Source organism: Ambystoma mexicanum, chromosome 3p, assembly GCF_040938575.1.
Source record: "Ambystoma mexicanum isolate Mex_15411 chromosome 3p, UKY_AmexF1_1, whole genome shotgun sequence".
Lineage (NCBI taxonomy): Eukaryota > Metazoa > Chordata > Amphibia > Caudata > Ambystomatidae > Ambystoma > Ambystoma mexicanum.
The window spans coordinates 321,888,163-322,032,341 of NC_090925.1; the positions used below are offsets into that span (position 1 = coordinate 321,888,163).

A 144,179-nucleotide genomic window follows, 5' to 3' on the forward strand; every position below is an offset into this window, starting at 1 on the left:
CAGACGTGGGTCCCTTGCTCGATGCACCACATGGAACCAGGCTGCACCTCACTGAGGAGGTGCAACAAGGCCGAAACATGTCTGGGGTTGCTTGGTTTTCTGTGCAGAGGGGACCTGGCCTAGCAGTTTGGGCTGGGCTGCTACCTTCAGTGGCAGCAGCTGCTGACTGATTTGCACATGGATAGTCCCCTTTTGCAATGCCACAGACGGGCTAAAAAACGGTGGTGTGGAAGGTTTCCCAGAGCAATTGCCAGTGGTTTAGATTCATTCGAAACCTTCCACCCATCACTTTTGTGGTCAGTTTGTTTCTCCTTGTGAGAGAGGGTATGCCCAGACGTTGGTCCCTTGCTCGCTGCACCACAGGGAACCAGGCTGCACCTCACTGAGGAGGTCCAACAAGGCCGAAACATGTCTGGGGTTGCTTGGTTGTCTGTGCAGAGTGGACCTGACCTAGCAGTTCGGGCTGGGCGGCTACCTTTGGTGGCGGCAGCTGCTGACTGATTTGCACATGGCTGGTCCCCTTTTGCAATGGCGCAGACAGGCTAAAAAACGGTGGTGTGGAAGGTTGCCCAGAGCAATTGACAGTGGTTTAGATTCATTCGAAACCTTCCACCCATCACTTTTGTGGTCAGTTTGTTTCTCCTTGTGAGAGAGGGTATGCCCAGACGTGGGTCCCTTGCTCGATGCACCACATGGAACCAGGCTGCACCTCACTGAGGAGGTGCAACAAGGCCGAAACATGTCTGGGGTTGCTTGGTTTTCTGTGCAGAGGGGACCTGGCCTAGCAGTTTGGGCTGGGCTGCTACCTTCAGTGGCAGCAGCTGCTGACTGATTTGCACATGGATAGTCCCCTTTTGCAATGCCACAGACGGGCTAAAAAACGGTGGTGTGGAAGGTTTCCCAGAGCAATTGCCAGTGGTTTAGATTCATTCGAAACCTTCCACCCATCACTTTTGTGGTCAGTTTGTTTCTCCTTGTGAGAGAGGGTATGCCCAGACGTTGCTCCCTTGCTCGCTGCACCACAGGGAACCAGGCTGCACCTCACTGAGGAGGTCCAACAAGGCCGAAACATGTCTGGGGTTGCTTGGTTGTCTGTGCAGAGTGGACCTGGCCTAGCAGTTCGGGCTGGGCGGCTACCTTTGGTGGCGGCAGCTGCTGACTGATTTGCACATGGCTGGTCCCCTTTTGCAATGGTGCAGACGGGCTAAAAGACTGTGGTGTGGAAGGTTGCCCAGAGCAATTGTCAGTGGTTTAGATTCATTCAAAACCTTCCACCCATTACTTTTGTGGTCAGTTTGTTTCTCCTTGTGAGAGAGGGTATGCCCAGACGTGGGTCCCTTGCTCACTGCACCACAGGGAACCAGGCTGCACCTCACTGAGGAGGTCCAACAAGGCCAAAACATGTTTGGGGTTGCTTGGTTTTCTGTGCAGAGGGGACCTGGCCTAGCAGTTCGGGCTGGGCTGCTACCTTCGGTGGCGGCAGCTGCTGACTGATTTGCACATGGCTGGTCCCCTTTTGCAATGGCGCAGACGGGCTAAAAAACAGTGGTGTGGAAGGTTGCCCAGAGCAATTGCCAGTGGTTTAGATTCATTCGAAACCTTCCACCCATCACTTTTGTGGTCAGTTTGTTTCTCCTTGTGAGAGAGGGTATGCCCAGACGTGGGTCCCTTGCTCGCTGCGCCACAGGGAACCAGGCTGCACCTCACTGAGGAGGTCCAACAAGGCCGAAACATGTCTGGGGTTGCTTGGTTTTCTGTGCAGAGGGGACCTGGCCTAGCAGTTCAGGCTGGGCTGCTACCTTCGGTGGCGGCAGCTGCTGACTGATTTGCACATGGCTGGTCCCCTTTTGCAATGGCGCAGACGGGCTAAAAAACGGTGGTGTGGAAGGTTGCCCAGAGCAATTGCCAGTGGTTTTGATTCATTCGAAACCTTCCACCCATCACTTTTGTGGTCAGTTTGTTTCTCCTTGTGAGAGAGGGTATGCCCAGACGTGGGTCCCTTGCTCGCTGCGCCACAGGGAACCAGGCTGCACCTCACTGAGGAGGTCCAACAAGGCCGAAACATGTCTGGGGTTGCTTGGTTTTCTGTGCAGAGGGGACCTGGCCTAGCAGTTCGGGCTGGGCTGCTACCTTCGGTGGCGGCAGCTGCTGACTGATTTGCACATGGCTGGTCCCCTTTTGCAATGGCGCAGACAGGCTAAAAAACGGTGGTGTGGAAGGTTGCCCAGAGCAATTGACAGTGGTTTAGATTCATTCGAAACCTTCCACCCATCACTTTTGTGGTCAGTTTGTTTCTCCTTGTGAGAGAGGGTATGCCCAGACGTGGGTCCCTTGCTCGATGCACCACATGGAACCAGGCTGCACCTCACTGAGGAGGTGCAACAAGGCCGAAACATGTCTGGGGTTGCTTGGTTTTCTGTGCAGAGGGGACCTGGCCTAGCAGTTTGGGCTGGGCTGCTACCTTCAGTGGCAGCAGCTGCTGACTGATTTGCACATGGATAGTCCCCTTTTGCAATGCCACAGACGGGCTAAAAAACGGTGGTGTGGAAGGTTTCTCAGAGCAATTGCCAGTGGTTTAGATTCATTTGAAACCTTCCACCCATCACTTTTGTGGTCAGTTTGTTTCTCCTTGTGAGAGAGGGTATGCCCAGACGTTGGTCCCTTGCTCGCTGCACCACAGGGAACCAGGCTGCACCTCACTGAGGAGGTCAAACAAGGCCGAAACATGTCTGGGGTTGCTTGGTTGTCTGTGCAGAGTGGACCTGACCTAGCAGTTCGGGCTGGGCGGCTACCTTTGGTGGCGGCAGCTGCTGACTGATTTGCACATGGCTGGTCCCCTTTTGCAATGGCGCAGACAGGCTAAAAAACGGTGGTGTGGAAGGTTGCCCAGAGCAATTGACAGTGGTTTAGATTCATTCGAAACCTTCCACCCATCACTTTTGTGGTCAGTTTGTTTCTCCTTGTGAGAGAGGGTATGCCCAGACGTGGGTCCCTTGCTCGATGCACCACATGGAACCAGGCTGCACCTCACTGAGGAGGTGCAACAAGGCCGAAACATGTCTGGGGTTGCTTGGTTTTCTGTGCAGAGGGGACCTGGCCTAGCAGTTTGGGCTGGGCTGCTACCTTCAGTGGCAGCAGCTGCTGACTGATTTGCACATGGATAGTCCCCTTTTGCAATGCCACAGACGGGCTAAAAAACGGTGGTGTGGAAGGTTTCCCAGAGCAATTGCCAGTGGTTTAGATTCATTCGAAACCTTCCACCCATCACTTTTGTGGTCAGTTTGTTTCTCCTTGTGAGAGAGGGTATGCCCAGACGTTGGTCCCTTGCTCGCTGCACCACAGGGAACCAGGCTGCACCTCACTGAGGAGGTCCAACAAGGCCGAAACATGTCTGGGGTTGCTTGGTTGTCTGTGCAGAGTGGACCTGGCCTAGCAGTTCGGGCTGGGCGGCTACCTTTGGTGGCGGCAGCTGCTGACTGATTTGCACATGGCTGGTCCCCTTTTGCAATGGTGCAGACGGGCTAAAAGACTGTGGTGTGGAAGGTTGCCCAGAGCAATTGTCAGTGGTTTAGATTCATTCAAAACCTTCCACCCATTACTTTTGTGGTCAGTTTGTTTCTCCTTGTGAGAGAGGGTATGCCCAGACGTGGGTCCCTTGCTCACTGCACCACAGGGAACCAGGCTGCACCTCACTGAGGAGGTCCAACAAGGCCAAAACATGTTTGGGGTTGCTTGGTTTTCTGTGCAGAGGGGACCTGGCCTAGCAGTTCGGGCTGGGCTGCTACCTTCGGTGGCGGCAGCTGCTGACTGATTTGCACATGGCTGGTCCCCTTTTGCAATGGCGCAGACGGGCTAAAAAACAGTGGTGTGGAAGGTTGCCCAGAGCAATTGCCAGTGGTTTAGATTCATTCGAAACCTTCCACCCATCACTTTTGTGGTCAGTTTGTTTCTCCTTGTGAGAGAGGGTATGCCCAGACGTGGGTCCCTTGCTCACTGCACCACAGGGAACCAGGCTGCACCTCACTGAGGAGGTCCAACAAGGCCGAAACATGTCTGGGGTTGCTTGGTTTTCTGTGCAGAGGGGACCTGGCCTAGCAGTTCAGGCTGGGCTGCTACCTTCGGTGGCGGCAGCTGCCGACTGATTTGCACATGGCTGGTCCCCTTTTGCAATGGCGCAGACGGGCTAAAAAACGGTGGTGTGGAAGGTTGCCCAGAGCAATTGCCAGTGGTTTAGATTCATTCGAAACCTTCCACCCATCACTTTTGTGGTCAATAGCTACAAAAGGCCATATAGAGTCTGCTATAATCTCTGCTTGTGATCTTTCTGTGAGACTTGGGCTTGGGCCTTTCGGTGCTGGACCAGGTGTGTCTGTATGCATTATTTGTGTAGGCCCAACCTTTGTCAACCCCTTATTTTGCCTAAGCCGCCGCCCCTGTCTCCGGCGTTTAAAGGCAGTGTTTGAAACAAGTGCTGTGTGTGATTTATTACTGACAACATCCATCTTAAACTCAGATATCTTCCCATTTTTTTCTTCGGACAGGAATAACTATGCAGGGTCTAGGCTGCTTTGTAGTTGCCACGCTCACTGTTTCCTTCTGCTCAGAAACATATACAGGAATCTTTGCATCATGTGCTCCTATATAGAAATCAGTTCTCACTGTCAGTGAAAGCAATATGAGTGTGTAAATAATACAGTGGTAGGTGATGACAGCATCTACTTCTTGGACAATGTGTACGTCTGTCCTCATGGGGCAACACAACGTTGCTGTTGAAATTCCCCATCTCGATCATTTGATGCTAAGGAAGGAACAACAAAGTTTTAATGGCTCGGCATCTTTAGATTGTTTCTGGAAGCTGTATCTTCATTCAGCATTCATCGTTCATCGATTGTCTGCTTTCTGGATGTCTTTAAGAAGTGACTTTATCTTTCTCTCTTGAACCAGTTTTTCCCCAATCAGGATGCAAATGTTGCTTTATTGTGAAGGAAAATGTCCTTGGTGAGCCTCTATGAAATCTGCGTCATTTATTAGTTCCCAATCAATGTCTCGAATCTGCTTCAGTCCAGATGACATGTTGCTTCCCTGTCAGCATGAACAAAGAGTATTGTCCTTCATTCAATTCCTCGATCTGTCCCTCGGAGGAAGGTTTCCACACAGCTCTGTGATTTCTTTCAGAATAGATTGCCACCTGGATGATAATTCCTTCCAGGATCACATCCAAGTTTGCAGTATTTCTTGGATCTCTTAAGAAAGTTACTACATCTGGGTGTCTTCCAACGAGATGTGGGTATTCTTCAATTAGGCGAAAGAACACCACACTGACCAGTCTATGTGCTGTGTCGGTTGATAGGGGCATTTGTGGTTTCATCACTGAACTCAGGCAACTTCAAAAACTCTTCAGTGATGATAATGATCAATCTGCTAATAAGTTTCTCATTATCAGGATCCTGGGTATATGCTGGAATACGGCAAGTTCTCCCCACCAATGTAGGATAAGAACGTAACACCCACTAATGCAATTACGAACCTAGAAAGGTCATCACTTGGTAACACCATGAATAGAGCCAAACATGAAATCTGTGTAAAATGAATCAGGGTATGGTACCCTCTTCCAATTGCTGTGTCCACGATCAAAATTTGGCATATTCTTATTCTTATCAAGGCTTAAGTCTGCCTTAGTGAAAAGTCAATAAGCTACTGTGGCTTTCAAGAATGCAGTTCTTCCCTTAACCCTGCAACTAAGATGCACAGAGTGTTCGAATGTGTCCTTTTACCCTTTTATTTGTAGCTGAAAAGGGAGTGTCCAAATTAAGTCACAGTCTACCAGTAGGTTCCTTTCTTTACACTTGTCGGGTTATACATCCTTCTTCTTTGTCATAGATCTCGTCCGCACGTGTTGTGGTTCTTCCCCAATGTTTGTAGTTTCGTCGCGGTGGGGTGCAGGCAAAGGGGTCTCTCCAGAGTAGATATTTGTATCGCCCAGGAAAATCCAAGCTCGCCTACCGTGCAATTTGACAGCAGATGGCGTCACGTCCTCAATGACAAAAGGTCAGTTGAAACGGGGCTCATCCCACTTTTTCCTTGTGTGGTTATGAATTAGGATTTTATCTCCTAGGTAGATTCTTGGATGTAGAAATTAGGGAGTTTGGGTTGTTGAAGCATCTCCTTCTGTGTTCTGTACTGCCTTACACCCTCATCGCTGCAACTGTCCTGAAATTACAGAAAAACTAGAAGTGAAACAGTTCAAGTAGTTTTGCAATTCAAGTTCTAGAATTTCTGACGTTGGCTGAGCATCACTTCTAACTCGGGATGGAGGCATTAAAGGTATCCTCATTCACCTACCTGTCACAATCTTGTGCAGCGTAAGATGGTGGGCAGAACCTGGTTGGTTCCTCAATGCTTACAATGCCAGTGGTAGGCAGTGAAACCACCCTTTTTTCAAAGTAAGCTTCAACTTAGCTATTCTTTCTTTTAACATGCCATTGAGCTTTTCACAGATATCATTTCCTTGTGGATGATAAGCCGAAGAAACCTTTTGTTTTATACCAAGCAGCGAGATGATCTGCTCGAAAACTGTATTAACAAAGTGAGGTCCATTATCTGATCTCATTACTTGGCACACTCCCCATCTGGGAAATACTTCACACACTAAGAACTTGGCTGCACAGGTAGAGTCTGGGAGGCCGATTCATGGAATAATTAGCGCGGCGCAAGTGGGCAAAAACGTGCGAATCGCAGTGGAATAGCGAAAATCGCAGTGCAATTGCGAAAATCGCACAAAAAGCAGCGCACGTCGATTCATGGAAGGCCGTGCGCGAGAAAACCAGCGGATGTGCGATAAAAAGTGCGCGGCGCACGTTGGCGCATAGGCCATCTAACACGTGCGCCAGGTCACTGCGAAAATCGCACAGGCCACAGCGAAAATCGCACATAGCGCGGCACACGCAAAAAAAGTAGGCGGAACACGGGCGTAACACTCGGAATGGGGAACAACTTGCCAAAACGTGGGCGTCACGGGGGAAGTACAGGGCACAAGTGCGCGGAACGCCCACACGCTCGCCTACAACACGTATTCATGGAATAGAATAGGGGAAAAAAGCGCACGCTCAAACCAGCGCACAGGCACAAACACGACCGCCACAAGAAAGCAGGCGGTAGCGTCTCTGCGGCTGTAAGAAATGTGCGCCAAAAGGTGCGCCAACTAATCGCACCTATATACTGCCATGATGAATGTCCCATACTGTGGCCCTCCAGGAACAAAGACGTGCAAAGGGGTACCCACAAACACGGACACCCGCTGACAAAAAATACGTGTGCGTGTATACCGGGGTGCGCGGGAAGTCTAACACGCGATTTCAGCAGGGTACGTGCATCACAGGGGTTCGCGTGAAGTTTCACACGCGATCGGGTCTGGGGGAGCGGGCTACGTGTATTTCTGGGGTGCGCGGGAAGAAGTTCCACACGCGAACAGCCTGGGCGCGTGTATTTCAGGGGTGCGCGGGAAGTTCCACACGCGAACAGCCTGGGCGCGTGTATTTCAGGGGTGCGCGGGAAGTTCCACACGCGAACAGCCTGGGCGCGTGTATTTCAGGGGTGCGCGGGAATTTCCACACGCGAACAGCCTGGGCGCGTGTATTTCAGGGGTGCGCGGGAAGTTCCACACGCGAACAGCCTGGGCGCGTGTATTTCAGGGGTGCGGGGGAAGTTCCACACGCGAACAGCCTGGGCGCGTGTATTTCAGGGGTGCGCGGGAAGTTCCACACGCGAACAGCCTGGGCGCGTGTATTTCAGGTGTGCGCGGGAAGTTCCACACGCGAACAGCCTGGGCGCGTGTATTTCAGGGGTGCGGGGGAAGTTCCACACGCGAACAGCCTGGGCGCGTGTATTTCAGGGGTGCGGGGGAAGTTCCACACGCGAACAGCCTGGGCGCGTGTATTTCAGGGGTGCGGGGGAAGTTCCACACGCGAACAGCCTGGGCGCGTGTATTTCAGGGGTGCGGGGGAAGTTCCACACGCGAACAGCCTGGGCGCGTGTATTTCAGGGGTGCGCGGGAAGTTCCACACGCGAACAGCCTGGGCGCGTGTATTGCAGGGGTGCGCGGGAAGTTCCACATGTGATTTCACAGTGTGGGTCCTCCCAGGTGTACCCTGTACACCCTCCACGGCCCCTGCAGGCAGCCCACACCACAGGGGACTACCCTGCATCCCTGGTCATGTCCCGCAGGCAGCCCACCCACCATGGGCATGCCCCCCAGCAAAGGCACATGTCTCCTTGAACTAATGAACACCAACTCATGTCCCCTTGCACCCCCACCCCCCAGCACTGTGGGGCACCTGCCAGCAGGCCCCCACCCATGTCCAACTCATGTCTCCCACCACCCCCAGAGCCCAGCCACCAGGGGCACCCTCCACCAGGCCCCCACTCATGTCACCCACCACCCCCACCCCCCAGCAGTGCAGGGTCACCCTCCACCAGGCCCCCACTCATGTCTCCCACCACCCCCACCCCCCAGCACTGTGGGGCACCTGCCAGCAGGCCCCCACCCATGTCCAACTCATGTCTCCCACCACCCCCACACCCCAGCCACCAGGGGCACCCTCCACCAGGCCCCCACTCATGTCACCCACCACCCCCACCCCCCAGCAGTGCAGGGTCACCCTCCACCAGGCCCCCACTCATGTCTCCCACCACCCCCACCCCCCAGCACTGTGGGGCACCTGCCAGCAGGCCCCCACCCATGTCCAACTCATGTCTCCCACCCCCCCCACACCCCAGCACTGTGGGGCACCTGCCAGCAGGCCCCCACCCATGTCCAACTCATGTCTCCCACCACCCCCACACCCCAGCCACCAGGGGCACCCTCCACCAGGCCCCCACTCATGTCACCCACCACCCCCACCCCCCAGCAGTGCAGGGTCACCCTCCACCAGGCCCCCACTCATGTCTCCCACCACCCCCACCCCCCAGCACTGTGGGGCACCTGCCAGCAGGCCCCCACCCATGTCCAACTCATGTCTCCCACCACCCCCACACCCCAGCCACCAGGGGCACCCTCCACCAGGCCCCCACTCATGTCACCCACCACCCCCACCCCCCAGCAGTGCAGGGTCACCCTCCACCAGGCCCCCACTCATGTCTCCCACCACCCCCACCCCCCAGCACTGTGGGGCACCTGCCAGCAGGCCCCCACCCATGTCCAACTCATGTCTCCCACCACCCCCACACCCCAGCCACCAGGGGCACCCTCCACCAGGCCCCCACTCATGTCACCCACCACCCCCACCCCCCAGCAGTGCAGGGTCACCCTCCACCAGGCCCCCACTCATGTCTCCCACCACCCCCACCCCCCAGCACTGTGGGGCACCTGCCAGCAGGCCCCCACCCATGTCCAACTCATGTCTCCCACCCCCCCCACACCCCAGCACTGTGGGGCACCTGCCAGCAGGCCCCCACCCATGTCCAACTCATGTCTCCCACCACCCCCACACCCCAGCCACCAGGGGCACCCTCCACCAGGCCCCCACTCATGTCACCCACCACCCCCACCCCCCAGCAGTGCAGGGTCACCCTCCACCAGGCCCCCACTCATGTCTCCCACCACCCCCACCCCCCAGCACTGTGGGGCACCTGCCAGCAGGCCCCCACCCATGTCCAACTCATGTCTCCCACCACCCCCACACCCCAGCCACCAGGGGCACCCTCCACCAGGCCCCCACTCATGTCACCCACCACCCCCACCCCCCAGCAGTGCAGGGTCACCCTCCACCAGGCCCCCACTCATGTCTCCCACCACCCCCACCCCCCAGCACTGTGGGGCACCTGCCAGCAGGCCCCCACCCATGTCCAACTCATGTCTCCCACCCCCCCACCCCCCAGCACTGTGGGGCACCTGCCAGCAGGCCCCCACCCATGTCCAACTCATGTCTCCCACCACCCCCACCCCCCAGCACTGTGGGGCACCTGCCAGCAGGCCCCCACCCATGTCCAATCCATGCCCCCCTGCACCTGGGTCCCAACATTCCCCAATCATGTCCGTAATGCCCATCCTCCCCTGCCAAAAGGCCCAACCAACTATCACATCCACCCACATATCAAAGGCAATTACATGTTACACCCCCAATGTAAATAATGCAATTTAACACATGTCTGTCACACACAATGGCTGCAAGTGAATGACAAAACACCCAACATGACATGCCTGAAAGCAATGAGATGATACGACACATTGAAGATTAAAAAAATTATATGTATTGAACAGCAAATAAGAAAAAACACAAAGCAAATCAAACAAAACAAGATGAATGTCCAAGAAAAAATTATGAAAAATTAAAATAAGCCAATCAAGAAGATCATCCTGGGTCCATGAGCCCTACCAAATTAAACCTAACTGACTACTAACTAAAAAGGGAACTATATACAAAAAAGTGGTGCATTGTCCAATCGCAACCAAAAAAAAATCTAAAAAACAAAGGAAACCTAACCCTAACTATACAACTATATACAAAGGCAGCGGGCTATTCGGACGGCTCACTGGTTGTTGTCATGGGCAAGGGCATCATCGAACTCCTGGTCAATGGCTTGGAGGCGGGCATGTTCCCTGGCCCCGAGGTCCCGCAGGGATAACGCAGTGTCCAGCTCTAACTCCCTGCGAAGACCCTCGAGGCACTCAGCCCGCCTCAGCGCCCTCCGCATGGAGTCCTCCGCCCTGACCATCGTGAGCCGTTCCTCCTCTGCCCGCTGCCGCTCCGCACCTATCCGCTGGCACAACCTCTCCCACACGGAAGCCACTCCCATTCCAGGGTTCTCCTGCCCTCCGGCCGATGCCTGCACCCCCGATGTTGATGGCCCCGAGCCATGATGCCTCCCACGTTGAGCCTGCTGCTGCCTCCGACGCAACTGCCTGTGCCAGCACGACGGCATCCAGGCTGATGGAAACCACCGACGCCGTCGTGCACGTGCCCTGCCCGATGATGCCGTCACATCCTCCATCTGCTGGGGTCCAGTTGCTCTGGTGTCCACCCCTGCTGGATCTCTGACTCCCGACTGTGGCAGGGATGGGATCCCCACCGAGCTGGCTGCATTGGTCGGGGCAGGTCCACAGGGGGCCCTGGTGGCATCTGGGCTGGAAGACGGCAAGGAGAACGACTGGTGGATAGCCTGCACAGAGGAGGAGAGGGCCGCCACATTGGCCAACACATGCAGGAAACCCCCGAACATGGCCGATCCCAATTGGGCCACGTCGGCACGGTGCACTTCGTGATGACGTGCGTGCTCCTCCCGGGAAGCACGCACGGCATCACGAATCACAGCCGTGCGCAACGCGACCCCAATCAGGACCTTCTCCGCACGGCCAGGGGTTCCCACGTCCGCAGGTGGAGGGGAGTCAGGTGACATGGACATCCCCTCTACCTGCGGACGGGCCTGGGACGGGGCATCCCTGCTGGTGCATGGTGGTGCACTCACAGGGTCAGGGACAGCGACATGCACAGGCCCCTCCACGGTGACCTGTGCTGCCTCCTGCCCCTGGCCCTGGACTGCACCACTTGCACCAGCAGGGATGCCCCCACCAGGCCCCATGTGTGCCCCAGTGGCGGCCTCCTCCTCCTCTGTGCAAACCACCAACCTGGATGGCTCCTCACCGTCTCCCACCGTAGCAGGCCCCTGTGGGGGCTCACCCACCCCTTCCGCTGCAGCCGTGGGGGCATCCCCGCCGCCTTGCTCCACAGCGCCGTCTCCGCCCTCTTCTTCACTAGCCGCTGCGTAGAGGGAGACAAAGAACACAAGCATCAGGGCACTGTACAATGGTCCCCTAGACAGGAAGCAATAGCAGATGAGCACCACTGTCAAAGTACACTTCCATCATGTCCCTCCACAACACATGGGTCAGTCCAGGCAAAACACACACAGTAACAGGCATGGTGCATGCCATGGACATTTCCATGCATGTCCAATGGACTCTTGAAACATTCAATGATATGTAACTCACATGCATCATGCCTCATGCCCATCACATGCACACACTTCACCTCAGTCACATCCATCTGGCCCCAAACACACCAAACACAGCGGATACAAGGGTAATTTTGATGCTTTACTGAATCTCTGCATTGTCACACACATGTGTCATGCATCCATGGCATGCACAAGTCACAGACACGCAGGTCAGGCACACAGACATGGCTACCATATATGTACCTGGCATCAGCACCCATCCCTCACCCCCACCCATGTTCAGGTACAGAGACTGGCATGCTCTCATGTTCATAATCTGATTAAGGCTCCCCATGCGGCATTTCTACACATGCAACAACCATGTGCATCACACATCACTGGTCGCACATGCATTACCATGATGTCCCTGCACACATACATGCATACATGGGCTATGGCACACATACAGGCAAGTATCATAGAACCAGCACACCGCAACATGCCCTGTCTCACACAGTAATGCATGGACACTTACCGCTCAACTCCAGACGGGCCTCCCTCTCAAGGATCTGGGCGTGGAGCGCTGGGCGTACGCGTTCCAGGACCCTCATCTGGATGGTACTCATGCGGCCCCGGCCCCCCTCCACGAGGCGCCGGGCCTTCACAAGGGTCCTGGACCTCAAGTCCTCCCAGCGCTTCTTGATCTTCAGGACGTCGCAGGTTGCCACCCCCTCCGCGTTGATGGCAACCACACAGTCGGCCCAGATCCTCTGCCGTCCTTCCTTGCTGGCGCGGGACGATCCAAAGAGGGCATCATACTGCCCCAGGACATGCTCCACCAGGACACCAACTTCGGTGACAGTGAAGCTGGTGCCCCTCTGCCCCTCTGGCCTGGGGTTGCCACTGGTGCCAGATGTGGAAGTGCCCGACATGGCAACACCAGAGGCAGGTGTGGGTGGGCAACTGGGTCCTGGGGCTGGGCTGTGGAGCGATGTAATACCAGTCGGGAGTCTTCAGTTCCAGCAGGGGTGGACACAGCAACTGGACCCCTGCAGATGGCTGATGTGCAGGCACCAAATGGCAGGGCACGGTGGCAGCAGGCAGGCAGGCAGGCAGGCAGCAGCAGATGGCACGTGGGAGGCTGCTCGGGGCACTGGGGGGCAGTAACTCGGCCTTCTGGGCAGGAGCGTGGGCTTCCGTGTGTTTTCGCGTGGCCAGCTTGATACGGAGTGATTTGGCACGTGAAAATCCTGCACGTCAGCGTGAAATCCGAGGAAAGGCCCTTAGCGCGTAAGCGCGTCAGCACGCATACGCGATTCTATTGGACCAGAGTCCCTCAGCGCGTAAGCGCGTCTGTGACGTGACCCGCACGGGTGTTCCCCACTCAGGACGTGATGACGGGGCACACGTGGAGATACTGCACGTCAGAGTGTCATCGCGTGTAATTGGACAAAAGTGCGCGTACACGCGATTGGCCTATGTACGTGTATTTAATGGGTGCGCGGCCACTTACACACGCAAGTACGTTTGCGAACCTGTATCACGTAGTGCGTGTGAATTTCCGCACGCTATTGGACTGGGAACAGGATTCCAGGGCTGCGCGGGTCACACGCTGTATCCCGTGGTGCGTGTGAATTTCCACACGCTATTGGACTGGGAACAGGATTCCAGGGCTGCGCGGGTCACACGCTGTATCCCGTGGTGCGTGTGAATTTCCACACGCTATTGGACTGGGAACAGGATTCCAGGGCTGCGCGGGTCACACGCTGTATCCCGTGGTGCGTGTGAATTTCCACACGCTATTGGACTGGGAACAGGATTCCAGGGCTGCGCGGGTCACACGCTGTATCCCGTGGTGCGTGTGAATTTCCACACGCTATTGGACTGGGAACAGGATTCCAGGGCTGCGCGGGTCACACGCTCGCCTAGAACTCGCGCTAAGCATAAATTGCGGACTTTAACAATAACAAGCTCAGACGCCAGGATGAACATACCGTTCCTAGCAGCAGTGGCAGTGGGCTACCAAAGGAGGAGGAGGAGGATAGTCAGGGCCAGAATATTCACACCCAGAACCAGCCTTTTCGGGATGCCTGATGACCAGGTGTATGGGAGGTACAGGTTTCCACCACACATCATACTGGACCTGGTGAGTGAGTGGGAGGATGACCTCACATCACCCACCCTGTGCTCCCAAGCACTCAGCCCCCTGGAGAAGGTCCTCAATGTACTGCACTTCTTAGCCACTGGATCATTTCAGCGGACAAGTGCCATAGTGGGTGGGGTGTCACAGGCCACCCAGTCACGCTGCCTACACCAGGTCTTGAACATCATGACTGCACGCCCATCAGTCCGCAGGCACATATACCTGCCCAGAACACCTGCAGAAAGGCATGCTGCCGCCCTGGATTTTTACGCAGTGGCACGATTCCCCAAAGTTCTAGGTGCCATCGACTGCACCCATGTGGCTCTACGTCCCCCCAGGGCATCTGAGCACATCTATAGGAACCGCAAGCACTGGCATTCCATCAACGTGCAGGTAGCATGTAATGCCAAGGGAATCATCACCTCAGTATATGCCAACTATCCCGGCTCCACCCACGACAGCTTCATTTACCGAATGTCCACCCTAAGCCGGGACCTAGAAGCTGGGCGGCATGGCGATACATGGCTGCTTGGTGAGTATGTATGCCACTGCACATGCATGCATGTTGGATACTGAGCAAGGTCACAACCTCACCAATGATACCAATCCCCACCTCCACAGGGGACAGTGCCTACCCTCTCAGCCCCCACATGATGACGCCAATTCGGAACCCCACCACGCCACCCCAGGTAAGATTTAACACAGCCCACATTACAACCAGGGGCATAGTGGAGCGCACATTCGGAGTGCTGAAGTCACGCTTTCGCTCCCTTGACCGTTCTGGCGGGCAGCTGTTATACGCTCCCCCAGTAGTGTGCAGGATCATAGTGGCAGCATGTGTCCTGCACAACGTTGCAACACGCCGGGGCCTGGCCGTGGACATGGTGGTGGCCCCACATCCCCAACCACATGCACAGCCGCTGCGCATGGGAGGGGAAAGGGCACGGGGGGAGGCAGCCCGTACACAGCTAGTGGCTAATTACTTCACATAGAAATCACACCCCTGTGGAGTGCACACTGCCCTGGCACATTCCATCTGACAATCAATGATGACTCAACCTGACACTGATCCTGAATGTGTGGAGAATGAACCGGGAATTCCATGTCAGCCTGAGATTGTTCACCTGGAAGTGTCACAATGTGTGCATCCCTACCCACACAGACACCACCAATGCAGTTTTGTGAAGTTACACATTGAAGCAGCTAAAATGAATACCCACTTGCAAAATGCAACAAGAGGACAGTGCCATGTCAGCCAACCCAACCCCAGCACTGCCACACGACACACCGTGCCATGTCATGCTAATTGCAGGTAAACAAAGTAATCCCCACAACATGACATCACTCTCACTATGTACAGTGGCACTATTAGAAACCTGCAACACCTGAAATGCTCACAGCAATGCCGGACCAACAACATACTTGAGCACGTAGTACCATTAACATGACATCAAAAATGTTACATATTAGTAGTCTCACCACCTGGAAATGCCTGCACTCCCACCACTACCAACTGTGCAGTGTTGGCGCCATGTAGAGTTGTAGGTGCACTGCTGCCAACATGGTCCCCATCGCCAGACTAGAGGTCCTTGTGTGGACTTGAGGAAGGGACCTGCAAATTGGGAGGTAGACACAGAAGAAGAGTTACACATCAATGCAACATGCAGTGTACAACACAACAGCAATATGCACTATGAATGTATACACAGTATTGACTACAGACTGGCCACACAGCTCATGGGAGTCCAACGTCACTGTGTAATTCACTGTCACTTGGGCACACCCTTTGCAAGCCCATGGAAACGGGAAGCAGGAGGGGTGTGTGTGACTCAAACCCAAGCATCTGAACCAAATACATTACAAGCCTGCATGTGCCCAGCCACAATGCAGCGTATGCCCACAGGAACCACGGAAGCCAACTGATCGGAGCCAACAGATCGGAGCCAACAGATCGGAGCCAACAGATCGGAGCCAACAGATCGGAGCCAACAGATCGGAGCCAACAGATCCTCCCAAAAAAATTGGGAATAAAAGAAATCAAAATAAAAATAAAAATAAGAAACAATCAAAAATGGCCATTGATGGGCCCGGGGGGGTTGGGGAGGCCACCCAGGAGGTCCGAGGACAGGATGCACTCCAGAACCCACCTGCGTGGATCCTGGGAAGATAAAACACCTCCATGGGCTCATGGCCCACACGGCTACCCTATTGTGGGAGTGTCACTGCTGTCGCTATTATCACCCTGTGCAGCTGCATCCGGAGGTGGTTGCACTATGGGAGGCAGCCCACGCAAGGCCCTAGTCTGCTCCTCCATGGCTGCAAGCATGCGGGTGTGGTAGGTCTGGTTCTGGAGGATGAGTGTGCGGAGGTCCCCATGCAACAACTCACGGGATGCCCGGACCTCCGCCCTCGTTGCCTGCATCTCAGCTGAGAGCGTACGGGTGAGACGCTCCAGCTGCTGTTCTGTCCTTTGGTGTGTTGAAGCCTCAAGCTCAACAAGAGTCGTCCTGAGGTGTAGGAGCTCCTGCCTCAGGGCTTCCCTGTGGCCCTGGGACTCAATGGAGATGGCCTCCTGCAGAGTCGCCAGTGTCGCCCGCCTGTCCCTGTTGGACCCCAACATGTCCTCCCTGTGTGACTGGCAGATGGAGTCGGTTGCCTGCTCTAGTCGCTCCATCAGCCTTTCTGGGGGGACAATGGAAGTGGCCACCCTATCCATGGCCTGAGCCATCATCTCGGATGATGCAGCCTGTTGGGTAGCCATACCGTAAATGGATTGCTCCCATGCGGTATTGCCGGGTGCCGTACGGCCACCACGTCGGCGGGCACCACACCTGTCTGGGGCAAGGCGAACTGCGCCTTGCTGTGCCGGCACTGCCTGAGGCTGCAGGACTGCATTCCCCCTCTGATCTGCTGGCCCAGGAACAGGATCAGATGTTGCGGAGTGTGACCCTGCATCCGTAACCACCGAAGGCGTAGCTGCCAACACTGACATCCCCATGGAGGGTACTGACCCTGGTGCAGGTGGGTGAGACAGAACAGAATCCCTCCCTGGAACACTCACCAGCGACGGCACGTAGGTCTCATCCGAATCAACACCTGAGTACAGCTCGGGGGAGGTGCAGCCAGAGACACCCCTTGAGAGCACGACCTGCAGCACTTGTGGGTTCTCCCCCACCACCACACCACGTCCCTCACTGGTGGTTGGTCGGCCCTGGGACACCTCCTGGGTCTGCACCATCTCCACAACCCCAGCAGTATCAGGTGCGTCTTCCCCTGCAAAGACATGAAAACAAAGTAATGGAAACAGGCATTAGCACCATGGCACACATTGAGGGCTGAGAAGCAAGAGAACCAGTACTTGATTGACACATGTCCCACATGACTAAAACCCTCCCATGCATGCACCCTCACTGCGTATGAAGTGCAGGCAAACGGCACACACTGATGACACCAAGATGGAAGATGAACAAATTTTCTGCATGCTGCCTGGCAGTGGCATCACACATTGGCCTGTGATTGGCAGGTGAAACACACATGCCATCACACAGATGGCATGTACCATTGCTATTGAGTGAAGATGGAGAGGAGGGCAGCACCTATTCATTCAGTCCAGTTCCCGCATGTAATAGCTTTTCTGATTCTAACAGGTCAGATTTTTCACCTGGAGCTGCCAGTCTGTAATGGTCAAATTGCACAGGGACATGTGTGTACAAATGATATCCAGGTAACAAAGTCACTCCCCTTTACCATACCCATGTCAGACATGTGACTAGTGGACAGCGACATGCCTAGTGAAAGTGGTGGAATGCAAACAAACTGACTGAATGAACAGTGACAAATAAGCAAATATGTTGTGTCAAGGTGACACTTCAAGGGCAACTGGCGTGCAGTTGTGCTAGATGTCTACTGTTGGCAGAAGGGATACTGCTATGGCCAAATGCAGCTGCGCAGGAAGTATTGCATGAAGCACATGGCTGACCCATACGACTGAGGCGCACACACTCTCACCTGGCACCCAAACAGAAGCCCTCACACACACACCATGCACATGGATGACACACACATGCATGTGCACTCACCGGACAATGCCTCGTAATCAGCCAGATCTCCCACGCCTTGGATCTGTTCCTCCGTGACGTAGGTCACTGGAGACCCACCTCCAGTCACTAGAGTTACGGCATGACTTGAGGCCAGCTTACTCTTTGCCCTGCGCTTTAGGTCATTCCAGCGCTTATAGCAATCATTGGCTGTGCGCCTCACGATTCCAAGGGCACTTACGATGTCCGCAACGGTCTGCCAGTGTGCCTGGCGTTGTGCAGGTGTGGTCTTGGATCCTGCAACAATGACCATCTCGTTGTCATGTCCGGACACATACTGGACAAGTGCATTCAGTTCGTCATCCGTGAAGCTGGGCTTCCTGGACGGGCCGGACTGTGTAGCCGTGTCTGGGGCATCAGCCTGTGCCGGACGAGCACTCTTCCTCTTCCGCTTGGAAGGTGGTGGTGATCCTGAGTGTCCTGCGCCGCTCTGGACACTAGGGGCAGGAGCCCTGGTGGACTCTGTATCAGGAGTGTGGGATTGCACACTCAGCATGGGAGTTGGTGCAGGCATTGGCTCTAGTGTGATGGTGTCAGGGGGAATGTCAGCAGCATGGACTAGGACCGACACTGTCCTGGCTGGGTGTGTGAGGGCTGGGGTGGATGGAGCCGCAGCTGCCCCTGCAGCCACTCCGCCCTGCCTCCTTGGTGCAGCAGATGACCTTGCTGCCCCAGATCCACGTGGCATGATGGCATCAACGTGCACCAGCGCACGTGTCGTAGCCCTGCTGACCTGGAAGTCAGCCATGGAGTCAGCCAGGTCTGGTGCCACAATGGGCTGGTCCAACAAGGGCTGAGCATGGATGGTGTCAGCCACTTCAGCCTCAACGGGAGGGGGGGAGGGGGGGAGGGGGGGGGATGATGGGTGCCCTTGACTGGTCCTCCACACATGGGGGGACAGGCTCACCCTGCAAGTTACGACCACGTCCCCTACCGGATCCACCACGGCCACCACTTGTGGCTCTTCCACCTTTGCCACCCTTACGGAATCCTCGCCTCCCAGCCATGGCACTGATATTAATGTGCGTATGGGAGTGGCTGTAGACAATTGTCCTGGGCAATTGGGGGTCAAAGGGGTTGGGTACCAGATGGTAATTGTACCCTAGTGCTCTAGCACGGCTGATTGTAACCCCTGGGGAAAGATGACGGGTCACGCAACGCACAGGAGGCCCAAAAAAGGGAGATGACGTGCACGCAACCCCTCCTAGACCACGTGTGCAGAAAGAAAAACCTGCACTACGCTGTGGCACCCAGTAACACAAGAATGAACGTATGCGTGTCACACGCAGCCTAGAATGACCTCTGAAGGGGTAGGCTACACACGGGGCAAGCACAGAAGTTGGATACGTGCGTGACTCACCGTCTGCCAGGTAAAAGAGCGTGAAGAATGAGCGCGTTTGGCTGGCTAGACCCCCGCCAAAAGAAGATGTGTACGCTGTCTGAGAAGACAGGACAACAGTAGAAGGGGACACTGTTTGAGGGAACAGGCCCAGGTAAACCAGTAAAAGAGAAAAAAGAGAAAAAGCTGTCAGAGGTAACAGGGAATACGAACTGGAAACGCTGTGAAGTAAATCGCGTGTGAACCGACAAGAAGTACAGAATTCACCCACTCGCTCTCCACGAAAAGCACGTACAAGGAAATGGTGTTCTACATGTACCTTATATACAGGCCCACACGTACAGCGTCACTTACGCGGCGTGTACGTTCACCAATCACACGCTTTGTCACTCCTGCGTGTAGATCCATTTTCACCAATCACACGCTTTGTCACTTCTGCGTGTAGATCCATTTTCACCAATCACACGCTTTGACACTGGGACGTGTCACGCAACAATTTCCTGCACGTGCAGGTGACTATAGGCGCGCATATGCTGTTGACGGGTTTACGCGCTAAGGGCCTTTGCTGACGTGTGGGATTTCACTACCTATCAGGCTGTCCACGCGTTCACACACGAGAGACCACGCTCCTGGCCAGGAGGCCAAATTACTGCCCCCCAGAGCCCTGAGCACGCTCCCACCTGCCATCTGCTGCTGCCTGACTGCCTGCTGGCCACGTGCCCCACAGTGCTGGTGGGTGGGGGTGTTGGGAGACATGGGTGGGGGCCTGGTGGAGGGTGCCCCTGCACTGGTGGGGGTGGTGGGAGACATGGGTGGGGGCCTGGTGGAGGCTGCCCCTGGTGGCGGGAGGGTGGGGGTGGTGGGAGACATGAGTGGGGGCCTGGTGGAGGCTGCCCCTGCACTGCTGGGGGGTGGGGGTGCAGGGGGACATGAGCAGGTGTGCAGGGTAGTCCCCTGTTTTGTAGGCTGCCTGCAGGGGCCGTGGAGGGTGTACAGGGAACACCTGTGAGGACCCACCCAGCCTAATCGCGTGTGATGATTCCCACGCACCCCTGTAATACACGTACCCTGGCCAATCGCGTGTTAAAGTTCCCGCGTACCCCTGTAATACACGTACCCTGGCTAATCGCGTGTTAAACTTCCCGCGTACCCCTGTAATACACTTACCCTGGCTAATCGCGTGTTAAACTTCCCGCGTACCCCTGTAATACACGTACCCTGCCTAATCGCGTGTTAAACTTCCCACGCACCCCTGTAATACACGTACCCTGGCCAATCGCGTGTTAAACTTCCCGCGTACCCCTGTAATACACGTACCCTGGCTTATCGCGTGTTAAACTTCCCACGCACCCCTGTAATACACGTACCCTGGCTAATCGCGTGTTAAACTTCCCACGCACCCCTGTAATACACGTACCCTGGCTAATCGCGTGTTAAACTTCCCGCGTACCCCTGTAATACACGTACCCTGGCTAATCGCGTGTTAAACTTCCCACGCACCCCTGTAATACACGTACCCTGGCTAATCGCGTGTTAAACTTCCCGCGTACCCCTGTAATACACGTACCCTGCCTAATCGCGTGTTAAACTTCCCGCGTACCCCTGTAATACACGTACCCTGGGCAATCGCGTGTTAAACTTCCCGCGTACCCCTGTAATACACGTACCCTGGGCAATCGCGTGTTAAACTTCCCGCGTACCCCTGTAATACACGTACCCTGGCTAATCCCGTGTATAACTTCCCGCGTACCCCTGTAATACACGTACCCTGGCTAATCGCGTGTTAAACTTCCCGCGTACCCCTGTAATACACTTACCCTGGCTAATCGCGTGTTAAACTTCCCGCGTACCCCTGTAATAGACGTACCCTGGCCAATCGCGTGTTAAACTTCCCGCGTACCCCTGTAATACACGTACCCTGGCTAATCGCGTGTATGACTTCACGTGTACCCCTGATATGCATGTTTCCCGCTTTGCGTTCCTTGTTTGGCAGCCCTGTAAACTGGTCCAGGGTTAGCGCAGCCCTTTGCGATGATTTAGCGATTTTGATGGCTTTTCCTTGCGCAAGGGCGTTCTTGGGGGCGTTACTGGCGCTGATGCAGGGTCGCTGCGATACTCTGCGCCACGGCTGGTTTGGGAGCATGAAATCCATGAATACGCTGTGCGCGGAAATCGGTTTTAGCGCACGTGCCTGGCGCAGTCAATCGCACGCGGACACTCTGCGCCAGCCGCTTGCGACACTTTTCAGCGAAATTCTATGAATTACCCTGTGGGTGTGTGCATCGACCTGCCTCTATCCATCTAGAGAAAGGACATATTACAACTAATAGGTATCTATATCCATTACAAACTTGTATCATGTCGACATAGTCGATATGCAAGTGCTAAAAAGGGCCATTAGGTCTTGGGATGACTCCCCTCACTATGCGCAGTATATGCCCAGCCATGAATTGTTGGCAAACAATACAATTTATCATAAAAAATGCAACATGCTCCATTAGGTTCAGTACAAACCAATCATCAGAAATGGTTACAGCAAGATTCCCGCTAGTTGTACGCGCTGGGTAGTCCAGCTGTTCTAGCACCACCCTTAATAAGGCTATATGCATCACTGGTTTACCAGTGCTGTCTTGTCACCCCAATGCTTCAGAGAGGTTTAAAGAACACCCTCTTCGCTTCCACAAGTTCTTTTCCTCTTGCGGTGCCTCTCCTTGAAGCTCCACTATCTGTGATTTAGACATATGATTATATCCCTCATCCACGCTCATCGCAGTCATCCTTTCATTCACATTCATGGTTTCAATAGTCATTCTCCCTGTATCTGTATTTGCTACGCGCTTGGCTTCAGCGTCTGCTGCTTGATTTCCACGCAAGATAAAATCTGTCCCTTTCGTGTGAGCTGCGCATTTGACGACTGCTATGCCCACCAGGATTTGTAGTGCCTTAATGAGCCTGTCCAATAAGGCTGCATGCTGCACTGGCATGCCGTCCGCTCGGAGGTAGCCCCTTCTTTTCCAGCGCATTAATCCTGCGTGTTCCATCGACGTCACTGTACACTTACTTCCTGGTCTGCGTGATTCTCAATTGAGAGTATCAATGCCAATTATTCTGCAGCTTGCACTGAATAATGAGATTGCAATCGAGTACTCTCAAGCACTCGAAATTCTCCATTTGCCAAATGTTTCACTACCGCAGCCCCTGTATATCTTTGCCCATCATTTTGATCAATTCTTGAAGACCCGTCAATGAAGACAATCTCTCCCCATGCGAGTGCATTCTATTTTACTCTAGGGAGCTTATCACAGAATTCTTCATAGTTTGCACAATCATGTATTAGCTCTCCTTCGGTAATTGGCTCAGCTATAAACATGGCTGGATTCACTATTTTAATCGCTGGAGTTGATATGATAACTTCATAGACAGAAGCCCTTTGAGGAGTCAACGTGCCTTTTGGCGGTTTCAACAAATAACGTCATGGAGCATTTAATCACTATTTCTTGTAGCCTTTTTTATGGCAAATGCGGCAGCTGCCAAACTTTGTTCACTTGGAAAGTGACCTCTCATTACTGGGTCCGAAATTCCACTGTTATATGCAAGGGGTGTGTACCCCAACGTGGTTCTCTGTGTGAGTACTGCTGTCATAAAAGTACCATCTGTATGGGAGAATAAAAATAATTCCTCTGCATAATTGTGGATCCATAGAACTGGAGCTGTGCAGATTGCTTTTTTCAATTCATCAAACCCTTCTTCCATTGCTTCAATCCACACGATTTTTTCTTTCGTTGCCTGTGCTTTTTTCAAGGCCTGTAAAAGGGGCCTCGTATATGAGCTGTAGTCAAAGACCCATGCTCTGACATAATTACACAGGCCCAGAAAACTTTGCATTTTTTTATCATGTGACTTGGCTGTTTTTAAAATGCCCTCAGCTCTTTCAGGGGTGACCTTCCTTCCCTCATGTGAAATCAATGAAATCAATTGGCCTGTGTACAACATGTCTTGTTGACAATATTGTAACTTTTCCTTGTCAACCTTATATCCTTTATCAGCAAGTATAATCATCAGCTGAACAGAATCGCGTCTGCACTCTTCTTCTGTGGTGCTGCAAACTAGAATATCATCTACGTATTGCAGCACAATGCTCTCTAAAGCAATATTGCTCAAGTACATCTGGAGGACTCTGTTAAAAATCAATGGGGATTCACAGTAACCCTGAGGCAGCCTTGTGCTTTTTAATCACACTTGTCTAAAAGTAAACAATGTCAAATCTTGTGAGTCTTTGTTCAATGGGATTGAGAAAAACACATTTTTCAAATCAATCACTGTGTAATATCGTGCATCAACAGGTATATTACATAAAATCTTAGACGGGTTAGGGACTAGAGGGAACTCGGCCTCTACAATTTAGTTTATTGGGTGAAGGTCTTGTATTAAACGCCACAAGCCCACCTTAGATTTCTTGATAGGATAAACTGACGTATTACATGGTGACTCTGACGTCACTAAGATACCTTGGTCCATCATGGCGGAAATTGTTTTGAAAATACCTTCATCTGCCTCTCGAGACATGGGATATTGTCGTGCTCGAGGTAAAATCGCTCCGGGTTTCAATTGAATTTTTACTTCCCCAACTCCTTTCAGTAAGCCTACGTCATAGGGGCCAGTGATCCATAATGAAATTGGCACTTTCGCCATATCTTCATCAAAATATTCAGGATGCTTTTTTGCTAGCATCATTCTCTGCTGAACTTCTCTCTTAATCGCCTTTACCCAATAAGTAATCCACATTTCAAATATCACAAAATCGTCAGATGTCATCTCCAAACAAATCCTCATCAGTGACATAAGTCACTCTGCAACCTTCCTCAATGGCAATTATTGTGCTCCATCGTCTACCTTTATCATCAGTTGCATCAAGCAAAGCCATATTTCCTCGAACTATAGCTGCTTCTATGCCTAAGGGGAAAATTCGCCCCTCCTCTTCGTCCATGGGTATCTGAGGTCTAAATATAAACTCATCTGGTATTCTCATTGTTCTGCCTACTAGACCTGGCAGCCATGTTAACAAAACACGTATCCCATAATGGAACACTTCGGGTTCCAACGGTATCACTCTAGGTGCTACTTGCCCTGCATATGCCCTGATCATTTCGCATTCGTTTAAATAATACATTCCCGGTGTTGAGCATACTATGCCATCATCTGTAAATTAAATGGTCATATTCATTTTCGTCATTAAATCTTGTCCTAATATATTGACAGGTGTGTGCCTCGAATAAAGCAGTGGCACTTTCATATTGCATTCTCCTATGGAGACTGGTAGTTCTTTTGTAAAGGAAACATGACTCGTTGCTCCTGTAAAGCCCTGGGTATTCATCGCATCGCCAGACATTGAAAAAGTACCCTCACGTATACACGAGCGCTTTGCACCCGTGTCCACTAAGAAGGAAAAAGCTTTGCCGCCTATAATTACATCTACCCTTGGCTCCTCATGTGGATTTGGCGTAATAGATAGGACTGAACACATCAGGTCTCCCAGTGAGCTGTCCTATTTTGGGTAAAGTCTCACTCCATCACCGTAAAGGGATTCCCTCCATCAACAGTAACACCTCCTATTCTACGTGTCATAGAGGGTTCTGTGTTTTGCTGAAGTTGCATTCGTGATTGCCGAGATTGTCCTTGCGGTTGATTACCTGTTACTTGCTGTGGTTGCAAGCCTTGCTGCACTCTCTGCGCTTGCTGCTGCACTGTTTGATTTTGCGCAAACAAATCCATTTCCACCCTGCTGCGAATATGCAGGTGGATTTGGCATTCCCTGTCTAGAAAATTGATCATTCTGTATCATCCCTTGGCTTCTACACATTCGAGCTATGTGCCCCGTCATTCCACATGTCCAACATACAAAGCGGCTGTCTCCCCATCAGCCCATATTGCATGTTCTGATTACCATTTTGCATATTCTGGAACCCTCCCTGATTATTCTGCCAATACCCTTGATTTCCTTGCCAATCTCTCCCTCGATATCCCCTTCCTTGTGGAGCATATCCATTATTTGCCTGATCAGACTGTCTTTGGTGATTTACTTGTGGCATGTGCACTGCCTGCTGCGTATTTGGTCCGCCTACGTTAGTTAATATTTCCCTTTCAATGGCATACTTAGATAGCTTTTTCTGAACTAATTTTGCTTCTTCACCTTTTCGTGCATCGTCCTTTTTGCAATTCCTTTCCTGCAGGAGTCTGCAATAATGTGCAATGGTTAACTGGATTTCCGACCATGGTTTAGCTTCAATCCCCACTAATTTCTTGGCTGTTTCGGTACCTGCTCTGGCAGCCCTTGGCATAATATATCATAAAATACAGGTTTGTGCCCGAGCCCGGGTGGCTACACTTTCTTCTCTCCCCCACACTACACATACACACGAATTTACCTTCTATTGATATCAAAGGAGGGAGGGGGGAGATTGGAGTACTGAGTGTGGAGGCAATCACCAGGTCCAACCATGAGCTCTTGGTGGTTAAATGGCTACTACCAAGAACCTCGAGGACCTTTAGATGGCATTGTAATGACACACTCTTGAGGGATAGGATATTCAGGGACTCCCTTAGGGAAGAAATGAGAGCCTACTTTGAGATTAACGATAACGGGGAAACAGAAATGACAATGGTGTGGGAGGCGACAAGGAGGCCTTTCGAGGCCTCCTTATCGCAGAAGGGTCGCGGGTGAAAGCGTGAAAGGGCACTTGTTGAGACCAAGCTCAGTGATGATCTGAGGGCCATGCGGCTGCGACTTACTCATAAGAAAGAAAATCAAGAAGCCCTCTTGGGGGAAATGCGGGATAAGAGGCAAGCTTTACATACGGTTGTTATAGGGGAAGTGGTCAAAAAGATGACATATACACGGCAAAGGTATTATGAACAGGGGGATATGGTGGGGACTCTCCTAGCTCACAGGACAAGGGGTTGCAGGAATGAAAGGAGGGTGGGACTTCTCAGAGATAGGGAGGGCAACATGTGTAAGAGAGGGGAGGATATAGTAGAGTGTTTTGCGGACTTCTATAGAGAGCTGTACACTAAACGGGAGCGTGAATCGATAAGAGGACATTCGAGCCTACCTGGCTGAGTATCCTCTACCCCTACTGGCGGACTCGGAGTGGGAGATTTTGGAGGGGGATATATCTGAGCAAGAGGTCAAGGGGGCAATTCAGAGATTGAAAGCGGGAAAAGCCCTGGGAAACGATGGTTATACGACCGAGTTCTATAAACAGTACCACTCTATCTTGGTAAAACCATTGGCCAAGCTGTTTAATCAAATTAGGGCCCGGGAAACAATCCCGCCAACATTCTTACAGGCCCTTATTTCAGTAATACCAAAACCGGGAAAGGACTTGACAGAATGTGGTTTGTATAGACCTAGCTCCCTTTTAAATATAGATGCTAAGATCTTTGCCAGGATCCTGGCGACTCGTCTGGAGAGGTACCTCCCCCGGTTGATACACGCGGATCAGGTGGGATTTGTGTTGGATAGACAAGGTGCCGATAACATGCGGAGGACCTTGCATGCAACATACTCTAGGACGGTCTGAGAAGAGGGGGCTCTTTTACTAGCTTTAGATGCCAAAAAGGCCTTCGACAGGGTCAGCTGGGCCTACATGGGGGAAGTTCTTTCTTCTCTGGGAATGGGGCCGAGATGGCTAGACTGGATGTCGGCTTTATATTCTGCCCCCTCGGTCAAGGTGGTAGTAAATGGGATTGAGTTGAGGTCTCTTCCCCTGGGAAGGGGCACGAGGCAGGGTTGCCCTTTGTTCCCCCTTATATATGTATTGGTAATGGAACCTTGGGTGGTTTCCGTTCATGAAGATGGGGCGATTGATGGGGTAAGAATTGGGGAATCACACTGCAAGATTGGCTTGTTCGCCGATGACGCACTGCTCTACATAACAAAGCCATCTCAGACGGTTCCCCAGGTGTTACAAAGTCTGGCACAGTATGGAGACCTTTCTGGGTTTAAGGTCAACTTGAGGAAGTCGGTGGCATTTATTGCAGGTAATCTATCGGACACGGATGTGGAATATGTAGAAGGGCTCCCCTTTCGAGTACAGAGGGATAGGCTTCCTTATTTGGGTATCCAGGTGACGCAAAGCCCCGAAGATCTATTTGCCAATAACTTCCTCCCTCTTTGGTCAGCGGTTAAGAGAGTCATGGATAAATAGGCAGGATCAGGTTTCTCATGGATGGCACACCTCAATTCGGTGAAAATGGTGATTCTCCCCGAGTTCTTATTCTTGTTTCAAATGTTCCCAGTACAGGTCCCAAAGCCATTTCTGGTGGAGGTAAGGTGAACCCTCCTTCGGTTCCTCTGTGCGGGTAAGAAGCATAGAATCTCTTATGAGGTGTTGACGAGGCCCAAAGAAGAGGGAGGAGTGGGGTTCCCGGATTTAGAGACATACTATAAGGCTTCTCAACTGAGGACACTGGTGGATCACTTTACCCCAGGGACGGAAAAGCAGTGGGTGGCGATGGACAGCAGGGTTCTTTCCCCAGTTACATTAGATAAATGGCTTGGGTTCCCATGGCGCACATTCCGAGCAGGGTCCTGCAACACCCGGTACTGGGGGTTTTATGGTCGGTGTGGAAGTATGGGGGATATTACAGGTGGCTTACAACATGGCCTTCCCCACTAAGCTGCATCTGGGCCCCACCGATTAGAGATAAGATTGCTGACCCAAGTGCGTTTCAACACTGGTATGAGGCTGGCCTTAGCAGGGCAGGACAACTCTGGGTGGGGGGATCCTTCCTGCCCTTGAAGGACCTGGAGGACGCCTTGGGGTTGAATAGCCTCTCCCCGTTTCGCTAACTTCAGTTGAAGGGAGCTCTCACTGAACCCTCTTGGGGGGATACCCTTAGAAGGGTCCTAACAAATTTTGAAAAACTTCTCATCTCAAGACAGGGATCTAAGGGAGTGATATCTCACCTTTATAGACTCCTGCTCGTTGTGGCACTGAGAGACCCTCCCCTGGCACAGACACAGTGGGCAAAGGATTTAGGGGAAGAAATTGACGACAGGAGATGGTCCGGAATGTGTAGACGAGCTAATCGCTCAACAGCCTCAATCCAATTCCGGCATCAGGCTCTGAATGTGTTGCATAGGTGGCATTACCCTCCGCAGAGGATAGCTTGGATGAAAGTGGGGTATGTCCGCATTGTTGGAAGAGTCCGACTAAGAAAGGAGACTATATACACATGTGGTGGAGATGTCCAATAGCGCAAACATACTGGGGAGAAGTTCTGTCCTGGATCGTTGATAGAGTTGAGAGGACCTCATGCCCGTGGCTCCTTCTTTTTGGGATTGATGTAGGTGGGGACCACAACGAGACACAGGGCCATATGCTCCAGGTCATGTTGGTAGCTGCCAGGTGCTGCTTGGCCCAAAGGTGGAAGAATCCGCGGATGCCGAGCGAAAAAGAATGGGTCACCAAAGTCTGTGCTATTTATGATATGGAGTCCATAACACACCTCATAGATGAGTCCAAATCAAATATCGAAGGGATGTGGCTTCCTTTCTTTGAAAGGTATGGACGCCTGGCCAGAGGTGGAGGATGTGTGCTTGAAGGGAGGCTGGGGTTAGACAGATTCCCAGAAAAGGTGAAACAATCCAAAACATGCCACATGTGATGTATGCTGTAAGGTGGGTGGGCTCAAGCCCAAGGCTTTGGTGTGCCCGAGAGTATAGTCCTGACTGTATCCTAAAGTGATGCCCGTGAGCCTTACTAATGTTCCAGACATACCTGTTTGATCCATGGTTGTGGGAAGGGGAGGGGGTGGTCCGGGAAGGGGTTGTTGTTATAATTGTGTCCAGGAGAAAAGCAGTGTTGAACAATGTGTGCTGTTATAACTTAAATGCCAATAAATGTTTGATTTTCAAAAAATAAAATACAGGTATGGACTTCCCCCAAGCCTCCCGTGTTTCAAAGGCCCATGAGTTGAAAGTCTGAAGCAACAGATCCTCTCCTTCCTTTATTTTTCTTGTCATTATAGCTCCCATATCGGACGTGTCCGGATATAGAACTCGAAGTGATTTCCAAATCACTGCTCTACAGTTATTCAATGGCGCTCCATCGTGCACGGTGTTGACTGTAGTCACCCCAGGGTAACCTGCCCGTGTCCACACGTTATCAGCTCTCTCACCAAGTATGGCGATTAGAAGATCTTTAATATCCTCTATAGCTAATGTGTTCCCTCCCGCCATTTATTCTAACTCATGTATCCATTTTCCAGCACCGGAAGTTAAATTTGGGAGTTTACATTTTAAATGTTCTCTGTCCATCTGGGGCCAAGGTATATATTGCGGACTGGTCCCTCCCTTTTCCAACAAGGGGAACTGTGACGCCCCAAACTCTTTCTCATTTCTCATCATTTGTCTATCTACCACCGGGGTAATATTCCCACATCGCCGTCTACCTGGCAATGATCTTAGCCTGCTTACATAAGGCGGGGACTCCCCCCTCTGACCATGGGGTTGCCTCTTATGTCGATCTGACTGCATCAGTGGCTCTGGTGCCTTAGACATAGGTATTTCTGAATCGGACCATCTTACGCCCTTATCCATAGGTGAACATCCCTCTGGACCACATATGTCACTTCTCTTTTCCCTTGGGAAGATTTCCCTTTCTTCGCCTGATACTTCTTGTGCCCAGATTGTGCAACTTCTCTCATCATCATCTCTATTTAGCGTCAGTCTGTCTAAAGACAGCTCCTTATGTCTCACACTACAGGAGGCTTCCTCCATGTCATACAACTGAGTGCTCTCGAGATGATCATGTCTTCCCTTCCCTTGTGATTCTTTCTGGGCTTGCATTTCATGGTATACCCTATCAATCGTGTCCCCAATGCTTCGTGAGTCAAACTAGTCTTCTAGATTTGCTCTAGACGTGCCTGGTAATGACTCCGACTCGGGGATGAATTCCTCTCTATCTTCCCATGCCACTCGTGGATTGGGATTTCTTACTTCCCTTTCCAAATACTCGAGATCTCATGCTCTCATTCTTCTTTTACGTTTCATGTCATCATCAACTTCGCTGCGCTTTCTCGCTTCTTCTCTTACTCCATCTTCCACTTTCTTTTTCATATCCCTTTGATCATATGCCCTTTGTATTTCCTCATCCCTTCGTCTTTGTATTCTTTTCTCTCTTATCCTTTCCTGTTCATTTTCTATTCTTTTTCGCTCTAGCCTTTCCTGTTCATCGGCTGCTCTCCTTTTATCATGTTTTCTTTGTTCTTCTGCTTTTTCCTGTTTTTTAGCTTGCTCATCTTGATATAACTGTTCTTGTCTTTGTCTATCTTTTCTTTTTGCTCCTTCATCTTTCACCGTTCCTCCCTCTCTTTGTCTTTTCTGTCTTGTTCGTCTTGATCTCCCCTTTGTCTTACCTCTTCAATACTCTTGCCATCAAGTTTAAGTAGAATCTGACCTAACCATTTGTTTGTTCAGTAAGAGCGCTATCTCATCCGTTTTATCCTTATCTCCTTTCCATCTCTTTATTTATCTCCTTATGTCTAGAGATGTGCTTGCTCGATCATTTCTCTCCTTATCGCGTCTCTCCTTGTCCCTCGGGACTTTGGAGGTTATATCTTTCTCAGTGTCTTTTTCTGGGCCCTCATCACTACTTTGCATATGTGACTCATATGGCGGATTGCTATATCACGTCGCTGCTTTAAGTTCTCTTAATGTGTATAATCCTTTGTCTTTCTTAATCTCGTCTTTGATTTCAGACGGGGCGGGCGGAGCAGAAGGCTCTTCACCCGCTTCTTTGCATATATTGAGTATCCAATCTAAAGGAGGCTCCTCCTCCTTCTCGTGTTCATACATTTTCCAAAGCTCTAGACTCGCTAGGCGCTTTTCTAACTTTTTTCCTGTGTACGCAGCATACAAATATGTCGTCATATGCTGCAGAACTGCTCTCAATAATGACCCGCCTTGTGGCTATGGCATAAACATTTTATCTGCGGTTCCTTTAACCCATTCTGCACTGTACTGTTTAAGTTTAAGCGTGTGCTTTCATAGCTGTTTGCAAAGATTCAATAATGGCGTAACTTCTTCCATTTTGTTAACCTTTACTTTTCTCTTTGCTGCCACTTGCTTATGCTTTAGTTACAGTTTTTCAATTTTACGTCTTAATCAACATACACTTATGAGCAAGCACCAACCGTTGCAAGCCCCAATCCTGTCACAATACCATTTTTTAACTTTAATCTTGCTAAAAGACAACCATCAAAGTTTAATCGTAAAACAATCACTTTTCGCGTCTCAACTTCACATTTTTTAATCACTTAAACCATTTATTTTTTCAACTCTGACGTCATCACACCTTACAACCACATAAAACAAAACACACAGACTTGACCGGCCACATGTACATACTGCTTATGATCTTCTTCTAAGACTCGTCTTAGCCTCTAGATCTGCTCTGATGGAACTCAAGCTAATTCCTTTAAGAAAGTCTTTAAACTAATCTCGTCTCCTACATGTCCCACATAAAGGGGCTCTAAATTAAAGCTTCTGCTAGCACTCTTTAAAGTCTAGGAACATGGGCATATCCTCAGAGCATGGCTACACTCACGACTATTTTTCCTCCTATATTACTTTATCAAACTCAAGTCAATAAATAACTTGTTTCCCATATACATATATATCACACTCTGGCATTATATTTGATCGCGCTTCGCTCCGTTACTCGCTGTTATTTACTACGCATGTATCCCTTTGCCATTCTTGTTGGTCTATCCACTCACTGTTCGCATGTTTTTCGTCTTTGGACCCTCGGGAACACCGCCTTTGTTACCGCCTCTTCGAGCCGCTTTCCGATCCGCTTCTCGTAGATGTGGGAAGGGTTTCTATGTCAAGAAAGGGGTCCCGTCAAACCTTTTTCTGCAGGGATTTTTCCTATACTAACCACTATCTACGGGGAGCTTCACGTCTTGTCAGCCGAATGGCAAAGCTTGTGCGATATTGCTAAGACTCTAAAATTACTTATGTCGACGGCCGAAGGTATCTTATCTAACCATCAATCTCTGCTACCAAGTGAACTGGAGGCTTCCAGCCCTTTAAGATGAGTAGCAATACCCTGGAGATGCAGATTCTACTCATACATCAATAATCAAGACGACACATATAGTTTGTCTGTTTTAATGCAAGTCTTAAAACAGGGAGTACAATGAACATCAGCAATCGCTCGATACTCTGACTAACTACTTCATTAAAAAGTTTGGGTTCTTATACCCATAATTGGTCCTAGCTGACGTGTTGAGCTGCGTCATTACCAACGTCATCCTACATGGTGAACTACAGAAACTTATCGGGAAGCAGGATTGGTCTAAGTGAATAACTAAGCATAGGTACTATATCTGTATGGAGTAACGGAGAAAGGTAATAGGATAGCTAACATCAGGTGGGGCAACTAAGCCCTCCCTCCAAAATGGCCACTATCAATGTCACTAAATGTACGATGTCCCATTGACTATACACATTATAGGACCCCCCCCCAGCTACGTGGTCCCCTACAATTGGTTGGATTCTAACCCCCATCAGTAATTTTCCACCTGCATGAGCAGCACGCAGACTGAACAACCAGGTGTGGATAAGCTTGTCTTGATACCAGCTTCCCTGCTATTAAAATGGGATCTATCATCACCTCAATGGTCTAGTGTCAATTAGCACTTCTGAAGTTGCCCTGGAGTCTGTACTGTTTTCTGCAAAATTTTTAAGGAGTATGGGTACTATCGGCTTCCATGCATAGGTGTGACCATCTCGTACGTCCAGCTTTCTTCCATCACGTGACTGGACACCGTGAATTGAGCCTTTTCGTGTATTTGGTTTTATTCTTCAATAGTCCTCCGACATCTTTTGTTTTTGCTTGACCTTCTTGAACAGGAGCTTCTGTACTTTTAAGTTAATTGTATCAATGTCAGCCAACTCCTAGTTTGATAAGACCTTGGCTTTCTTGGCTCAGTGAACTCCTTAGCTGAAATGGATTCTGTTTAATTCAATTGCTTTTTATAACTGCGACACTGAAATGCAGCCTTGTCGTGTTGTTCAGTATTGCTTTATACGTAGTGGAAACATTAATTCTTCACTTAGTCCATATGTATCTATGAGGTATATAAGTATATGTTGGTGCTTGTCGTGGTCTAATCTATTTAAGCATGTGGCTAGCTTCATGATTGTGTTTCATTACATCTGTACACGTTTAAACTAACTAAATATCTTCATCATGTTTGTGGCATAAGTTTCATCATCTTGATCCCAACTGTCACTTATCATTGGTACTTCTTTGTTCTTTATAATCGTCTGCCTCTCTGTTCTGGTTATCTTTCTGTCTGGGTGTCGATTCAACTTGTATGATGTCACCATTCATCCTGGTCATTCAGTTTCTTTGTTTGATTAGGAATCTCATTCAAATGGCCATCATATTGTCTTGGATGCAAGTATGGTTTCCTCAATGGGTATCTTACTTCCCATATTCTCTAAGGTATAGGTAGCCATCATATTGTCTTGGATGCAAGTATGGTTTCCTCAATGGGTATCTTACTTCCCATATTCTCTAAGGTATAGGTATTCTTATAGGTACTGCACAAGCCCTATCTCTTCTCTTTGTTGGTTGAACTGTTCATTATACGTCACATCATTTGGTTCATACGTTTCAGGTAATGTAGGCGGGGCAGTTGAGTGGGGAGTCTTGACTCCTCCTCTACACCTCGCATCGCAATCACTTGGCCCAAAGCAAAAACTCGGTCCAGGCTCTATGCAACCAGAATTCCTTGACTCATCCATTGCTACACACCCACCAATCTCTACGAGGAAAAGCCTCCACAGGCTGTGCACCAGACTCTTTACATGCACACTACACCTCGCATCGCAATCAGCCCACCGTAAATCTACGGGCTAGTCCCCATGCTAACCCCTAACACGACCATTGCCTCACCTGCTCCGACTTTCACGAGGAACAGGTTCCTCAGACTTTGCACCCAATTCAACCCACGGTTCCCTTTCCACACTGCCCAACCATTGCAAAATCCACAAATATGCAAGCCCACCAGTCCCAACCACAATGCCATCAACTGTGCGCTCATTAATGCAAGATGAGTCCCGGCCCACGCAGCAGATATCCTTGACCTCATAACCAATGACCTTGACCTGCTTACCATCACGGAAACGTGGCTCCATCCCGCTGCTGGCCCAGCCCTTTCCATTGCCGCCCCCCCTGGTTTCACCACCTTAAGATGTGATAGAACCTCAAAAATAGGAGGCAGCGTCGCCCTCATCTTTAAAAACACCCTTGCCATCAAGTAACACAAACTAATGTCATCCCTGCTCACTAAGATCTCCATGTCCCCTACCGACTCCATCACACTCCTCCTTGTCTATCTTCCACCTGGCCCCAGCCCCACCTTCAAAGACAACTTAATGCAGAGTATCTTCACCTCCATCAAACCCAAGTCCAAAATCATAATCCTTGGGGACCTAAACGACCCAGCTGACACCTTTGCCACCAGTGTATTCTTGGCACTTAAGCATGCCAGCTTCGCTCAGCGCTCTCTCTCGAGCCCACCCAACACCAAGGCCGCACCTTAGATTGGTTAAATGACCTCAACTGCAACATCCCCACCCCGGTCACCTCCCTCCGCCATGGTTGGACCACCACATCATAGCATTTGAAATGCCCCATTTAGAACGCCCCAGACCAGCTCACCCTGCCGAACCTGAATGCATGGCCGGGGGGGGGGGGTACCAACAACCTCAACCCAACCAACTTTGCACCACTACTTGCCACCCTGGCGCACCCACCGCCCTCAGCAACAGACCCTGCAGCACTGGTTTACCTCTACATGCTATCTGTCGCACAAGCAGTCAACACGCTCGCCCCCGTCAAACTCAGAAAAGCCAAACCCACTCTAAAAAAAAACACCCAGTTCACTCCCAAGCTCCTAGCCGGACCAATAAGCAAGCTGCCGAGGTAGCCTAGATAAAAGAACTCTCCCCTGCTTCCAAAGCCTTTTCTCCTTCCTTGTCAAAAACTATAAAAAGGAACTTCACGGTGCCAAAGCCAACAGCTACAATTCCAGAATTAGTAATGCCTCATCCAACTCCCAGGAACTGTTCATCATCCTCCCAGAACTAGATTCTCCTCCCCACCCCCAGTCAGACCAGACAGTAGACAGCACTTGGTGCAAAAAAGTCCAAGACACCCTAACTGCAAAGATCAATTCCCTCAACAACAAAAAAAGAAAATCACTGCCAAGCTACATACCATGCTCACCAAACCACCACCGATCCCATCATTGTCCCACTCCATCACCCCATTCATCTTCCACCCAGTCTCAGACAAGGACATCTCCAGGATCCTCAAACCATCACGCTGAAAATGCAACTCCTGTCCAGAGCCTATCATCAAAGACTGCAGAGACACTCGCACCCCTCTTCACAGCCATGATCAATGCATCCTTCTCCACCAACTCTGTGCCAATTTCCCTGAAGAAAACATGGGTTTTACGGCTCCTTAGAAAACCTTCCCTAGACCCATCCAACCCACCAAACTGCTGCCTCATTAGCACAGTTCCCTACCTCCTGAAGAACCTGGATTGGGTTGCCTACATCCAGGTCAAACAACATCTAGAGGAAAACCATATTCTGGGAACTCGCCAATCAGGATTCCGCCACAAGCATGGAACTGAAACCGCCCTACTAGATCTGAAAATACAAAATGTTGTCAACAACACTGGCAAACCGGCTCTCCTGTTGATGGCAGACCACCAAATCCTCTGTTCTCAACTCACTTCAACAGCTAACATCTTGCCATCAGCCTCCAACTGGGTGAGATCCTTCTTAGCTGACAGATCCTCCTGTGTCTTCATGAACAACTTCTCTGCCAAACACACTCCTGTCACTTGTGGAGTCCTCCAAGCTTTCTGTCTCTCCCCCACTCTTTACAACATTTACACTAAACCCCTCTTCAACCACCTTGACCTTCTAGGCAGCTCATACACAAACTATGCTGATGACACGCAGCTCCTTATACCACTCTCTGGATCCTACGCCCAGGACTCAGCAACTATAAACGCTGTCTATGAGCTCATTCAAAATTGGATGGCCTCCTACCAATTTTGTCTCAACAATGACAAAACTGAAATCCTCATAGTTGGCTCAATCCCTACACTACGTAACATTGATCAAGCTTACAAAGAATTCACCATTGATGGTAACTACATCACCACCTCCACCACTGCCAAAACCGTGGGGGGTTTACCTGCATGCCAACCTCAACTTCTAACGGCACGTGAACTCAATCGCCTCAGCGGTGGCTTACATGGCTAAACTGGTTCATGCCAGCAGGCCCTTCCTCTCAACTACCTTACAATAGCAAGAGCCATCTCTGGAGCTATGTTCAATTATTACAAAGCCTTATTTACCGGCACATCCGAATGCAACCTAAGTAAACTCCAGACAATCCAGAATAATGCCGTCCAAGCAGCCAGTGACATCTCCAAATCAGACCATATCTCAGAAGCCAGGAGAGCTGCACACTGGCTGCCCATACGGGAACGGATTAAATTCAAGACCGTATACCTGGTCCACTGTTGTCTCTCTAACACTGCTCCGACCTACCTGTCACAGTGTGTAGAGCAATACACCCCTACCCACCCTCTGAGATCGTCCAACTCTCACCTCTCGAAGACTCCCCCCTCCCCCCGAACTCCCCCCTTCCATTTGCCACCCTTCACCCCCCCTCCCACCCCCCCCAAGACCAACCGCCTCTCAGCAGGGAGCAAGAGCTTCCTGGTCATGGCAGCAAAATTTGGAACAATCTGCCACTTACTCTCAGAAAAGAACAGGCCTACATGACCTTCCACAGACATCTGAAGACGTGGCTGTTTAACTGACTGTACTCCCACTAAGACTATTGCATCCCCTCTGCCTTGTCCCCCTCTCTTTTAACTTCCTTCTATATTGTAAAATGTAACTTTTCAATCACCTCTTTTCACATAATGTAACCTGTAACCTTGTAACCCAATGTAACTAGTGTACCTAACTAATGCACCCCAATGAAACTAGTGTTGAGATACCCAAGGGTTTTGTGTGCTGTAGTAAATACATAAATAAATCAAATGAATAAACACAAACAGCTTGTAATTAACATGCCAATACATTCGCAAGTTGAAATAACTATTCCCGCAGGCCAGGAGGTAGAAAGCAATAAAGTTAATTTGTGATAATTCAAATACAGGGTGAACAGCCAAAATAAATTGTGGGTCACTTTTGGCCCAGGTTATTAATAAAACAGGATGGTCTTTGGAAGCTCAAGGCTAGTCCTCAAATTGTTAGAGAATGTCCCTGGGGAAATATTATTAAGCCAGCTTTTTCAACAGAAGTGGCTGCTTTCACATGCTCTGCTACATGTATCGACAAGTGTTTTAACACCTGCCATGAAGCAAGCAGTTCTAACCCGTAAGACTTGCCATACATACAGTCTAAAATACAATGGATGTAGCCAATTACTCAACATGTTTGCAGACAACAGTGGATCTTACAGGCAAAATAACCCTCTCTTCTCATGGCAACAAGGCCATCTGAAAGTATGCGCATGACTCATTGGTCCATTGACAGCCGCTAATAGATACAATTAATTATAGTATATTCATGTACATGTTTCTCCAGTATCATTCCATGGAGGAATGCTGATTGTAAGAGGGGCATACATGATTTAGCGTCTTTTGTAGCTATAATAACAGCAACACTCTGGGGCAGCTTTCTTAGGCAAAGCCTTAAGAGAAGCCCAGTTGTCCTGGAACATAACTAGCAAACCTGTTTAGACAACAGTCTATTGTGGCAGGCACTTGCGGTGATGAGGTAGCATGTCTTTGTTACTCTCACTGCACCGCCATATGCAGTGGAGGCAGGGCAAGGAGTTGGGTTGCAGAGCCAGATACGGAGGTACCTGAAAGGTGAGGCAAAGCTAGTTCTAGGAGACTCACCACAGAAAAACTAGGATGCCCAAACCAGCAATCCTGAATCGAATCACATCCCATTAAACACATTGGAAGCCGATTAGAACTGGAGACACTGGAAAACTGGGGCCAAACAAATGGCATGTGTATTGCATTCGATTTAAGAACAACCAATCCTATTCCCTAGTAGTAATGCCCACACCAAGAATATACAGTGCAAATGAGGTCCCAAGGGAAGTGGAAGGCCTCTATAAAAGAGGCCTGGTTTGGCAGACTTTGGTGCGAAGTGGGAACAGGAGCTCATTTGGTGACTGCTAGAGAGGAGAGCACAAGGACCTTTAGCTGGTGGCCGGAGGCCAGGGTAATGAAATTATAGGAGGCTGGATTAGCGACTCAGAGGTCGAGGAAAGAAAGATCCAAGTTGGTTGAGAGAGAGAGAGAGAGAGAGAGACTCAGGTTACTGAGGAAAGGAATGCCCTAGAGGTTTTATTGGAGAGAGATACCTAGTTCACTGGAGAGGGACATACCTAGAGGACTGGGGAAGTAAATAAAACAGAAGTTGAAGAAGGAGATCCCACTTGTTGGGTGTCATGAGAACCAGGATTCTGAGGAGAAAACAACCTAGGGGACCAGGAAATAGAAAACCCAGGATGCTATGGAGCGCGAGACCTATAAAGTCGAGGCATCAAGGTGGCTTTGGTTGTAAAGATGCCTAAGGAGAAAGGGCATAAAGAAGCTAAGCCAAAGGTGTGGAGAGGAGTACAGAAGGAGGGGGCAAGAGAGGCTTGCGAGTGGGGACAATAGGAGGGCCATAAGGTGGCAACAAGGGGCGCCAAGGAAGAAGTGGCAAAGAAGAGGTATCACGGGAGGAAATGGTTAAAAGGAGAGCTGAGAAAGGGAAGGCGAAAACAAACAGAAGAGGAGGTGGTTGAATGTAGCTTAGGGGCGGGTGAGGAAACCAGGTACTCCATGATTGGTGGGTGAATAAGGTGGGTGTTGAGCAAACACATTGCAGAATATCAAGGAGGTATGTCAAGAGTCAGAACAGCTTAAGAACGACGTAAAGATGTTAGAGAACCCTGGGCATGAGCTCTGTGTGCGATTACAAGGAAAAAACATAGCTTGGGTTGGAGAGCCACTGACTGGGGTATCTGAGAAAACAGGAAGTGGGAGAGCAAAGAGAGCCCCCGAAAACCGCCTAGCAACATCTTCTGTCTTTTCCTGGTGCCAGGCCTCAGTTTAAGGTGATATCCAATCTCATACTATTGAAGTTGATATCAAGATAGGAAAGCATAAACCTAGACATCCAGTTTTGGTAACGCCGATCCCGGTGACATGAGTACCGATGAGAAATTATTTAAGACGACGGTCATCACTAATTGACGGAGTAAATGCAGTGTTGTGTTTGCTAGCCTGCAGACCTCTGAAGCACTAGAAAGCAAAATACCAGGAAGGAAGTTTGTGGGAATTCCACACAGTGGCAAGGTCCAATAATGCAGTTGAGGTATATATGTAGAGGGACAGGTGCCATACATCACCATTATATTGGTACGTGAGTCAGAAACAGAGGATAGGAAACCAGATCAACCTTTTAAGGTCCTGCTGCATCCAAAACAAAGGGAGGACTCAGATGAAAACACTTTAAAGTTTTATCATCAAAATGATGTTACAAAATAATTGCAGCAAGCACAACAGGACAGAAGCAATACACAGTCATTGTGACACAGATTTAAATGCAAGATGGATATGCTTTCGAGGATTAATGATTCCAAAGAGGATGTAAAGTCAAAATTGGTCCTAGAAGAGGAAAGGACGAAGAAGAAATTAGAAGTCAGATGGTATCTGGATTGGATGAGTCACATTCTGAGTACAGGATAGTTGGAAGGTGCATGTTGAAGATTGGTCCTAGATCCAAGAAACGCCATCATAATATATGGGTTGTGAGGAATTCTAAGAGGCCATTTTACTTAGGTAATGACATCTTAAATGGAATGTGCACAGTGATTGACTTATTAAATCAGAAGAACTGGTCTAGACTTGGAGAAGATACTAATGATTTTGATAATAGAGACAAAGGATTTAATCATGTTCAAATTCACCCGTATGCAACTGAGTTACAGTTTATGAAGCAGGTATCTCTTCCAGCATTTACAAAACAATTCACATTGACCTTAAAGCAAAGAAAGGCGCAGGAATGTGAAAGATCTGGTGCATTCATGAGGATGAATGACAATATCCAATAACAAGGGTTAACTTTGAATAGACACCATTGGTGTAGATCGCGAATGAATCAATCAGAATTTTTGTGGACAATTTAGGTTGTCAAAGTATTCATATTGAAAAAGGAACTTCCTATTGGAATGGCCATCAGCGAGGACTATTATACTGCAGAACTGAACAATTCAATAATTGTGAATTTACCTGAAGTGTGTACCAATGAAGAAGGAGAAAGACTTGAAGCGATTCACACAATACCAGAAGGAATACTTTCTGTTACTTCAGTATATACAAATGAAACTGAGGCGCTAATGTGTCACCCTCATGGAAAGTATTTACTTTTCCAATTAGATAGGGACAAGATAATAATGAAAATGCATGCCGAGTACAAAATGTTACTGCTACTCAATTAGAAGAGAACACAGAAATATCTCCATTAGAAGATTGTCCAGAATTTGGGAAACTGGTAGAAGAACAGGTTCAATTGGCGGATGCATCTTCTAATGACAAGGAAAAAGAGCAACTAAGACAGATATTTATGTTGTCTAAAGAGGTTTTCTTTTGAAAAGCATATGACTGTGGCTCTACAAATCAGCATATGACTACATTACCCAAGCATTACAAAGTTGAGCCAGTTTATGTTCAGCAATATCGACTTCCACTTGCATGCCTTGAGCCATTACCTGAAATGTATAAATACACTTTAATCTAAAGGAATTGCGTGGCCTCTACTTTCAACACCCCATTTCTAGGAGTGCACAAACCGAATGGTCAGTGGAGATTGTGTGCAGATCTGCGAGAATTGGACGAGAGTTCCACTTTCAAAATGGCTGCTACCATATACTGACCAAGGGTTGGCATAGGTCTAAGCTTCCAATGTATTTACCACTCTGGACTTGATTGCTGGATATTGGACAGTGCAGTTAGACACCACTATTCAGCATATGTTTGCCTTCTTGTTTTAATCCAGACAGCATTGTTGGACAAGAACCTGGATATATTAATATCAGTGAGAAGGAAATCAGATTTATGTTGACTATATCTTATTAAAGAGTAAAGGACTAAACAAATGTTTTCAGGAAATATAACATGTGCTGAACCAAATAAAGAATGCCGAAGTGAAGATTTTGTTGCAGAAGGCACAGTGGTGCAGGAAGAGGGTGAATTTCCTAGGTCATGAAGAAGGTCTTGGTCCTCAAAAAAAAAAAAAGACTGAAGCTTTACAGAAGTTAAGGGCTCCTACTAACCTGAAGGAATTGAGGGGCCTGTTGGGTATGACCAATTACGTCAGGAAATGTATACCAGAGTATGTCGAAATTACAGAACCTCTCATCAAACTATTGAAAAAGAGCATTCCTTGGCAATGGGGAAGTGAGCAACATGAGGCAGTCCCTCAATTGAAGAAATGCATGGCACATGCCCCATGCCTTGCTTGCCCAGTTATGGAACAGGAATTCTTCATGCAAGCTGTTTTTCCTAAGACATGGATGACTGCAGTCTTGTATCAATACTTTTTTTATGCATTTGAACTTACATGCATGTGAATGTACATTGTTGATGACCATATGGGCGCTACAACACTTTGCCCAATCATTCAAGGTGAAAGGGTAATAATTGAGACTTCACCCCAACCTTTATAATATCTTCAAAGGAAGAAGGTGCAATCTGGAATTCTGTCCAGTTCTAAGAATACATCTTGGATTTTATCAATGCACAGTTTTTCAGTAGAGGTTAATTATGGGCAGAATAAAACAAGTCCAATCGCTCAAGGAATGGCGGAATTGCACGATTGTGCACAAATAGGGCATTCTCAAGAATTACAATGTGATAACATTGAAGTATGTCTGAGATCATCTGAAAAATATTTGATGAAGTCATTTACAAAAACATGCCCGTCGTTTATGTAGATGGCTGTGCATTTCATACAAATTAATATTCAGGAAGTTTCAGAAAAATAATTAGTCGTGGGAATCGGAAAGGTCTGGGTGGGTAATCAGATTTGATCTGCTGGATATACAATTGGTCCTAGAACTAGTCAAGGGGCTTAATTGGTTGCAATCTACAAGGCCATAGACACAGCACCAAAGAATTAGATAAAAGAATGGGTAATAATTACAGATACGGACCATGCCAGCAACAGCTGCATAGAATTTCCTTCAAAATGTAAGACCAGGGGAATGCTGACGTACAACAAGAAACCTCTACAACTTAAAACCGATTAAAACAATTGATCGGTTGGCCACTGAGAATGGCAGGATGATATATTTGAGGAAAATTAGGGGACATTCAAAAGTACCAGGTATCGACAAACAAGAAAATGATTTAGCAGATAACTTGCAAAAGAATAAGTGCTAAAAGGAGAATGCATGGCAAATAACCATCTATTAGAGGAAAGTCAGATATCAGTTGTTACACGGTCACAAACTAAAAAGAAATATGAACTCACAGTGGCTCGATGGAGTTGTGATACTCAAGCCGAAGACTTAATAACAACCCAAAGAGTGGATCCAATATTCGGGATATTCTAGGATTATGTTGAAGATCCTGAGAAGAATCCAATTTCAGAAGAAGATTGTACTGGGATGGGAGAACTACAAGTACTAATGATAACAAAGATTATATCATTTACAAGATGGGTTTTTAATATGGAAGCCCATATCAGGATTTACTCAGTGGGTAGTTTGCATATCTTTCAAAGGATTGATGGTGCATCATGCACACAATGCTATTACCTCAGGACATGGGGGCACGAAGGATGATTGAGATTTTGCATATTGGACACACATGTCACAAGACATCTCCTTTAATACCAGAGGATGCTTGGTATGTGCCCAATTCCAACCTAATTCCCCGACATAGGGCACCTTTGCTTGAAAGAGGATTACAATTGTCATGGTCTGACCTCCAGGTCGACTTTATAGGCTCTGTGCAAATATCTGCCTGTGGAAATAAATGTATGCTAACAGTAGTATGCATGATGGCCAGGTTGGTTGAATGCATACCAGCTCCAAATTGTTCCTCAGAAACAGCTGCAACATTGATGGTAATTCACATTTTCTCTAGATTTGGTTTACCACAAAGGACTGAATCCGATAGACAGCCATTTCACCAGTGCAGTGATGACAATTGTGGGAAATCTTAGGAGCAAAGTGAAATTTACACATTTCTTACAAACCATCATCTAGTAGGGGTGTCGAGGTAACAAATCAAACCATTGTCAGCATATTGAAGACATGTGTGGTTGAAGCAGGACCTCTTTAGGATTTGTGACTTCCACTTGTCCTCATGGCAATCAGAGCAACACATTCCAAAACTACTTATTTAAGTTCACATGACTTGACTGGAAGGACAATGGTATTCCCATGACATTATATAAAACAAATTAACAAACCCTGATCAGCACGTCCGTTATTCAGGAGTGTGTGGATAGTTGGAGGAAACATTTCTACCATGCTTTTGCATGTGCACAAAAAACATGGGGAAGGCAGCTGACATTTTATAATAAGAACACATCTGTAAAAGAGTACCAGATCGGGGACCAATTGTTTTCGATTCAATTTTGCCAAGAACAGATCAGGCAAAAGTCATGATAGCCTGAAATGGGCCATTTAAAATCATTAATAAATTAGCTCTGGTTGTTTACAAAATCTTGTTAAAAGATGCAGGTAAAACAAATGAGCAGCTTGTACATGTAAATCAAAACAAGACATGTCATCCAAAATCCAGGATTCAAGAGATTGAGGAAAGATGGAACCCAAATACAGTTACAGGTAAGTAGATATGTTTATGGGACAGTTTTGACAATACGAAGGATGGGAAACTATATATCACAGGCGAGTACGAATGTTTTGAATGCAAGAGCGAGAGAACATGTTTTAGCTATCCCCATACTGGTCTGTTTTTCCATCTATTCTAGACATATCTCCTAACTTATTCTGATAAAACGGCAGCTCCGAGGCATGCAATACGGCAATTCAGCGTAGTCAGATGCAAGTAAATTGCATTTAAAAGAGACATTAGAACATTGCAGGCCATCTGAACAGCAAGCGCAGATTGCACGTGTTTTAAGTACTGTCACTTATGTTTTGAGGAACTAGATATAAAGACAGAGTTAGGACAACTGATAAACAGGAGATACAGCTCACTGTAGCAACGGGCATCTGCTGTGCAACGTTAATGTACATAATTCATGATTTTAAGTAGTTGTAGTTTGAATGTGTGATGCATGTTTAATTTCAATGTCGTCTGACGTTGTGAACTAATACATTAATTTAAACCAATAATAACCAGTACCAGGTTACCATTCAATAGATTTGACTGGTGTCTAGTTCAACATCTAGAATTACATCATGAGGAAAGCAAAACTGTTCTGGAAAAAAGTTAAAGATCTTTGTCGGCTGGAAAGATCCAAACAATGAAATATTAAATGAATGCAAATCAACAATAGGGGCTTTGAACATGAGAACAAACCATTACATTTTAAACCCCTAAAGTATCCTGGTTTGGAGTTCACGGTTTTGTTATTAACCAGAAAACCAAATCATGTGATCTTCGGCACTTGTAGAGCCTGTTGGTTCCTGCTGTAGCCCGATTATCACGTTGTAAATGCTAAGGTTTATTTTGATGGCAACCTTGCCCCTTTGTTTTTGGCGCACTGTACAAGTACTCCCTGTTCCGAGCTACATCCTCCTAGTCCCAATAATGTTTCTCGATTTATCTTATTAACACATATTTGGATGGAAAAGTTAGGAATTGAAATAGATGAAGAATATTTTCTTGAATACTATGGCTTACTCTCCTTAATCAATTCCCAGTTTATTTGTAGCCAGGGGGGAAGAATATCACATGCGGGGACCCATCACTCAGGGTCCTGCATCAAAGGAGGATATGGCATGATGCCACCGCGTCACCCAGCCCAAATTTGAACGGGCCAAAGCTGGAGCCTCTAGCTTCCCGGCCATTGCGGCCAAACACTGGAACCTTCTCCCACCTACCCTTCAAGCAGAACATTCATATTGGACATTCCGGAGAGCTTTAAAAACATGGATGTTCAACTAATATCAACTGCCAATTTCCTCTCTCACACCCTAACGGGACTGCGAAACTGAGAATCTGGATGCCGCATTCACTCAGATTCTGTTTGTAACATAAGGTTTGTACTATCTTGAAAGTAACGGGTCAATGTAAAAGCACCTTGATGCCTCAGCGGTTAGCGTGTTCTATAAATGAAAATATAAATCAAATAAATGAGCACGACTGTAGGTGCCTCTTTCTCGCTGCTGTGGGGTTTTGGCGGGTGCCTCCTCTGGGTCTGCGTCAGGTATCCCTGCCAATTAAAGTTAAATGCAGGAATTAGATGGTAGAAGCCCAGTAATAGATGTTCCATTACGCTACACTTTTGGTCTATTGGCATGGCTACCTCTGGACTGTGCCATTAGCTGCTCAATCATGGGCACCTTTCCAGAGCATATGTCATAATCTGTGCTGGGCTGGATTATGGCTATGTGTGCGTTATGATGGTGTGGTGATGTCAATGACATTCCATGTGGAGTGTTGGTGTGGTGATGTCATTGACATCCTTGTGGAGTGTTGAGGGTTGTTTGGAGTGCTGGGTTCCACTGGTGTCAGTTGGACTTAATGTGCTGGGCTGGATGGATGTCCCAGTGCTTTCTCTACATGATATCTAAGAGAATAAACCTACATGTAAACTACTTACCTTCTGGTCTTGGTTTTATGAAGAAGGCGTCATCGTGTATATCACATGCAGCTAACATTGGTCAAGGGCAGTTTAGCCACATTCCTTCTTGTTTGTCTGCCTGCTACGTCGTGTGGCCCCAAGTACATACACAGATTGTTGAGGTCACAGTGGGGTCTGAGTGATGTGTTCAACTGCATCACCAATCTGATTTCTCCTGTCTAAATCCGACGACTGTTTCAAGATAACAGACTGGCCCCTTCTCTGGAGGGAAGGAGTAATCAGGCAGTCAAGTCAGTTATCTAAAACAGGCCCGCCAGGGGTCTGTACTCAGAAAGGCTCCAGTGGGTCTCGTGAGCTTGTAGGAGAGAGAGAGAGAGAGAGAGAGAGAGAGAGATCTAAGGCAGGGCTTTGCCCTCTAAGTCCTAAGTGCAGCTGTGTTAGGCTCCCCATCCCACCTCGCAGAAGAATATTTTACTTAGCTAGATAGACGGGCATTGCAACACAGTTGCTACAAAGGGGGTCTGCCTCACCAGGCAGCTTTGGGAACTCGAGAGCATCAGGTGCAACAAGTAGCCATGCCCAGTCACACTCTGACTTTGTCTTCCTCCACATTCTGTTACAGCGAAGCAGCGAGTTCCCTGCCACTACCCCACTGTAAAGTAATGTAAATGATCGCAGTCCTGTCTATTGAAAACGTTAGAACAATTCCTTCTAGGCATCAGTGTACTTTCTGGTCTGTGTGTGACAAAGGCATGTGGCTTCTAGGTGACCTGACTGTAATCCTTCTGGTTCTTAAGGAGTTACATTGGAACCCAAAGAGACACTGAAACCCTGAGAGGTATTGCGTCCTTTTGCCAACAGTAATTACTTTGTGGTACTTTAACACAAAGTAAATACTTTTAATTTTCATCTAATTTTTTAGGGAATTGTGGGGTAAAGAGTAAAAAGATGGTGGGGGGCTTGGAGTAGTAACGAAGAAGACCCCCCCCAATTGAAAACAAAACATTTGAAGTAATTATTTCATGGTAAAGTACCACAAAGTAATTACTGTCTGCAAAAGAACATGGAACCCCAGAAATATTGCCTCAACGCCTTGAGTGGAGCAGGCAGATTTTGCAACTGATGCATAAACACATTTTTTGGTCTAGCTTCTTTGCCACGGTGTGGGTGAGGAACCAGTTAGTGGATCTTCAGTGGTCATGGAGTCCACACCACACACATTTTAAAGATTCCACAATGAAGATACAAGCGTTAGCTGTTGAAATATGTTTATTTACATCATGAAAGTGACATGCGCCCCATTTGATATCGCACTTGTGTGGTGGTGAGGAGCCAGCCTCAGGAACCAGGCTTGCAGGTCACAAGGAGCATGAAGAAGCAACCCTGGGCATCATTCTTGTAGGATGTTAACAGGACCTTACATGTCATAATGCACACATGTAGAAAACCATGGCGAACCTTGCATGCAGGAGGTCGTCATTAACATTTGGACCCAAACCAAATAACTTTGAACGCAGGTTGCCTGGAAACACAGGGAGCCTGCCCTCCTCTCTGTACCCAAGCTAGCCCCGCAGTTGGGTAAAATGGGTCCCAAAAGAGCTGAGGGACAAGATAGAGAGGGTGCTGTGGGTCACTGGAGCTGGGCATAAAGTGGAACGATAACACTGCAAAAGGTTTACTGACCCAATAATGTGTTTGAGAAGGTTAGGAGGATGGCCGCTGGACAAATTGAAATGTCAGGCAACAGCTGGTTGTGCAAAGTGCAAAATTCACACATAATGGTACAAACAAATATGTATAAGTTATATTGATGACATCACCTAAGACAACAAATAAAACTGAAGGAAACAGTATAAAGTAGCAGACAACTCCTCATACATTTCAACAACATTCACCGATTTGTCACCTTCACCTAGCTGCCGTTGAGCAGATGTGATCTACTCTTTGAGTACAAACACGGTCCATGCCCGACTAGCAATAGGCAGTTTTGACACCACGTTGTGGCATCGTCTTTCCGGTCACCTCTGTTCTCTATTGGTTGGACTTGAAAAACTTTTTGCGGATGGCGTTCTCAATGCGGTTCAGCTGTGCCTTACTGAGATTGTGCAAGAGTTTGTTGACAAAGTTCTGGTGGGGATTCAAGTCCCTGAGCAGGGCAAATAAGGCACCCAATTTCTGTTGGGCCTTCTTGTCCAGGTGCCGATGGGATGGAATCCTCTCCACGCTGGTGTCCTCCACCTGTCGCAGAAGTTTCTTCAACTGCTTTCGGGAGAGAAGTGAAGCCATATACTCAAAGACAGCCTGCTCACAATCAGCACTCACTAGCGGGGGGAAAGAAGGAAGAAAGGCACGTTTTAATCACAAGGCTACAGATTTCATCACAAAACCATCTGTGGCTGTGGTCCGTTGGATGGGAGGTGGGGCTAGAAGTGGAACTGGGCTATTTGGCCCAGAAGAAAAGTTTGACTTCAAGCAGGGAGGTCAATGGAGTTGGATAATTTAGAGGATTGACAGCTAAAAAACTTGGAAATGTGTATTGCTCATTATGCTCTGTTGTCTCCCGCAGGTGCATGCTCAATACTCAACTGCCTATGGGTCTGCTCTCCATCCTCCCCTAACAAATATACCTGTGGTCTCCATTGCTCTGCCTACCTCTAAATTGTTATGCAAACTCACTCCCACCATTTTCCATAAAACTGCCATCACATTTGCTCCCATCACAGGCAGTCTCTTATTAGATGGGCATGGGGTCTGAAATGCCAATTTTGGGGTGAACGGATAGGTAGTGCGAGAAGCTTATGCTGGAGGCCAGTCTGAAGGAATGGTACAGCGATGAGTAATTTAGAAGGTTGTCCTACAGTGTCAAGAACTGGTACAGTGTGAGGAGCTGTAGCTGGAGACAGTATAACGAGCTAGCACTCGAGAGTGAGGGGCTTTCACTGGTGGGAAGTGAGAAGCCGACACAAGTAAACGCTGGCAATGGTGGGCAGTTTAAGAAGCGGTCACCAATGGGCAGAGAAAAAAGCTGGTACTGGTTAGGTGTGTGTGCATTTCACTAGTGGGAGCGGAGCGGATTCTCAGTCGCCTTGGTATAAAGCAATTTTTAGTGAATGGTCCAAAAACGATGACCCCATGGGTGGGGTTGATTTAAGACCATTGTGGCACCTCAATCACTCAATGCCTAAGAGACAGGGGGTACCTTCATGGGGACATTAGTTCTGCTTACAGCCGATTGTCTGCAAGATTTGAGGGCAGTCAGCAGTTATAAACGATGATCACATTGGAATGAATTCCCACTGTAAGGGTCTTACATAAACGTTTAAAAAGTGGGGTGCCAATTCTATCCCGTGGGCACGTTGGTGACTGAAGAGTGGAAATACAATCTACCCTTGCTTCCAAAAAGGTCCGACACCAAGGTAGGGCTGGGCCTTCATGGAAGAAATCCGATGTGCTAGTAAAACGGAGTGGTCAAGGTGTTGAAAGCCACTAAGGGATATGAGTTCCGACATCGCCGACAGCCATCTCCTGGCCTCTCCGATGCACGAGGGAATGAGCAAAGGTTATGCATCGCTCGCTAGGTCAATTCCAGTCTAGGCTTGTGGTGGCACTGAAACATTTTGGAGTTGCACATATACATCTTTTCCCAATAATATGGCGGGAGGTTACTGGAAATTGAAGTTTTTAGTCGCTTCAAGCCAGGGATGTTGTGGTTTTTTTGACAAGGCAGTGGCAGCAGCTTTCTTGTGAAGCTAGGGGCGGACCACAGCCACAACCACAATCACACAGCCGTGGTTGAGAGTGAAGATGTAAAGGGGGGGGGGGGAATTAGACGACAGGTGATCCCGATGGTTTGCTGCATTGCTGCCATTTTGCCAAACATATGATAGAAGAGGTAAGTATGTGCAGAGTAGGCAAGTGTAGAGGAGTAAGAGTACACAATGGACTTGGGTGGCAAGTAATTTTTGTTCAGTGTGAAATTGTTTTTTTTTTTAATAGCTAGGCCATTTGTGTTTTTTTTTTTTTTGTGACGACAAGAGCGATTCCCTAGGTCATTTAGCATTTTAATTAACTAGTCCTTTCGATAGAAAGGTCTTCTTTGGTTTGGAGATTCTGTATTGAAGACCTTGTTAAAAGAGAAATCGGTGTGGCAGGGGCCCTTTTGTCTTTCAGGGGACGAAGGTGTGGATTTTGATTCTGTTGGTTGAGGAGTGAAGCAGTGGAAAATGGGTTGACATCAGCCTTTCAGGGGAATATGGCCATATAACAGGCCTACAAGTGGTCCAGAAATGTCAGACGTATTCCTGCGAGAATTCAAGGCCACGCTGTGAGATAAATCGGGGGAGGGGTGAGGTCAGGTATAAGAGTAGCACATATTAGCCATAGAATGGCTAGCCAACACAAGGGCCTGCCACCCGAAAGAAGGGGTAGTCGCAAACATGAATGAATTAATTCAGCAAAGCCTGGGATGCCAGGAAGAGAGTGTGGAGCAAGGAATGGGAAGACTGGTGAAGCCTCAGAGCTTATTTGCCATCACAGTCTGTTTGTATTCCGTCATGGCCTATATCCAGTTGTGTCTGTATGCATCACAGCCAACATGCCAGGTACTCACCTTCATGGGTGCTGTTGGTGTCGAGCCAGCGACAGGTGGTGCACAGGGTGTCCTGGTGCTGGGTGCCTTCTACGTTGACCTCAAGGCCTTCCTCCTGACAGTTACGATGTGGTCGACACGGCGCAGTGCTGGAGCTGATATTGGAGAAGGTGCCCGGGGGACACTTCTGGCACTGTGTGTTCGCATGAACTGTGCCTGCAATGAAGGAAGCGTAAACATCAGATTAATGCTGAATCCGAATGTGCACAGTACCATCTTTTCACGTCACCTTGAGGGTGCACAGATTATCAGGCACTAAACAAGAACCCAGCACACAGCCCCTCACAGACATGCAACGGGTGTGCACGAACTCCGAGCTATGAACTAACTGGGGGCATCCAAAACCTCCTGGACATGCCCTCACTCGCCCCAGGTGTATAAAACCCCTGCCAGACATGGTGGTCCCTTTAAGCCCTTAATTCAACAGCCCAGTCTCTATAAAATAATACAGTTTAAAAGGACCATTTACGCCCTGCGTGGGATGTGTAGGCCCCTTTACGGCTGTGGACATGTTTGCCTTTTTGAACAGAGATGGGGGCGGGGGATAGAAAAGAGATAGAAGTCAAAGGCAAGATTCAATGGACTAGTGAGAGTGACTGTGCATTGGCTGTGTCCATGTATGTCCACCGAAGGCTCACGACCCATTTAGTCAAGTGTTTACAGTCACATGATCCTAATAGTGCCGCGCTTCCGGTGAACGGCTACACTGCGCAGATGTCCCTAATGGCGCAGTGCTTGCAAGCTCTGGGTGCCTACTACAGTGCACCTAGTGCGGCGTTTGCACACACCGTCTACGTTCCAGTAGTACTCAGTCCACTTCTTAGAAACAGTTCTCGCCGCCACTAAGTAGTTGTAAATAATGAAGCTTTTACAGACAGTGGTTGCCCTAAGCACATATTACACAGTATGTAAAGGTTGCACTATTTGTACCCTCCTACATTGAGCACATAATCGAAATAGTGACGTGTGCACAGACTGTGGACACGAGTACACAGGGCACATGACGCAAGTGTATTTTGTGCATGAAGGCAAAGCATGCCCCATTTGCAAATTCCCCTCATTTCAATCTTTCAGCTTTTTACATTGCATCTCCTCTCTCTCCATCTACCCTCACTGCCTTGCTATACTCCCCTTCTGCATCCCTTTACATCGGCCCATGTTTCTTTTCAACTCTATGTGAAGCTCATTTTATCCCCCACCTCATCCTCCCGCTACACAATTGTCCTCCTCTTTGAAGAGCTCTTTCTCATTCCACTTCTCGCTTGGGCACGTTTACTTCTCCTTCGCCGTTCTTGCCTTGTCTCTTTCACCTTCTACTTTAGATTCTCCCTTGTCGCTTTCTACGTCGTTCACCCTTTTCTCTGCGTCCCATTTCCCCCTCCTTACTCCTCTTTCACTGCGCCTGCTCGCCCTTCCCCTGGGGAAGCCTTCCTGCAGTGTTTACAACACGACTCGCTGCTGGACCTGGGCCAAGGATGGGAGAGCGTGAACTCTTCCTCGCTGCCCATAAATGGATCTGCCCGGCCCCCGTCCCATGGAGTGCCAGACTTGACCGTCAGCCTTTTCGTACACCGTCACCAGGGAGATCCCTCCAAATACTCCAGTGGAGCCTCCACGCGCTACTGGCGCCACTTCACATGACGTTTCCACAAAGGAATTTTGGGTACAAAGTACGTACAATTGCAGAGTCACGCCACCCCTATCCAAGCCTTACCCCGTATGATCCGATACGTGTTAAGCACCACAAACAATTGCATAAAGGAAGGGTTGTGTAACAGAAGCTTATGAACCATTTCGAGGAGGGCTACATTTTATGAAATATCGTGTATGTGGATAGCAAACAGCATAGCGTGAACACTGGAAGGAGGTGTGGGGGGGGGGGGGAGAGTAATTGGTTTCTGAAAATTTGAAAGGAAAACAAAGATTGCTGTTGGGCAGAGGCGGTAACTAGGGAGATGTGAAGTCTCTAAAATTCATTGTTTATGATTCACTTTGAAAGCCTACATTTACATAAATACCAACTTTCCCAGTTCCATGTGGGTCTCTTCTAGACAGTACTGTTTTTCCCCCCCAACACTGCATGCTGGAACTTGTAGTTTAGCTTTTCCCACTCTAAGGGTGGACCTCCAAGTTTAAGCAATCAAATGTGTAGCAAAAACCAGTAACGTCTCGAAGAGACTCGCATGGAAATGGGACAGCTGGCAGCTACGCATTTAACACATTCCTGCCAGACCCTTACTCCTACACCGCGCTGTCGTCTTCTTTCGCTAGGAGGTGAATACCAACTCAGGCTTTTTCAAGCTTAATTGAAAAATTACCGTCTGCATAACTGCTGCAAGTGGGATACTCCCCTATCACTCTACTATAGAGATGGCCTCCTCCAAGCACTTCCACCGTGATATGTTGCCCAATAACCCAACCCTGCCCAAGCACAATACATCCTTGGGGAGGGCCGGCAGGACGTAAGGATTACGACAAGGAGAAGTAGCAGAGGCGTAGACAGGATCGGGACTGAGTGCGCAAGGCACACCTGAAATCAGTAAATGCCCACTCAGCATGCAGCATTGTGAGGGCATTTACAGATGTCACCATGCAGACTGGACTGAGCAGCAGGGGGTTGGGGGGTCACTCGCATCTCCCATGCTACACACGTCAGGAATCAGAAATCTATGTGAGGGCATGTCTAAGTGCATCCATAGGAATGCAGTTGGAATGGTGTACATTGGTGCCAGTGTGCCTGTGAATGCAGTGAGAATGTTCTGCATGCTTGTGTGACTGACAGAAGCTGTATGGGTGAGTGAATGGGTGTATATGCGCCTGTATCTGTGTGTATATCTTTTCAGTGTTTATCTTAAGCGTCTGTGCACAAGTTAGAGAGAGCCTGGGGCACGTGGAGGGTCATTGAAGCATGAAAATGTTTTGACAGGCGCATGAAATAGCTGACGTTCTGGGACAGAGCAAAGCCAACTTGAGTGATATTTATACATTTTTAGTTCATAGAACTTTTACGTACATTTATAAATACATACCATACACTTATAAAACACGCTCTAAATTCATTCAAAGTTCTAAATATTATTAAAATTCCGGTTTCCAAATCCTTCGTGTTTGTAAACAGGGCTAATTACTAATAAAACATTCAAAGTCTTAAAATTCATTCAAAATAAGTGCCTAACAAATGTAAAATTTGTTCCAGCAGCACTGACAATTGAAGCTGCAATCATGTACAATAAAATATATAAACGACACACTGCCCTTAAACTCTCCCGATTTAGAAAGAAAACTGCAGCATTTACAACATTGTATTTATGTTTGCAGTGGCTTCAGCTTTGAGTCTCCTGGGCTCCCAAAACAGTGCAGCCTCAGCTGCAGGTACAAACCCCAAAGATCAGGATACATTTCTTTCAAATGGTCGATGTCGATAAATCTCCAACACCTTCCACAAAACTCCTCACTCCAAGGTTCACCCACCGTACAAATAGGACAGTTCCCCATATCCACGGACACAGAGCCCCTCTTTTGCTCACATCCCGGGCAATACAAAGCAAATAAAAGCTCTGTGACATGAGGGTCAGTGTCTCTGGTGTATCTGTGGATATGGGGATATGGGGCCCAGACAGCGCACCCGATTGGCCGCCCTGCATGGGCCTCGACCCTAGCTGGCAACTCAGAACTGTTCCACCTGCTCCACCCAGGATCAATACTTCCTGGTACGGAGCATGACTGGCACCTTCCTGGATGGATGCAAGTCCTGGAGGGCAGTGTCCTGTCTGCCTGCCTCCCCCTCCTCAGCAGCTAAGACCACCGCGACACCAGTGAAGTAATGGGGTTCTTGTAATATACCAAGTCAGAGATCTCAGGTAAGATGGTATGTAGGTTCTTACAGGACACTGGCACATCTAATCCAGCCAGCTTTCAGTTCCAACTGCCACACTTGGAACACATTGACCCAGTCTCACACCAACACTCCAATATGACATCACAATATTCTGCTCACCTTCTCATCCATGACATAATGTACCCATAACCCAAGCTACAACATCCTGCTTTGCAAACGTCTAACAAGGGCAAAGTTGCCTCCTCAGTGGAGGAAGTCAAAGGGCAGAAGCCAGAAAAATCTGGTGGTTTTGGCAACGGCAAAATTGGCTTTGCAGCCGAATTGACCATGGTCAATTCGGCAACCAACAACTATGCCACGGCCAAAATGTATACATCCGAAAAATCAACTCCCCAAAGCTATCGAAGGAGAATACATGGAGTGAAATATGTGCCGGGGTATACAATATGCCTTTCAACCCTGCTTGGGTGGCAGACATGGCCTTTAGCTGCCCGCCAGCCTGAGCCCAGGTAGGCCGGAGCGAGGGCTGTGAGCCGTTAAAGGCCATCCCCTCACCCCCAGAGCGGGGGTGAAAGCCTTTCCCCCCCTCCCTCCAAGGGTAAAGAAAACAAAAAGAGGACTTAGATTTCGCTGAATTAGATGACAAAGGTGTAATTTACTGGTCCGAAATGACAAAATTACCTCATGGGAAAATTATTTTTTAAAGGGATGTTCCCTAATGTCCACCCAGGACCTCCACCTACCACCACCATATCCTTATCCCTCCAGCTCTACAGATATGTATCCCTTTTTAACACCACAAAGTATTTTGGGGAAGTAAATTACCACTTTATAATTTACTATCGCAAAACACTGAACACTATGTGTGAAAGCAGTGGGGCTCTGTACCATCAAAGTGGAGCTCTGTGCCGTCCCATTGGGGCTTGATGACATTCCCAAAGGAGCACTGTACCATGATAGTGGAGCTATGTACTATCACAGTAGGGTTCGCTCACAGTAGTGGCCATCACAATATGTATCTATGCAATGTCAGGGAGTTATGTGCTGAACAGTGGGCTTCTGTGCCATCACAGTGCAATCGCGTGTCATCACAGATAGGCTCACTTCCATCGAAGTTGGGCTCTGGTGACATCATTTACCACAATTGTACTGATCCTTTTAATTTTGCAAATTTGGATTGATCTGGCTTAGGTAACATCGCCTATTGCTGTGTCAAGGGGCTGATACCTGCAGACCTCATTATATCCTCTACAAAGAAGAAGTGGGTTTACAGGATGTGGACTGTTGCGAAGAAGAAGGACCTCAAATACTGGAAGTTCAATGTTAGGCTGGGCTATCAAGACTGTTTAAAGCATTTTTAACTTACCAGCAAAGGAAAAGTGTCTCTCTGGGAAGGGCATGTTGCAGGGTTATAATTCAGTGTGGGGCTTGTCTAATAACTTTGGTAGGAGATGTACATCGGGGTCAGCGAGTGTCTATTTTCTCTCACCCCAATCCTCCTACACTTGCACTCACACCTCCTTGTAGGATGTATTACTTGTTATTTACCCGGCCTGGGGAAGTTTTGCCTATTCGGCTATAATTTTATTGCGCTTATTACAGACTGATAAGGTTTAAGATAATAAAGCATTGCGTGGATTCATAGAAGTTTGAGAGTCTTTTATGAACCATACACGAAATTTGACCAATTAGCAAAAATAGCATACTTTCACGTGCCATGTAACTAATATATATATATATATATATATATACACACCTACCCCCCCCCCCACACACACACACACACCTTATATAAACAAAGCCCGGGAATGCATAATCACAAAAATCAAGTGATTCAAGTCAATTAGTCCTCTCCCTTGTCTTTTTTTGCATTGGTCAATTACTCCCCCTTATGCCCTCAATTATTTTCTCCTCTTGCCTCAGCACTTCACTTCCAAGTGTAAACAAAATACTTGGCCATTCTATGAAATTAGTTCCCTTGTTTAGCTTGGCATTACAGCCCTGATGCAGAATTACCTCTGATAATACTGCCAAACTCGTAATCAGGCCCTTTGTTAGTTTGGCAAGCCAAACATGAAGGGAGTTCACACCGTCAAAGTTGTAATCAGGCCGTAGCTGTAAAACAATTGGAAGTTGCACACAAAAACATGCTATTAAAACAGCAACCTCAAAAGTAAAAAGTAACATCTGCACTGACAGTTATTTTTGTTAGGGAATTTACTGAGCACAGACTTAGCTTCAGGAAGCAACAGAGAACTTAATAAGTCATAGGGGGACATACACGGCAAGCGATCAATACAAGGGAGCCAGACCGAACAACAGGAGAGGGTGGACAATTTGGCAGCAAGATATCAAGGAGCCAGGGAAGGAAACAGGGAGGACGGGAACATATCTCCCAGTCTAAGGTTAGGTGGGGTGTGGTAGGTATGTGGACCTAGGTATTAGGGAGAAGCTGTTCCTTGAGAGGAATGTCTTAAGCTCTATTCGCAAAGGTTGTAGTATTCAACTACAGGCATTCAAAAATTCCTTTTTCGTAGACCTTCTCAACTGCTATCTCCTTTTGGCATAGTAAAGTTGCATATTCATCAGATGCATTCAGTTAATATAAATGAATGAATGCCCCATTCAGAGCCCATGTGTACCCGATTCACACTCCGTAAATACCTGTGCACCATAATAGTACCACTTACGCCCCATCAGTGATGGCAGCTGTCCAGCGCTCACTAAGAGCCAATCTTTAGTCTATCATGATTTGACACCTCCAGAAACGAGCTTCATTAATTAAAAAGAAAAAAAGTCTGAACTAAATAGATACCAGTTATAACAGCAAGCTCACATAGACACGGGTGGCAGTGAATTGGCTGCCACCATGATACGCCGGCACCCCTCACCCAGCCCACTCCTTTAGCTTTACCCAGTTTGAGTGGTCCCTCACCATACTGCCACCTACCCAAAGTCTGCACCCCGGTCCCTGGGGGGCATGAAGAGTGCTCAATACAGAACTCAAAGTCGAGGTAGTAGCCAGGCTGGCATTGGCACTGGCGGTTGTGAGTAGCGCTGCATGGGCGTGCCTCAACTTCCCGCTCGTTGCAGAAGACGTTGCAGTAGCGGCACCGCTCCACATAGTTCCAGAACTGGGTGTAGTGCCGATTCGGGCAAGGCCGACACACAGTTCTTGCCTCTTGGGTACAATGAGATGCCACATAGGTCCCGGGCGGACATTTGTCACAGGTGACCACCTCCCCAGTAGTGCGGTTATTCCACTGGTATGTGTGTACAGAGTCTGTTGCATCGCAGACCGCTTTCACCAGGAATATAACTGGCAGGATCCACTGCAGGAGAAAAGATTTCTCAATGAGGGTAAGATCTTTGGGACAGTCAAAAACAGCCAATGCTATAAAATTAAAATCCTCTGTTAGGTGTACTCCACACAAACTTCCACACCACATTACCACAGCAGCCCTGTGCTAAAATATATCACACAAGAATCAAGGCGCAAATTGAAGCTGCGGGTACATCCATTTCTTCTGCTGAACCTTTACCTTTTAGACTCAGTGAGAACAAGGAGCATGTCATAAATGTCACAGTGTCAAGGTATTGAAACTTGGGATGTGACGCAGTTTAAGAACTTCAATCACTGTCTGGCAGAACAGTCAAAATATTGTGTCACAAATAACCTGGAGTCTAAAAATAAGAGCACCAAATCCTTTTACCCAAAATGTAGAATTTGTTTGAAAAAAAAATTAAAAGAGAAAACACGCCACTTTAAAATTTAAGGGGGAAGATGGGTCAGGTGGATAAGGGCAAAATCATATGAAGAACATCAAAGAGAACATTTAGTGGTAGCTGGTGCTAATTTTCTTTGAAAGATTTAAGGTTGACAGTAAGTTTGAAAACACAAACGTTTGCAAGTAAGAGTATTAAAAAAAGGATGAAACAGTTTTTAGAACTTTTAAAAAGAAGCAACTGAATTAAAATTATGAGAATTGGCCAGGTGGCTACAGAAGGGATGCACACTGAAAGGCGCAGGAAAACCCCACACCCTGGACCGGGGTATTAATGTACCAAGCTATCCTGAAATATTGTCCAGAGGTTGTTTTTTAATTTTTCAAGGTATCAAAATGTATTTACTAAGATACATCATTTTCCACAATGAATTAATCATCAATTAATGCACACATTAAATTACATAAATATTGCAGGAGAGCATAATACACCAGATTATAAAAAAACCTTACACAACCATCATTCCTCAACAGTCAAACCATCATTTGCAACTCACATCAATCAGCCTCATTCAACCACAATTTGATAAAAATTCAACCAAACTATTAGTACAATATATATGTAGTGGCGTAGTGGCACTTCATTAATTAACTACACATAATCTTTGTCATTTCATCCACATTGAATATGGATCACCACAATAATTCTCGAAAATGTGCTCAGTTCCATGGGGTGGGTACATTCAACAGAAAATGGCTAGTCCCATCCCCAGATGTTCTTCTCAACTGGTTTCGACGTTTGACAGCAATTGGAGCAACGCCTTCATCAGGAGAAACAATTAATAAAAGACAACAACTGACTCCCAGGGTTATATGCTCTCGGTAACCAAACCCGCAAGTAACATTCGAAATCAGTTCAAGGAAATTCTACATCTCAAGCAAGGAACGGAAGATGTTGCAATGTTCGAAAAGTTATTGCAGTGTATACCGCCAATGTTAGTGTTCATTCAGCTCAAAGGAATCGAAATTCGAAGTTGTAGCTGTTAACACTGAGAACAACACGCGCTGCGGAAAACAAAATCCGATTCCCGTGATGGGTACGTGTTGCGTTGGCAGTTTGTGGCAATGGCGAATGGACATTTGACTTTACAAGCGTGGCTACAGAAGTGATAACAGGTGAATGTTTCAATAATATAAAATGTTGAAAAAGAAGTACAAGTACATATTGGTCAAAGAAACTGGGCAGATAGTGTTTGCAGGAAGGCAACTTGGGGTAGTTTGGGGTCCCCTGGTACAATGTTTGAAAAGACAGCAGTGATCAGACTTGGGAAGGTAATGAACTAAAAGATTGAATATAAAATGCTGAATGCACGTTTAGTCTGCATTCGGCATCGTAGATTAGATCTTTTGCCCATATTACCAAACAGGGGAGCAGGGTTGTCCCACGCTACCCCAGTTCAGTATTATGGGCTGCAGGGGTGTACCCCGCATACATTAAAGGCAGTGCGGGGGACAAAGGGGTGAAATTCCAAAAGATCAAATTTCAAAATACGGGCAAGTGGGCTCTGATTTTGTAATTCGATCTTTTGGAATACGTTTTTTTAACTTACATCTCGGGAATACGTGCAAGCAGATAAGAAAGAAAACATGGCATTGGGGAGTCAGGAGGACAGCAAAGAAAAATTCAATTCATGCATAACAATAACAAACCCAAAACAACCACACATGAAATTGAAAAAATGTTAGAACGTTCAGTAACCCTAACGTAAAGTAAAAAAAAAAAAAGGCTAGTTTTTTTTTTTTTTTTTTAAATACCATACAGGTTATATTTTCAAGTTTTGGTGTTCAAATGTAAAGTTTTTAAACAAGGTGTATAACCTGTGACCGAGAGTAAGCTGTGTGTGGCGTTTGCCCCACCCTGTAAAGGTAGAGGGATATTTGTTCAATGACGGTGCAGGGGATTTGGGAAGTATGCCCCAAGAAATAGAAGAAACTCCCAGGAGCTCATATTCTGTAGGTGCGTAACTTTAATGAAGAGTAAAAAGCCTTGATTAAGGCTTTAACACCTTCCATCAACGTTGCGCCCAATTTTCCATCATTTGTATGGCGGGAGAAGAGGGGCGGAACGCAACTTACATTTTCACCACCTTCCTTCCTCTCCGGCATACAAATGGCTTCAGCATTTGTGCCGGCACGGATTTTCAGGCCGGCGCAAATGATGAGATTCCCTATGAAGCCAGTCGGCTTTATGTACCAGCATAAAGCAGTCAGACCCTATAGTAGTCCATTGTAAATGCTGCTTGTCATGCTTGCATTGGTAAGCAGCGTTCACAATTACAAGTAAACGCTGCCCGACATGCCGGCATGCCAGGCAACGTTTACACACTGCAGAGTGGAAAAGTGCAGAGCAAAAGGCGTCATACATGGGTGTACACCAATGTACATCGCCTTTTGCATTGCACTTTTGCAATCCCCTGGCCAAATGTTTGAAGGCGGGGACATGGCTACACCTTAGTGCAAAAGTACTAGGTTGCCACTGTGAAATTACGAATAGGAGCACAACGAGCTCCCAGAAGCTTGAAAACCATAAGTTGCTTTTCAAAGTAAACATAAAATCTATGTATGTTTTCAGTAGGTTCACAAACGAATGCAAAGTAAGAACATGTAGGTAATGAATAAAAGCTGGTTGAGATGTCAACAATATGCATTTTAGAAATCAAGATTTTGACATAAAATCATTCCATCTGCAACATACGTTTGCCCTGTTTGGTATCTGTCAGTACGATGAACGCGAATACGCGCTAAGATTATTACAATTCAAGGGGTAGCTTATTCCAATAGTCAACGTAACAGTGTTACAGAAAATGTGAAAACAACGGAAGGTGCAGAGGACATGAAACGAACCTACACCATTTCCCTCTCTGTATTACACCCTGGAACCAATGCACAAATCAAGTTGCGCAAATGTTATACTTTTGTCCCACTCTATCGTGTCACTTTATAAAGCCCTTTTGCCCGTTTGAGGCTCATTGGTGGAATGCAGTTGAGATGCAAATTAAAACAAATTCTATCAAGAGTAAGGGACACAAAAAATACCTGCGCACCACCCACAATTATTTTTTTTTATTCCACCATCATGTGGAGCCGTCTTTGTGGTTTGCTTCAAGAATATGATAAGAGATCCAAGAAGCTCACCCCGGAGCCGTGGACGTCTACCCAGTATTTTACAATCTCCATCCAGACCCAAATCCAGAATATTGCCTTTGCCCATTTAACTAAAGGGAAATTTAGGACCTATTTTGTCAAATTCCCTTTCGTCTCCCCCAGCACACATACTGCGCAGTGCCGATTCCTGGCACTGACCACACCATCTGCAAGCTCGGCTTTCACAGACACCCCTCCGGCCATGAGCAGGTCTGGGATCCAATACGATTATAAGTGTACGAAAAGAAGTAGTGGAACCATGTTCCCTGCTGGCCTGCCCCTCTCTCTCCACACCCCATCGCTGCGCCCCCTCCCACACACAAACCAAACCCCCAAACAAACACGCCTGCTTTTTAAGTCAATGTTCAGTGCAGTGCACTGAAGTGCAAGCTTTAACTTCTTCCTACACCATTCCAGAACGGTTTCGTTTTAAAAATAAAAGTATAGGAACACTGAAACTAAAATAAAAAGTATAGGAGCACCACTCCCGCCCACTTCGACCTCTCAACGCCATCACACATCAACGACAACTTACAATAACACCAGCAATGGCCTCCATGAAAGTTCTGTCGGCCGATAAAGGAAGCTCCCATCCTCTCTTGATTACACTGTAAAAAACACAAATTCATCCCAAATATCACAGCCACCTATGTTTTCATTTCCGTACATGTTGTGGGTTAAGTTAGTGTGTCTACCAACAGAAGTACACTACTAAACTCAATACAAAAGTATAAATCTTTAATTAAATAATTCTCGTCTAAAATGATACACACAATTATAAAAACATCACTACCAGTGACAAGGACTTGCATAACCAATAGCAAAGCAAGGAATACGATCAGTTTTTGTATATGCCTTTACACACTTAAATCTATTCGAGCATGTCAACCAATATGGCAATTTAAAACAACTGCCCAACATGTTTCATCCCGTTAAAAACTTTCCGTAAAGTACAGGGATTTCTTCAGGGGACGAATGGTACATGCATGCTCATGCAACACCTTTTTGGGGGGGAAAAGGGGGGGGTGTGAGTATTGCCGAATAATGGGTCCAGAATGGACAGATGCACGGGTTATGCAGGTGTCGACGAGGAAACCCAAAATGGAGGAGGCACCCCGATAACCCGAGCGGTGTCCTCCTCCAAAAGCGCCCTTCCCCTCTCCACAGAAGGGGGGGAGGCGAGCGCGGCAAAAAAGCAAAAGAAGCCCGCGAAAAAAGGAGCGCGGCAAAGGAACGGAAAAGCCCGCGAAGCGGGACAATGAAAAGGGGAGGAGTTAACCCCTTTTAAAGCAGGCGGGTCCCCACTGCAGAACTCATTCACCCCTGGCAGTGGGACCCGCTTGCCATCGAGGACATTGTTTTTCCACCCACCCACCCGACAAACAAGAACGAACAAGAGGCCTGATCGTCGACGTCGCAGGACGACAGGCGGTGTGGCGGTGTTTGGGCAACCAAACACAAGAGACAGACTCCGGAAGAGCCAGGTGCAAGCGGGAAGGGTCTTCGCCCTTTCCAGTCCCAGCGCCCCTTGGGAGCCTAACACGGCGGGGGCGTCTGGGGGGGAACAACAAGGGCTCAGCTTCCCCCAAAGAAACGGCGCTCTCCCCGCCCAAGATGACCTGCAGGGGCAGGCGAGGCTCAGGCAAAAGGGCTGGGAGAGTTGGGCCTATGAGGACTTTTGGAAAGCAAGGGGGAAGCAGGTTTTCGGACACGGAGCAGTCGCCGCATCTTACAAAGTATCTCCACTAATGTGTGCAGTGTGTTTTATGACCTGTGGAGAATAAAATCTGCGGCCTTTTATGCCAAAAAACCAAGCAAGGCTCATGCAACACCTTTTTGGGGGGAAAAGGGGGCGTGTGAGTATTGCCGAATAATGGGTCCAGAATGGACAGATGCACGGGTTATGGGGATGCACATTTTCCGTTGCAACAGGTCTTGTGATCACCGTATAACGCACGGAAAGAGAAAAGTTGGATGCACAACGTATTGCACGTTAATCCGCCAGCGATTTGTATTTCAAAGTGGTTGGCTTATGGTGAAGCGCCAATTGCAGTTCTGAACCTTGTAGATATTAAATATGGATTGATGGAGTGTGTGAGGTTCGATAAATGCGTAAACACCCTTCAGGAGAAACCGCACAAGATCTTTTTGTTCTGTTGGTTTCTCAACTACGGATGACCTTCCCGTTTATTACCCTCTCAGTCACAGTTGTGGGTTAAGTTAGTACATTTTTTGTCTCCCTGACCTTTGCTGCTTTTTCATGCTCTCCTTTGCCCAGTTTCCTTTTCGGCCCACAGGCCACAGTCTGGGTGCCACCCTGGGCGGGGACACACATTGCCCCTACAAAGGACAAGCTCCGTGCTCACTGTGGTGATGTACGGCTTGTGCACAATAGAAAAAGTCAAACTTCCTCAGAGCATGCAGGTTTAAGATGCCCACATTTCGCAGGGCCCCAAAAGCGGAGTTTGGTTCTGAAAGTGATGCAAATGCAGCCCTGAGCAATGTAAACAAGAGAGAAGATTTAGCAGCGTGGGGATCCCCTGGGTTGCTGCTATTCAGGTCAGAAACGTGTAGCATTAAAGGCCCGTGAGAGGGTCACTATCACAGGATAATGGACTGCTCTCACGTTATCACTCAGGGGCAAGGTGAAGGGCCACCTGTTTCGGACAAGAAATTATCCTGGGCAAACACGACTGCCGCAGGTCTATAAAGCTATCAGTTTTCTGTGATAATACATAACAGAAACATTTTTCTTCATCTAGTTAGGCCAGAAAACGACACTTCACCTTCTTAAAGTGTCTCATTTAGCTGAGATATATGACGTGGTTTGTTTTTTTCCTAATGACTTTGACATGGAGTTTAGACCCATTATGCAGTATCTCGGGGTGCATTTCCTTGCAACAGGAAAGTGCTGCACAGGTGAAAGCGTGGGTTTAGCTGGCATACCTACGATCTATCCAATATGACACTGCTAGATGAAAAGAACAGTGCAGTGCAGTAGAAAAGCACGCCAAATCCTCTATGCCCCCGACAGATTCTGGAAATGCAGTAAGAGAAAGGGTGCAGTCACACACCGCTTAGCACTCTGCGAAAAAGTTTGCCCCCTACTTACTGAGAACAAATGAGTGCATGAATCTAGTACCAGGTACGTACATCCAACTCAACCTGAGGCAGTGCTGTTTGATGACCTGTCGGACCCTAGCACCTCAATGGATCCAGGCCAAGAACTGTGGATCTAGAAGGGTCTAGACACTGGGAAAAGACGTGTCGTGAGAACTGCAAATCGCAAAGGACTCTTCAAGTAGCTGAATGTGTGGCAGAGGTGGGAAACCTGACTCCCATTGAACATGTGACTCTGTAATAGAGGAATCAAGAGGCATTCTTTAGGGAAGGCTGGCACACATCCTTGATAATTGAACAATGCTCCTGAATTCCACTCCATCTTGCACCTTCCCTCCAACACCTGCATCGGGATTCTGCAGCCTTTCACTCTCTAGACGTTTTGGACTACAACTCCCAGCAGCCTTGCCAGTTTAGTCAATGGTGAGTGGAGTCATCATTTAAAGCAGGTGGAGATCTGCAGGTTGCAGACCATTGCCCTACATGCTTTGCTGGCGAGTGGGATAACATGTAGGTAGCAGCGCTGTATGGTAAGGTTAACTGATGGCTGTCTAGCCACCTTCCTGGTCCACTCTTGCATACTTCTACTGAAACCTTGCTAAGTGTTTGTCTTCCAGTAGTATTATTACTGGCTTTGTTCTGTGGTAATTCCACTCTCCTCCATGGTTTACTGAAGCTTCCTCACCAACATTTCACTCAGCTGTAGCATAGGAAAAGTTCCCTTGGTTTGAACTCAAAATTGGCTTAACTTGTATACAATGAAATAAACCAACTTTACTAACTTCTGTCTCTCAGGCTTACCCAGAGGCCTCTGGGCCACCCTCAGGTTTTATCGGATGTGTCGCTGGAGTGGCCAGTTGCCTGCACCATCCTTGTCGGCGATGGGGCTGGTTGGCACATTGCTCATCTCTGCTTGGTCCGCGGGAATCTGGGGCCAGTTCCGATCTCTTCCAATGGTTGTCGTATCAGGGGAGGTTGTTTCATCTTCATTCTCCACTTGTGGCTGGTCCTGGCCTTCCTTCCACATGGTGTCAGGGACCCACTTGGACCAAGACGCATTTCTTGTAATGGTCTCATGGCCTCGGGTCTCCTTTCTCCTGGTCACCCTTGAGGGGGGTGGAGGGGTGAGGTCATATTGGGTCGATACCTTTGCTTTGAAGCGTTTCGCAACACCAACACCTGATTCCCCCACCTGGTGCCGCGATTCTCTAGCTCGTCATTTGACACTCATATGTTCGTTGGCTGCAACTCGTCTGGAGGGAGTACGTTCCTTGTCCAAGTTGTTCACCAATCCGCTGGGGTGATGCGGTATTGATGAATTCAGAATAGTTCCATACATCAAATCTGCCAGGGGTGTCTGGAGCTGTGCGGTGTCACCCAGTAGTTCCGCAGGAACCAGTACAGGTCTACTTCCATGGGCTGTTCTGGGCCTTCGCTATGCAGAGTACCTTGTTTATCGTCCTCATGAAAAGTTTGGCGTTGCTATTAGCTTGTGGCCATCTTGGGGCGATGTGATGGTGGTGGATAAGTACTTAGTCAGTTCCTTCCCTTGAAAAGGGGGCCCATTGCAACTCTTGATGTACTTCGGTAGTCCATGTTTGGCGAATATCTTTTACAGGGCAGGAATCACTGCATCTGCCGCTGTTGATTGTATGATCTCCACTTCAGGGGTAGCGTGAGTAATCGTCTTTGGCAACTAAGAGGTATGCCCCTCCTGTGCTGAGCAGAAATCGACACAGATAGCCTCCCAACATACAGTGCCCCTTGCGACAGATTGTATTGGTTCAGGCCTTGGTGGTGCGCTGGTCTCTTGACATGACGAAATCACGCTCTTAACTTTCGCATCTATCTGGGTGAAGCACACCCAGTGTCGTATTGGTCCGACCATCCCCTGGTATCCCAGGGTGATAATCCTGTCTTGTAAAATGGTGGGAATGAGGATGTGTGTGCCTCTCAGTATCAGCCCGTCACTTGTGATAGACAGATCCTGGCGGATAGTGAATGCCTCTGTCAGAAAGTCTAGTGGTCGCTGTGCGATTGTGGATGTTACGGAGGAATGAATTCCACTCGCCTGAGAGTATTGCATTTTTCACTATGTCGCAGCACGAGTTGCTTCCAGGAGGTCTGTGATGCTAACGGCTCTGGGCTTCATTGTGCTCACCTTCTGGCAGAGGTGCTCTACTGTCTCTTTGGACTCTGACTTCCACTGCTGTCGCCACTCTCGGCTGCCTGGACAGGAAAGCTGCAGAGTCGTCTGTTCTTTCTTGGTACAGTAGGTCAAAATCATATTGCTGGAGGTGCAGTAACCATTTTCTGATCCTAGCTGGGGGATGAGCCAGTGAATATTGGTATTAATGGCTTGTGATCAGTGTATGCTTTGAACTTCCGATGACATAGGTGGAAGTGTCTGCACCCCCACAGGACTGCAATCGCCTCCTTCTCTATGTGTGAATATCATTGCTCCATAGGCGGCAAGGCGTATGCAATTGTTTTTATTTCTCCAGTGCGTGATGGTAGTACCAGGATTGCTCCCAACTAGATGGGGCTTGCGTTGACATAGAGTTCTGTCTGCAGGGTAGCATCGTAGTAAGCCATAGTTGTGTCTGCCGACAACGAGTCTGATTTGCTCGAAAGCCTCTTGGCAACGAGTGCTCCAGTCCCATTTGGTGTTGGATTACACCCTAAGCGCCCCTCCTTCCCTGGGCTGCTTAAAGTAATTGGGAGAAAGTTACATGGATAAGTGAATAAATAGTAGCAGGTTTCACTCTCGTTGGACCTGATACAACAAGGAATTAATGACTGGTTGTCTCCTGGATATCCCCCCTCTCCCCCCATCACCCCCTGAGATCCAGGTACAAGTATGCTTCTCTGCACTGCAGGAGATGCATCCCAGCAGAGCAACTGGGAAAGGGAGATCCCGAAGCACCCATGGCTCTGGAAGCCAATTGTATATTTAAAACCTAAGTGCAAAAGGAGTTTCCCCACCAGCACCAATGGTGGAAGCGGGTTCTCAGTTTCTGTAATCTGCTATTTTACTGAAATCCCACTATAGACCAGTCTCTTCTTACCCATTACTCCAAAATTCTCAATAATGGGATTCCCCCCCCCCACCCCCTACTATCTCCAATAAGCTCTCTGGACTACTCATATCAGAGTTTCTCAACCACCATGCAACCGAAGTAGCTTTTTCCCTGGCATCAAACTTCATCACCACTGCTCACTACTCTTCTTCACTTAGCCCATCTGCAATTTTTGACATGGTGGACTCCACCCTCTACCCCCCCCCCCCCTTTACTTGTTACTCTCCCTAGCACAGAATCCAGGGCACTGCCATTGCCTGGATTGGCTCCCACCTCTCAGGGCGATCCAGCTCCTGGAACCCTCCTCCGATGGCACCCCCACCCACTGCATGATGGAATATGCCAGGACTATCCTCTTGGCCTCCTACTCTTTAGCCTCTACACCTCTTAACTAAAAGTTCCTCTTTTGGGTCCTCTGATGATCGCTTTGCCAAGGATACCCAGATCTCCTCTTTGCCGGTCTACCCCTCTGAACTCACAACATTTATGAATGCCTTTCAGCCATCCGCCAGTGAATGGTCCTTTGCTGCCTCATTCGGAACTCTTGTAAAACACAGATTTCCCTGAGGATAATGCTTCACCTTTCTCACGTCCCGTATCCCCTTCGCCACCTGGCTTGTAACCTGGGGGGTTCTCCGACAGTGACCTCCAACTCCAGGAATTACAACATCGACTGCTACTGCAGGCATGCTCCACTTCCTAAACATTATTAGCACCCTGGCGGGGGAGCCAGACAACAGGTGCCTAGGAACTTAGGCTTGAACTGCGGGTAAAAGCCAGCGTTCCATCCCACCTGATGGCCTGAGTCCCTGCCGCTCCTCCCTCTCTGCTCATGAGGGTTTCCATGAAAAGGGAAGAGGGGCTCCGCTTTGCTCAGGCTGATAACTTGGGCTATCGGGCTGCTATCCCCAACCCAGTTCCAGCCCTTGGAATGGGGGATTAAAACTATAGAATGCCCCCTCCTAACATACGACTCAACTAAATCTCTCATCTTCACCCATGCCCCAACCTACTACTTTGAAACCTGCACCCTATACAACTTTCCACGCTCCTCTACCACATCTCCTTAACTTTGTCATGCACTGGATTTCCACTCAACTGTCCCCCTCCTCCCCCGACAAACTGTCCCCAGTCCACCCACCATCTCTAATCTCTTGCTACCCTTCTTCTCATACACCGTTAAGGAACACTCCCAACCTCTACTCCTCACCCACCAGGTCCTTCTTCCATTCCTCCTCTTTACTCGCTCCACACCACTGGAACTCCCACCTACTTGATAACGAAAATACCACCAACCTCCATGCTTTCAAATCTGCAATCAAAGAGCATTCCTCTTTCAAAATGCACTCTCCCCTCCAGGCGGATCCTTCGCCTGTCCTTACCCCACTCTCCCATCCCTATCACAGCATGACCTCCATCCTACATGATCTCCATGTCATTTTGACCCTCCCACTTCTATTCATATTTCCAAGTTAGCTGCCAGGATTGCTGTGATCAATATCTATCCATCTTAGCTACGTGTTCATTTTTTCAGAAATAACATATTTTCCTATAAAATATTAAAAACAGATTGCTAAAAAAAAAAAAAAAACCGATAGCACAAAGCATAAAAATAGCAGCATTGATAACAAACAATAGATCAGAATACAAAAAGAAGATGTACCCAAAGTAAAAAAGCAGTATTTCAAATAGTTGCACCGGTGAAACTATGAGTAATCTATAAATAATTAACAGTGAACTCTTAAAGAGGACACATTATTCATATTAATGTCACTTCTGCAAACCTTACACCTTCACTCCATTAGATACACAAAAGCCCTTTAAAAAATAAATGCACCCAAAAAATAAAAATAAAAAAAAGAAATCCAATTATATGGTTGCACTAAAGATCTAACCTGGGCACTGGACCACTTCACGCCTCCAGACTATCCCCCAATTGTCTTAGTTACCAAGTAGTATCACTTCCTGCAGCAAAAATAACCATACCAAAAGGCCCCTTTTTCTTTTTGGCTTGAAAGGCCACAGATTTATTAATTACACACACACTTGAAGTTTGGCCTTAGTTCCAGTTATGATTGTCATCACTGTAAAGGTTACACCTGGATTACATTACTTGGAGTCAAAACATTGTATTTGATTAAAAAAAAAAAAACACATTTAACTTAAGCAGCGACTAGCCGACTGAGTGGAATTTGACTTCCCCTCTGTTACGATTTCCATCTTTATTTAGGCCAAGGCTCCCCAACATAGGTCTCAGCAGACTGCCTGTCCTTGCAGGAGATCGTGGGCTGGAGGAGCTCCGTTCAGGACAGGGGGCTGGGGTGGTGGATTGTGGGTGTGAGGGGGGGGGGGGAAGACTGAGCTTTTCTCCTTTCGTTTAATCCTTCATTGGCCAAAGAGGGAGCTTACAGAGATTGGAACTGCAGTGACCTACACCCATTCCTAGAGGCACTCAGAATTGTCAAGAAAAGTGGGGAGGCGGTCTAATGGCAAAACTGGATATTGAGTCAGCTTTTAGACTCCTACCAGTAAACCCCAAATCCCAACCCTGGCTGGGTTTCACATTTGAGTGAAAGTAATGTGGACAGATGCCTGGCCAATGGGGAGCGCAATATCTTGCGCCCTCTTCAAAAAACTCAGCTCCTTTTTTCAAAGGGCAATCTTAAAACAAGTGCCAGAGGCACAGGTAGTACACTACCTGGACAATTTCATGATCGTAGGTCACCCAGGAACAGGAACATGCGAAGATGCATTGAGGAAAATGGTACAGATGGCACAGTGGGGTATACCACTGGCAAAGGAAAAAACGACCAACCCAGCAACTAACGTAACTTTCCTAGGCATAGAGATAGATTCAAGCGCAGGGGAATGCAGGATTCCAAACAAAAAGGTAGAAAATTACTTAACAAAATCAGAAACAAAGGCAAAGGCACAGTCAAGGAAATACAGTCTCTAGCAGGAAGACTACATTTTGAAGCCAGGGTTATACCGCAGGGCAAAACAAGAAGTCTGGAACTGAGGACAAAAGGGTTTCAAAAACCACATTTGCACTTAAGACTAGGGGAAGAGACTTATTGGTATGGGAAGAATTCCTTATAAATTTCAACAGAAAAACAAAAATGGCGCACGCCATTGAACACGGTCAATAAAAGGGTGCTTTTCACTGATGCTGGATGGAGCAAAGGGTTTGGGGCGTGGTTCGCTGGGGAATGGCCTGACACTTGGCATGCAGCAGGCTGGACCAAGAATATTACTCTACTTGAGATCATACCAATCTGGTTGGCACTAAACATCTGGGGTGACCAGCTAGCAAACACAGTTAATCGCCTAGTCAGATAACATGGCAGTGGTAGGGATTATTAACAGAAGGACAAACTGCCAACTGGTTTTGAAAATTTTAAGAACAATGAGCAAGATTACTCTGAACAGAAACATAGTGGTAAGAGCGAAACACATTGCCGGGACGGATAATAACACTGCAGATGCATTATCTCGTTTTCAGTGGAGCAAATTTCGTCAAATGGCCCCAAATACCCAGAGAGATATGACGGATGTACCCAAGGACGGCTGGGATATCCTGGCAGACGGATAAATGCAGCATCAACGCCAAACAGCCGGGGCGCGCAGCCAACAACAGCACACCTCAGACACGGAGGTCAGCAGGATTTCCCTGCCAACGAAAACCACAGACCCATCAACGGGGCTGCTTCTAGACCTGGCCAAGAAGGCTTTGGCAACCAGCACCACCGCCCAATATAGTAAGTGTTTGGAAACTGTATTAAATGTTAAGGTATAACACATGTAGAGTGAATAACAGATGTCAAAGAATTCCTAGAATGATGGGCTTACAGGAAAGGGGTAAAAAAAGGAATGGGCAAAAAGACAGCAGTAGCATATTTTTCAAAGATCCAGGGGGGAAATTGAAGGGCCACAGAAAGATAAGAGGTGCCTGCTGGATTTCCAAACGCTAACAATCATAACATGGCTACTAGATACAATATGTTCCCACCCATACGAGGCACAATTGTTAAAACTGCTTTTTCCTTTAGCATACTTTGGGGCTTTCAGGGTGAGCGAGCTCATAGTGTCAAGCACACAAGCCAGTGATGGTCTAGGGATAATGGATCCAAGGGTTTGGGCGGACAGCATCACAATAGAGTTTCAGGCATCCAAGACAGGGTGCAGAAGGGAGATGAACATTTACTGCATAGAAGATGTTACCAACTGCCCGGTGTGCATCACCAACCAATAAAACGACCAACGCCCACTAGTGGGGGGGGGGCTGTTTCCTGATTCATAGGGACACATCTGCCCTAAGCCAGTTCCAATTCAAAGTAGTACTCATGAAGGCCATAGGTAAGGCCGGGTGGGACACCAAGGAATACGACACCCGCTCATTCAGAATAGGTGCAGCAACCTCAGCTTGGCAAAGGGGGCTAAGGGCGCAACAAGTAAAAGCAATAGGGGATGGAAATCAGAATGTTACAAACGGTACATAAGACCGGAGCTAATATAATTTTTCTCCACACACAGATCGCAACGCCCCCCTCCCCTCAAATCAGCATGGATAATAGGGCACTCCTTTGTGTTCAGAACGGGGAGATGGTCGGAGGAAACGAAAGACAAGACAGCTTTTCAAAACACCATCACGTCATGGTGCGGGTACAGAGGCCGAAAATGGCCAGACATTCATGAAAGGCTAGCAGACCTGGTAGCTTTCAGGGAATCACCAGAATTTCTAATTGTACATCTGGGGGCCAATGGTTTAGTGACTTTGGGAGAAAACAACTCTTGGCTGCTGAATGTCCCTCGCTAGCAGGCATAGACCACAACTGGAAGGAGACAAGACATTTTTTACTCTGCAATATTTCCAAGGAAAACATGGTTGGGGGCAAACTCGTATAAAGCTATTGATATAGCGAGAAAGAAGTTGAACAGAGGGATAGAGAAATTCTGCGCAACCAGAGGGATACATTTTATTAGGCACAGCACAATATCTTTAGCAAACCCGGAATTTTTCCACAAAGATGGAACCCATCTGTCTGAAAAAGGAATGGAACATTTTTACAGAGAAATAATAGATAACCTGGCAGAAAGAGGATGTAGGTAGCAAGTTTTGGGGGGAACCTGGTAGGCCGAAAACCCTACCAGGTGTGGCGGCTCGGGCCAGGGGGCACAACCCTGGACCCCGTGTTCAAAAGTGTACATTATGTATTATGATGATGATTGTGCATTATTATTACGTAATGTGCAATAAAAACCACAGCCTTTTATTGCCAACACTTACACAATGTTGTTTGGTGGTTTCTGCAGAAAGCATGGGGGACACGCACTAACCTTTTGGCTCCACAGGTTATAGACAGTACTACGGAGGGGGCACCCCACAGCTAAGAGAGCAGGGGCCAGTAACCTGTGGGGCAAAATAGGACAAATGGGGAGAGGGGCAGATCACAGGTTGCCAGGCAGCAGCCCGTGACTCAGGGGAAGTGCAACACCTCTCCCCAGCCCTTCCCACAGACACACAGTGACAGGGAGCATGAGGGGAAACAATGGGCCAAATACAGAACAAGAGAGGGTGACAAGCACCAAAAGCAAAAGGCAGGAAATTCCCAGGTAGGGAACAAAAGAGCACCCCTAGGTGCTAAATTGCTCTCTGCGCCAGCCGGCCGGGGGCTTTTCAGAGCCCCACACAAGCAGACATAGCCTAAGGCTAGTAATCCACAATATAAGGAGCTGCAAAAGCAGCAGAAAAGTACAATCCTGTTTGGGACTCTACACGGAGCACCAAACAAGTAGTCTGCAAACACAGAATACTGTTTTCTTTCCCCAAGAACCCTCCCACCCATGAAAAAAGGGAAGAAGAAGAAAAGAGATACAGGGCAATGAACGGGGCCAACGCCGTTGTGGGAAGTGGAAGACGGCCCGGGCCAGGGAGCATAACCCTGGACCCCATGCCCAAAAGTGTACAATATGTATTATTGTTATTATTATTATTAGGTAATGTGCAATAAAAACCACAGCCTTTTATTGCCAACACTTACCCAATGTTGTTGGGTGGATTATGCAGAAAGCATGGGGGACAGTCACTAACCTTTTGGCTCCACAGTTTAATGTTTCCTAGGAACGGAGATCCTGATACATCACAGTGGTTGTAAATAATGAACCTCCCCCCTAACCGATGCGCTATAGAAGACGATTCACCACGTGCATCCATGCAGACAGACCTGGAAGGTGCATACATCCTACGAGGGACCGAAAACGTGGATAAGGCTTATGCATTTGCTCTTTCCATGTACTATCCACATATCTTTACTGCCTGTGCTAGAGACTGGCTATTTCGTCTGTCCATTCACCGCTAACATGCTTTTCTTGGGCACCAAAGATGGCGTGCAATATGGGTTCACTACCCAATCTAGCGCGTAGAAGCCAGAGGAACCTGGTATTACGAATGTTATAAATCATGACTACCATAATTCCAATGAGACTTTTTTTTTAAAAAAATTTTTATTTTGAAAATAAACACAAACCAAACTTGCAGCATTAATTACAATAGACTCGTAAACATCAATTAACACTCGTTACTGCGCCCCAATTCCCCCCCCCGCTCAAGAGCTTATCAACATTTCGGTTCTGTATCCACTGCGTGTGGCTGGGTATCGCTTCCTTCCGAAGCTGCAGGGTCCACTACCGTGCCAAACAGTCCTGTAATTAACATCCTCCAAGCCGTCAGGTTACCTACATCTTCCTCCCCGCAATTGCTACATGCCTCCTGCCATACCACCGTTTCAGCCTCCGCCCATTTTTGCAAGTCCTGCCACCATACCTCTATCCGTGGCTTGTGGCATTGCTTCCAGCTCATGGCCATCCTTCTTTTAGCAAGCACATATGCCAAGTCCCTCAGTTTCCCAAGGTGTTTAGTATTCCGTGGTCTGGGGAACCCTCCCAGCAGGCCGGCCCAGGCCGTATCTATGTGTAGCGGGACCCCTTTGTCTACTAGTTTCCGTGCCACTTCACCCCAAAAAGCTTCAATCACTGGGCAAGACCAGAACATGTGTGCCATATCCGCATCTTCCTCATCGCATTCCGGACATGCTTGTCTTCCTGCGTTCGCGAACTTAGATATTCTTTTCGGGGTCATATAGGCTCTATGCGTTATATATAGCTGTATTTGCTGCAATCTAGCATTTCTGGACACTTTCTTATGGTATCCCATGGCCCGTTTCCACATCCCATCGGTCAACTGCGCCCCCACCTCCGCTTCCCAGTCAAGTCTCAATTCCATCAAGTCCTTCCCCACCCGGGTCATCACCACCTCGTATAACCTAGAGATCTCGTGCCCTCCCTCGGATAGGTCATATATCGTTCCAATTAGAGCGTCTGGTTCTTCCGCCAGCACAGTCTCCGACCAGGTTTTACGGATGGTCTGCACTAGCCTAAGATACGTAACATATTGGCCCCCACGCAACCCTGTCTCTTCTCCCAGGTCTTCGAATTCTTTAATAGCCCCCTCTTGCCATATGTCTCCCAATGTGGCCAGCCCAACAGATTCCCAATAGGTCCTGATTATCATCCTAAGATGGCTGTCTCCCCTAGTTAAGGCAACTAGCGGCACCTGTGGGGAACACGGGCACGGGCTCTCCATCAATTGGCATGCTCTGTGCCACATCTTCCACCCAAGCAACAGCATACTCGGGCGTTCGTTCATTTCAAGTCTAGGAACCCAGATGATCTCCTTTAGGTAAAACGGGCCGCAATCCTGCCCAAACAGCCTAGATTCAGGAGTTTCTTCATCAGAAAGCCATTTGGTTACATATTGCAATTGGCTGGCTACATAATAGGCCTCAAAGTTCGGCAGCTTGATGCCCCCTCTATCATGGAAGTTCTGTAGCTTCCATAGCGCCACTCTATTGCGGGTGCCGTGCCACAGGAAGTCCCTACACATGCTGTTTAGTTTGGCAAAGAACTTCTTGGGTATCAGGTGTGGTAGATTACTGAAGAAATGCAACAACCTAGGCAGGACCACCATCTTGAGCATCGCCCCCCCGCCCCCTGCCCCATCATCGCCAGCGGCAGCTTCTCCCAAAACTTCATATTCATGCGGATTTTCTTCACAGCCACCTCGGTATTGTGCAAGTGTTCCACTTCCACAGTATGATATACATCTATTCCGAGGTAGCGGAAAGAGTCAGCTGCCCAAGGCACAGACAACACTGGCAATCGTTCCAGAGGGATCCTGTGTAGCTCCCCAATGGAAACATGCTCGATTTTTGGGGGTTTACCGCTATGCCGGACAGTTCCGCATACTTTTCCATGACCTCTAAAATATACTGAAGATTTTCCTCCGGATATTTCAAATACAGTAACAAATCGTCAGCATATAGGGATATTAGGTGTTTCTCTCCCCCCACTTCAATGCCAACCAAGTCATATTGTTGTCTGAGGTACACTGCTAAGGGCTCCAGGGCTAGAATATATAGCATCGGGGACCAGGGGCACCCTTGTCTAGTGCCCCTACTGAGTTGCCACCTCTTGGATATCACTGATCCCGTGCGTACTCTGGCCAGTGGTTCGCTGTACAACAATTCCGCCCACCTAACATAACCCGGCCCCATCCCGTATTCTTCCAGGGCTGCCAGCAACCATGGCCACCTCACTGAATCAAAAGCCTTGACTGCATCTAGGGACACCACCACCATTTCCTCATCGCTTCTGTTCCCCTCCTCAATCACCCGGTGGAGTCACCTGTGGTTATGAGTTATATTTCTATTGGGGACATAGCCTGTCTGATCCGGGTGTATCAGTTTACTGATGACCCTTCGTAGCCTATTAGCCAGGACCGCCGTCAGGATCTTGCTGTCCTGGTTCAACATTGACAGCGGCCTATACGAGCCGCAGCAATGCCCTGGCTTGTTGGGCTTGGGGAGCGGTACGATTAGTGCTTCTCTAAGCGTATCCGGTAGCCGACCCTTCTCAAAAGACTCATTAAACATCTCTATCATATGGGGGGGGGGGGAGTACCTCTGCTCTATATACTTTATAAAACTCGCCAGGGAATCCGTCCGTGCCCGGGGTCTTGCAGGTGGGCAGCTGTTTCACCACCTCCTCTAATTCATCCAGGGTAATAGGTGCGTCTAGTTTCTCCCTTTCCTCATCACTAATCTTGGGCAGTTCCATGTCCTTCAATGTTTCTCTAATCTCCTCCTGATTTTCCCCTCCTCTGTCCTCATATAGTATTCTATAATAGTCAAAAAATGCCCCATTGACTCCTTCCTGGGTGTCAACCACCTCCCCGTCCTCTCTAGTTATTGTCCTAATCGGGGGCCTGGGGGTTTCGCTCTTATATAACCACGCCAACAAGCGGCCAGTTTTGTCCCCACCTGCGTGTTGTCTCTCGACATATTTTTTGTAGTTAAGGTTGCAGAGCCTTTCCCAAAGCTCCGCACACCTCTGCGGCAACTCGAGTACAAGTTCTGCGTCCACTCCTGCCCTGTCGCTTTCGCGCTCCAGTTGCTTCTCCGCCTCCTCCAGTTCCATTAGGACCCCACCCTGCAGGCCTTTTGACTTAGAAATGGCAGTACCCCGCAACACAACCTTAAAAGCCTCCCAGAGTGTACTCGCTGAATCCACACTGCCCGTGTTCGCCTCAAAGTACTGCAAGATCGCGTCCCTGATGTCTTCCCTGAAGACTGAGGCTCTAAGCGCCTCCGCGCGGAGGCGCCACGTCGGTATCCGCGCCCTAGGGCGACAGTACTGCCAGGTCAGCACCAGGGGCGAGTGGTCCGACAGGACCCTTGCTCTATATTCTATTTGAGTGGTCTCTATCACCACATCTGGCGTAGCAAAAAAATAATCCAACCTCGTATGTAAGTGCTACGGAGCAGAGTAGTGAGAATACTGCGTGTCATTAGGGTGTTTCAGTCTCCAAACATCCGCCAGCCCAAAGTCCTCTAGCAATGCCTGTAATACCCTGGTCGCCGGGGTGGGCCGATCAATCTTCTCATCAGACCTGTCTGCCTTTGGGTCGAGCACGCAGTTAAAGTCCCCTCCCCAAATAACCCCTCCCCCCACACACGCGCCCAGGCGAGTACATAGTGTTCTGAAATACGTGGCAGTGTTTTGGTTGGGGGCATATGTATTTATAATGCACACCTCCCTATTCTCTACCAAAGCCCTTAGCATGACCAGCCTGCCCTCCGTGTCCACCTCCTCCTGTATGAGTCGGAGCGGAACATGCGGTGCCACCCAGATCAGCACTCCCCTAGCATAGGCAGAGTACGGAGAGCCCACTACTGTGCCTCTCCACTTTTTCCCCATCAGTTCCAATTTTTGTTGGGTCAGGTGTGTTTCCTGCAGCAGCGCAATATCAATCCTCTGTCTTTTAAGGTACATCATGACCTTGTTCCTTTTCAAATAGCTGTTAAGTCCCCTGACATTCCATGTTAACGATCTTAAGGTCTCCCATGGCTCAGGAGTATCTTCTTGCTTCCCATGTAGCGACTCCCCTTTGCCCACGTGATGCAGATAGCATCTCGTTCTAGTAGCTTCTCGTGCCAGCTCAAACACCATTTAACTATGTACACAGCAAAACCCCAACTTCCCTCCCCTCCCCCCCGTCCCTTCCCCAACATCACACACCCCAACTGCTGCCCAGCTCCAGCCTCGGAGCTCAGGCACCCCCACATCTAGCCCTGTAAGCACCGCACGATGCAGAGCTCAGTAGGGTGAGGTTGCCCTAATGGCCACCTAACTAAATCTATCGTGGGGTAAAGAGAATCGTTCCGTAAGGCTCCCGTTAAGTAAACATTAACCACAGTGCTTATGACAAATAGTGCAATCATCCGACCTTCTCTGCCGAAGGCTGCGCAAACAACTATATTCGAGTCCCACGCCATCTCGCGGCGCCATCTTCATGCCTCACGTATCTCTTCCGAGCTCTTTCTCGTCCGAACTTCTGACTCCTGCGGGCATCCTTGTTCATCGAGCCATCCCATTGCATCCTCCAGGGTCTCAAAAAACAGAGTTTTATGTGCATGAATGACTTTCAATTTTGTGGGATAAAGTAGCATATATTTGTGGCCCGCCTCCCTCAATCTGCGCTTTACTGACCCAAAATTCATGCGGCTACGCTGCACAGTCAGGGTATAATCCGGGTAAGCCGTGATGTTTGACGCTCCTCGTGTGATCGTTCCTCCCTTACGAAAGTGTTCCAGTATCCTCTTCCGGTCGCGGTAATTGAGAATTTTGGCGATCATAGGCCTGGGCGGGTTCCCCGGCGGCGGCCTCCTCGTTAGGGCTCTGTGTGCCCTTTCTACTGCAAATCCTTGGGATAGGGCCCCTCCGGGTATCTCTTGTAATAACATGGATTCAATGAATTCCGTGGGATCACGGCCCTCCATCCCCTCCGGCAGGCCCACGATGCGGATGTTATTGCAACGGGCTCGTCCTTCCGCCTCCTCCGCTCTGCTCTCGAGGTTGCCCACTCTTTGTATCAGAGCGTGCAATTCGGCTTTATGGGAGGCGCAATCCGCAGTGTTCGGGCCGACTTCCTTCTCAAGGGACTCCGTGCGCTCCGCCAAGGCCCTGACATCTTGTCGGAGTAGGTTAAAGTCCTCTTGAACCTCTCCGACCTTGAGGTCCAGCGCCGTTTTTAGTTCGGTGACGGCTAGTTCGAGCTTAGATTCCCCGGCCGCCCTTAGGTCCGCAATCGCCACCAGGATTTCTTGGTTGGTGCCCGAAGTCATCGTGCCGCTCGCAGCCAGCTTGTCCCTGCTCTTGGTGATGCCCTGACCCGGGGACGTCTTAGTGAAGTCGTCCAGGGTGGGCTGTTTCGCCTTCGGCCTCACCGTCCTATTCGACATGACCCAGGGAACCTGTAGTTTGCTCAAGTGACAAATGTGCGCCCAGTGCGTCGCCTCCGCTGGGTCACCGTGCGGCTAACTTCTTCCTTTGTTCCGGACCCTGGTCGGCCATTTTGTGTCGTCCTCCGTCCCCGGTGTTCTTTATCTCATCCGCACCGATCTCCGCCGCCACCACTCCTGCACCATCCAGAAGTTCACCATGCGTAGCCCAATCATTCACACACCGACATGTGTTTTGTCAGTGGTCGGCGGTCCGTATTAACGCACTTATTTGCTCGGATCGTTGCAGGATCTCGGGAGCTCATCCAGAACGCGTCCTCTTACATGGCTCTTGTAGCCACGCCCCTTCCAATGAGACTTGTTTATGATTGTTTGCATCGAAGTGCTGTTGCTTGTGATTTTAGTAGAGACACATATCTTTCGTTAACCAGGTTGTCTAGTGAATCTTTATTTATTTATTTTTGGCACTTATATAGCGCACCTAACCCAGAGGCATTTGGGCACTTTTTCTTAAGAAGATGGTTACAGAAGTTGCGTATGTAAAACGGTTACAAGTGTAGTTACATTAGTTAAAAAGTACAAGTGTTTAATGGTCAAGTCAGGTTGCATAGTATAGAATGCTTTGTATTGACATCTATCGACAGTACTGCACGCACCATATGCTGGAGCAAGAAAATGAAATGGCGTGCAATCACTCAGCCTCTCCTTGACCTGGGAAGTACCCCGCACTCCTGCGTAATCCATCTGTATCATACAATAATTCATCCATGAGAGAGCGGGCGTGGGCACATATTGCCTCTGGGATGAGGGCCTGCACCTGGAACGGGAACCAAACCTGTACTGTTCAGAGCGGTTTTATTTCCCAGGCCAAGCACGTTGCCCCCGGCAAGGACGATCAACCCTTCTGCTCGGTCATGAACCAACCCAATGGCAGTGGATAAATTGCATTGCTATCTCTCAAGCAATGTACCCCTTAAGCTTCCACAAAAGCGTTTGTTGGTGCCGTGCACCCACTCTAATGGCCATACCGCTTAGACAAGCCCCACACCAGGCATTTTAGCTCTCGGTTACCATATCACCCGCGAGAGCATAGCTCATACATAAAATCCTATTGCGTTGCGGTCTCCATTGGGGAGACCTGCACTATGCGATGTAGTTGCCGGCAAAGGCCAGCCCCCGCCATAGCAACTATCCAAGCTCCCATTATATTGCTACGGACTACAAGGAATGGGGACAGAGGTCGAAGCTCACAAGGCCTGCACACAATTTCCTAGCCCGTAGACTGCTCACGCAGGTTCCACGAGAGATCCTTGACCCTCAACCTGCTCACCTGTGTCCAACAAAGGGCTGGAGGTACCAACGTCTTAGCCACCAAAGCTCCGGCCTGCTCAAGAGAAGTTCTCCCAGCTAAGAGGGAGAGGTGGGGTTGCAGGAGGGGTGGGTGGTTTACAAATAACAAGGTGAAACTGCTTTGCCATAACCTCAGATGCAACAGGCCTCATCCTGCCCAACGCGACACTGGGCTGCAAACAATGATGAAGAAGCTGCAACATGGTCCTGCCTGTCTTCTTCTTGCTGATAGATTTCATCCATCAGCTGTGATTTTTGGATACTGGGGCTTGAGCCTCATTACTTCATCTTCTCGGGTGGAGTATGAAGTCGTGGGTTAGGATTCTTCATTTTCTATTAGGACTTGTCATAGTAGAACTGGTTTCACAGGGTCTTCGCAGTAGTAGGCTGCAGCGGTTGCCCCCCCCCTTTATACCCGGTGAACCGCCCCACCAAATGGCTGTACACTTGGAGCCAATGGGTCATCTTTCCTTGGGTTCTCATGTTGCCGCCACAGCTCCATTTCCGTGAGCTTCCTTTCATGGGCTTTCGCCACCCCTTTCTTTGATCCGTTTCCAGGGCCACGACCCAGTTTAAGCTTCTGCCTCGCCGATGGTCGTCTCCGCCTCCCGCATCCTCACCGCCATAGCAGCCTTTTTGCGAAGTGTCGCTACTGCCACATTAAAGGAATTGCAGCCCTGTTGAGAAGTGCCTGCCACTATTTTGTCACAAAGAAGAAATTGGTTGTAAACCCTCCCGAGCGGGCACCTACAGATAGAACAAGTTATTTAGCTGTGTTCGTTCTCGGTAGAGTGGCTCCCAGACCTTGAAGTATGGGTTTCACCACAAGATAATCCAGACGTGGACCCCTTGCTCACTGCTTAGAGAGGCACAGCTTCACCTCAGATGCCCAACAAGATAAATGAATCCTCTTACTCCAGACTATATATCTACCCTCCCCAGTACTGTTTAACTGTATGCTTCACTCTGAACTGAACTGTTAAGTATGTATTCTCAAAAACCAGCGCCTAGAGGTCTCCGGGCTAGGTGCGCTCTACAAATGCCAAGATAAATAAGATTAAAACTTGTGGCTGGGGTTGCTGTTGGTACTTTCTTTCAGAAGAGACTTGCCTAGCATTTAATTGCTGGACTGTCCAAGTGGGTGCGACCAGACTGATATGTAAATGGGTATGTCCTCTGTGAAAAGTACATGGAGCTAAAACGTGGTTGTAGACCCTCCCGAGTGGGCACCTACCCACAGAACAGGTTATTTGGCCATGTTCATTCTCAGCAAAGAGGCTCCCAGACATTTTTATGTATAAAAGGTTTGCTAATGTTATTTCTTCTCGGTTACATCACAGGTGCAGATTTTCTGAGTGCTCCTAGCTGAGGATGAATAACGCTGCAGATGGTAGCCACAAGCATTACCAGCTGGCTGCAAAAGCCATGGTGGGTGCGATGGGCCCTTTCAACCATAAGAATAGTTGGACTCAACAACTGCAGAGTGGCATGCGCTCTGCTCCATTCAGGGGTATGGGAGTTAACAGAAAGTTCCTGGTAAAAAAAAATTTAAACAACAACAACAAAAAAAAAAAAAAGCTACTACAGGTGGGTTGTAACCTGGAAGGACATAAGTGACGTAGTTCATCCGGAAGGAATGTAAAACCGAAGAGATGGGTTCACTGGTTGGAAAGCACCGGAATGGCAGAAGGCCACATGGGTATTATGGTTAAGCACCAGTTCACTAGGGGCCGGTGCATTGCTGGGATCAACCATAAATTGACTCTTTAATAAAATGGCCTGTTGTATTCCAAAAAAAAAAACAACTGTGTGTACGCAACACTATTCAAGGGGCTTTAGTGGGGCAGGTCCCGCTATGCAGATGTCACTTGGAGGTACAGAGGAAGGAGGGTGGGGTGGCCTCTCTTGTTAGATCTTTTGCACCCTTCCGGTCCAGTTAGTGATGCTGCCGAGAAATAAGAAAGCAATAGTAATTGCCACTTGGCAGAGATGCACTTTATAGATCTGCAACACTGCAAGCTTGTAACTTGGGAGCAGGCTCTTTGGATCAGTGGGGAGTCTATGACCCAAATGCTTTACTAGCCAGGTTTCAAATGCACATGTGGAAGCAAAGCCTACCCGGCAGAATCGGACACTTCTGATGAAGCAGCTTTGTTGCTCATTCAGTGGGGCTCACCAGTCTGGCAGAATCGGACACCTTCTGATGAAGCAGCTTTGTTGCTCATTCAGTGGGGCTCACCAGTCTAGAACCCGAGTACTTTGCCTCTCTGAAACTTGACAGCACCATAGAGACCAACACAGATATATTTGAATCCCGGCAGTTCAAGGGATTACCTAATCCTTTTGCAGCCGTGTGTTCTTTTTGTGCCCTCATCCCTCCGGAGCTTGATCCATGTTCGTGTTACTCGCTCACTTGCGTAAACGCATCTCATATCAAATCACAATGATGTATCATGTGATCTCCGATCTGTGCAAGTCAACATTCTTGAATATAGAGAACGTAATTAGCTCTTGAAAGACAGCTGTGCAAGGCACATTTTATATTGGTGTAAAACTAGAGATGCCTCAAGTGCTGGGAGACAGGTGCTCGATCACAACCTCTGCCAGTTGGCAGAACTATCATGATCGTGGAAGCATTTGCTCTACCTTATCTTCCTTAAAGGTAATGCCATTTAATGTAATTGGGTCATGTATAGCTTAACTTCTGCTATTCAGCCTCTTGGCTCAATAGGTCAAATTTGGGAGCCACTGCAAGCGATTCAGTTGTTCAAATACTAGACACACCTGTAATCCTCAGCTTAGCCAGCTGACCCAATGTCATCCTGGTCCATTCATTGGTCATCATCTGTGCCGTATGTTCCACATATGGCAAAATTAGTAACCCTTAAAAGTGATTTTTTTGACAGAGTGCGTCATATAATACAAACATGTTTAATAAGATGAAATATGTATACAGATGCAAGACATATATGTACTTGTGTATAGATGGCGAGAAGAATGCGCTTTATATTTTTTGGGAGAAATCTGTGGGGGCCAGTCAGACGTAGTGAACCTACGTTGGGAGTTTGTTCCAGATCTTAGGACCCAGAACTGGAATATCTTTATCTCCCCAGAAGACGTGCCGTGTCTTAGAGACCAGTTCCATACTGCACACCACAAACAAATGCTGCCACCATTGCCATGTGGGGCTTTGCCTTCACCTCCATTTATTTTATTTTATTTGTTTGTTTATATAGAGCCAGCAGCTCACAAGCATCAGGGCGCTGACATGAAGACGTAGGCACAAAAACAAATCACAGGACAAGGCATTCAGTAAGTCATCATGGGTATCAGTTTCCTAGAGCAGGTTTGTCATTTGAACAAATGTGTCTTGAGTTTTCTCCAGAAACTTGTGTATTGCTGTTCTAGTCTTAAAGAGATGGGTTGCCAAGCTTTGCACACTTACAGCGTCTTTCTCTCTGGGCTGCTACTTCAGACTCTTTCTATGCTCACCATTCCGTACTAATGCTGGATTTGATGCAGCCCAGTGACTCTTACCTTGTGTGCGGGTGGCCTGCAGCTCCTGCTCTGAGAAAACATTGCACAGGAATATTTCTTTGCAGGCGGTCGTAAGATTTCCTGGGCTCCTGTCGCTCTCTGGCCAACTCTGCAAATCCAGGGGCAGATTCCGGATTGAGCTGATGACAGTCACAATGAAAAAAAGAAAAGAAAAATTAAACACAAAACATAAAGTTAGGGATTGAGTAGAGAGGTCAGACATTGAGAAGGCACTGATGGTACACTGGGGCATATAAGACATCATGCAATGGGCAACCACAGAAAAGTCTAGAGATACAGAAGGCTCACCTGGGGTGGCAGAAAGTGGAAACATATGACACTGGAAGATGAGCCACGGCTGGCACTAGGATTCTGTATGCAATGTTGCATTAGCGGGGACCATCTGAGCAGTTTAAGCAGATTTAAGAAGCTTGTTAAAAATAATTAGTCCCAGGGTCACTGTTTAGCCAATCCGATTGGCTGGTTGGGAGCCTGGGTTTGCTTATGGTCTGGTATCGAAGGGTTTAACTTAATGGTTCATGCTGAACAGCCCCTTATGTGGTGTGACTGAGCCCAATTGTCATATGTTCTTTCCCAGTCTGTAATGGCTGGCAGGCTGAAAAGGGATGGTCTGGGGAGTTAGCCAGAGCAATTCGCAGTGGTTAGGTAATCCTAAGTCAAACCTTCTAGCCATCAACCTTCATGCTTTCATGCAAGAGTCACCCTGAGTTGTATGTGTGTGCCAAGATGTGGGTCTCGGACCACCTGTGCATAGAGGCCCAAGCTACACCCCACTTATGAAGCTAATTGGGCCTGAAAAATGCCTCATATCTGGTCTACAGAAGGGATGTGACTAAGCAGTCTGGGCTGGATTGTCTCGTGTGGTGGCACCAAGCCTGATTTGCATATGGTATCTTCTTTAATGCTATGACAGGCTGAAAAGGGGATGGTCTGGAGGGTTGCTCAGTGCAATTGCCAGTGATTAAGATTATTTCAAAGACTTCTAGCCATCAACGTTGACTTTTGCAATGCTTTGCAAAAATATGCCTTATGGCTATGCGCTCTGTAACCCAACATTTTGCTTTTGTTGCCTGGCTGGTGCTGGCCCTTTGAGGCATGTCGCTTCCCGCCATCATCATAACATGCCTCTTTGGCCGCTGCTCCTGGCCTCCCTCCACCATTAGATTTTTAGATGCATCCCTGTGCACTGCTCTGCCCATCACCAAACTGCACTTAGGAAGTCCACTTCCTTTATAAATATCTACTGCCCTTCCACAACTATGCTTAGTGCACAAATTGTGGCTGCAAGAACACACTAGAACTGTGGGACCCCATCTCCATGATGAGTGTCCCAGGTTACTAATATCTCTAATCCCCTTTATGGAGGGTTTTATTGAGGCGATATAACCCAACGGGGCAGACCGACCCTGCCAGTAATGGCCCACCTCCTTCAAGTTAAGGGGTCGGGTGAAGCGGGGGTCCTTAACAAGGGCGGTGGGCCATTACCGGCGGCGGTCGGGCCTGCCCTTGATGGTTATATCTCCATTAGCACCCTTGTAGTTGATACCTGGGTGCTAATCAGGACTTTATATTAGAAAAAATAAATCTTACCTTGCGTGTCCAACGCCACCCAGTATTTCTCTAGTCTGTTTTCCATGTTGATGACTGGCATCATCAACATGGAAAACACACTTGGGGAGGGGGGGGGGGTTTGAAGATATGGTATACACTGTACTACGCGAGGGCTAAGGGATGAGGGAGGAGCAGGGAAGAGGTAGGAAGCGCAGGCCGGAATATGGGTTTATACCAGAGAGCACAACCTGTGTTCTGAGTTTCCCCGATGGACAGCGCTCACTTCCAGGGTGCTCATGACCAATAACACTTACTTGGTCTCTTCTCTTCCTTGTTAACCTCCTTTCTGTTCTCTCCTGCTTCCCTCCTTCGTTCTCATCCCCAACCTGTTCAGTCTGCTGACTGATCACCTGCCGCACCTCCTGAGCCTCACAGGTCCCAGGCTCCCCCGCCACTCCTACACTCTGGGCCTCTGCACTGCATTCGGAATACATTCCTTGAGAATGGCACCCACCCTGCACTTAACCCTGGCCCCTGCTGGACTGTTCGCACGTGTCCCCCTCCCCGCACTTCTGTCTGCGCACTTGCACGACCTTGAATGTACTAGGCTTAGCATGTTTGTCTGTCCTGTCTCCGTCTCCCCTCCCTAGCTGGCTGTGCCTGCATGCACAGCGCATTGATGACCAACCTTTTTTGTCTTGTATGTTCCTTCCCCCACCCCCACTTCTCCCCTCACTCTTTGTCACACACTTATACTAGTAGAAATATCCTGGCCTAGTATGCTGGTTATTGGTGTTAAATCATTCGGAATCTTCAAGGGCTGAAAATGATAACGATATTCTCTTGCTCCCTTCCTGCCTTGAAGCGCATTGAAGCACTCCACGTGTGTATAAGTGCTTCACTTCTCAGAGTTTATTGATTCAAAAGGTTTGCAACATATGATATAATATTTAAAGAGCATAAACTCAGAGAATGGACCTTTACCGGCCGGGGACTTCCACTCGCTGTGGAGCCGAGTGCATCAGGGTACTAATTAAATGAATCAGCAATGAAGAGGGCAGGACATTGTGTGGCCAGTACAGATATGCAAGATCAGCTTGAATAAAGAAAGAATGCGGATGCACAAGTCCCAGGGAGGACACCGGTTGCCATAAGGAGGCAAAGCAGGGGAAGGTCTGAGAATCTGATGGTCGTGGATGGTCAGGGGTGGTGGTTGAAGAGGGGTGGTGGAAACAAGCCTCTAGCAAGGGGCACCGGACAGTCAATGGCAGAGGAATGCAGGAATACAGCGAGCCTTAACATCATGTAAGGCTTGCAAACTCGATAATCAGTTTGACTAAATGCATTGACGTGGGGGTGAATTCCATTTCCTGAATCAATGTGAACTTCTATTCCTTTCAATGGAAAAATGGGAGAGCCCCTCTACTGAGGACGAACACAACGTAAATAGCCTGTTTTGTGGCAAGGTGCCCTCTCCGGGGTCCACAGTCAAGTTTTAGCCCACTTTGCCTTACCAGAGGAGAGACACCCATTTGCATATCAGTCCTGGTGGGTGGGACCGGGGCGATATGCAAGCAGATATTTCTCAAGAAGCAGAATAAAGGGAAATTACATGCATATTAGAGGTTGAGCAATCAGTCAAAACAGCAAGGTGGCAAAGGTTATGGGGCAAAATGAACATTGATAGGTAAGGCGGAGTGACGTTTTGGGCAGAACAATCAATGAGTGAGGCAAGGTGACAAGAGAAAATGGTAAGTCTCCTAGCCAGTGAGACATAGAAACGGGTGGGAAAGACATTGGGACAACTAAAAGTAGCTTGAGCAGTGAATGCTGGTGGGGGCTGGTTGACGAGCTGACAAAGCAGGACCACCACTGGGTGGAGCAGGCTGCCCAGTGAACAACACAGGAGGACCCAAAAGTGAGGGAGGGTGATCAGTGAATAAGGAGGGTGATGACAGAATGAGGCCTAATGCCCCTGCGAAGCAAGCAAGTGAACCAGTGAGGGAAGGGAAGGGTGATCCATTAAATATGCAGAGGGGTCCGCGGGCATGCAAGGCAGATGAGCAGGGCAAGTGAAGTGGCCGCTGAGTGACTTATGGGAAGCAGTGAGGGGCCGTTGATGAGAGATGGTGTTCAGTGAAGAGCCAGGAGCAGAGAGGAGAGAGTGGGACCAGTGAGTGAGGCATGTTGACCACTGAATGAAAAGGGGGAAGTGAACAGGCAAGGCTAAGCAGTGAAAAGGAAATGGGGCGAGGTGAGCTGTAAGGAGGGACGCTAAGCAGTGAAGGAGGCAGGCTGGCCAGTGAATGGGTGGGGAAAGCAGTGAATGAGGCAGGCTGGCCAGTGAATGGGTGGGGAAAGCAGTGAATGAGGCAGGCTGAATAGATAGTGAATAGGCTAGGCCGAGTAGAGAAGGAAGCAAAGCAGAGTGCCGCAGATGCGGGAGTGAAGCCACTGAATTGGGAAGGCTTATCAGCAGCAACTTGGGCAATTAACAGGGAGTGACGCTGACTGGCCCGTTCATGTGGCAGGGTGCCCAAATGTACAAAAGACGAAGACCGTCCCTTTCAAGTTTTAAGGGGGAAACCAATAATTTCTATACCAAAAGCATTAGATTGAAAAAACATGTTCTTGCATAATGAACGCATTAACAAGATTTGAGATCAAATATGCTCATCACTAAAATAAAAAAAAAAGTGCATTCGTTCATTTCCAAAGGCCATCTGCATGTAATTACATTCACTAAGGCCATAGCCTATTCTGAAACTGATTCACGTCTTTGTATAATCGGTTTTACAGATTAGCAGTGTGTGGGAGGTCATCTGCAGTGGAATGTTTGTGTGGAAGTGTTCTGCTGGGTGACGGTTGGGCAGAGAGAGAGAAAGCTGTGAGAGTGAAGATGGGTGTGGGGGTGAGCCCGGTGTTTCCCTTGTCATCTTGTGTCCCCTACCATCCCTGTGTCTTGTGGAGGAGTACAGGACAAGGACATTAAAGAACCCGACATCTTACCTGGAGTACTGGCGGTCCATCATTGTTACACTGGCGACGAGGATGGGATTGTAGGTGGATTGCCCTTCTGATGGCGCTGCTGGGGGGGGGGTTGCAGCACTCCTGGAGCACCGCCCCGTGATTCCCCCCACACCCAGGCGGGTCAGTGTCTATCTGGCCGCCGTGTGCTGTTGTGGCCCCTCATGTTTCAAGAGGGGCGTTCTGTGGCGGTTGATCTTTTGGACTGTGCCGTGCTTCTAGTTCGATCCAGCATTCAGGACGTTCAGGGACGTGCTGGTTGAGGATGCAGCGTGCCCTTAACTAGCGAAGGGGTGTGTGCTGTTGGAGCTGCTAAATTGCCGTTCTGTGGTCCAATCTGGCAGTGTGGCGCTAATAATGAGGGAAGCCTTGCAGCGATGACGGGTACTCCCGTGCACTTTCCTCATCCGAGGTGGATCGTCATGGGTGCTCTTCTCTTATGCCAGCCCGCGTTCCGTTCTCGTTGTCGGGCTGGCGGGGGCAGAGTGCACCTTCCTCGTTGGGTCGGCTGGCGCCTGCTGTTTGAGGTGTTGGAGATTGGGCCAAACAGGAAGATCTGTCCCCACTTTAACCGGGTGTCTGTTGCTCCTTAAGAGACGCAGGAGCGGGTGCCCGCCGCTTTTTGAGAGACGCTGGAGTGGCTACTTTCTTTGCGCGGCCAAGCAGTTCCAGACTACTCGGTGGGACAGCGGAGTCCCGCGGTGGTGCCAGGTCGGTGCTCCCAGCAGTTGTGGTGACGTCACAACTGGGGCCGTATCCCATACGGCTATCACGTGAGCAGTGGCCGTTGTGGTGCCTCGCTCTGCTGACATTCCAGGAAATAAGAACAGGAAGTTTGGGAGGTTGCATTCCAGAAGGGCTGTGCTTTCAATATTCGCTACATTAAAAGTGCGGGGTGGACATGGCGGTTGCGGAGTAGATAGGGTTGTGGCAATAGTTGTTTCCTGTGTTTCAAGCCTCGTTTCCACCGGATCTGGGAGAAGCAGGGATTCACTTGAATGGGGCCTACTACTGTAACGGAACACGCCTGAGAGCCTTCCACGGAGTCCTTTGGAGCTGCAGCAGTCGGAGCAATTTTGCAGCGTTCTCTAGTTCCGTACTGGGCAGGAATTGGTTAATGAATTTGCCTGGTGTACGGCGTGGACATGGGTCAGGTTAGTGTATCGGGCCGTATGAGAGAGCATGGATGCACGTTGCATGTGGTGGCCCATTTGTTTCGAAGGTACCTAGCTCCTTTAATAAGTCCTGGGGTGGGGGGGTGTCCTTAGTGAGGTTTTAGAGGCCATTGTTCATTTCCTTGTGGTGTCGAGTGTTGTGGCCTTTCGTGGGAGAGTAGACCTGTGGGCGGGTTAGTGCTTTTCCTCTTTCATCTCCTGGGTGGGGGTTGTAATGTAATTAATTGCAAATGTGTAATGTAATATTCTGCAAATGTTAACCCTCAGGAGTCTGAATTGGGGTTTGGACTTATTTATGGGTAGTGATGACAAAATGCATTAATGTGACTTTCGCCATCTCAACTCTGACTTTCTTGCACATTGACATTGTCTGGTGCCTAGCAGTTCATGCTGGTGGTATCTGGGGGCTGTGCTGGAGGTGATCATCATCCAATTCATTCACATGTGTTGGGGTAATGTTTTAACCTTTGAACATGTGTTGTGTGTTTTTCATGATGTTTGCATTCAAATTCCATGGTTATTATGCAATGTTGTCTAAATGTCATTTTGTGCAAGTTGATGTTAGCAGTGTTTGGGGTGCGAGTGCCTTGTATGGGTGCATGCAAGTAGATTGGCGCACCTGTATTCACATTGTTGTTACAGCATTAGTATCTTAGCGCCTTGTATGAGTGGCATAGTGGTCACTGTGTGTAGTCATGGGTTGAGTTGTTGTGCCCATGTATCGTGTTTAGAGTGTTGGGAGTGCATGTCCTCTTTGCATTCTGCCTTTTATGTAGTGCCTGGTTTAGGCCAGGGTAGGTTGCTATGTTTTGGTATTTCAAGGGGTGTTGATCTCCTGATCTTAGGTTTCATTCTGCCTAGTATGGTCCTAGGTTAGGCGGCTATGGTTTTTTGTGTGTTATGGTCTTTAGTGCCTGAACGTTGTCAGGGTTGGTCGCTATCGGCCCGAGTGTTGTGGTTTTTGGTGCAGGAGGTTACAGGGTAGTCAGCTTTGTCGTAGGTGTGCATCATCAGTGCCTGAGGGTTGGTCACTTTTGGCGTGGGCCTTGTTCCCAGGGCAGTTGTTTTCTGCAGCGTTTTCATAGCGTGTTGACTTCAGTCTGTCGCTGTGCCGGGGTTGTGTTGAATTTATCAGATCCATCATAGTCTTTGGCCGAGATGGGTTACTATGGTTTTGAATTTAGCTTTGCCAGTGTGCCTCCTGATTCCGAGTCTGGTATTTTAGGTTGTCTCCTGGTGTGTTCAGAAATAGTGTTTTGTAGAAAGAAGGAATGGCTAACGGTTTTGTGCCGAGTTGTGTGTGTGGTCCCTCGGTTATTGTTGGGCATTTGTTGTTGCTTCCTTTGGGGGCGGTTGGTTAGTGCTCAGAGGGGCAGCTCTATGACTTCGGGGTGGCAGACCGGAGTGGAAGGTGTTTTGTGCTAAGGAGGGTAAGTTGGTTAGGTAGCAGTTGTGTTAGTGTTAGCTAGCAATAGTATGGCTAGGGGTGGCAGCCCTAGATCCTGAGGGGCAGCTCGGGACAGGCGTAAGCGCTCTGTTTGTTATTTTATTTTTGAGGCCTCGAAGTGTACACCGAGGGAGTGGCGAGTTGTGTTTTGCGGTTGCATGCTGTTGGCATTTTCTACTTGGTCCGGGGTTGTCCTGCAATTGTTTTCCTTTTGTGTAGTTCCTATTTGAGTTACCAGGGGTTCTGTGCATAGGCGGCCGCTGTGTTGCGGAATTTCTGGTACTGTTTTGTGTTTGGATGTTAAGGTTTCGTGCTGGTCACATTACCTTAATCATTGTTTGCGTTTCCCTAGGGGGGGGGGGGGTGTAGTAACTGGCTTTTGTGTTTTCTATGGGAGGAGAAGTGTAGTAATCTGGTTTACAGATTAGCAGTGTGTGTGAGGTCATCTGCAGTGGAATTTGTGTGTGGAAGTGTTCTGCTGGGTGACGGTTGGGCAGAGAGAGAGAAAGCTGTGACAGTGAAGATGGGTGTGGGGGTGAGCCCGGTGTTTCCCTTGTCATCTTGTGTCCCCTACCATCCCTGTGTCTTGTGGAGGAGTACAGGACAAGGACAATAAAGACACTGAGAACTTACCTGGAGTACCGGCGGTCATCATTGTTACAGTCTGCAAAGTGAAAATTCTTGCCATGGGGCACAGGGACCATTCAATTGTGCTTTCCTGAGGTCCATTCAGTTTTACGGTCCATTCCAAGCACGAGTCTTGTTGGTATGAATGTGTTTGGAGTATCAGTTTGGAATGATTGTGTGTGTCCGTTTGTCATTTTGTTATATGCCATGTTACATTATGTGTTGTACATATCTCTGATGTATGCTTCAGATTTGATCTCAAATCTATGTATTACTTGACAATGTGTTTTCATATAGCGCTTTAATCTAAAGCAGTTTACATGCATTACTATTACCCAATCGATCGAAATTTGTACTCACATGATTCATCATGCAAGAAAATGTTAATGCTGTTAGTATAGAAAGCATTGGTTAAAAGGGCCGTTTTTGTTTAGTGTGCTATTGCATAGTTTGCCACTGGTCCCTTCAATTTAATTATGTGTGTGGCTGGACCTCAGATTTGCGAGTAGGTTGACCAGTGAACGCCTACAATGTTGTGCCCTTGATAAAGTCAATCCTCGCTCAAATCCTCGCTTTCGGAAAGACGACACAAGGAAATGTGTACATGTGATTTTGCTTAATATATTTCTTTTGAATCCTTTCCTTAGCATTGAAATGTTACAAATTCATCAAAATGTGTGGAAGCATACGTGCCGCTTTACTCAAGTGTTTTGGGCAGTGCTAACCTAACTCCCTGAAACTGAGGGAGTCACCATGAGACACACGAGGTCACGTGACATCCTTCTCTAGCGCCTGCGCAAAATATATGATTTATAAAAGAAAACGTAGAATTGCCCTGTATCAAGCACCCTACCACCCAACTACTCTCGCATAACTTGTTAATGGCACCGCGCACGGCCAGCACTAGCCACAGAGGTCGCCTCACATGATACAGCGCAATCCCACCCATAGCGTCTGTCTGCAGTCTGTTGTCAACATTAGTGGCCCGGCTTAGTTACTCTCATTATGCACGCTATATTTCATACTACGGTCACCCAGTTAGGGGCAGCAATGCACCATCAAATAACCACTCAGTTCTACGAGGTCAAGCCAGCGGCTAATTAGCGCACTTTACAAACATCAAATAACATAGAACTCGTGTTTTTATTTCACCTGTTCATAGTGCTTTGCATCATCACTGTTATTCTTTCATAGAGCCTTTCCACTTAACACAGGCCCCTGACAAAGCCACATGCCTCTGATGTTGCCCCCATCCCAGAAGGGCATGTGCAGTGCAGTCACAGCTGCTGTTTACTGCGGCTTCCTCCCAAACCGAATACCAAGGCGTCCATGCTGCTTCCCAGCCCCATTGCCAATGGCAACAGAATATGGGCGATGAGAAACCGGGGACACCATACAAATCTCCGGCTGGCGCTTTCCCTACATGGTTTCCCAGTGATACAATCTAAGCATGGCCTGGGGGCTGAGTCAAAGTTTTCTTGCACTCCTCGGTCCCGACCACCTACCTGGCCCCGCTACCAACAGCATCAGGGAGAAGGTGAGCAAGGCAGAAGGACCACGTAGACACTACACTCGACAACCAAGCCCGCTCTTCTTTAATCCCTGGCAGTGGTGCAACGACCATTGGGCAGATTGGCCTTCAGCCCCCACCCCGATATATTGGGCTATGTTGACTTGACCTGCCTGACCTACAGAGCCATGACAGGGCAGAACAGTACACAGACAATAAGCGGTGCTGGCGGCTGTACAGTTAAAGGCCTGGCAATTACTACATTAAAGCGTTTCATTATAGCACCTGCATTCATATACATACATTTTTAGGCAAATGAAATCGTGATGGGTGTTAGTACTTGCATGTCAGGGGAGTGACTAGAAAGGTAGCGGGGACACGAGACACCCACCAGTCCTTAACTGTGTGGTTTCAGACGTGAAGGAGGTTAACTCTTTGTAACATTTAAACTGCACCAGAACAGTCTCATTAGAATATGTAAAGAGGTTAGATGCCCCCACACAAGTATTTCATATTTATTTTATAGTTAGTAAGTGCTGTACGCCAAAGCACTGTACAAATATCACACCACGGTACAATAATGTTCACAATATGATTAACTCAGTTACAAAAGAGAAGCAGAATGGAAAGATGAATACGAAGATGTAGAACGTGGAGAAAGAGAAAGCACATTCCAGTGTAATGGGGCAAGTAAAGAAATGGAGCAAAAACAAGACGGAGCACAAGGAGGACGTGAAACCGAGAGCAAAGAGTTTGCGAGGGAAAATAAAACAAAACCAAAGAAGAGAGGAGAGATAAGAAAGAGCAAGATTATGAAGAGATTTAGAAACCGTAGAGAGAAAATTGAATTTGAGACATGAGTGAAAGGACAGTTATCCAGGAGAAGACCAAGAAATAGAATCACGAGGAGACGAATAGAGGAAGTAAACAGAGTTAAGGAGGAGCCAGCCGTGAGGCAGGAAGACCAAAGAGAGTACAAGAACAATAAAATTGACGAGAAGAAAATTAGAGAAGAAATTAAGAATTGAAGGTGAGAAAAAGTCTAGCCTTGTGAATGTTAAATAGATGAAAACTACAAGTAAATGAAAGCTCAAGCTAAAGACCCAGATTACAGGCAGAAAGACAAATAGGAAGCAGAGAAGGTGTAAAAGAAATAAAAGCTGGGGGAGAAGGAGCAGGTTTAGTTGATGACAACTTCAGTTTTTGCAGAATTTAAAACCAAATGATGATAGCTATCCAAACTTTATTAGCCGAAAGACAAGATGACAAAGTGGAATGATAGGAATAAAGGAAGAAAAACAGAGAAAAGTTGGGTGTCATCAACATAAAATGGCGAGACAACCCAAATGAAGAGATAATGGAAGCAAGAGGAGAGAGAGAAAAGAAAAGGGACCCATGACCGAGCCCTGGGGAACCCCGTGGAGAAGAGGAACAGAAGAAGAAAAAAAGTACCAGCCCAAGATACTGAATAGTGCGGTTGGATAGGTATGGCCAAAACCAATAATGAACAGAGCCTGAAAAACCAAACGAAGAAAGATGCAAGAAGAGGAGTGATCAACACTATCGAACGCAGGAGATAAATCAAGTAAAATTATGAGATGAATGTCAAATAAGCTGAAAGTAGAGAGTCACAGACAGAAAGAACAGCATTTTCAGTCGAATGAAAGGAACGAAAACGAGGCAGAATAGAGTCATCAGAAACAAAGGAAGACACCTGGTAATAAAACAGGTGCTCACGAAGTTTAGAAATATAGGGAAGAAGAGATAGGTCTAAAGTCAGATGGGAGAGAAGGGTCTAAAGAAGACTTTTACAAGACGGGAATAACAGTAGCACGTTTAAATGAAGAGATATATTAAACTAAGAAATTAGATTTATATTTTATTTATATTAGTATTTTATTATTTATATAGCACTTTACACCAAGAGACCAGAGAAGGATAGACCTTGGGTATGAGTGATGAAGGAATCGAGTCAGCAAGAGCAGCAGTAGGGTGAGCTTGTAGCAACAAAAGCATAATATCAGAAGTAGTGAAAGGAAAGAAAGATGACAGAGCCACAGAAAAACAAGTGAAAGAATGAAGGGATGATAGAAGCAACTTTCGTGGAAAAAAAAAGTTGCAAGATCAGTGGCAGAAAGAGAAGAACTAGTAGTGATGTCAGGAGCAAGAGGAGAAAGTAAACGAGAAAGTCTGAAAAAGACAAGGCCGCGATTGAAGTAGATCAGAACAGAAAAGACGTTTAGCAGCAAGAAGAGCCTCATCTTAAACATAATGCTACGATGACACCAGAGAATTAGCATCAAAGCGAGACGTCCGCCAGCGACGCTCCAAACGGCAAAGAGTTTGCCACATTGTGCGAAGCTGTGGGGTAATCCAAGGCTGTGACGGCTTCCAAGTAGGAACAAAATTAGCAGGATAAAGAGAAGTGAATAAGAAAGAGGAAATAAGTTGAAAGTCTGCATCATCAGTTGAAAGAGCTGCAAATGAGGGATGAGAAGGGAGTTTAGAAATACAGGAAGAAACAAAGAGTGTTAAAAGCACAAAGATCATGACCAAAATTAGAAGTACAAGGAGAAACCCCAGCAGAAACAGAAGAGCGAGAAGAAGGAAAGATGATCAGGAGGAATATATACCGGAACCGTCCACACAGAAAAGATGAGATCTAAATGAGCGCCAGAGACATTAGAGGAGAAAGAATCAGTAAGTTAATAAGAATCAAGGATGGAAAATATGCACGAGTAGAAGAGATGAAGATTAAAATCACCCAAGAGAATAAATGGAGAAGGAGAAGGTAACACAGCGGATAACAGGGCATCAAGGTAATCACAGGAGGAACTAATTGGAGCCGAGGAAGATAAATCAGTAAAAAAGCATGAGAATGAGGTGCAACAAAAGTTGTGAGTGGAAATACTCAAAAGATAAAAAGGTAGGACGACAAGGAGGAAGGTAATTAAAGTGACATCGAATACCAGTATGATCCCCTCTCCCCCCACCCACACCCGACCTGAAGGGTGGGCCCGAGTATAAAGTATCAGAAGAAATCCAACTTTCCGTAATACATAAAAAGTGAAAATGAAGACGCAGAAATGTTTACTACAGAGAGAGCGCACATTCCACAGAGCAAGATTAATAGGAGGGGGCCGAGGAAAAACAAGATTACAAGTAGAGAAATTAGGAGATGGTGAATAGGAAGAATAAAAAGAAGGAATAGGAATAGTCATATTGAGCGACAGCCGAACAGAGAAACTGTAAAATAGGAGTAAAACAATAGCTGGCGCTGGAATGTTAGATAATGTAGGCCCAGCCAGTGACAAAACTGGGAGCGCAGCCAGCAGGTGGAGAAGTCGGGTAAGAACAAGACTGCAGGTCCAAACAATATTGGCAAGCACAAAGTATGGAAACCATATCACAGGTAAATGTCCCCCTCCCCCTGCATGCCTTCCCCCAAACAAAGGGCTTTAGCCTAGTTGCGCCTCTGGACTAGCTGGGCATTGAAAGCCAAATCCTATCTCTTGGAAAGGCAGTCACTGCCTGTGCATTGTAAGGCAACGCCTGGCAATGGTGCAAGTAACTAAGCATACAATGAGAATTCCTGGCAATTATGGGAATTTCATGGCAGACATTGCAATTGGGAAAGTGCCTAGCCATGGTGCGAGTATCTGGTGATGATAAACATTGGCACTGGTTTGAGGGCCTGGCAATCTCTTGAGTGGGGTCAGTCCAGCTCCATTTAATAAATACATGACAATATGATACGAGTGCCTGGCAATAACCTAAAATGTTAACACGTGGACCTTGGATGTGAATATTTGGAATGGTGCGAGTACTTGATGGGAATGCCTGTCATACAATAGGGGTACCTGGTATATGCTTTCTTTACCAGCTGTATTTTGCGAGTAACTGGGCATTAGTTGACAATACCTGGCAAGGCAGAAAACAACCTAACTATGCAAAAGCCAAAACTGTTGGCTTTACCAATGTATATAGTACTTGCTGCCACTGTTTTACCCAACTAAATAATACTAATTGTATTGATGTAGGGAGGCTTAAAAGCGGAGTGGTTGCCCTGGTGGGGGAAATCTGAGACGTCACGTGCGCACAGATTTCTTCAGCTGGAAATTAACCCACTGAGCCATGGCAGTCAAGTTATTCAGTGAATATAGCACTACGTATTATCATCTGTGCTCAAATTGTAGTTCACAGGTGTGGAAGCTAGGAGGGCCAACTTCTTCATTCACCTTTCCGAGTTTAATTCTGTAGCATATTAATAGTAAGACCTGTTATTTCAAAAGTATGAAAAACCATACACACATACAAACAAACACATTTACCGTTCGCTGGCTAGAAATGTATGTCGTGCATTTACTAGTCTTCCATGACGACAAAATGATAGCTTTTGAACTTTGGGTGCAGTCTCCGTTCTCATTTGTCACGCACATTTACAGTTCACTGTTATTTTTGACACTCCTTGCTTGTGACAGACTGATAAGGCTGGGACAGTGTGAGACACATACCACAGCACTGACGCACGACTGGCTCTACCCCAGCCAAAGTGGCCTTTCAGACATGCAGAGCCCATCTTCCATTCGAAAATAAATGCATTGTAACAGAAAACATGCCTGAGAGCGACCTGCACTCTATAATGTCAGATGGCTATGCCGTGCCATCACGTGTATTACTACACACCCACTCTCACCTGGCCGGCGCTCTGCGGGGGGTCGCGTTGGTTTTGAATTCGGTTGCCAGGTAATTGTAGCTCGAGCCCGAGGCGTCCTTGCTGTGGGCGGTCTGCGTGACTCGCGTGCTTCCGTCCGCTGTGCGTGTGTACGGCGCGTCCACGGGCACGTCTGTCTGCCGCGCACACACTCGCCTCGCCTGTCTCCAGCGGTGGTGGGCACGGCTCGCGCTTTTACTCCTTGTGGAAGGCCGGAGCTCTTTATACACGTACAAACTGGGGAGGAACTGGGATATGTTCCTGGGTGGCGAGGGAGGAGCCTCAACTAATTGCTTACGAAATCGCGGGCGGAAGTGAAGGTGGGGGCCCGGGAGTATTACAAGCCCGCATTTGGCATTGCTGTTGGGGAAGCGTGGCACTCTTCTTCAGTTTTCCCAGCGCGGTACAGGACCGACTGATAATCTTTGCGAGTGGGGCTGAGGAGGGAGATGGCCAATCAATGTCCCTGCCAAGCAGTACTCCCTCTCCACCCCCCTCCCCCCGCTTCCCTCAGTCGTGTTTAAGTGTCTTGGCAAGTGACGGACACTTCCCAGCTTTAACAGCCTGCTAGAAGCAAGGACTGTCGGACATAACATTGTGTCTTTCTTTAGCCCAAAAAGGGAACGGAAAATATGAGCGACGCATGAGAACGGAGACTGCACAGAAAGCTCAAAAGCTATGTTGCATCTTGTTGCCATGGAAGGAGAGTAAATAAATAGCATTTATTTCTAGCCAGCCTACGGTAAATGTTTGTGTATGTATGTGTTTCTTTATACTGTTGAAATAACAGCTGTTACTATTAATCAATATAATGCTACACAATCAAACTCGGAAAAATGATTGACTAAGTTGGCCTTGCTGACATTCACACCTGTGAACTGCAATTTGAACATGGATGATAACACTTTGTGTTACATTCACTTTATAATCTCATAGAATGGCTTAGTGTGGTTAATGGTCCGATTACTTACCGGTAATCTTCATTACCCTGAGTACTAGTCTTCCTCGTGACAGTCCTACATTCAGGTAAGGACTGTGATGAGGAAGAAGGATGAATGGGTCATGTGCCTGCTGAAGTAATCCGTACGCACCTGATTTCACAGACGTCTTTCTGATGGCAACCACACAGCTTTTAAATAATGGAGATTGGGTGCCCTAATCCTACGAAGTGTCAAAAACAAATGCCATATAAGGGAACCAAGATTGGAGCAATTGAAGATATGTTTATGATAACTTGTATTACTACTTCTGCGGTAATCAACACACTGGCATTAACTCCACGTCCACTCTTCCTCCTCCCAGTGCTTACCTCATGAGGCACTGGTACCAAGGGTTCTGAAAAATCCATACAGTCCCAAACTTGAGCAAGAACTTCCTCCACCTCTTCCCTGTCCCGATATTTCCCTTCTGCATCAGTTTATGACGAACAGGAAGCGGCAGAGGACTCCGCGCCAGAAGAGGATGATGAAGACAACCAATGCCGGCGCTTGTGCCCATGCGTATGGCCATGATGCCGAAGAAGCCACTTCTTAATGTTCTTCTTAGACAAGGAAAAAAGCCTAGATGTTTTTCTTCTTGCTCCGGTGAAGAGGAAAACGAGGAAGAGGAATGGGCAAGGTGCCCGAGTTTAGCACAGCGCTTTCCCATAGTGCAGGCAGAAGCACAAGCAGTCAAAATAGGAATGCCAAAAACCCCTGTTAATCCACTATATTTAACTGCAGGACTGGGAGAAAATCACCAATGAGGGAGAACAAACATTTAATCCGCTTGGCAACGGCAGTGTTTCACTTCAGGCTCCCCTGGAGAAACACTAACAGACACCACCCCCCCTCCCTCTTGAGGTGGAGCCAACTCGCCCCCGGAAGGCACATCAGACTGCCGTTTGAAGATCAGCTGGCTCGTTCAATCCTCTGACGAGGAAAAGGAAGCCCAAGAACGAAACGTTCCGGACAGCCCCCAGGGCATACAAAGAGCCCCCACATCACAAAAACATCAGGGCAGAGTCCCTTACCTGAGTCCGGGCCCTGTAGGACCCCTTGCAGTGATGCCTCGACTCTGGCCCTGATGCCACGCAAACGAACCAGGATAGGCTCCAGTTCCAGCTCCAGCTCAACCGGAGCCCAAGCCCTGCAGGGGAACCGGGAGCATGCTGCACCTGGAGGGCCCCGCCACACACCCCACTAGGGGCCCAGCAACTGTAGCTCCCCAGAGCCCCGCGCCGGGAACAGTGCAACCTGCCGGAGGCCGGAAAATTTAAACTGGATGCCGTGGTTTAAGGGAAGGAGTAGCCCCACTAGGGGCCCAGCAACTGTAGCTCCCCAGAGCCCCGCGCCGGGAACAGTGCAACCTGCCGGAGGCCGGAAAATTTAAACTGGATGCCGTGGTTTAAGGGAAGGAGTTATAGGAAAGAAAAGAAATAGAGGAAGGACCTGTGTCGGAGGCAGTGGCCTCATGAGCTAAGTACTGTGACGAGGAAGAGTAGGACTAGGGGTAATGACAATTACCAGCAAGTAATCAGAGCTTTACAGCCAATACGTGTTTCGACCTATACTCTGGTCTTGACCAAACACATGAGAAAAAGACCTGGGTATAGGTCGAAACACGTGTCAGCTGCAATGCTATTGTGTTGATTACCACAGAAGAATTAATGAAACTTCTCATATAAATATCTTCAGTTACTCCAATTTGGTTCCCTTAAAACGAGGGCGCCCGTAGATTAGGGCACCCAATCTCCATTATTTTTCAATCTGTGACTTTGGACATCGCCACAGCTGTTCCAGATTTGTGCTATTCACCTTATGTTTAATTGTTTTGTGGCACCTACTTTTTTTGGTTGGGGTCCCTTTACACACATCTTTTAAGCCTTCCTACGTCAATAAAATTAGTGTTATTTAGTTGGGTAAAACTGTGGCAGTAAGTACTATATAGATATATATTGGTAAACGCCAACACTTTATTATAGAGTCTCAGTTGCGACTCTATAGTTAAGGATACATTACAATATATATGTCACTCAGAAGCAAGAAGAGCAAACGACTGTGCTAAAACAGTCATGATTATGGCTTTAAAAAAAAAATCTCATTTCCAGTAATATGAGTCATATTTTAGATGTTCTTTATCGCTTCAAATTCCTAGAGAGTAAATGCTAACAATATTGAAAGTGGACTTTGTTCATTTGTCCAGCTCACACTTTAACAACAAAGAAGAAAAACAAATAATATTGTTCCACACATGAAGTGAGATCATTCATTTCATTTTCATATTGAACAGCAAACGCACCAGAAGAATCTTGGAAGAAGGCTTCTAAAAAATGCAGTCCAAACATGTTGATAATCCGACTACGGTCTGTCAACCCATGCTAATAAATGTCCATTTTATTTTCATGTGTACATATGGTTCGATGTACCTAGATCATTATGAAGCAGTGAGCTGGGAATTGCAATACAATTGTGTATCGTGAGTCTTTTTAACCTATGCAAAGATGAGCCTGCCAAAGTCTGGGTGTAGTTAGAGTTTTGAAAGTACACATTTTTTTAAAATTCACGGGTGTGTTGGTTTAATACAAAAGAAAACATTTACACCACATCCAAAAGTCCAATATATAATAATATCATCATCTCAATAAATAATCTTATTCCAATAAAATACGATCTTAATCATGTAAATTCAAACATAAAATTAGAAAAATGTAAGCAATGAGTAACAATGATGTCTACTCAAGTCGCTTAATTCTCCAAATATAAAGTAATTAGGCCCAATTCATCAATCAATTTCTCAATAAGCTTCCACACTTGATGTATTGAGTTAAGTATAACTCTTGAATGTGCTGACATCACTGTGACAACTCAACCTCTGGGGTACCAGTGGTCCAGTGGTGAATATCGGTTTCTAGACCATCAATCAGCACCACACCTCTAATGCACCACAAGGTATCCAAACAGATTGGAATAACAATCAAATTATAAACCTCCTTGTCCAAATTTGGTAACGTGGTCTGAACAGCAGGCTTATCTCCCAGATGATGTGGATGGTTGGTTAATTGCAACACAGCGAAAAGTTATTTATTACCCAATGAAAAAAGGGACTGTCCAGTCAAGGTTGTATCAAACATATCTATTTTATTCATTCCAACAGACAGGTCTAGCAACACTACGAAATACAATCCACCCTGTATAGGAATGCAGAGGACAGTTTCAAAAAAGGAAAAGATATGCATTCTGGATACTGACAGGAGGGTAGTCGGTATGATTAATAACCACAACAGTTTTATGGTTTTTGGCTTCAGCACACAAGGGAGCAATGGGTCTTAGGATGTCTCTTGGGGCCTTCTGGGAAGGACCAGGGGGACAGAACCACAATGTACCTTGTGCTGTAGGTGCTCTTGGTGCTCGACTTGGTCAAGTCGGCTTCATCGCGCTTTCCTTGTTTCTGTGACGGAGATAAACGGCTGCAGGCTGGCCTACACAGTGCTCAGGAATCGTCTTGTGCTGATCCGCAATTCTGAAGCACTAGTCGAGACATCTCGGATGTCTTTAAGCGACGGCTGCTTGACAACGGTCAGCGTTGCCATCAGTTGCGGATCGAAGAACTGGACTGGCTCAAAAATGTCCTTTAAGGCGGACCTCAGTAGATGCTCGTCGAGGCACTTCTCCAATGGGCTTGTGTCGTCCTTTAAAGTGGATGGTCTATCTGTGGAGTATGTTGTAGGCAGCTGCCTTGTCCAAGGATGTAGGCTCAGAGACCTTCTGGCACTTCCTATCTAGGAAGCTTGCTGCAGATCCTTGCAGGGCACGCTGTGTGCTGGCTGGTGGGAAGGCACCAAGAAGCAGACACAGACAACAGAATCATGTTTGGTCTACAAACCTTCATTATGTTATGCTATGTTACTTGGCATTTATATAGCGCTCCATATATCATTGGTATGATCTCAAAGCGCTGGTAGGTTGAACGCCCTTGGGAACCGTAATTCCTTTCAGTAGAGAGAGATAGTCATAGGGTGCGTGGGTGTACCAGATAAGTGTGCAGCTGATGTAATTGCCGGATGGTAGCTGCATCCTAGCATTAGGTGTGATGCTGAAGATATCAGTTGGATGTGTGCAGTCTGGTGGGTGGACACCCAGACTGGGTTCTGGTTGCGTTGGGCCTGAAGGACGCTTATGTGAGCAACTAGGCCGCAATGTCATCAGATAGCTGCGTTTTATTAGGGTGATGAGGTGTTTATGAGGTAGTATTCGTATGTGAACAGCTAGGCCGATTTGTCAGGGGTATAGCTGTGTTCTAGTTGTGTAATGGAGTATAGTAGAGAGTGAGCGTAGTGATGTGATATGATGGTTATCTTTAAAGCGCCTGAGACCAGGCACGTGAACAGGATGGCAGGGAGCACAGCGACACACGGACACAAGTGACAGTGGGCTGGGCTTACAGCGACAGGAGGGGGCATACGGATATATAGCAACAGCATGGGGAACAGTGACACACGTGTGGGGCATGCTAACATTACATTTGCATTTCTATTTCAATGCGATTCAGGCTAATGTTCACGATTTCATCCAAGTGTGGCACATGCTACCATCCACAACTCTACCCAAGCGTGGGACATGCTAACATTTGCATTCCTTTCTAGATGCGACTCAGGCTAATGTTTGCAACTTCATCTAGGTGAGGCACATGCTTCTATCCACAAGTCCATCTAAGCGTGGGACACGCTAAGATTCACAATTCCATCTAGGTGTTGTACGTGCTAACAATCACATTTCTATCTAGATGCGACTCAGGATAATGTTCAAGATTTCATCTAAGTGTGGAACATGCTACCATTCACAATTCCATCTAGGTGTGGGACATGCTGGGACATGCTAACATGCACAGTTCTGTCTAGATGCGATGCAAGCTACTGGTCATGATTCCGTCTAAGTGTGGTACAAGCTACCATTCACCATGCGACCATTCTGGTGCACCATTCACAATTCCATCTAAATGTGGGACATGTTGACAATTGTATTTCTAACTAGATGCGACTGAGGCTAATGTTCACGATTTCATCTGTGGCACATGCTACCATTTGCAATTCCATGTAAGTTTGGGACATGCTAACATTCACAGTTCCATCTAAGTGTGGGACATGCTTCCATTCACAATTCCATCTAAGTGTCGGACATACTACCATTCACATTTCTATCTCCATCTCGAAGCGACGCAGGCTAATATTCATAATACCATCTATGTGTGGCACATGCTAGCATTTACAATTCATATAAGTGTGGGACATAACATTCACATTTCTATCTAGAAGCGACCCAGGTTAACATTCATAATTCCATCTAAGTGCTTTAATTCCCACCCATGCCACACTTACTTTTGGTGGTTGGTGCTGGTTGACGGCTGGCCGCTGGCTTCCCCTGCGGACACCCGCAGACACAACCTGGAGCCGCCTCTGTTGGAGCCGCCCTTTGCTCCGGGGCCCTTAGCCACAGGGGCTGCCGGGTAGAGGGCTGCCCTGGGAAGGTCAGTTATGACTGGCGGTCTTGCCTATCAGGGGATGGGGGAAGGGCGGTCTGGGAGACAGGAGGACGGTGCGGGCAGGGTTAGGAACGAGCAGAGAGGGTCGGGGGAAACTGGAGTGCACGCTCAAAAGTTATAAAAGGCCACACAAACAAGGTCCTGGAGTGGCCACACAAACCAGGACCTGGAGGGTCCTTGCGCACATAACACTCACCTAGGCTGCCTGATGAAGAAAGAGGCGCTCGCAGGCGGTGCAGACTAAAAGGGCAGGCACAGAGCGTGCAGCTGACCAATCGGGAGGGTGGCAAGCTGGGAGGCAGGATGACGGTGCGGGCAGGGTTAGCAACAAGCAGAGAGGGTCGGGAGGAAACTGGAGTGCGCGTGAGCCTCTGGGGGCTCAAAAGTATTAAAGGCCACACAAACAAGGCCCTGGAGGGTCCTTGCTCAGATAACACTCAGCTGGGCTGCCTGATGAAGAAAAGTTCAAAATGCTGGATGGAGTAAGGCCTAATTTGCCCTATGCCAATGTGGGATTTCCCTTCCTAAAGAAAACTAAGGATGTGTCAGGAAGTCCAAATCAAATGGATGACTGTGTCCAAAACCTATACTTGCCCTCATGTCTAATTGTTTACAATGTGTAGGGATGTTGGCATCAAAATAGGTAGTGTTCAAAACAAAGTCAGAGTTACTTCCAGCTCTTCGCTTGTAAAAAATAGTTAATAAGGCATAGGGGTTCCCTTCCCCAAGAGTTCAAATCTTCCAGCTTTTCAAAACAATTTAATTCCTTGGGACACTTCCCAGCTCTTCTGATATTGTGGTGGTCGGTCATTTTTTCCCAAAAAAAATGTCGAATGTCGAATGTCAATAATGTAGAAAAAATAATGTCGAAAAGAATTTCTTTTTTTTAATTATATATTTATTTTGGGGTCCGGGAATAAAAAAAAAATGGGTAAAACCAAAAAAAAAATTAAAAAAGGGGTTTGGGTAGGAACCCCCCATTTCGAATAAAAAACGTAATTAAAAAAAATGCGACTTTTTTTTTCGACATTATTTTTTTGAAAAAATGACTTTCGACATTTTTGTATTCGAAAAAATGACTATAAAACGATATTGTTGATTTTCACTAGTTCACATAAGTAGTTCAGTTTCTTGACTTCAAAATTACATAAAAGTTGGTTGCAGTTTCAAACAAGCTTCTTTGTGGGTGCTTTCATTGGCTTTTCCATACAGGAGTGCGCTCGGCCTAGGTGCAGTTGTCAGACCACACGGTCCACCCATTACAGTTCACGCAACCAATACCCCTTCCATGCTGCTTTTCCATCAACACTAGCCCACTGCTTCAACTTGACAGTGACGCTTGACTTGTTCACCCGTGTCACACCCTCCTGACACTGTAACGTGGCTTGCTTGGCCACCATGCACTTGTTACACTTCCTTGTATTCTCTTGGCTGTTGCCAATGCACGTTTTCTCATATAACACAGTTCCTTGAACTGTCTTGGCTTTTGCCAGTGCTTGGTTTCTCTTAAAATACAGTTCTTTGTATTGGGCAGATTCGCAAACTTTCTTTCACTCCGATCAATGTTCAAAAGTGCTCAAACTTGCTTTCATTCTGCTTGGTATTCAAAAGTGCACATATTTGCTTTCACTCAATTCGGTATTCATAGAAATGCTTGCTTCTGTTTCAAATGGTTTATAGTCAAAAAGTCAAATCCAATAATGTCGAAAGTCAAAAAGTCGAAAACAAAAATGTCGAATTTTTTTTTGGTTGCTTTTTTTTCGAAAGGGGGGGTTGCCCCCCCAGCCCCTTTTTTAATTTTTTTTTGTTTTACCCTTTTTTTACCCCCTGAGCCCAAAAAAAAATATAAATAAAAAAATAAAAAATTCGACATTTTTTTTCGACTTTTTGGATTCGACATTTTTGTAATTCGACATTATTGGTTCGACATTATGAACTGACACCGTTTCTAATTAATGTTCATTGCTTACTTTGCATATTCGCCTGCCAGCCCGGTGTTTCCCCTTGTGATACTTCATTCAGTCAGAGCTTACGGCTTTCCAGGGAGGTCCTCTGCCTCCACAAAGGAGGCAGAGGGATAGAGGGTTTGTTATGGAAAGGAAATGGGGGGCGGGGGATACCATGTCTCACTTAGGGACATCCTCTCCCCACTCCCCAAGTCTCCTCCACTCAGGTGATCCTCCCTCGCATATCCACCCCCAGGGTCAGGATCCAATAGTGATGGCCTCCCGAGAGGAGGATACAGGGGGAAAAGAATTGAGGACGCCCTCAGGTTCCTTACACTGGGTACTGGTTCTGGAGTGGCTGAAGGGTCCTCTGAACTAACTCTGTTTCTCCCTCTGTTCCCTGGTAAAAGTTTAGGGGAGGGATCGTGCTTCCCTCTTTGGATATCCTGGCCTTCCTTCACTGGCGGAGGATGGAAGGCAGACTGTACCTTCAACCAGGGTCCAAGGTTGAGTCCTTCTTTGTTACTTCAAGTTAAGTCTTCAGATGTTTTGCTTAAAGAGGTACGCCAGCCCTCTTTTAAAGGCAAGTGGGCCACAGTGATTGGGATAGGCTAAACCTACCTTAATGAACCAATCCTGGGATTCCTACGAACAATCTTCTTTAGGCGTAAGGTCATAACCAGAGTGCTTTGCATCAGGAAAGATAAGTGGGTGAAAACAGTAGCAAGGTGTGCCCCAGAACTAAAATGGCGTAAACTTTCTCTCAGCAGAAAGATCTCTGGCCACACTCCTATGTGATACTAAGTCCCACCTAGCTTCCTGGTGTTCATGAGGGCCCCACCACCCCACTCTCTGGGCCTCGGCATTTCTGGGGTGAAGAAGAGACTCTGGAGCACATCAACAGGCTGAGGCAGGATTTTCAAGTTAGCAAGTTTTATTTCTTCCAGTAGGCAAGACACAGGATACACGGGATACATCATCAGAAACATCTCTGGGACTCTGCTATAATTCTGAGTAAGACCCTGCTTTTTATACACTCCAGGTTGGCTCAGTTCCCTACGTATGATGCAGAACTCTCTTATTGGTTCAGGCACTCCAAGAGAAGCCCCTTCCTCCTCTAGGGTTGACTGACTGTGCTGCCAATTGACAAAAGCTCCCATGTCATACCTACATCTGATACTGATTAAGATTGTGTGTGCTGTACCTGACCTTTAAAATGGGAACATCAATTACATCAATCCTGAGACAATTTTAGCAACTGCATCATGGTTTCCTGTCTCAGGGGCCCAAATATGGGCATCAGCTGTATCCTCTCTGCTAATTAAACCAGCTGAAAGCATCATCCACTATCTTTCCTTGACTGCTACATCACGGCTTGTCACTGTCACGATTAGAGATATGAAGCCCAGACACCATGTCCTTGACTACTGAACTCTCACTGAACTACCATGAGGTAATTCTTGTATTATTTCAACATGGTTTTACAGAAATTCATTTATTTGTAGGCCCAGCATCCATCTTAGAGTGCCTGACTTCGTCCCGAACCCCAAAATGGCTGACCAATTATGAAATGCCCGAACATCCTGATTTTACCTAAAACTTGGGACCTGCTCCGATTTGGATCTAGATTCTTTGACATTATATCATAACATGTACTACCTGACACATTCTCTACATGACATTTCGACTTCATAAACTAAATCATCTCTAAAAGCGCTTTCCTGCAAAGGACTATGATTCTAATTTCTGTAACATTTGAAGGCATTGATCATCCTAATAAGTTGTCAACATTTGGTTTGAGGTAGAGGGTGTCTACCTCCACTGCATTCAGTTAGAGAGGGAAGGGGGACTCATCCCTTTACACTCCCCCCTCTGTATAGTATTTAGTCATCTACTCAATACTTACAACTACACCCATGTCCACCCTCCTAAATGTTCAATGTACCTACACATTTCTAACCTAATCGCCCTTTTCTATAGACAATTTACTTTAATATAAGAGGTATCCTAACACATTTCTACAACGTCACTACTAACACATTATACTCTCCTAGTCTTAACATGTATGTATCCCTAAAACCTACTTTTATTTGAGCCCTACCTCCATTCCCCAGTTTACTTTAAACTAACTATATGTCTCAGATAATTTTTACAGCCACTGTGACTCGAGAGTTTGGTCAATCTTTGAGGTAACCCATTAGCCCACTGTCTTCATACATTTTGTCCACATTGTGGCTCGTAGTCCACATCCTTTCTGCTACTCCCACCCCACGACATCTTTTCCTTGCTCCCATTCTCTTGCCCCTGCATATTTTCAGTGTTCACAAATCTATTTTTTCTCCCCTCGCATATCTTCCACCGACTCATCTCGGTTTGGTACCCGCAGGCCGTCTGTGTCCTGTTGGGTTTGTCCTCCTTTTTTCTTTTTTTTGGCTGCCTTGCAGCAAGTCTTTGGCCCTTTATTTAAAAAAAAACAGTTATCTCGCATTTGAGCGTCTCTTTTTTTCCATAGAGCACTCATATTCTTTGTTCAAATTTCCGTTGAATATATCTAAAAGAGGGGGCATTTTAGCAAGGGAACACAAGGATGGGGAGTCTTTTGCAGAAAACAACTTTGAACGCACATGATTTGAATCAGTGACTTCTCTCTCCTCTCGTGGATATTCTGCCAATTCTCTGAGCCACATCGGTTCCTCATTGTCCACCTGTAATATAAAGCTGAATGAGTTTCCTTTGATAAATACGTATGTCTCTATTATCAGTACCTTTCCTGTCAACCCTTAATCCCTTAAATCCCTCTTTGTATGTTCTATCAAAATTTACCTGCCTTCTAAACAAACTACATTATCCTATTTTCTGCATACCCCTACCTCCTAGACAAAGCTATCAGACAATTTAGTTCTGTGTATGCAAAAGCTACTAATTATCTCCCCCTTTTCAAAATTATTCTACTGTTTTGTCAGCCTGCTGGAACCTGATTTGTTTACAATAAACATGTTCAATTTAATTTTCATAATATTTTTAGGCAATAAATGCATTTGCCGGTCTTATTTTATTCGGGCTTTCTTTTTATATATATATATATATATACAATCACTTTCCCTTCAGGGGACTTTTTCATCTTTCCTCTAGATCGACATTTTCAGATGTAGAGGTGCTCGGAACATTGAACAACAAATTGTTTTAAAACAAATAATAATAAAAGAACATCTTGTTGTTTTTCTCCTTCTTCTCGGCGCATATAAAGCAGAAGAGGATATATTTTATCAGCGATCCACGCTTTCTCTAACTTGTTGGTGCACAAAATGATCAAATTTTCTCATTAATTTGATATGATGCTAGGACTGATGTTTAATTCTCTGCTTTGCCTCATGTGCTTGCTGCTATGCTGTAAATGCTTGCTGCTATGCTGTAAATGCTTCATGCATTTGCTTCTCTATCTTTCTCCCAATCATGTTGGACCATGGTCTTTTCCTTCTGTCTTTGCTTTCATCCTGTTAAGAAAAACTGAAGCGTTTTGCTGCACAATATCTCCTCCTTATCCCACTATACTTAATATAGTCTACCCCTGTTTTCTAGACTATGGCATCAATTCTTACTATATGCCGTCATATTATATCATAAAACTACATTGTTTGCCTATTTCAAACATTTTTGTATATTCGCCAAGTCAACCTTCTTTGGCATCCCATAAATGCAAAAATGGTTACCCACCTTTAATTTGACTTCTGTTTTCTGGGTTTGTCCGAAGTGGCCATGCTTTCATCTATTTGCTACTCTATTCACACCTGGTTGCACCTATCTTGGGAAAAATGGCTACCCACTTGAAGACACTGTGTCTCTAACTCTTTTCTGTTACTCACCTGGGTCCTCTTACTCTTAATAATGATCAATAGTGTGTCCACACCCTTGTAGTGTGAACCAGTACTTAACTCTTTTTTCTTTTCTCCCTATTTAAGGCCATGCAGACATTCCTCCGATGTTCATGCAAGGGCCACGATTTTAATCTGTAACATAAACCAACATTGTTACAGGTACTCAAAAAATTGTAATTTAACTTACCCTTGTATTTTCATCTTGAATTGGCTCTGTTCAAAATATTCCTTGTCTGGTTAACCCAATTTTGGTCAACAATACCCCTTTTCTGGTTCTTCGTTACTTCCTAATGCTTTTTTATTGCTCTGCTCAAATCTTTCAATGTTGGCCTGTAACCCTCGTTGATGCTGTTTTTTGTAAAATTTAGGATTTTGCTTTTTATATGCTCCCTATTTAATTCCCTGTCCATTCATTCATCCAATGATTTCTTCATTAATTTTTCCCTTTCATTTTTTATTTATATATTTATTTACATAATTTTCTTTTCTCATCCAAATGCTGTCAATTTCTTAAACTGAGCTCTTTTACTCCCATACGGTTAAAGGTAAATTAATTATTTCCATCTTCTCCTAATTCATTTTTCTGGACCTTTTCCAAAGAAGGCCCAAGTCTGCCTAACGTTCTTGACGCTCTTGCCAATCTTCTTTTATTTATTCTGGGTACTGCTACGTTTTTGTCATGTATATTAAAAAAAAGTTTCCTTTACTTTTATTGTGTGATGTTCCTAAAGAAAGCACCACTTCATACTCCACTAAGCCCTATCTAGGTATGTCGTCATTTGTGACGTTACTTAACCCAAACCTTTTTATGAGAATCATTGCTGTCCTCCATAATCCATTTTTATTATTCACTCATTGATCATTTGCCATGTTTACTGACTCTATGGCTGTCTCTTATTTCATGGAGGTCATCTGTTTCCCCCCTCTTTGTTCATAGATATCCGTGGTCTGAAACGAAATTCATCATATACTCTCACCACTTTTCCACTAAGTCACACAATTATCCATAATACTACGCTTTTGCCACACCAATAAAAAACCCTTTGTTTCTACCAGAACCTTCTCATCTGCCTTTTGCCCTGTACATGCCACTATGGATGCACCATATTCAACTGGTGCATTTCTCAGAACAAAACACATCACAGTTTTCTTTGATTACCTAAGCATCATCACCATGCTTAGGCTTGCATTGTCCACTTCTTTCCTCAAAATGTTGGCAAGTGCCTGTTAAGCATATACAAAAAATTCATCATAACACACTCTCCTTCAGAGACTGCTAATTTCTCACTAGACAAAACTACATTTATAGTCTTCAAAAACACCTACAATCTCCTAATATTCATTCACCAACTTTCTTTCTTTGCTTCTTGGACATGCAGTCCCAATGTCTACCACTAGACCAAAAATTGTTCTCCCTCTGCCATATTAATTCTTGGCACCTTTAAAACCTAGTGCCACTAACAATTCTGAACGCATCAGGTCACCCTATTAAGCTGTCATACTGTGGATGCATGCATACCCTTGTCTTAATAATTTCTCCCTTTTTTAAAACCAACACTTTCATTCGTACGTGTCATTATTTATTCTGTGTTTGCACATTGCTGTGCCTATACATGGGCCCTCTATACTTGCCCTTTATAGTACATCCATTTTGCACCTTTCCTAAGCTGCTGCACCTTCTGCACTCCCAGTGCTTATGTCTGATACAATGTCTGATCCTGGGCAAAGCCCTTTCTTGACTGATGAGATTATACCCTAGGGGGCGTTACAGGAGGTCTCCTAATTTGCCCCTCCTGCATGTTTTGACTATTCTTCTGTGTGCTTGAAAACCCACCTTGGTTACTCTGAAAAACGTACCAATTATTCTGGATGCCTCTCTCTTGGAAGCTTTCCCTACCTTGTGGTACGGATCCATTATTACTTTGATCAAACTTCCTTTGATTCTTCACCTGTGGCATGCATGCTGCCTACTGTGAACCTGATCCGTCTCCACTATTCACAATGCCCTTTCAATAGTGTATTTCAACAATTTCTCTGCACTCATTTTGCTTTTTCAGTTGTCCTAGCATTATTTTTCTTGCAATTCTTTTCTTACAAGAGAGTCTGCACTAATGCGCGATGGTCAGCTGCATCTCTGACCATGACCTTGCTTCCATGCCCACTAATCTCTTAAGCTGCGTCAGCACAAGCTCTGACATGACAGCCTTTGGCATTTTGATAGCTCTCCCATCTGGCGTGTCTGGATACAGCACTCTAAGTGCTTTCTAGACTGCCGCCCTACTATTGTTTAAACAGCGCTCCATCATGAGCGGTAATGTTCAAATATCTTGCCTTTGACCAACTGTCATCAGCTTTATCCCCAAGAATAACGGCTAGAAGACCTTTACTGTCTTCTACAGCTAATGTGCCTCTTTCTGACACTTTTTCTAGTACATGTATCCACTTTTCAGTGCCAGAATTATACTCTAAAGTTTGCATCTTATTTTGCCCTTATCCATCTACAGTCAAATATATGTACTATGGTCTAGCTCCTCTTTTTTCTAAAAAAGAAGCTGTGAAATCTCAACTCTCATTCATCACATCTCCCACAGTCTGACTGCGCATCACATGGACAATGGCTCTACACTCCATTTCTCTCAAAAGTTTCTCCCCTTCTTAATGTGACATATGTTTGTCTTGACTAATGTCACGCTTATCATTCTAGTCTTTATTTTTAAAATCAAACTGTCCACAGACAAGGTTCTCATGCTTGAGGCAGAACAAGCCTCTGACCTTTTTAATCTTTTTAATCTGCATTGGTGCAAGCCATTGACTCAAAAGCCTGCCAGTGATACACTCACTTGTTTTTGATTATTAACTTTTCCCATTACTCCTAAATATTTTCTCTGTTTAATCAGCTTTGACCTTCGCGAGCTGTTATGTACAAAATCCTGCTTAATTATTTTGGCTGTAATTCACGAGTGCCGCATTCCTGACTCTCTTTATCATGAGCCAATTTGAACTTTGGCAAACTTTTCCTCACGGCCGCCCAGTGCTACATTCCTGTTCTGCGAGTTCACCACTACTCCCCGTTTTCCCAACCCGCTGTCTTATCTATTTCAAAACAGCTTATTTGGTTATATTCTCAGTAAAACATAATTACTGTTCTTTATTCTTGCGTGTATACTGCAAGAATCTCAATAGTTCGAAATATAAATACGCAAATCTCTGCCCTTCCTACGTTTTTTCCAAAAGAGACTAACTATTGTCTATGTCAACTACCAATTTAATTGAAAAATAAAACCATTTTGTGGACTTGGTAATGTGTGCTTACAAATGTGCATGCACATATTTTTTCTCATGCCAGTGCATCTTCATGGATGCCTGCATATGTCGGTACAGCTTGCTAGCATTTCCTTCAATGCTTTCATGCTTCTTTTTAAACTAAAATGTTTGTCAAATAATGTTCTTCCCATATATCACGGTCATTTCCCATAACCTATTCACTGTGCTTGGTCCAAGTACCATCTATCAGCACATGAGCCTGCTTTTTGCCGTATTCTGCACATAAAAGCACAATTTGAATCTCAGCTACACCTCTCCCAAATTGTCTGCTCCTGGGCACCTTCGCTCTGACTTTATGTCCAAATGTCTTCGAAATTCTCATATATATATATATATATATATATATATATGTATCACTGGGAACATCTCTTCCTTTCTTGACATCTGCCTATGGTGCAAATTCATTTGGCGCACTTTTATAAATTGACATATTTTTTGCACTTCATGCTATCATTTGCACAGCAATATGTTTTTTATTCTCAGTTCTAGACCAAATAACTCATAGGCATTTCTCAAAACATGCACCCATCAAACATTTATTGGCAGCTAGCCTAACGTAATCAAAGCACTGCCCCACAATGAGGCACAGTTTATGCAACAAGTGTTAAAAAAAATGAAACCTCCATCATTGTCTCATTATATAATTTATCCTAATAATAATTGTGTTGTATTTTATATTATGATTACAGTATTTTATTTTAGGATATTAGGTTTTATGTTTATTAATGACTTTTATGTTTCATGTTTGTATAAAGTCCAAATTGTGGCCTATATCACAATAAAATTATTATTATAAAGGATTTAACCTTCTGTCTGCTTGTCTTTCTTTATCACAGAGCTGCTTAGGTGCCTACTCACTATAATTTTTATTTTTATTTTAATTTTTGAAAAATGCTTGTCAGCCTTATCTGCTGCTGGTTTCCATTATAGGGATGCGTTTTTTCGCCATATGGAGTTAATTAAATAAATTGGCTTGTCTAGTTTTAGCAACTACAAGAATTAACTCCGTAGATACTGGATTTTGGTTTCTATGAGAGTTTGAAGGGAACCACTTTTTTCAACTGTTTCTTGCTTTTACTAAGTATTATTTTTATCAACATTAAAACGAGAACCTGTTTACTTTGATCCATAGCATATATTTATCTCATTTCTTTCATTTTTTTTCTTGGAATATTTTGAAAAATAACTTTCAAATAATTTTCTTGGAAAACTGCCAAAAATAAAATAGCCCCCTTCACTTCCCTGGTGCCAAGGCCCTCTGCCATGCTATCAGGCCTGCAAGTCCCTTCTCTTCTACCGGTGGGCTGGCAACTGCAGTTTGCCCCCTCCATCTGTCTTCCTGCCTCATTCTCTATCTCTCCCAGGCCTCATAGCATGGCTTACCTGTATCTCCAGGATCTTTGTACTTGAAGAGTTGTCATCTTAAGCCTCCTGGCTAAGCTCACCAAATGTTCATGAGGGTCCCACCACCCCTACTCTCTGGGTCTTGGCATTTATGGGATGAAGAAGAGACGCTGGAGCACATCAACATGTTGAGGCAGGATTTTCAAGTCAGCAAGTTTAATTTCTTCCAGCAGGCAAGACACAGGATACACGGAATACATCATCAGAAACATCTCTGGGACTAATTCTGAGTAAGACCCGCTTTTTATACAATCTAGGTTGGTATAAGGATTTTCCAGAGAGATGCAGGTCACACTTGGATTTTTTGGTGAAGCTTGTTGATCAGCTGTTCTTTTGTAAGAAGACTGCCTAGGTCTGCCTGTTCTAGCCAGACTGCCTATCTTGAATTTCTTCCTTCTTTGCCGCCTTTGTTTTCTTGAGGGCGGACGCTCCATATCTGGTATTATCAGCTCTTCCACAATGCCCTCTACATTACAGGAGGAGTATGTATGAGAGATTATCTTCAGAACCATGCAGTTCTTAGGTGAAGTCCAAGAATCATTCTCCATTCACCTGAACTGTTATTAATGTTTCATGGATGCTGCCTACTTTGGGCAGATCTTGATTTGGATTCCCCATCATCGTTGACGAGTGTGCATTTGGCGCAGTTGCCAGGACCAAGGCTTTCAAAACTGCACTGCAGATTTATTGTTCTTTTAATATTTCTGTACAGAAAACCGAGATTGCATTTAACAAAGTGTACCCAGCAGCGAGGCAGCAAGAGATACGTGAAAGTAGTCCTCCTTTCGGCTGAAGGGGGTGTGCAGTGTGACACTTGGGTAACGGGGTCTAGTGCCCCCGGGCTGTTGCTCAGATTGTTTTCAATGTTGGTATGTTCTTTGGGTGGGGATGGGAACACTGCGAGTTGGGGGAGGGCAGTGTGGGCGGGGGAGGGTCAGGCGGGGATGTTATGGACCAGGATGGGGAGGGGGATTTGTTGGCCATGCCATGCATGTGGGGTATTGCAAAAAGGCTCACGATATCTCAAACGGGCCACGAGTTCACCAGCAGCATGCGAAGGCACTTAGAATAGTTCAGCCTACATATTCAGCCCACACCCCAGTAATGGCATATAAGGTTATTAGTTGGAACGTGCTGGGGCTGAATAACCCATGGAAGGCGTGGAAAGTGACGCAGTATTGCGAGACATGGAGCTAAAATAGCAATGCTACAAGAGACACACGTTAGAGGTAAAGGGAACGAAGGAGTTGCCAAGAACCGGGGAAACTGCAAATTCTTTACGACATATTCTGCATACTCTGCAGGGGTGATGACACTGATCCATAGGTCTCTGGGTCTCCTGGTTAGCGATGATATGTTATTGTGGCGGGCTCAGTAGGCAACACATCTCTAACCCTTGTCAATGTATATGGGCCGAATGTTGATGACCCTGAATTCTTTAATAAGCTGCATGGGATCTGCAATAGATTCACTCATACCAACATGTTCTGGGCGGGAGATCTGAATCTGATACTCGACCCCTGGATCGATAGGTCGTGAGGGGAGAGAAGGTTGTCTAGGGCGGCAGAGGCCGTGCTTTACCCTATGGAGACACTGGAACTGCAGGATGTTTGGAGGCTGCTGCACCCCGGGGTGGAGGGCTTCTCGCACCACACAACGGCCCACAATACCTCATCCAGGCTGGATTACATTCTGTCATGCACACACCTTGTTCGCCTCACAGAAGAATGTACGCTTCTGTCAAGGACGCTCTCGGGCCATTCACCGGTCTTGTGGTCCGTGTGCCTGGGGGAGGCGCCTCCCCGAACCCGTTGGAGGTTCAAACCAGCGGCATTACTAGACATAACATTTAAGAGCAAAATACACAGTTTAATTAAACATTTCTTTGAGGAAACCAGGGTACTGTGGCGGGGAGGGTGACACTCTGGGAAGCCTTTAAGGTAGTGTTAAGCGGGGTTGTCTGTCCTCAGAACTGGGAGTGCTTAAGCAGATTCGCAGGAAGTTAACCGAGACAGAGTGTAAAATAAAACATCAAGAGGAGGAGGCAGAGAGGCTAAGAACACCCCGCACACTCGCTAAATTAAGAGGAGCTGGATCGCTTCCGGGCCCTGGTGGACCAGAAGGTGAACTACTTCGCTCATCCAGAAGATACAGGGAGGAGGGCAGGCCCGGTAGACACCTGGCAGCATTGGTAAGGCATGAACAGGGGCACAGGGAAATAACTACGTGAGGGCAATGAGTGGGGAGATTGTGGTGAAACCCAGTGAGATTGCGGAGGTCTTTTGTGCATTCTATGAATCCTTGTACTCGTCGAGAGGCTCTCCCCAGACTCAGTATGGAGGCCCTAGCGGTCCCCTTTACGGTAGAGGATATACTAAGAGCAGTCCATGACCTCCCATCGTCCAAAGCACCTGGAACGGACGGTATGACGGCTGAATTTGAATTTTATAAAGAATGGGGCCCAGAAGTAGCTAGCCATATGCTGGGAACGTGGGAGGAAGGTATGGAGCTGGGACATCTGCCTCCTACCATGAGGAAAGCAGTAGTGACCATAATCCTTAAACCGGGCAAGGACCCATTGGATTGTTCGTCATATCGCCCGATATCACTGCTGAACCTAGACACGAAAATCTTTGCCACGATACTGGCGGATCGCCTACTCCCATGCGTCACACAGATTGTTCACAAAGATTAATCGGGGTTCATCCCGGGTAGGTCGACTGCGCTGAACCTGAGGAGGCTGTTCGCGATCCTGACCCAGGTGGACCCCTCCAGGCAGGCAGTAGCGGCGTTGCTAGATATGGAAAAAGTGTTCGATTCGGTCGAGTGGGATTTCCTGTTTGAAGTCCTGTCCCAGGTGTGGATCCCCGCCTATTTCCTGAATGCCATACGGCTGCTGTACATGCAGGCCAGCGCCCAGGTCAACATTGGGGGCACGTTGTCAGGTCTATTCAGACTCAGGAGGGGCACAAGGCAGGGGTGCCCTCTCTCCCCTCTAATTTTTGCTATAGCGATCGAGGTGTTGGCATGCAGGCTTTGGAAATATCACAGCCACAGAGGCCTGCCTATGGGGGGCTCGATTGAGCTCATTTCATTATACGCGTATGACGCTATAATCTACCTCCAGGATCCAGAGGTGAATCTGGCCTCTCTAATACGAGAGATTCTGGAGTTTGGGGCAGCATCGGGTCTCAGGTTGAGCCACGCTAAGTCCATGCTGTTTCCCCTTAACAAAATCACTGTGCACGCCATATGTATGGAGGGGTTGGTCGGGAGCAGTCTGTTGTGACGTATCTGGGAATCAGGGTCAGTTTAGAAGCCCAATCACTTCTCAGAAACAACCACTTGGAATATTTGCAGACCTTAAAGAAAAACATAGACAGGTGGTGCAGACTCCCACTCACGCTCATGAGTAGGGTGGCTGTGGCCAAGATGGTGGTGGTCCCTAAGCTCCTCTACCTGTTCCAGAATATACCGGTGTGGCCGGGGGGGAAATTCTTCCACGAGATACGCTCCCAACTGATCAAGCTGGCATGGCACCCTAAGGCCCAGCGCATAAGCTGGGAAGTGTTGACACTTCTGTGAGATGAGGGGGGGGATCTGCACCCCGGACATTGAGGCCTACTTCCTGGCAGCTCAATTATCGTTTGCCCAGTACTGGATGCAGAGAGCGCAGACAGCACACCAGGTACACATAGAGAGGGGCTCGGTGAGAACGTGCTCCTTACAGGGGGTGTTGATTTCGGGCAAGGTGGCGAACAAGAGCAGAATAGACCCTGTAGCATGCACAGGGCATGCGTGGAGAAGGGCCCTGGAGAAACTCGGGGTAGGGCACCCATTTGACCCAGGGATCTCGCTGTGCAATATAGAGATCCTGGGCCCAAAGTGTGATGGGTCCCCGGTACGAGATTGGGCAGGGGCTGGGTTCGAGAGGCTGGAGGACCTGTACCCCGGTGGGGTGTTTGTTTAGTAAGGGACAATTCTGGGCAAGGTGGAGGGAGGGTCCCAGTGCAGACTGCAGTACCTCAGGATGCAGGCAGCTTTCAGGGAGTGGAACCCGAGCTTCCCGGCGATGCCCCCCCACCACCCCTCTATTGCGTTATATTAAGAACTACCCAGGGTATAAAGGGGTGCTCTCTTCTATATACAAGATGATCCAAGCAGGTACACACTGCAAACCCCTCAAATGCAAAACAAAGTGGAAGGAGGATGCAGGGGAGTCCTATAGTGATGCTCAATGCAAGGTACTGTGTGGAACAACTCATACCGGAGCCCTTCGCTCCAGACTGCAACTCATTCAACTTAAAACATTCCACAGGGCATATATACCTCCTGCCAGGGTCCACAAGTATGATAACTCTAAGCCGTGGAGTTGCCCGAGGCGCACCGCTAACGCTGCAGACATCACGCACATGTTGTGGGAATGTGTTAAATTAAGGGACTTCTGGGAAAAGGTGATGAAGATAATGTCAGAAATGCTGGGGCAAGAAATTCAGTGTACAATGGTATGTGGCATGTTTGGGTGGTCTCCTGGGGTCCCGAAGCAGTACCGTAAACTGCTACCTGTATGATTGTTGCTAGGCGGTGCATATTGATGAAGTGGACTAAAGCAACTCGGTCAGGGTCGGCCAGATGGCTATGGGACATGGCTGAGCAATACTGACAGAGACTATGCGGCACTCTGCAGCCCCCAGACCAAACCGAAGAACATTTGGGAACCCCTTACTGCCTACTTGTTGGCTCAAGACAATGGGCCTCATTACGAGTTTGGAGGTAGCCATGGCGTTATTAGTGGCATGGCTACCTCCAAACTCTGGTCCGGGCCCCGAAAAAAGGGAATTACCGGGCCATTCTGACCTTTGCGGGGCCGGTAATTCCCATTCGCGGGACCCGGACCCGGTACATTCTCATTCCCATTTGAGCCCTCATAGGGCTCATTGGGAATGGGGAGGATGCTAACAATGGTCCAGTTAATGACGGGACCGTTGTTGGCATCCTGTTCTGCTAGCGGGCGCCGCTCTGCACGTCTGGTCTGACCGCAAACTCGTAATGAGGCGGTGAGGCACCAACGGCGCCTGTAGCACTACCGATGCCGTTGTTGCCTTACTGTCAGGGTTGTAATGAGGCCCAATGTCTGAATCAATTTGACCAATAGGGGGGTAGCAAATGGGTTGTAAGCATTCAAGGGCTAAGAATACCAGACCTATTATTCTCTGAATGTATAGCCTGATGTGTGCAACATGGTGGTCCGACATGTGATGTTGTGAACCAGTTGATAAAGACATGTTTAAAAAAAAAAAGCATATAACCACAAAAAAAACAATGCAAACTTAGTCTTACCAATCGTAGCAAGACGACGTCTCCCTTCGAAAGTACAATTGCAAAACCCAAACGAGATTTTTTCAGTGTGACATTACTCTGCATTCTTGCACTGGTATTCTTCCATCCAGAATCGGCAAAACAAAGCTACAATTATATACTTTTTGCTTAGAACAGAGATTTGTAAGCTTCCTAAAGACATGGTTTCACATATATTTGGATGAGTTCAATATGAGAAGGTAAAGGGCAAACGGAGCTTATATCCATCCTGGCTTCATCTCTTAGCTAAAGGGTTATTCTTCGGTGAATCCTTTTTATCTTATGTGCCATATCTGAAAATAATTGGCATAGCAGATTTAAATGTTGTGTTGTGGGGGTGATTCAGCAGGACACTAGGTAATGTAATGGGTGTTATTTTGTGAGGGGTGGGCCGGAATGATGCCTGGTATGAGTATTGTAGGGAGGCAGGATGCTAGCAGTTTGTGGTGGTTTGTGTCAGCGTGGTTGGGAGGCACAACTCCAGGTCTTGGTTTTCCGCAGTGGGGTGTGGGGAGGCAGGACATAACATCTATGGCTCCTCCACCTCGAATACAGACAGAGGCCTTATGAGCACCAGCCCATGCCAAAGAGCCAGAAAGAGGGGCGCGATAACTCTGATGTTATTTGTCACCCCTTGGCATGTGCGTGGTGGCCGTTAAAAATAGAGCAAGAATATCAGCCATCTTGGGAAGATCCATTGCAGTGGGTGTCAGTCACTTTAAGTGTGTGTGGCATTTTTCTTTCGGGAAGCCCAGATAGCCAAGGTGCCTAATGCAGTCCCTCGTCTCAAACCCTTACAGTTACTTAGTTCTGATCCAGGGTTTCCTCTGTAAAATAGCATGGCGGGTTAATGTGCATGTTGTGTTGATCTTTGTCCAGTTTACTTTGTGCAGGTCAAATTTACGCTTTACTGTGGTGGATAAAGTAAGTACCCTTGACATATTCGAGAACTTTTGGATTGCCTCATCCTGAGATTTGTCAATCATTTTACGGAAAAAGATGGCTGCCATATGGACTAATCAAGCAGAGGCAATAAACCACCCACCCACAAATAATGACCAGCGGCCCAGCATATGTAGTTTTTACCAAGTTTACCACAGAACAGCTTATGGCAGGCTTACTTTGCTGCCAGGGGGGCATAATGCACACATGTAATTATGTTTCTTTAGAAACAAGCATTGGCAAAGCCAACAGTTTTGGTTTCTGCATTTGTATTCAGTATTTGCCAGGCACTGCTATTATATGTTATGTTATGTTACTTTGCATTTATATAGCGCCTTATGTACTATTAGTATCATCTCAAGGCACTGGTAAGTTGAACGCCCTTGGGAAACGTAATTCAAGTCAGTAGAGAGAGAGAGAGTCATAAGGTGCGTGTGCGCACCGGATATGTGTGCAGCCGTTGTGGCAATCGTATGATAGCTGCTTCTTAACGGTAAGTTTGGTGGTTGGGAGATCGGGAGTATGTGTTCGTTCTGGCAGGGGGATACCAGAAAGATTGTGGCTGCGTTAGGCCTGAGGAGAACGCCTAAGCAGGTGTGCAGCCAGGTGTGTTTAATTAGGATGATGGGAAGTATGTGGCATGTGTTGGTATGAGAACAGCTATACCGAATGTGTCATAGTATCGCTGTGTTCTAGTTGAGTGGTGGTGTATAGAAGAGAGTAAGCGTGGTGATGTGATATGGTGGTTTTTAGTAGGTGCTTGAGATCGTATTCCATGCACTCCAACCATTCCATGCACTTCAGCTGTTCCATGCACTTCAGCTGTTCCATGCACTTCAGCTGTTCCATGCACTTTGGCGGTTCCATGCACTCCACACTGTTCCATGCACTTCAGCCGTTCCATGCACTTCAGCCGTTCCATGCACTCCAAACTGTTCCATGCAACCCATTCCATGCACTCCAACCATTCCATGCACTCCAAGATTTCCATGCACTCCAAGTGTTCCATGCACTCCAAGCATTACATGCACTCCAACCGTTCATGCACTCCAACCATTCTTGTACAATGTCCGTTCCATGCGCTGTATCTGTTCCATGCATTCCATCCGTCGCATGTACTCCCTCAGTTCTATACACTCGATCTGTTCAGTCAGTTCCATGCATTATTTCTGATCCATGCATTTCGTCCGATCAATGCATGCCATCCGTTCCACTTACCTCATCTGTTACACCCTCTTCACCCGTTCCACCCACTACATCCGCTCCGCACACTTTATCCGCTCCGCACACTTCATCCGCTCCGCACACCCCATCCTTACCACACACTCCATCCGCTCCACGCTCTTCATCCGCTCCATGCTCTTCATCTGCTCCACACACTTTGTCCTTTCCATGCACTTCGTCCTTTCCACGCCTTTCATCCTTTCCACGCCCTTCATCCTTTCCACGCCCTTCCTCCTTTCCACGCCCTTCCTCCTTTCCATGCCCTTCCTCCTTTCCACGCCCTTCCTCCTTTCCACGCCCTTCCTCCTTTCCACGCACTTCCTCCTTTCCACACACTTTACCCTTTCCACACATTTCACCCTTTCCACACACGTCATCCTTTCCACACACGTCATCCTTTCCACACACGTCATCTTTTCCACACTCGTCACCCGCTCCACACTCTTCACCCGCTCCACACTCTTCACCCGCTCCACACTCTTCATCCGCTCCACACCCTCCATCCGCTCCACACCCTCCCTCCATTCCACACCCTCCTTCAGCTCCACACCCTCCATCCGCTCCACACCCTCCATCTGCTCCACACCCTCCATCTGCTCCACCCACTTCATCCGCTCCACCCACATCATCCGCTCCACCCACTTCATCCACTCCACCCAATTCATCCGCTCCACCCACTTCATCTGTTCCACCCACTTCATCCGTTCCACCCACTTCATCCATCCGTCCCACACACTCCATCCATCCCACACGCTCCATCCGTCCCACGCGCTCCATCAGTCCCACGCGCTCCATCCGTCCCATGCACTCCATCAGTCCCGTGCACTCCATCCGTCCCATGCTTTCCATTCATGTCATGCACTTGATTCATCTATTCCGTTTGTTCTGTTCATTCCATGCACTCTGTCATTCCATGCCATCTATCCGTTCCGTGCACTCTATCTATCCCTGCACTCCATTCGTATCGTATACTCATCCTTTCGATCCTCTCATCCATTTTATTTTTCTTGTTGACTTTGTTCCTCTCTTCCATTTCATTGATTTCATCCATTTCCTTAATTTCATCCACCTCACTGCTTTCATCCAGTTTATTCTTTTCATCCACTTCACTACTTTCCATAATTTCATCCACCTCACTGCTTTCGTCCAGTTTATTCCTTTCATCGATTTCACTACTTTCCTCCTCTTCACTTGTTCTATTCAGTTTATCCGTTTTTAATTTACATTGGCGGTTATTAGCTTTCGATTTCTCACTCGGATCATGATGCTGGATTGTTATTTATGATAGAGAAGCTTTGGGCTAAGGTAATTGAATTCTGTTATCCAGTTAGAGTTAAGAGTCGATTTTTAGGGGAAGAGCCATGTTTTTATTAATTTGCGGAAAGACATGAGGTCCTGGTGAGTCGGGTGTAGGATGGAAGTGCGTTCCACAGAGTGGAGGCCAGGGCTGAGAAAGATGATCCACCTTACCTGACTGAGTTGGTTTTTGGAATGATAAGGAGGCCGGCAGAGCTTGAACTTAGAGTGCGTGGAGGATGGTAGGGTTTTAGTTTGTCTTGAAGATATTGAGGTCCTGTTTTATGCATTGCTCAGTGACAGATGCATAAGGAGGACATTCAAAAGAAGGTCACCCTTCAGGCAACCGGAAGCCAGTGCAGAGTTTTGAGGGCTGGGGAGATGTGATCTCTTGGGCCAAGGGCTAGTAGTAGTTTGGCTGCCGCATTTTATGTTCTTTGTAGTTTAGTCAGTTGGTATGCGTGGACTCCAAGGTAGAGGAGGTTAGCATAGTCTAGTCTTGACATAACAATTGACTGGACCACGGAAAGTCTGTTGGGAAAGGAGAGGTATGGAAAAATGCACCTAAGAGTTTTAAGGTGGTAGTGGCAGCACTTGGAGACGTTGTTGACTTGGAGCGAGAGGGTTAGGTCTGAGTCTAGGGTGCATCCAAGGTTACTTACTGAATTTGAGGTTGTCGGGGAATTGCCCATGGTTGCTGGCCAGGGTAGCCGGTCGGGAAGAAGTTTGGTGTTGCCACATACCATGATTTCAGTTTTGGAGGGGTTTAGCAGGAGGTGGTTTGTGGTCATCCAGTGATCTATGTCGAGGAGGCAGGAAGCAAGGTCGGGTTGGCAGTCGGGTTTTGAATTCAGGAGTTTTAGGATTAGTTGTGTGTCATCGGCATAGTTATAGCATAGGATATTGTGCGAGCGGATTATTCGTGGGAGGGTGGACATATAGAGGTTAAAGAGGAGGGCTGATAGGCATGCTCCTTGTGGTACTCCAGTATTGACTGGTCTGGCGTGGGAAGCATAGGTGGAGAGTAGGGTTATTTGGTTCCTGTTGTTGAGGATGGATGCTATCCATTTGAGAGCATTTCCGCGGATTCCCAGGGAGTGGAGGCGATCAAGGAGGATTGAGTGGTTGATTGTGTCGAAGGCGGTGGATAGGTTAAGAAGGATTAGTGCGGCGCATCCCACAGAATCAGCAGTGTTTTTAAGGTCATCCCAGATTGAGGTTAGGGTGGTTTCGGTTCCGTGTCATGCTCTAAAACCTGATTGAGCGGGGTCTAGGAGATTGTTGGCTTCGACAAAAGCATTTAGTTGGGAGTAGGCGGTTCGGTCAATGAGTTTGGCAAAGAACCTGGTGTTTGAGATGGGGCGGTAGTTTTTGGGCTCAAGAGGGTCGAGGGAAGGTTTTTTTTAGAAGAGGCTTGACCTGAGCAGTTTTGAATGCATCAGGAAATATTCCTGAGGAGAGGGAATCGTATATGATGGTTCTTGCGTGTTCTCCTGCGCAGGTAGATGCGAAAATGCCTTTGAGGGTTGTGGCAGGGCAGGTGACCAGCGGGGAGCCGGAAGGTTTGCAGGCAGAGAGAAGTTTGAGAAATTGGTCAGTTGATATTGGAATGAAGGAGTCGAAAGTCCGTTGGGTTGCGGTTGCAGGCGGTGGGATGGTAGGAAGGGTGGGTGGGTTGCCTGGTGGGTGTAGGAGAGCTAGTTTGTTGTTTAGAGAGTTTGTTCATTCGACAGCTGTGGTGTCAAAGTGTAGAGAGAGTGAGTCGCAGAGTGATTGTGAGGGGGTGGGAAGGGTGGTGGTATATGACGGTCTAGTGAATTTCGGAGATGATTTTGTGAAGTTCTTTGGTGGCGTTTTTGCAGTTTAGGATTCGGGAGTTGTAATGGGCTTTTTTAGCTTTCCGGATTTCAGCAAGTGGTGATGGTGCCGGCCAAGGTGGATCTGCTCAAGGCTGTTTTGTCATTCCGCAATTTGCGTTCAGGGATTTATATATCTGTTTGGTGGTCTTCCGTTCTGCTGTGAACCATCTAGGAAAGAGGCCAAGGCGAGCTGATGATTTGCAAGAGGGGGTGAGCGGGATTAGTGAGGAGTTGAGCCATGAGTCAAAGGCGTCAGAGGATAGGAATTCATTGGGTAGGCAGGTGGGGGGAGGAGCTCAGAGGAGGGCATCGGCTAGGTCTGGAAGAATTTTTAGTTTCTTCCAGCATTTGCGTAGATTTGGAGGTTCTGGTTTGGGTAAGAGGGGCGGGTTGGGTGAGCGGATGGCGAAGGAGACAACAAAGTGATCTGACCAGATGATAGGAGTGGAAGTGTTAAGATGTATCAGGTTGTGGGAGCTAAAGATGGCATCGAGGGTGTGTCCTTTATAGTGAGTCGGCCCGTTTATGTGGGTATGGAGGTTAATCGCGTCAAAGCCGTCAACCAGAGAGTGGGTCATAGGGTTGGTGGAGATGTGAAGCCATATGTTGAAGTCTCCTAGAAGGGTGAGGTTGGGATGGTTAAGTTGGAGGGTGGTGATAGAGACGCAGAGGTTGTTTGAAATTTGTCTATCGTAGCCAGGGGGTCTGTAGATGATTGTGAAGCTGAGGCAGAATGAAGGGGGTAGGGATAGTTTTACGAGGAGTGATTCGAAGGAAGGAATGGATGGCTGGTTGTCGATGATTGAGGCGTGGAAGAGAGATTTGACCCACAGACTACTCCCTCAACCCACTCTAGAGGGACGGTTCGGTGAGTTGAGGGAGTAGTCTGGGGGGGAAGACTTCATTGGCGATAGGGGTGAAGTCGTCAGAGAACCAGGTTTCTGTGATAAAGACCAGGTCCGGTTTGTCAGATGAGAGGAGGTCAAAGATGCTTTGCCTGTTTTTTGCTACAGATCGGGCATTAAAAAGAATGCATTTTACTTCGGAACATGAGGGTGCTGAGGGAGTTGCAGAGGTCGGGGGGGGCGAGGAGAGGGTGAAAAATGGGGAGCGATAGTGGGGGTTGGTTGGAGGTCGATGGGAAGAGTAGGCAGGCATTTGGGTTGGTGGGTTTGGGAGAGGAGGGGTTGAATTGGTGTGAAGGGTTGATTGGAATACGGTTGGAGGATTTGAAGGTGTCGTGAGGGGGGTTATGAATTTCAGTTTTGGTTGGTGAAAAGTCGAGGGAGAGGGGTTTCAGGTAGGGGGAGGTAGGGGAGAGGGTGGTGATCGAGATTGGGAGGATGAAGAGGTGGGTCGGGACAGGAGTGGCGATGAGTACTGAGAGATTGATGGAGACCAGGTACGTTTCCTCTTCAGTGCTTTTGTTGTGGACGGTGTGTGAGAGCAGGTGGAGGGGTCGGAGGGGGAAAGGGAGGCGGTAACAGTTCATGCCATGTTGAGGCATGTAGTTTTTAGGGAGGGGACGGAGTGGGGTCGGAGGGGGATGATGGTGGGGGTTGATGTTGGGAGTGGGGGGTGGTTGGTGGCGGGGTTGGGTATGCTTGGGAGGCTAGGCGGGCCGTTAGTCGGGGGAGCGGGTATGGTGATAGTAGGCGGGTGGGAGGAGTGGGTGGGAGGAGCAGGGGTCTTAGGATGGTTTGCTCGCCATCGAGCCCCTCTGGCTTGGTGTTTGGATAGGGGAAGGGAAGGGGAGGTGGTGTAGGGCAGGGTGGATTGGGGATGGGTGGGATCGGAGGTAGGGCGGGAGGTAGTGGAGGCTGGCGTGAGGGGGTCATTTTCAGCGGAACTTGGTGGGTTGGGTGGACTCATGGTTTGGATTAGTTAGATATAACTGTGTTATAGTTGGCGTTGGATGATTTCGTTCACACCTTCCCACTTCAACTATACCACCTGATCTTAATTGGACACACTCTCAATTATTAATGATAATTCACACTTTTTAGGTTCAACTAAACTACCCGGTGAGCGTATACAGTTTCTGGATCAACTATAGCACCGGGTGAGATGATTCACAGTATCTAAGTTCAACAATTTTAACCGGGTGAGATTATTCACCTATTGTAAGTTTAACTAAACCACTAGCTATTGGGTGGACTTACTGAACGCAATTATGCCACAGATATGCTATTCGGACATTACTTTCTAAGTGCAATGACACCACAGATATTTTATTAGGTGGATTTTCTAAGAGCGACTGCACCACAGATGTGCTATTAGGCAGACTTTCTAGATGCAATTGAACCATAGATAGGCCATTAGGCAGATTTCTAAGTGGAACTAAACCGCTGATATGCTGCTGGGTGGACTTTCTAAGTGGAACTAAACCACTGATATGCTATTCGGCACACTTTCTAAATGCCATTAAACTACAGATATGCTATTAGGTAGACTTTCTAATTGCAATTAAACCACCAATATGTTATTAGGCAGACTTTCTAAATGCAAACCAGACCACAGATATGCTATTAGGCAGACTTTCTAAATGTAACTACACCACGGATATGCCGTTAGGCGGACTTTCTAAATGCAACCACACCACAGATATGCTATTAGGCGGATTTTTCTCAGTGCAAGTTAGATCATAGATGTGCTATTAGGTGGACTTTCTAAAATCAACTGCACCAAGATATGCTGTTAGGCAGACTTTTTAAATGCAATTAAACCACAGATATACTATTAGGCAGATTTTCTAAGTGCAGACTGGACAACAGATATGCTATTAAGCAGACTTTCTAAATGCAACTACACGATAGATATGGTATTAGGCAGATCCTCTAAGTGTAATTAAACCACTGATATGCTGTTGGGTGGACTTTCTGGATGCAATTACACCACAGATATGCTATTAGGCAGACTTTCTAAATGCAATCTAGACCACAGATGTTAGGCCGGCTTTCAGAGTGCGGTTAAACCACAGATATGCTATTAGGCAAACTCTCTAAATGTACTGAACCACCCATATACTATTGGGAGGACTTTTGGGTTCTACTAGGCGACTGTTATGAATTCGGCAGAATTCCTAAATGCAAACAAGATCACAGATATGCTATTTAGGTGGACTTTCTAAATGTAACTAGACCACAGATATGCTATTTGGCGGACTTCTAAGTGCAAACTAGACCACAGGTATGCTATTATGCTGACTTTCTAAATGTAACTACACAAAAGGTATGCTATTAGGCAGACTTTCTAATTGCAATTACAGCACAGATATGCTATTTGGCGCACTTTCTATGAGCAACTAGACCAAGATATGCTATTAGGCGGATTGTCTAGGAGCAACTACACCACAAATATGCTATTAGGCAGAATTTCTAAATGCAAACTAGGCCACAGATATGCTATTAGGCGGGTTTTCAAGGAGCGATGGCACCACAGATATGCTATTAGGTGAACTTTCTAAATGCAAACAGGAACACAGATATGCTATTAGACAGACTTTCCAAATGCAAACTAGAACACAGATATGCTATTAGGCAGACTTTCTAAATGCAATTAAACCACAGATATGCTATTAGGCAAACTTTCTAAATGCAAACTAGAACACAGATATGCTATTAGACAGACTTTCTAGATGCAAACTAGAATACAGAATGCTATTGGGTAGACTTTCTAAATGCAAACTGGAACACAGATATGCTATTAGACAAACTTTCCAAATGCAAACTAGAACACAGATATGCTATTAGACAGACTTTCTAAATGCAAACCAGAACACAGATATGCTATCAGACAGACTTTCTAAATGCAAACCAGAACACAGAATGGTATTAGGTAGACTTTCTAAATGCAATTACACCAAGATATCCTATTAGGCAGACTTTCTAAATGCAATTAAACCACAGATATGCTATTAGGTAGTCTTTCCAAATGCAATTAAACCACAGATATGCTATTAGGCGGACTTTCTAAATGCAATTAAACCACAGATATGCTATTAGGCGGACTTTCTAAATGCAATTACACCAGCAGGTAGGGTAGTAAGGCGTGAAGTAATTGCTTCAGTCCCTTCCCTTGCCACACTTACTTGTTGTTGGCTTCTTGCTTCTCCTGCGGATACCTGCAGATATGATCTGGAGCCGTCACATTGGAGCCGTCCTTTGCCTTGGGGTCATTAGCCGAGGGCTGCCCTGGGAGGACTAGCAATGAATGGGGGACACTCTCGCCAGGACCAATTAGAGCGGGGGGCGGTCCTGGAGGTGGCAGGAAGGGGAACCAGGAAGCGGTGCGGGGAGGGAGCGAGGAGTGCGGCAAGGGGATTAGGGGCCTGGGGCAGTCAAAAATTAAGATTTAGGGTCAAAAGCCAAGGATTTCTATAATATGGCACAGGTCGATACTCGCCGAGCAGCCACGATGGAAGGGGGGCTTGTGAGCACACGCAGATCGTTATACCCAGTGAACAAAGACGCACAGACCAATCAGAGTGGGGGGAAGCGGTCCGGGAGGCGGGAGGAAGGGGAACCAGGAAGCGGTGCAGGGAGGGAGCGAGGAGCGTGGCAAGGGGATTAGGGGCCTGGGGGCAGTCAAAAATTAAGATTTAGGGTCAAAAGCCAAGGATTTCAATAATATGGCACATGTCGATACTCACGAGCAGCCATGATGGAAGGAACTCAGGTACTCACACCAATATATAGATGTTGACATCTTATGGCCAGGTAGCACAATTATTGCAGTGCCTGGCAAATGCCCATCCCATGCCTAAACAAAAGTCAAAACGGTTGGCTTTGCCAATGTATTTTTTTTTCTTGCGGGTGTCCTTCATTTCCTGTATGTCTGCGCTATTGTACTGTTGTACAGTAAAGGGCAAGAGCAAGGGCACAGCAGTGTGGAGGAGCCTGGGAAGGGTGACAGAAAGGGTGTCATGCTAGGGTCACAGATCTGTGCCCGAGGACATCATCATCAAAAAGCAGAGTCTTGAAATGCTTCCTGAACTCCCCGAGGTAGGGAGCCTTTAAAAACATGGCAACTGCTTTGGACACTACAAGCAAGCAACCAAGTGATAGTTATTTCCAGCATTCAATCGCAAAACACTAGTCTTGTTACCAGTATTACTTAGTTGTACTAGTAGCATGCGCTTTGCTCCAATCGACAAATATGATTCTTGAGATGTGAATTAAGTTTTAAGATGTATTTAATACTCTGGCTTTGCAGTACATTCAACCTGATGTTGCAGTACATTCAGCCGACATTTGTTTCGATAGAGCGTCTTTCTCAAGGCTGACAACATTAACATTATGTAAATAATAGCATGTAAATATTAAATGTACATAATAACAAAATAAGTATAAGCAAAACATTCATAACAGTGACAGGATGGGTATGTAGATGGGGAGTGCAAACGAGACACAGGAGAGACAGAGACTGGTCTTGAATAGGCTGTTGCCATGGTGATCATTGTGGTCATTGTACACGGGCACAGTTGGTTGTGTCTCATGAATAAATCATGCCGCATATTAGGCTTTAAAATCTTGAAACATGCCTGTTAGCCATGACTATAAATAAGTGAAGCACCTTAATCCTGGCACATGCATAGGCATAGCATTCTCTAAATGAGGACAACTCTTGTGTGAATGAGTTACCCACACCCTGAATTGCTGTGTGGATATTAAAAATCGGATTAGTGGGAATGTTATCATTGTCCTACAATAATCATTGCCCTAATATACTCTTATGAATTGAACTTGAGTTTAAGGTCCTTGGATAGCTTACCAATGACTATTCTAGAAGTCTGTATTTATTTCATTCTTTTGCTTTCGAGAAATGTATCATTTTTCAAGGTTTACTTTCTGTAGATTGGTGTAGCAATGTATGCTTATTCCAGACTCCTATTCGAGAAGTCTATACATTCCTTTTACTCTTTTGCTATTGAACAATGTATTCTTTTTTTAAGATTCACGCATTGTAGATTGACGTAGCAACAGGTGCTAATTCCAGAACTCTCATGCCTTTATTATCATCTTTTTCCGTCTAAATTATATGTGCTGCTATTGAAAAACCAAATACAATTAGGGGATATGTCTCTGCACATGGAAACAATATATGTAAACATAATATGCTTTCTAATACAGGGATTCTAACTGTACTTTGTAAACGGCATAAATGGAGCACCCAAAAAGCTGTATAATTCATGCAAGCATGGATTAAGCTAATAATTCTCTTCAAATGATCATGTTAATGATATACATTATCAAGCCATCCATTGGTGATATTAGATATATTTTCACGAAATATACTTCTCGATTCGGTACACAATGGTCATTGCCAGAATTTGATTGAAGCAATACTTGTATGCAGAATTCTCATTGGGACTTATCCCTCACATTAGCATGCTCAATTCCTGCGAGACTCAGGAGGATTTATTAATAATGCAGCGGGGCACTGCCATTCAGTTCAGGTTATCAGGACAGGTGTAACATGAACAGTATAAATAACAATCCAAAATGGTGCCCGCATGCTGAAACACGCGGGTTGCAATTTGAGATGAAGCCACACAGGACACCCAACTTCATGCCAGGTGAGTTATCTAGTTATCTAAAGTATTTGAGTTTGTGGCTTAAAGCCTCATACCATGCGTGGAGCTTATGTCAAACACCACTAAGCAATGTAGCTTTCTTGTTAGTTAAGACATCTAGAAGAAATGTTGTGTTAAACATTGGAACTCATGGAACACTCCTGTTGATTACAGGTACATATTTTAGGATCTGATTCGCACCAGCCAACACGGCCATAATAGCTGAACATGAAATATACCATATAGCAGGTGACTAAATGCTACAAAGACCGTCGGAGGCATTTATCTGTTTACTAATCTACAGACAATTGTTAATTTTCACAGTACTTCCAGAATAGCTGAGAAACTGCTACTATCTGAACTAACTGGCAGCTAAAATGTTCCCTCTAGACTCTAAGCTTACCATGTAAGCGCTTCTGCTGCGTTTTACCATATCTGCCTCTATTGTATGGCACCTTTTGCTGGTATATCGCCCACCCAGCCCCTATATATCATTTTCCAGCTGGCTGAGCGTGAGACCGCTGCTGCATTCGATCCGAGGCTGGTGAGTCCCCCTCAGTGACTTTTGTTCCCTGATTGTGGTTTTCTTTTGTTTTTCTGGTGCCCCCGTGCCCCATGTGTTTCTTTTCCCTTCCTGGTCCCTTTGCTTCTTCCCTGCCCTCCTTCCCACCTCCCAAACCATCCTCCACCTTGATTGGCCAGGGCCTGCCTCTGTTAGACCCTAGCAGCCCGCGGTGCTCCTCGCTTGCCATTTCCAGCTGGCTGAGTGGGAGACCGCTGCTGCATTCAATCCGAGGCTGGTGAGTCCCCCTCAGTGACTTTTGTTCCCTGATTGTGGTTTTCTTTTGTTTTTTCTTTTCCCTTCCTGGTCCCTTTGCTTCTTCCCTGCCCTCCCTCCGCCTCCCAACCCGCCCTACACCTTGTTTGGCCTTCCCTTGTATCTTACTGACCCTGTGGCTAAGGGCCCTAGGCAAACGGCGGCTCCCACTGTAGTGGCTCCTGTTGTGTCTGCAGGTGTCTGCAGGGGACGCCTGGTGCCAGTCAGTCATCCAGGTCAGTCCCTCTGGCTTCCCTGCTTACCCCCGTCCACCTTCAGATTCTCAAACTCAGGTGTGTTCTCCCCTGGTTTTATAATATGCACTGTATCAGTATTTAAAATATCATTGTGAAACCTAGGCCTTTCTCCCTCTATTCAGGATTCTCAAACTCAGATGTGTTTTCCCCCTGTTTTATAATATGCACTGTATCAGTATTTAACATTGCATTTTGAAACCGAGGCCTTTCTCCCTCGATTCAGGCTTCTCAAACTCGGGTGTTTTCCTCCTGTTTTATAATATGCACTGTATCAGTATTTAAAATTACATTTTGAAACCTAGGCCTTTCTCCCTGTATTCAGGATTCTCAAACTCAGGTGTGTTTCTCCCCTTTTTCTAATATGCACTGTATCAGTATGTAAATCTGGTAGGAAGAAGTTTAAAAAGGACATCCTGGTCTCCAACCCAGGCCTCCCTATCGCTGACACCTACACAAGTGCCTCATCCAAGGAAACTCTCACTGACATCCTCTTTGTTGTTCCTTTGCCAGACCTATGGACCCTACACATGGTCTCTGTGCTCTCTCCTTTCTCCTCTTCTTCCATTAATGGTGGCGCCTGGTGGGACGCCCTCCTGGCCTCCTTCCATTCCTCTAAGGTCATCATTAATTTTTACTTGAATGGGACCGTTCTGGTACAAGGCCCTCGGGCCAACCTTCACCTCTTTGATAGACGCTTCCTGCGCCTCATCAATTTCCTTTCTTCTCCTGCTGTCCCCGCTCCTCCCTCCTCAGCTTCCTCACCTCCCCCTACTGCCTCTTCCCCGGCTACCTTGCCTTCTCCTTCCCTTTTTGTCCCCTCTCGGCCTCCTTCTACACCTCTGCAGGGCGTACCTCTGATCTGTACCCCTCCCCGGAAGTTCTTCAAGGACGGCAGCCTTCTCCACATTGCCACACTTAACTCTCGCTCAGTTGTCAAACACTCCTCTGATATCTGCCGCCTTCTGGAAGAACTTGACCTCGATGTCCTCGGTCTCACTGAGAAATGGCTCAGAGCCAGCTCTGTCACAAGGTTTGACACGCTCCCCCCTGACGGCTACACGATCATCTCCACGCCCAGGACCAATCGCTCCGGTGGGGGTGTAGCCCTGATCTTCCCCGATTGGATTCCTGCCTCTGCCATTACTCCTCTTTTGAATGCCTCGCCTGCAGGCTCTTTCTCTCCCCTAGCCATTCCCTTACTGTGGCTATTATCTATCAGCTACCTGGTCAGATCTCCTCCTTCCTCTCTGAGTGGGCGGACTTCTCCTCCTCCCTCCTGGCCTCGATCACTCAACTCCTCATTCTTGGAGACTTCAACATCCACCTGGATTCCTCTTATCCCCCTATGGACTCTTTCGAGACATTTGCGACTCTCTCTAACTCTCCATTCTCCCCTCTGGTCTGAGTACCTCTGCAGGACACACTATGGATGTTCTGATCTCCTCAGACCTTCCCCTTTCTGTCCCTCTCTCCACTCCTCTCTCCTGGAGTGACCACTTTCTCCTCTCCTCTCATCTTACCCTCCCTACCCCGCAGGCCAAGCCACTTCCATCACTGCCACCCACCTTCTCGGTCATCCGACCCATGAAGCACGTATCAGTTGAGGCTTTCGCCGCCACCTTCTCACCCCACCTCCCACTTTGGCTGGCTCACACCCTGACACAACAACCCTCTACACGCTCCACTCTGCTATATCTGATACTCTTGATATCCTTTCCCCTGTCATGGGAATCTGCCTGAAGCCCAAAGCCAAGTGCAACTCCTGGTACGACTCAGACCTCGTCACCCTAAAACGCAAGTGCAGGGTGACCGAGAGGAAATGGCGTGCTTCATGTGCATCCTCTGACAAACTGGCCTGCCGCCTGCTCCAAAGGCAATACCGGCTCTCTGTTCTCACCAAGAAGAGAGCTCATAGCCAAACCTGTGTCTCTGCGGCATTTAACAACTCGGCTGAACTCTTTAAAATATGCAAGGAGCTGGCCTATCCTGCCGCAGTCTCTACCTCTCCTACCCCTTCCCAGGCCCTCTGCACGGCACTGGCTTCTCACTTCATCTCTAAAATTCAGGACATCCTGTCCTCACTCTCCTCCTCTCCCCTCCCTCACTCTACTCCTGGCTCTTCCCCTGGCCCTTCTGCAGCCACCTCTCCTCCCTCCTTCTCTGCCTTTCCCCTGTCCACCGCAGACAAGGTTTCTAGACAAGTCCGATCTATGAAAGTCTCGTCAAAACAGGTTCACCTCTGTTCCTCCAAAACCATCAAGGACCACATCGACTCCCTGGCTCCTGCCCTGCTTGACTTCTGCAACCACTCGTTCTCCACTGGAGTCTTCCCATCCCCCCGAAGCACTCCCTTGTGCACCCTCTTTTTAAGAAACCCTCTGTCACCCCCTCCTGCCCGGCTAACTATCGCCCAATCTCCATCACTCCCTTCCTGGGCAAGCTCCTGGAGAAACTGGACTGAATCTGTTGTTTGTCTTCATGACCATCAGTCTGGCTTCAGAGCTGCCAGAAGCACGGAAACTGCTCTGCTGAACATCCTTGAAGACCTGCTCTAAACTGTCTCTGTGATAACCTGGGTATCACTGGTCAGGCCCTGGCGTGACTGACTTCTTTCCTCTCTGACCAACCCTCCCTGGTCCAACTTGGGTCCTTCCTCTCCGCTATCATTTTCTCTACCTGTGGTGTCCCCCAGGGGTCTAACCTCTCTCCCTGGCTGTTCAACCAATACCTGGCAGTCCTTGCCTACTGCATTTCCGCTCTCTGCCCCAAACTTCCAGTGCTATGCTGATGACACTCAACTAATTTTCAGGGTACCTTCGGCCACCTTTTCCCCCACCCTCATCTCTGACTGTCTGCTATCCAGGAGTGGTGTGCCGCCAATGACCTCTGCCTTAATGCCAGTAAGACTGAGATTCTCTGCATAGGCACACCTGCTCCCTCCTTTCCTGTAGCTCTGTGGCCGGCCTCCCTTGGCCCTCTTCCTGCTCCCACCTGCAAGGATAAAAACTTCGGGGTCATCTTCGACTCCACACTCTCCTTCTCTCCTCACATCCCTGACGTCTCTAAGAAGTCACACTACCAGCAGCACCTCCTCAGAGGTATTCTTCCTTTCCTCTCCTTCCCCCAGAAGCTCACTGTCTCCAGAGCTCTTGGTCTCTCTAGGCTGGATTACTGCAACAGCCTATTTCTAAATCTTCCTGCCTCTACTCTACGCCCTTTTCAACTCATCCAGAACAGGACTGCGAGATTTGTCCTTGGCCTCAAGCCCAGGGATCGTATCTTCCCAGGACTGAAATCTCTGCACTAGCTCCCAGTGGCTGCGAGGATTGAGTTTAAAACCCTATGCATTGTCCACATGGCCTTCTGGGGCACAGGGCCCCAATACCTTCAACTCTCTCTTCCTAAATATCTTCCTTCTCGAGCTCTCTGCTTATCCGCCTCCAACTCCCTCAGGGTCAGTCGCCTTTCCAAGCAAAGAGTTGGCGGTAGATCTCTTTCTTCGGCTGGGGCCTCCCTCTGGAACAGCCTCCCTGTCACCTTTAAACTTGAGGAGAACCATCTCCGGTTCCGGAAGCACCTCAAAACCTTTCTCTTTGCTTCTGCTTTTTCTCCTTCTCTCCCCTGCTGACCTCCTGGCTGTAACCTGAACTGTACTGGTTACCTGGACACCCTCTGATCTCGGGCCCAGGTCTCTCCCCCACCAGTCTCACACACTTGCACTGCCTGCCGGCAACCCCAGCGCTTGGGGACTGTTTCTGTATCCCTGCAGTCCCCCTACCAGCACTTGACACTTGATGTCTGCACTTACCCCTGTACTTGCCACTTTGCGCCGTTACTTTTACTTATTGTTATTATTTATTACCTTGTACTGCACTGTCCCTTCGGTATCAGGTATTAATATTGCCACATATATGGTCGCCGTAAATAATATCGCCGGGAAAATGTTGTGGCGATATTATTTGGGTGACCATATATGTGGCGATAGGGGCAACAACAAAAAAAAAAAATTGGGGGTTGCGGGTGTGTCCCCCGCATGTTCCATGCAATAATGTCGCCACAAAAAACGACCATTTTTCGGCGATATTTTTGTATGGCGATATTTTTGTGGCGACATTATTACATGGAACTGTCCCCTCCCCCCTTCCCACGCACTTGCGCGATCTGAATGATACCTGGCCTAGTAGGATCGCTGTCTGTCCTCCCTTTGTTCCCCCTCCCTTGCCTCATCGTGCCTTAAAACACTTGTGTATAGGCACGTTATAAATACCATATCAGATCATATATCATATCATATTAGATTTCATAATCCTTTTCTTGAAAAGTTGCTGCACTCCAGCTGAAATTTGTGAACCTCGTGGTACTAGGTGATTTTAATATAAGGCTGAATACTTCCCAGATTCCGGCTTTAGCTCAGTTTGGTGAGTCCATACTTGACTTATCTCAAACGACTCAAGTTTTGGGTGGTATACTTCATCTGATTTTCGCACCCGCTGCTAGTATAACAAATGTTCAGGAAAAACAAGTGCTGTGGTCTGATCATTACCTGATATCATTCAGGTTATCTGGCTCAATGGTTGCGGGCAAAACCTCCCCGGCTTCCTTCTGGAGGCGTAACTGGCACACTGTGGATCAACAGCTAGTATCATCTTTGATTCAGGACAAATGTAGAGCAGTTGAACGATTGTGGGGGCAATTGATCTATCTTCTATTGCCTCTATTTTTAAGGAGGTGGTAAACTTGGTAGCCCCTCTGAAACGTACCCAAGCTCGGAAGTGCCCTTTCAAACCCTGGTTTACTGATCACTTAAAAACCACCCGCCTCAAAGTAAGGCAGGCCCAGCGCAAATGGCGGTGTTCTTACAGCCCTTTAGAGAAAACAATATTTCAACAACTCACAAGAGGGTACCATCAAGATATTCGCCTTGCAAAACAGATTTTGTTATACTTGTAAGGTGTAACGGGCTATCAATCAGCCCAAACAACTGTTTTCTGTGGTTAAATCGCTATTTTCGATGACTCACTTCTCTCCTGGTGTCCTCCCTTCCCAGCTCTGTTGTGACATCTGAATTTTTCCATGCTAAAGTAGTGGATATCAGGAATAATATCGCCAACGGGAAAGTTATGGGGTCACACCATTCCTTTTGGAAGGTGGGGAACTTGTGCAGAATATTTGGTCGCAATTTCCCACCTTTTCAGAGTGTGAAGTTCTACTATCATTTGACCGTTTAAAATCAGCAGCCCCTCAGATCCTATCCCTCTGTCCATTCTCAAAACAATTATGCCTGCGCAGATTCTTGGGTCACTGAAGCAGTGAATGATTCTTGTTTGACATGTTCTATTCCTGCCGAATTGAAGCAGGCTACTGCGATCCCTCTCCTGAAGAAGCCCTCCCTGGATCCTAAAGTATTGACTAACTTTCATCCTATTTCATTTCTTCCCTTTCTTATGAAACATTTGGAATCTTTAGTTCCCCTTCTTCTTTCTCCTTTTCTGGAAACTTCTAGATTTCTTGATACTTTTCTGTCTGACCTTCGGGCAGGACGAGGCACTGAGAGTGTCTTGGTAGCAGTGGTCGACGATCTGACCAGGCTGGTGGACCAGGGTGGCGTGGGGGCTCTGATCCTGTTAGATCTGTCGGCTGCTTTTGATATAGTTGACCACTCCAATTTGCTCCCCCAGCTAGCTGCCACAGGCCTCTCGGGGCACATCCTGCAGTGGTTGACCTAATTTCCTACAGACAGTAGCCAAATGCTTTCCTTACCTCCTTTTTCCTCTCCTCCCTGTTCACTATCTTGTAGTAATCCTCATGGCTCCACCCTATCCCCTATGTTGTTTAACATATATGTTCAGCCGCTGGTTCGCCTCATCCGCTCATATGCCTTTTGTTGCTATTCCTATGCCCACGACACTCAGATCCTGGTCCGCTAGATCGTGACCAGGCTACAGAGTCTTTCCGACTCCGGGCGTGTCGGTCGGCGGTGGGTGCATAGATGAGTGCAAACTGGCTTAAACTGAACGGGGACAAGACAGAGGTCCGGGTGGTGGGGTACTCCTGCTAGCGATGTGTTACCTGACACCTGGGATGCTCTTGCAATCCCAGTGAGGGTGGTCGGGAATCTTGGGATCCTTCTGTCTCCTTCATTGTCGATGGCCCTGCAATTTAGAGTGGTATGTAAAACCAGACATTTCTTGCTGAGGAGTACTTCCTTTTTTACCTAATCAATTACAACCTTTGGTGGTTGCATCACTAATCACCAGTCGTATTGATTATTGCAGTACACTCTATTTGGCCCAACCTGTAGGATCTATACATTGTCTGCAGCTGCTTCACAATCTAGTGGCTAGGGTGGCTTCCAGCTCTCCCTACGGAGCACATATTAGCCCTGTACTGCGTGCCCTGCCTTGGCTTCCGATAGATCAAAACATCACATTTAAATCTATGTGCCTAGTTCATAGAGCTTTTTCTCGCCAGGTACACAGATTTTTGCAAGATAGATTTCGTCTGTATGCCCCAGGCCGATCACTCTGCTCTGTTAGCACCAATTTGGTGACTATTCCCAAGGTCCAGTTTGGAGGACATGCGTTCTCATTCGCAGCTGGTTAGCTGTGGAATAGTATACCATTTGACCTTAGAAGCATGACCAACCATCTTCACTTTAGGCGTGCGCTGAAAATGCTTCTGTTCTAAATGTGCCCTATAGGGAGGTTGCTTTCCTACGAATCTTCGCGCCAAGATGCCTTTGGGTGAAAGTGCATGGTATAAATACGTATACCATAACATATAACGGTACGGGGTACGTTTTCAAATACACCCGCCAATTGGAGATGGCTCTAGTTTCAGAGGCAAACTCATCAACTCATCAGTCTTAACATCTGATTTTCTTCAATTGATATTGCTGAGCACCTTTACACAGTGATAAGGCGGTGTTCAAGTCATAAGATTATATTCGGGCAATGATTATCGTAGGACAATAATAACATTCCCAACTACATTGACTAATCTGATAGTCCGTAACCACACAGAAATTCAGGGTGCGGGTAAGTCATTCACACAAGAATTGTCCTCATTTAGAGAATGCTATGCCTATGCATGTGCCAGGATTAGGGTGCTTCACTTATTTATAGTCATGGCTAACAGGCATATTTCAAGATTTTTAAGCCTAATATACTGCATGATTTATTCATGCGACACAACCAATTGTGTCTGTGTACAATGACCACCATGGCAATAGCCTATTCAAGATCAGTCTTTGTCGCTCCTGTGTCTCGTTTGCACTCCCTTTCTACATTCCCATCCTGCCACTGGTATGTATGTTTTGCTTATACTTATCTTGTTATTGGGTACATTTAATGGTTACATGCCATTATTTAAATAATGTTAACGTTGTCAACCTTGAGAAAGACACTGGGCCTCATTACGAGGTTGGAGGTAGCCTTGCCGGTTTTACCAGCAAGGCTACCTCCAAACTCTCATCCGGTTCCGGCACCCACGAATGGGCAATTACTGGGCTATTCTGGCCCAGCTGGACCCGGTAATTGCCCTTTTGCGGGTGCCGGGCCGGTACATCCCCATTCCCATTGAGCATGGGAATGGGGATGGTGGTAGCACCGGTACCGTTAGTAACGGTACCGGTGCTACCATCATGTTCTGCTCGCGGGTGCCGGTATGGCCACCAGGTCAGACCTGGTGGCTGCAAGGGCACCCACGAGCAGAACTCCTAGTATGGCGGTACGGTAGCAATGATGCCGGTAGCGATACCGGCACCGTTGTTGCCTTATCGCCATACTGTAATGAGGCCCATTGTGTCGAAACACTTGTCGGCTGAATGTACTGCAACGTCAGGTTGAATATACTGCAATGCCAGAGTATTAAATACATGTTAAAACTTAATTCACATCTCAAGTATCTAATACAGACATTTGGGTCATATTTATCAATTTGGGCAAAGCACATGCTACTAGTACAACTTAGTAATACTGTTATTTGAGGTCATGCGTAGATCCTTTTTGTATTAGTTGTGCAGCTTGCCATTAGATTGACCTTTTACGTTATACTGCACTGGCGATCCGGTTTACCCAATTCCTTGTCCTCCAGTCTTGTTACCTGTGGAGATAAAGGTTGTCACAGCCATTCAGGTCAACAGAACTGCGTTGCACAATTTTTCTGGCAGTGTGGACCCTTTGTGAAACTGTGCACATAAAGTAATTAAATCTGCCCCATGTCGGAGTGTGGTTGTTGCGCTCTCAGGTATTTGGAATAATGGCTAGTTTAAAAATTGCATTACTATATTGTACTCTGTGCAAGGCTCTTTCAGCTTATATGCGCTGCAACAAGTGTTATTTGCCCTTTTTCGACTAGTGCTTCCTTGCAAGTGTGGGCTCAAAGCTGGATTATAAACAGGCTGTTTAATTTGCCTAAATGATTTCTTCCTTACTTTGCGTTCGTGACATTGACTTGAGGTAATGTCCCTAACAAGTGCCAGCATGGCTATGAAGGCGATAGAAAATGTTCTAGTTTGCAAATTGTTGCATTGGAGGAAGTCAGCTGGGAACATGAAAATGCTAAACAGACTTGCTCAAATTTGTTAAGGCAGGTCAAAAACTGGGCATTTTGTGTGGCACTAGTAACACTTTATGAGCATAAAGTTACTAAAATAGACAAAAACTGGGTATAAAATAAGCATTTGTAGCAGCTTGTTAGTTGTCATTAAGATTGACCACTGTTTGATGAGGGTTTGAATATCTGTTTACCTAGTGAAGGCCTGGTGTGATACACATGGGTGATCCTGGCGCTGGATATGTGTGGTTCATCGGTTTATTAAGAGTTTGTTCCAGCACTATGAAGAATTTATATTTTTTGAAATGCTGTCCGTGAAACTAATGAATTGACTTTGTAAGGCATTTGGAATTTCTACTTGTACAGTACACTTTTTTACCAATCTTCACATATTCGCAGATATTCACTGCATTTACTTTTGTAAATAGTCTAACCATAAAATACTTGAGCACTACGCACTTTTCTGATAAACCAAAGAAACTAAGATGAAGATGCAATAACTTTCATAAGCAGACTAATTGTCCTTGTTCTGATTCCCTTGCCTCCTTCTGACTCCTGCACCTGTGTTGTTTGTCTGTCCGTTGTTTTTCGTTTGCTCTGAGGCCAACGGGCCGGTAGCGCTCTATAAGAGTCAAAAATAAATACATAAAAATAAAAACTGTATTGCAGGGGAGTCTGTTTTTGTTCTATTTTGCTTGGTAATAAAACATTCGATAGGTTTGGCTTGAACCATTCAGTATACATCTATTTATTGATATTGTGTTATGGCTTGAAACAAACCTTTCACAAAGGTCAGTAATTTGAAAGGAAAGAAACATATTATACACAATGTGTGCAAGTTAAACAGAAGTTCAACAATATAGTCAGCATGTGCAAAACTTAGTTGATCAGTACAGTACATGATTTTACATATTATTAGTTCATAGCAAATTGTTCAAATTTTGTAAAATTAAGACTTCCAATTAGTATTAAAAAAGGGGGGACAAAAGCATCAGTGGCAATGATTAGTATCTTCACATGAATATCTGTTTTTCTTTTAAAAGGAAGGGAAAATAGATGACGGACATCTTGACACTGCTAAAATAAGAGAAATATCATTTCCTTCGAAAATCATGTTCTGTAATTAATCTGGTGAGAAGTAAAGTGTGCAAAACATTGCTGCCGCAGTGCAACTAACAAAGGACAGTGAACCAGAAGATGTTTTAGAAATTCAATCTGTGTCTCATTCATACAAAAGATGTCGCCTTATTCCAAAGGTTTCGCTTGTGGAAGAATCTTCAGTCTGAACCTTTAAGTTTCATTCAGTAAAAATGCATAATGTTTTTAACACGCGGGTAACTCAATATTATACCAAAGATAAATGCAGCATTGTTTAGTC

General features: G+C 47.1%; 1 protein-coding gene across 1 annotated transcript; it reads right to left on the reverse strand.

Moving 5' to 3' along the window:
- Positions 1–47,669: 47,669 nt before the first annotated feature.
- Positions 47,670–99,301, reverse strand: TNFRSF6B (TNF receptor superfamily member 6b). The gene is made up of 5 exons (XM_069650888.1): positions 98,833–99,301; positions 84,779–84,918; positions 57,855–58,236; positions 51,028–51,222; positions 47,670–48,739 (listed from the first exon to the last, which is right to left on the reverse strand). Exons 2-5 carry the CDS (start codon positions 84,818–84,820, stop codon positions 48,450–48,452), a joined length of 909 nt encoding a protein of 302 aa, XP_069506989.1. The 5' UTR covers positions 84,821–84,918; positions 98,833–99,301; the 3' UTR covers positions 47,670–48,449.
- Between the last annotated feature and the right edge of the window lie 44,878 nt (positions 99,302–144,179).

Bases quoted from the DNA above. Each gene is read 5' to 3' on its own strand.
- TNFRSF6B (XM_069650888.1), bottom strand. From the start codon at position 84,820: ATGTTTTCTCAGAGCAGGAGCTGCAGGCCACCCGCACACAAG. The intron at 58,237-84,778 runs GTAAGAGTCACT...TTTCTCCTGCAG, and splicing joins GCAGGCCACCCGCACACAAG to TGGATCCTGCCAGTTATATT. The intron at 48,740-51,027 runs GTGAGTACCTGG...TCCCCCCGCTAG, and splicing joins CACCAACAGCACCCATGAAG to TGAGTGCTGATTGTGAGCAG.